We start from the raw sequence: 144,179 nt of genomic DNA, 5'->3' as shown, positions 1-144,179 counted from the left end.
ATCTAATGTGCTTAATTGTCTAACATCTTATAAAAAAATATTTGTTAAATTACATAAATTTAATAACATTAAAGTTTTTGAGTGCTTATGTTATGCAAATCATCAATCTGATTTTCATTTTTCTATTGCAAAATTCTTAAACGCGGGATTAATAAAATCGGATGAGCTTGCAATTAATTAATGAATAAAAATTAAATCAAATGAATAAATGAATAAATGAATAATTCTGTGTTGAAGCCTAACATTTCGTACATCTTTAAAAGGCGTTTAAACTGTGTTTATCTTTTACTCTAAATAGTGTGAAGTGTTGAATGTATTTATTACTATGCATCGGGTGAAGAAAACTTCCATCAATTTTCTAAGTTAATGCTTTGAATGATCGGTTAAATCACCCACGAAACAGTCTCTTCATTTCTTTTCGAAAAAAGTTGTAAGAAGTAAGAATACTAATACTTATAAAAATTCATTTGATGTATTATTATATAAATTATGGTTTACAGTTAATTTAAAACATACGATGAAGATTATAATTATTCTGAAAAATTCATTGATGTATAATAATATCGGTTAATAATCTAACTGCAATAATATAAAAACCAAAGAAGATAAATGGTGATAGGAAAAGTAAATAGAAAAAATGTAAAATGAAAAGTAGGGTAATGATAAGACTAGGAGAGGCAGCTACGCTAGCAGAGTGTTTATGAGTGTTAAGAGGGAAATCCTCTTACCTTATCATTGTGTTTCAAATGCATTAAAAAGAAAAACTCTTCCTCTGCTCAGCTTTCGGAACAACCAATCCTTTACACCTTTTTCTGTATGCTCTAGTTTCCTTCCTCTTATTTTCCGTTAGAGTCCCACACCGTATACTTTCACTAGAGGTTTAGTGTTTATATAGATACAGACTGCATCCAAGCTTGTCCCTTCGGGGACATCCGATAAAATTGGAACGATACAGAGAAGATTAGCATGGCCCCTGCGCAAGGATGACACGCACAAATCGAGAAATGGTCCAAATTTTTTTTCCATCTCTTCCGTGTTCGTTTTTATGGAGGTTCAGGTTAGTTTCTTTCAAGTTTTTTATAGATGAAGTATTTTTAGTTTGAAGTTTATCATTGTTGGTAATGCATAGTAATCACAAGTTCTCAACTGGTAAATGTTGAGATTACATCCCCAACTGGTGGTTTAAATGCTTTTACAGGGAGTTCATGATGATTCTAGTATTCAGAGACACTGTTTCACACTGACCCCAACAACCACTACCAGCTCAGAGACAACACCTTGTTTGGCACTATGCAAAATCTTTCTTGACCAAACCTTCCAAAGCCCCCGACTTCCCCCCACCCCCCCCCCCCCCCCGAAGCTACACGTTCACAATGACAACAGCAAATATAGTCCCACATCGAAAGACTTTTGGAAAGAAAGTACGTTTATAAAGCAAAACCAAACAACTTTGGCCACGACCTTACTTGAACAGGATCTGTTCTATAGGCTCGTACATCTGTATCCTTAAGTTCTAAGGAGACAGGAACTGCAGTCTGGTGGATGAAACTTGGCCCTGTGATCAGAGCGTGATTAACGGTAGGATGGTGGGCTTTGTTTGTGGACAAGACTTCATCTTCCACCGTAGAGGATCGTTCCCAGTCTTTACGACTTGGGATGGTTGCAGGGTTATCTGACAGACTCCATTTTAACATTTGTTTTTAATTAATTGCTTATATTTTTCTATTTTGTTCTCAATTACTTGTCTAATGATATAAGTCAGTGAATTCTCCTTTCTGCATATGTAAAATGATGCAAAATAATATTATGAATTTTTTTTATGACAAAGAACTTCCCTTGGTATGGAATGTGTTTGTTTTCACTTTTACACTTTCATATTTGTATTTAGTATTTTAAAATTTTAATTAAATTGAAAATAAAGTATAATAATTTATTTACTAAATCTATATTTAATTGTTAACTGAAATAAAGTATTTAAATTTTGTTAAATTTATCACATGTTATAATTTGTATCTCATAAAATTAACACATAGCGTTAAAACGGAAAACCACTACATGTAATAATAGTGTGGTATAAGCCAAAGTATGTTTGTGAAGAGTTATGCTATATAAGTCATTAAATCTATGCTAAATTGAAGGGTTGTGCTATAAAACTTTACACTTTTGTTTAATTCTTGTACCCAACTTCTTTCATTTCACAATGGCATTTTTTCTTCACCTTTTTAGTACTTTTTTATTTTTTCCAATTAATATTATGTGAAAGGGCAAAATGTTGAAATGAAACTTTGACACCTCATGAACACATGAATGAAATTGGTGTTGCCTTCCTTTTAGTTTGTTTTCCTGTTAAATGAACAACAGTTTTAATTGAAGGGACATACAACTTGATTATCATATATTTTATAAGATTCAGGAAATTAATTTTTGAGGCATTTTGACCCTTTTTCACATTTATGCATAAGACAATAATTGTACATAATTATTTGCGCCTGAAAGTATAAAACTAATTAAAGAAACATAAGTAGGAAATGGTATAGGAAAATAATTTACTTAACTATTTGTTGAAGAAATGATAAATCTAACTAAAGAAAGTGTATGATGTTCTAAAAAATATAAGAGTCGTTCAAAGTAAATGGTTTGACTTCTAAAAGTAATAGAGAAATTGTTAAATAAATTATTATTTTTTTATGAAAATGTTTTACCTTTTATTATATTATTGTTAATTTTTAGTAGATAACAAAATGGATCATGACGGGTTAATCTGTCCAAATGGATCGAGACAGAGGTTTAATGAAATAATATTTAGTTAAATAATATATAAGCTATTTAACAAAATGTTAGTCCAATGATTTAAGTCTATCCAACATAACTCTTATCGTAAGTTGAACAGAGTCACTTTACCTTACTCATTTTAGTGAGTTGCTGCTCTATTGAGACTTCTACATTTTATGAGTTAACTCCTTTGTAAATATACTAATAGATAAATAAATTTTCCACCCAATTTTCTGTGATATTATTATGGGTATCTTTATGTAATATGATTATGGGTAACAAATTAAAAATAAGAATTTAGAAAAACTATATGAAATTTTTTTATAATAAATTTATGCAAAAAAAAACTTTAATTTATATGAAAAATTAAGTGTTAAGTATGCTTTTAGTCATTGTGCTAACATGTGAAATTGGAATTTGTTTCTTCCTCAAAATTTATATAAAATTTGTCCTCAAACGAAGTTAACTTTTAGGTGACATCTTTAATGATCATGTTGTTGACTGGACTGACATGTCAGAATGCGAGACAACCACGTAATTGACACGTGTAATTTGAAAAAAAAAATTGTTTTATATTTCTCTTTTTTTTTTTATATTTTTCTTTTAGATTTAGAGGATGTATTTCATGTATTACTAAAATATAAGGATAAATTTTATATGAACTTTAAGGGAGAAAGACGAATTACAATTTTATATATAAAAATATATCAAGTAAAAATATACTTAACATAAACTAATTTATTGATTACTATGTTATATAAATGGTAAATGATAAGACTTATATAAATTAATATTGAGACAAAAATAATTTATTTTACAATTAAGAAAAAAATTCAATTATGTTTGAAATTTTAAAATTTTTCTAAAATTAATATAAATTGGTTGAATAAAGTATTTATTAAAATATTAAGTATTTTCTAAATTTAAGAAAACTAAAACTTATTATAAATTAATATATTATTCAATAAATGTAGATTAAATTATTTTAAAAATTATTTGTACATTATATATTCACTAAGTGAATTTTAGTGAGTTCATCACAATTTTTGTAATATATTAATTAGGCTTAATTACATTTTGAATTCTAATAAATTTGAAAATTATTAATTGAGTCTTTATAGATAAGTGAAAATAAATTTAAAAATTATTAATTGAGTCTTTATAGATAAGTGACAGTTAATTTTGTAATGTGACAATTATCGTCACATCATATTTTGTTACAAAAGATCTGATGATGAAATCCTTTTCAAATATTAAATTAAACAAAAATTATTTTTAAACTTAATTAAAATTAAAAGTTAAAATTTTCAAATTACAAAATATAAAACATGTAACACTTACAAAATTAATAAATTAAAAATTTAAAAAATCAACAAATTACTAAAAAGTTAAAAATTATAAAAATAAATAATTTCATAATAGCAAAATTATAAAATATACGAATATAAAATTACATAACTATAAAAATTCTTACCAAATTATAAAATTAAGAGATTTTGAAATTGTAAAATTGTGAAACTATGAAAATAAAAATTTATTAAATTATTAAAATATTAAATAAATTTTATAGTATATTTAAAACATAATAAAATTTAATTAAAAAAATTAAATTTACATATTTAATTGATTCAAAATTTTTAAAATGAACTAATTTCAATTTTTATTAAAAGTTGAAAAACTAAAACTATATTTAATCTTCAAATAAAAGAAAAAGTTAGGGGACGCATGTTTCAGGTTTTTGACAAAGATGTAACATATTTTCATAACCAAATCTTCTTTACAGAAAGTTGGGATGTGATATATTGCGTAGGTAAAATACACCTGAATCATCATAGGGTAAAATATGATAAAAGAAATTCTTAACTATCTATTTAAAGTATTCAACTACCGACATTTTCTTCATATTATACTTCCTATGTATAAACAACAGGCTAAACTACACTATCAATTTTCCTATTGCACCGTTTAATATATTTTAATTAAATAAATTTATCTCAAAAACTCCCATCGAATTGAAATTATTTACAGTACAAATAATCTTTACAAAATCCTATTTAATACTTCAATAACATAAATTAAAATTATTTTTCAAAATATATAAAAATCACAAGACATTAATACTTCACACAAATAATTAAGCTTACAAATACAATTATAATGTAAAGGTTTGATGAAAATCATCCGATACCATTCATGGTAAAATAGTTAACCAGTCTAATTGATCTATGCTCGACAATTCACAAGGATGAAGATTCCAACTGTGTAAAAGATACAGCAATCATGCATGAATAGTCCCGACTTCACCAAACTAACAGAAAAAGATCTAGAAACAAGGTAAACAAGATATTGTTTTGTCACTTCATCTCATTTTGTTAACTGCTACCATTCATTGATGTTAGAAGATACATCACTAACGTTACAATACAAATCTGCTACTCTCAACCAGTCAACCCCCTTAAAAAATGAAAAGAAAAACAATGCTTCATGCAGTGAAATCCCTGCACAGGCTGGTCTTCTACCAAGGACCAATTAACTTGTCCCAACCGAATCCCTGCATGCAATGATTTATGGTTCTCATTATTTTTGAATTTAATAGGACTTGGAAGAAACAAGACAAGACCACAAAATACTGCTAATTGCTCACTTTAATAATTTCTTCATAAAACACAACACAACCACCACCAAGTAAAGCAAGACCAGTTATTCATGAAAATGTTCACAACAAACTTCCTTACAACGATCAATGTTATTACTTATTGCTACCTACCACTACATCCTTGTAATCATATTATCGAAGAAAAAAGAAGTATTATAAGACATTACAATGGTGGCAGTATCTTAGAATCCTTTCTTTACAATGTCTTGCATTCCTCTACCCCTTTGCCAGCCCGCATAATAGGTTAGTATTATCCCTGCAGTAATCTGGCATTTAGGCCTAACTGACAAACGATGGTAGCTTACCTTGTCAAGGTTCTTGCCCTGGACTCCTGTCATTGTTGTTGACACCATCAGAAAGATGAACCCACAAGCTTTGACTCCTGTCAACTCCATTCTCCCAGGTTTGTTGTCTTACACTCCTGTCATTGGTGTCACCACCATCAGAAAACTGGGCCCAGACACTTCGACATTTTCCTTCTCCACTAAATTCCTCCTCGCATCCCGCCACAGTCTTTAGCAGTTCCGATTGCAGTAATGGACAATTTTCCTTAAGATATTCAAAACCATCAGATTGCATCACAGCTGCAAGACAGAAATTAATAAGCGATATAGTTATACATCTGACGCCTTGCTTTATGATCATTTCATGATGTTTAGGCTGTTATTGAAAATGAAAGTACTAGAAGACAATCAGAACGGTGTACAGGATGAAATATTTTATTAGAAAAATGTACTGAGCACAACTTGATATGCATATATTACAAACTTGAGAAGTACTAGTAACTACAGACTACAGAGCGAATACAACTGTAGTGTCTAAGTCAACCAACTTTCTTGAACACATTTTATGAATGATGCATCTTTATTAGATTGACAGTTGTTCAGAATAAAATGTGTGTATTTGAGAACAACGAAGAAATCTATAAATAGCCTATTCAACAGAAACTTCCCAAGGAGAGCGTTGAAAAGTAGGAAGTCCAACACATACATGATAGAAACTAAACATTGGTGCCTCTGCAATGGTTTCTTGCTACCAAATGATCAAAGCATGTCTGCTGATTCGGCTAAAAAATATGGGAATAATACAATCACGGAACAATGTAAAGAACTTACTGCTCAAGAAAAGGATACTTCTCACAAGAACGAGACAGAAAAATTTCAATCACTTTTTTTGGAACTAAGGAGAACACAAGCCCGAAGAAACAACAAACAAACGCTACAGGTTATCAACAACCCCATAACATCCTTCAAAAGGAACATAAAACTTGCCTCAGGAGGTCTATATTCAATCATTGTTCGCCATCAAATTTAAATACCAGCAATTAGGCCATAAAGTTTGCCAGTAACATAAATAGCATAAGATGTAGGACAAGTGGAAAAGGTGAGGCTGTGTCGCTTTGTATTCTTTCCATCTTTACACTATAAATTAAAAGTATTTACATTTCTAGGAAGATAGATAATCATTATTTTCTTGTAGACAATGGAGCCAATTCTTACTTATGAATGAGACTTAATCAAGATTCAAGAAAAGTGTGCTGCTTAACACATTCATAATACCGAGAATTAAAGTTTACTTCCATACAACCAATTATGCCAGTGGGAAAAACTTTCATCAACACAAGAACAAATGAGTTGGTTTATGTTTAAGTTGTATGATCCAGAGGTTTTGTCAAGTAACAAATAGTGCAAACACCAAAACAAGAGCACCTATTACAAGCTAATAAGTGGCTGACTATGAATTCAGGTTTAGACATGAGTGGGACAGATATGTCAAGCAGTAAAACTTACCAACAAGGTTTTCAGCAGAAAACTGTAGACAGACAGACTTCAACTCTGTAGCACGATAGCGATCAGCAAGAGCCAGAATATAGGCTACAGAATCTATAGAAATGTCTTTACAAAGAACAGATTCGCACATCAGCTTAAGTCTGGGCAAGCCATATTTTTCCGCAGCAGCTAACAACTTTGCTGCAAATGATTCAGATACTGAAGGCAAGAATGATGAACGTGACACAAAAAGCTCCTCATCATCTATAAGAGTGTCTCTATAAATAAAATGAAGTAAAGCCTGCTCAACAATAGGACACAAGACACATTAAACAACCAGGTGAATGATATGGCACGGTAAGACTGAATTGATTACCATGCATGTTTCATGGAACAAAAAAATTATGGCGAAAGGATAGATAAAAATGGGCATTGTAACAAATGTCTTACCTTGAAAACCTTAGGTTCCATGTCAGTAACAACTACTTCCTGCTCATCCTCCTCCATCCCATTGAAAAATTCAGTTTCAAACGCAGTTGATCGGGCAGCCAAAACAAGTTTATGAGCATGAAACCTTTCTCCACCTACAGAGAAAGTCACATCTGACCCCTCCTCATTCTCTAACAGCATTCCAAAATGTGACCCAATGTCAGACTCAGGAACGTGTATTGTGTTTAATTTAGAACAATCAATGGATGACACCACCACACCAACAGTGCAGTTTATCTTCAAGCAGTCGTCCTTCAGGAATGTTGAAGCTTCGAGTTGAGCCCGTTTAAAAAATCTCTTATAACCCCTAATAAACACAATCAGTGCACCATTGATCACTCCATATCGCACATCACAAAAATGGATAAAACAGCCAGTAACGCAGCATGGCATCCCAAGCATATTACAAAAACCACAAGGATCTTATTACCATGTTAGAATATCCTAACCATAAACTAATAGCATGACGATCATTATTTTAGAGTAAAATATGGCTTTGGTCCACGAAAATATCCCAAAGCTTGGCCCTGGTCCTTATAAAATTGATAAGTTTTAAAACTCTCTGTTCTAGTTCCTGCAGAGGGACTAAAACTATATCACTCACTCAAGGCAAAATATATAGAGTTAAATTTGTGCAGGAACTAAAACCAAGTTTTGAAAGAATAAACAGTAACACATTTTAACATTTACTTTCTAAAGGGAGAAGTCATCAAGGAAGAACATATATCTAGATTCATCCAACTCTGGAAAGCCCTATATGTTCATGGCAGCATGTTGGAATCTCCCAATGGCATGCTGGCCTTGGTCGTATTGTCCGTGGTAGTATGGGGTCAGAGGGTTTATAACTTTGCTGGCTACATTGGACATTATGATATTACATTCGCATAGCTCACGGGAAGAAACAAAGGTCTTCAAGCTGTTTGGGAGTTGGGGTACAGAAGTTTGCTGCCTTTTCAAACTCCGCTTATGCCACACCATCCATAAAACATCCAAGCCATTAGCACCAATACGCAGGCATAACTAAAACTATCTAAGACCTTTCAAATTGGGATTTGATCCCCTAAAACGAGGAGAATGATGCAATGATAACCATTAATCATAAAATCAACTATTGAAATTATAACTAATTCCAGATTGTGTTACTATATATTTGATTTAATCACTATTTTTAACCATTGATACTCTAATCACCGATTGCAAGAGTGTTTCACTTCAGAAGAGCCAAATCAATCGATTTGAGACAGGGGTGGCAACTTACTCACACTCATTGGGAAGGGAATTATCGCACTAATCTCTGGTGTTTCTTTTGATTTATTACCTCACGCACCAAAACTGAACCCAGCTCTCATTCAGAGACAAGCAAGGCTATAATTAAAAACAAAGCAACCACAGAGAGTAACAATTCATACAATTACACACAAGAATGTATCACCTAACTCCCAATTTCACGATCCCTACCAAACATTACAGTTCAGTTTAACCTAAAGCTCAAATCCACAACCAAACAGAGCGAGAGAACGGCGACACTAACCACATGCTGCCTCGATATTTGAGAGTGTAGGGCCCACTCTCGAGCGAGCGATCGAAGTGGCTGTGCACCTTGTGCTTGCCGTTGCCGCTCTGGTCGAGCAAGGTGAGTTCGAAGAGAGCACGAACGTCGGTGCCTTCGGAAGCGAGCGCAATGAAGACGGAGACATAGGCGGAGTTGTCTTCAGGATTCTTACCGTCGGGATAGAAGTAAATCGCCCACTGGTACCCTCCGACGGTGAAAGTCTCGCTCGCGATGTGTTTTCCGACGCCGATTCCCTTGGCAAGAGAGTAACCCTTGATCACGAACTTGTGCGAACCGTTCACCGTCTCCGTCACCGAACGGGAACTCGTCCGCGACGCCAGGACGCTCCTACTCGCCGCCGCCGGGTTGTACATCTCACGCGCAATTGCAATGATCGATCAATTCAATCCGCGTGACACGACCATGCACGGTTTTCTCGGGAAATGGGGGTTTTCCCGGAAAGTGAAGGAAAACGGATCTGTGTTGATGTTGTTGTTGGTGGTTCGAATCTATCCAGTTCTCGCTTTTGTTTAGCTTCTTTAGTTAAGGAAAAAAAAGAAAATAATGAACAATGATTTGAAGATTTTTCTTTTTTTTTTCTTTTCTTTTCCTTTTATTACTTTGATCTGATCTTGATTCCTGAAGGTTCCGTGCGCATGAGACAATTGGGTTTTCGTCCTCCAAATTATCACCCACTTCCACGTCATAGTGCTGCTAGAGCACAACAGAAACAAATAAAACATTTTTTTTTCTCTTCTGATAGATTTTACTTTTACTTTTCTAGTCATTTTCTTCTTCTTCTTCTGAGGGTTAATTATTATGTTAAATACTATTTTTTATATTGTTATTTAATAATTTTATAATAAATAATATATAATGGGTATTTTATTTGAATGTATTCCATATTTTTATACATCTTAAAATTAAAATAAATAAATAAAATAATAAATGTAATTACTACTAAAAATAACTTCATACTTTAACTAGGTTATAATATAACTGTGTTTTTTTTTATTCGTGCAAATTTGCGAACTTATAATAATACATATAAGGAAGTTTTTTCTATAAATTTTTCTTATAGACATTTCAAATTTCTATTCTATCTTTAATTATATTTTAAAATTGTAAAAAAATAAAAATATTGAATATAATTATCTATTTACTAAAATTAATTGCATAAATACTTCACCTGCTCTACAATTAAATTATTTCAATTTTTTCATGTACATTCGTAATTTACAACAATATATGAAATTCCTATCATGGACACATTCCATGTTATTATTATTATTTTATCTTTAATTATATTTAAAATAATAAAAGAATACAAAATATAAAAAATAAATATTAATCACTTATTTATTAGAAAAGAACGTGGTTTTATGATATGTTCTTTGCGGGACAATGGTTATATATTCTATGTCTTCTTTGTGTGATAATAATGTTGATTTTTTTTTTAAAGAGGACTAATTCTATAGTTGAGGGATCAAAAATATATTTAACCATTTTATTATTACTAGCGAAAATACATGCCTTGTCATGCCTATGTGTTTTCATTTTTAAATTTTCATAGAAATTTGAGTTAAGATAAATAAAAAATATATAATTAACTTTTAAAATAGTTGTTAAATGTAAAATTAGAAAAATAAAATATGTACGCAAAAGAAGTTTTTAAAATCACTATTAAAAGAAAAAAAGTTTCTAAAATAACGATTAAAGGAAGTTTTACGGGATTTGCAATTTTCTTCTTTTGATTTGGTTATTCGGTTTATGAAATCTCCTTATAGTCATTTGCTTAAAGTGATCAAAGTGACTGTAATTACTACAATTATTTGGATAATTTGGAGAGATTTCAAGATCTAACTCTGTTTTTTTTTTCTAATTTTTCATATTAAAGAGCTAGTGCATATGACTGAGATTAAATTTAAGAAGCATACGAGTGGTTTCATCGTTTAAACTATGGAAGATAGGGTGGTTTCATTTATGAACATAGTATGACAAATTCTATATGCCAATTAGCTTATGGTCAGTGACGGATCTTGGTCAAAAAATTTGAAAGAGCCAAAATAATATACTCAAATTTTATATATTTAATTATTATTACTAATATAACAAAAAGCATATATAATTTAGTATTGAAATTCTTGTATGTTTTTCCTTTGTATGTTTTTTCTTAAAAAAAATGATAGTTTTGAAGTTGTATTTGATATGAAACTCATCTTAAATAAGTTTTTCTAATTTCATCTCTTTCCCTAGATATTCTCATATTTGAGAACGTTTTCTTATGATAAGTTTCAAAAAATTAATATGAAAAAACATATATTACATAACTTTTCTTTTTATATTCATAAAAAAAATATACAAAAAACTCATAAGATAAAAAAAAAACTAAATACCAAACTAATATTTTCCTATGAAGAGAAGAGAAATCAGAGTTACATTTTTTTATCTTAAAAGAGAACGAATGAGAACTAAGAGCGAGAAGAATGAATATTATGTCTAACTTTCTATTTTTTTAAAAACAAAAAACAAAAGAGGAGATGCAATAGTATAAATGAATACAGTGAGAAACTTAGAATGAGAGAGAACACAAAAATATCTCAATATATTTTATTATTCTTTATTATGTTTAATTTTTTATTTTATTATTTATATTTTATAAAAAAATAAAAAACAATCTAAAAATTAAAAAAATTAAAATACTTTTAAATTTTTTTTTTAAATCTTTGGAGGACCATGGCCCCCCTACGGACATTCTAAGGTCCGCCACTGCTTGTGGTAAATATGGATAGTCACATACTTCTATTCATGTTGAGTTTATGAGGTCATGGAGCATACTTGGAGGGAGATTTTTCATAGTCTTTAATTAGAGAGGAATTCTTTTTTAGCCTATCGTGATTTTTTGGATCAAATAGTAGTTTCTTAGCATTTTACATGGAGATCATAGAGTAACTATTTCACAATCAAGTAATACACATGTTAAAAACAAATTAAGGAAATAACATTTTAAAAAGTAAATAATAAATGTGCTATTTAATATATAAAAATAAATCTATTCAATATATTGATTTTATAACTTAAACAATACATAATAATTAATATTATTTTAAAAAGTAAAACAATAAATGTGCTATTTAATATATGAAAATAAATCTATTCAATATATTGGTTTTATAACTTAAACAATACATAATAATTAATATTATTGAATATGTTGTTCACACATTTAATACTTATTATTAATAAAGTATATATGACTTAATTAGTAATTAAATTATATTTAGGTTTTCTTCTAGTTTATAATATATATATATATATATATATATATATATTATACTTACCTTAATCTTTTATTTTTTTTAAAAGATTTAATGTGATTTATTTTGTTAAATTCGCGTTAACGTCGTTTGATAGTGTGACATGTTAAAATATGGGTTATCTTCTTTCTTAAAACCTCAATGATTTTAACAAATAATACTTGCAAGTAGAAAATTTGATAAATAACAAACTAAGATTTTAACACGTGGAACTTTCAAACAACAAATAGGATCATGTTGATTTTTTTTTTTAAAATAGGAACTCATTTGAATAAAAAAAATATAAAAACCAACAAATTACCGATTAAACCTTAATTATTTGTTTCATTAATCTTATTCCACTCTTATACATTTAAACCGTAAAATGAATCTTATATATTTGAACCCTATAGTGAATTGATTTGAATTCACAAAATATTTGCAACACAACATCTCTTTGGTTTGAGTAGACCCACTTATAATCATGTCACTCAATTAATAAAAGAACTTAAATTGTAAAAGCTTAATTAAAAAATATAAAAATTAAAAAAATTTAGGAAATTTAAAATACTCAAATTTATAAGAAACATTAAATTTAATTAAGTTCACAAATATGATTTAATTAAATTTCATAAATTTGTATATTTTCAATTAAATTTTTATTAAATATTTTTTATTTATTGAGTACTCAAATTTTTAATACTTTTTAATACTTTTTCATTAAATCTCTATATTTTTTTTGTTGATGTAACTATTATTTTGTCCTTATCTTGCTTCCTTATATTTAATTGAGTTAATTTTTTAAAAATTGAGATTTGATTGAAACAAAAATTCAAGTGAAAACCAACTTGAAACTTTTCAACCAAACTTGATGAACAAAGTAGTTAAGCCTTTATTTGTATATTTCATGGTTCATGAAAGGTTTTACTTTAAATCGTTTATTTGATGTGGATCTTAATATTATGTTTACTTATTTTTATTTCAATTTTATTGTCAATGGTGTAGACTCATAGGTAAGGGTGATAAAAGAGGTTGTAGCCAGCGGGTCAACCCACTACCTTGTCAAAGCGGGACAGGCTGGATTGTTATTTTGAACATGCCAATCCGTTTTGGTCCAATTTGATTGGCGAGCCAAATGAGGACCACTCACTGACCCATCTTTTTATTAAATTTAAAAACAATAAAAATAATTTAAAAGATTAAATGTTGTATACTATATTATTTTTAAGATATAAATATGTAATATTATTCTCATTTAAATCATTAATACTTACAAATTAAATTCTAATTATTACTATAATATAATAATTTAACATGTAAATTTAATATGTATTTTAACTTATTCAATTAAAAACATTAATTAATTAATTAAAAGCTTAGAAAATATTTATGCAATTAAATATGCTTTTAATATTTATATATATAAACAAATTATAAAAAATTAAAAAAGAAGTGGCAGGCCAACATGCTAGCCCATCAGCCTGCCCTATAGCGAGCGGGTTACAATTACTGACCCATTGTTTGGCGGGCCAGCTCGATCGACCTATTTTTGGTGGCCTAAGGATAAAGCTGTTAAAACGGGTTACTCGGCCCAACCTAACCCGACCCACTACGGGTTGACCACTAAGTGAGCCAACCCAACTTAACTCACTTATTAGCGAGCCAAATTAGATTTTTTACATATAGTTTTTTAATTTAAAAAAATTATTTCCTTTACTTAATCATGCAATTCACACCTTTCAATTTTTAGTCTTCCTAATTTATTGAATTCACATAAATGGATATTCTAATTACTATTTCAATTCAAGACTATTCAACTATTTCATTATATGCAGCGTAAAATACAAAATATCAACATTTTATAATGTTGGGTTGTACAAATTTGAGAAAAGTATAATTAGGGTTCATGCCAATTGCATAAAAAATTCCTAAAATCATAGTTAGGGTTCAAACTAATTTGGGAGAAATATTGTAATGGAAGAATCATAAATCTAACATACATAAATCATACTAGAATACTGACTCATGATATCTTGTGAATATGCATTCTTCATTCTCTTTATTCTCCAATTTTTTTTCTCCTAATCTGTCTTTCTTTTATTTCATGCTTTCTTGATGACTTACTTTGAAAAAACCTTATAACCATATATAGAACCTTAATCCCTTTAATCCAGTTATTAACCAAAGTCCATCAAATTAATTTTTATTTTACTTTTTAAAGAATAATATATATATATACATACATATATATATATATATATATATATATATATATATATATATATAATAAAATTAAAAACTTAGGGGAGCCATGGCTCCCCTTTGTCCCAAGCAAGGTCCGCCAATGGGTTGATTCATTGGCTTACTTAATTAAAAAAAATATAATTTTTTTTTGTCTTCCATCCCAAAAAACAAAAGTTTAATTATGATTAAAATCTAAATAAACTTCAATACAATCTAAAATAATGTTTAGTCCTAAATAAAAACCAAAATCACAAAAATATTATGTTTGCATTTGTCAATCCCATATGTTCGCTAAAAAAAACACTCAACCCAACCCAAATACAAAAAAATGGTGTGACCCTTTATCTATAGGTGGGTTGGTGAGCCAACCCGGCTCACCACGGGTTCAACCCAGGTGAGCTGGGTTCTTGGTGGGCTGGGTCAAAAATTAATCCGTACTAAAATTTGTAAAAAAATTTCAATCCAACCTTGCTTGAATTTTGGTGGGTCAGGTTTGTCCACCAGTTCTAACCCACTTTGACAGCTTACCTAAGAGTGGGCTGGACTGGACCAAAACGGGTCAGGCTAGCCTGTGCTTATGGGGTGCAACAAAGATGTGAAATATTGAAACAAGATTATTGTTACCACAATTGTATTATATATTTTTTGTAAGAATTTCACTAAAAAAAATTCTAAATAATGATCAATTTTAGTGACAAAAAATAATTAGTGACTATAATGATCAATTTAGATATCAATTTATAAACCAAAAATTATCGGTAACTAAAATAGTTTCTTAATTAATCACTATAGTGAATTGATATCTAAATAGGTCATTAATATTAGCTATCAAGGTTTTCACTACAAAGAAATTAGTTTCCAAATTGGTCTTTAATGATTAATTTAGTGACTAATTCTTTTGGTAGCCAAAACTTTGATAGCTAATGATAGTGACCAATCTAGAAATTATTTTAGTTACTAATAATTTTTAATTTATAAATTAGTATCTCAATTGGTTACTAAAGTGACTAATTATTTTCTGTCACTAAAATTAGTCATTATTTAAAGATTTTCTTGTAATGTTTATTCATGGGACTTGCCCACAAACGGATCAACAAAATTAACTTACAATACTCATCTGGGACTACTCAATCCAACCCACATTTTACCGGTCAAATGTGGAGTGGACAAATCGAGATGTACTATCCAATATTCTCACCTATTAAAGCAATAAAAACAACTTACCATTTTATATTAACTACAATATTATTTTATTAATCATAAAACTTTACATATCTTAACATAAAAAACATGAAATAAAACAAGGGTCACATAATTGAAATAGGGAAAAATTTAAAGAACAAACACTCAATTAAAAAGTATAAAATATTTTGAGTACGGGTGCAGAAGAATTAATACAAACTCAATTGAAATCAATTATGAAGAACTTAAATAAGCCAACAAATTGAGGAAATAATACTTTTGAAAACGTAAAATAATTAAATGTATTATTTAATACATGAAAATAAATTCATTAAATATATTACTTTTATAATTTAAACAATAAATAATAATTAATAGTATTGAATATATAATTTAATACTTATCTATACCATTATATAAATAGATTAATTTTTTTCGGACGTTTATTTTTTAATTATTTTTAAATTCAAATAATATTTTACTAATTTTATTATAGTTATTTTAATTTTTTTTTAAACTGAAATAATTATTTATAATAAAGAATTACTTACAAAGTAAATAAAAATTATTTATAACAAAAAACTAAAAAAATTATTTATATTTATTTTATAATTATTAGTGAAAACACATGCGTTTCACATGTGTATTCGTATTTTTTAATTTTCATAATAATTTAAGTTAAAATCAATAATATTTACTTTCAAAATATATAATTTATTTTAAAATAATTGCTAAATATAATATTAAAAAAATAAAATATGTATAAAAAAAGATGTTTAAAATAACATAGAAAAATAAAAGAATTTTTAAAATAACGATTACAAGTAAATTATTTATAAAATAATTAATTTTAAGATAATAATTAAAGATAAAATTTAAAAAATGAAATGTGAATAAAAAAAATTGAAATAAAATATATACACTAAAGAGATTTTCAAAATAATGGACGAAGACAAAAAGGTTTTTAGAATAAGAATTAAAAGTAAATTATTTATAAAATAATTAACTTTTAAAATAATAATTAAAAGTAAAATTGAAAAAAATGAAATACGAAAAAAAAATTCTGTATAATTATTAATATAAATATATAGTTATAGATAATTTTATCTTTTTAATATCATAAAAAGTTAAATATATATGCACATCGTATTGTTTTTCGTAATTATCATATGTTTTTACAGTTATTAATAGAAGAGATATATGATATAAAATTTGTAACTAAACCACCTCTTCTCTCCAACAAAACTAGCTGAAAATCCATATTGAAAAAAGGAAAAGGATTCAAGAACCCTAACTAATTAATGTTAAATTAAGTTTTTTTCTGCAACTCGGTAAATCTGATCTTGAAGTCTTTAATTCTTTGCTTAGCAGTTCCTCCTCCGGCTGCTATATATTTGAGTATAATGAACCTCACTCAAACCCTAAACTGAACTCAATTCGAATCGAAAGACAAACATTTGCAACACCATCTCTCTCTCTCTCTACTTTGTGCACACCCATTTTTTCTTCTTCTTTCGAAGAAAATGACGTTGTACTACAACCCAATGACAGAGAGCGGCAAGAATCTGCCATCTCTGACGGATTCATTGTCTGTAACGGAGACAGTGAACGGAACACACAATTTTGAGTTGAAGGGTTACTCTCTAGCGAAGGGAATGGGCATTGGAAAATTCATTGCAAGCGAGACATTCACAGTGGGGGGGCACCAGTGGGCCATATACTTCTACCCGGATGGCAAGGTTCCCAGTGATAATGGTGTTTACGTTTCCATCTTTGTGGCTCTCGTTTCCGAGAGCATCGATGTTCGTGCACTGTTCGAACTCAAGTTGCACGACCAAAGCGGTAAAGGGAATGATTTGGTTTATAGCCACTTCGGTCGGAGCCTCGAGAATGGCCCTTATACTATAAAAAACCGTGGCTGCATTTGGTTAGATATATATAGTCTCAACATTTTCTTTCTTTCATGTGTTCATCTCTTTTTTCTTCTCTCAGAACTTGTGATTTTTGGGATATATAATCAATGTTATTAACCATTGGTGTTGTCTATGAAGTGATGATGAATGTGTTGCTGTTTGTGTTAGGGGATATAAGCGGTTTTTCAAACGAAAAGACCTTGAGACATCAACTTTCGTCAAGGATGACAGCTTGAAGATCAGTTGCACTGTCGGTGTTCTGGTGATGTCGGATTCTTCTTTGTTAAACTCAATTCATGTTCCTGAATCCGACATAGGAACAGATTTGGGGATGCTGTTAGATTATGAAGAGTTATGTGATGTCACTTTCTCCATTAACGGGGCAAAGTTTCGGGCACACAAGCTTATTTTGGGTGCTCGATCAACAGTGCTTGAAACCTGGTTTTCCAATGGGGTAGGGAAGGATAATAGTGAGATAGTTCTCGATGATATGGAACCTAAAGTTTTCAAGGTATTATGTCAGTTTTAATGTGTAATCTCATACCATTTTTCTTGATTATCTAATGATTTTCTTGCTTCTACTAGGCTTTGCTTCACTTTATATACAAAGACACTCTGGTGGAAGATCAAGAGCTGTATTCGTGGCAATCATCATCGTATTCTTCGATACCAGAATCATTTCCTGCGAGGTTATTAGCTGCAGCGGACAAGTTTGCCTTGCCAAGGTTGAAGCTGATGTGTGAATCAATATTTTGTAGAGGCATATCTATATATTCTGTTCCATATATTCTGGTTCTTGCTGATCGTTATCGTGCTACTGAGTTGAAGCCCATCTGTCAAAAGTTTTGTGCTGAAAACTATGAGGGTGAGATTTGCTAATTAACTCTTTTACATAGCATAAGTCTCAAACTGAGTTCACGTTTTACCCTGTAACACATTTTAATCAGTGTGGTTTCTGCTTGATTTGTTAATGTTTGAAAGTTGATTCTCATGTTGTTTTATTACTGTACGTTGCAGCTCTCATGAAATCTGGTGGTTTGGAGTATATCATGCAAAAATGTGTGTTTTTGCGAGCAGAACTGCTAACTATTGCTGCTGGTATGGACAAATTTCTTGTGCCCTATGCTAGGAAACAATCAACCTCAGAAAGAGGTGAAGAAGGTTCAACGATTCACATTTCTGATGCTGTTAGCGAGAACAATAATCCATTAGGTGATGCTGTTAACGAGAGCAATAATCCATTAGGTGATGCTGTTAACGAGAACAATAATCCATTAGGGATTAGTTTTAAGATTTGCAATGCTCAAGGAAATTAGTTGATTTCAAGACAATGATGTACTCTTGATAAAAACAGAAAGACTTGTGTGACATAACAGTAAGACTTTTTAAATAAAAGTTTCACAATGTTTCCTTTCCTTGAATCTATAATAGAATTAATTTAAGAACTCAACATTTAAATTGTTTTCTAGGAGTATATGTTTAAACTAATCTATCTATTTATTATCGAAATTTATGAATATTATTACCCCTTTTGCATTTCATAAATAATTTCTCAAAGTTAAACGACCATTTTATATTATTGGTTTCACTCAGATTCTTTACTTCAAACAGATAATAAAGAAGCAATTGAATAACATGACCCAGTTACATTTTATTAAGTATATAGTGTGTAATCTTCAATTTAATTATCATTAATAATTCAAATAAATAAGATATTTCTGTCCGAATAACACGATTGTGCAAGAAGCTAAAGATCTGGGTAGAAATAATGAACAGAAACTAAAACGGTATATATATATATGGTAAAAGAGGCTTTATAATCGGTCCAATCCTTCTCAAACGGAGACAACCGATCTTTGAAAATTGTTCCTGCAAGGACAATAATGTGATATAAATCTTATCTTATCCTGAGCTGAGAATATCTTGGAGATTACATGCAAAAGAGACTCCAACGATTAAGTCACCAAGAATTCTTAAAATTAAATATTAATTTTTAGTATTAATGGATTGTGTACCTTTAATTGTTGGGGTCTATCTATATTTATAGAATATTAATCACAGATTACCCGGCTCATGAGCTGGGCCTTTATTGGCTCGCTGCAGGGTCTCCTTTGGACTTGTGTGGGCCTGATCAAGGTCCAAGTACTATGCCTATGAATTGATTCTGCGTATTTAGGTGTTATTTCCTAAGTTTAAAGTAGGCGGTCCCTACCGATTTGTAGCCTTAGCCACCATGTATGTATTGTCTTTCTATATAGTTGATTAGTGATCTATACCAAACATGACTATAAGTTGACGGCTAGGGTTGGGTATTTGGTCTTGTTGGTCCTATCTGTGTAGTATAGTACAAAATTCCACAAGAAAAATTAGAAAAATGATATAACTTTAGATCGTTTAGATATACTGAATTATTCTAATAAATTATGTTTTGATGATAATCGTAGAACTCTTTAAAAATGTGAATATGCCTTTATTTTAAAAGAAATGAAGCAACCCGTTTTAATTCAAAAAGCACATAAACGTTTTTTTTTAAATGCATCCTCTCCTTGATCTTTAGCTCCATCTTCTTCTTTTGTTGCTCACTCCCAATTAATCCTTTTGAAAATTCAAGATCGGTGGATAGTTCCTTGCGGAGAGCTCATCAAGATCAAACAATCAATTTCTTGTTTGAGGTAAGTTAGTTTATCTTCCTTTTTCTCGTCTGTTTCATTCTCCTGTGAATGTGAGTTTTTCTTGTTGGCATGTGTCTTTTTGGTCTTCATATTGAGTCTTTGCTAATGAGTGGCTTTGTTGCATGATCAGATCACTTTTTGTCTCTCGGTCGAGGTAGAGGTTTGCAAGTTTGAAAAGGGTGAACCAGGTTAGAATTTCCAACCCGCCAACCTTGTGGCCCGGCCCGCCTAGCCCGCTCAACTGGCAGGCCAACCCATTTAGACCCACCAATCCATTTTTTCTTTTATTTTTTATGTTTAAATATATATATATATATATATATATATATATATATATATATATATATATAATTTATAAACAAAATTTAAAAAAAAAGTTAAAAGAAAAATTAAAAAAATTAAAAAAATTAAAAAAGGGGGTGGCCCAGCCCGCCCTAAGGTGAGGTGGGTTGAATTGTCCAACTCGTTTCTTAGTGGCGAGCCAACCCAACCTGACCCATTTTTGATAGGCCAAAGGCGTGGCTAGCTGGCCTGTTTTGCCACCCCTACACACAATTGGCAAAATCAATATGGTCTTTTGGGCTTGTAACGTGGTTGGGCTATGAAAGAACTTTGTCTTACAAGACAAACAAGACTCACTACTAAAAAGGATAACAACAATGTATAAGTGCAATGAGTCTAGTTATTCTAGTCTTCTTTTCTTTTTGTTTTTTCTCAACCCAATTTCTTTTTCTTTTCCTTTCCTTTGAGTAAACCTTTGATTGACTTGCTTTGCTACATTATTTTTTGTTTTGAGGTGCCTCAATTTCAAAATGCATTTTGTATTTTTGCATTTTTGGGTATGCTCAAAGCATACCCCAACTTTATTCCTTTTTATCCACTTCAAAGTCACCATTTCCTTTCATGGCACACACACACACATACACACACACACACCTTTGTTGCATCCTTCTCATCAGTAAGAAAGGTTGGGTTACATACATTCTAGACTCAGGGTGCATGTTTCAGGCCAAGGTTCAAAAGGAGTATTTTTCAAAAATTTATGCAAGGTGGTTGTTTGGTCTAGATTATGCAGAAATTTTCACGAGAAAACTTGCCTTTGATCCTTTTTATGCCAATCATGTTTAACAATTATAAAAAATTAGACACAAAACCTATGGCTCAATCACTTATGTGTTTCTCTCATTCTCCCATGATGTGTTTGGCTCACTCAACTCACAAGATCAGATTCACTTTCATGTGTCAACCTTTAACTAAAAGCTGACCTACATTGTGTCAATTTTGCTTTTAAGTACTCATGGTTATTTCTTCTTTCCTTCCTTGCATTCTCAGATTTCAAAACAGTTTTTTAGAGTGTATTTTTCCTTTTCTACTTAGTTCCTAATCCAACCATGTCCAAAAGGTATTTACATCCTATGATACCTAAGACATGCATACTTAATAATAAAAAAAACTACTTCTAACACACAATTTAAAAACTAAAACTAAAATTAAAATGCAAAAAACTTAAAAATAACTTTGTTTTATTGGTTGACGATGATGGTGGTTTCTTCACTAATCTACTGGATTGGATGATTTAGAGGCTCTCTTAAATTCAAAGAACTCATCAGATCCTTGCCCCTCTTCTTTGTCTGTGTTATTGCTGCCTCCTCATTGCTAGAAGGTTGTTGCCTTCTTCTTGTACATTTTTAAATCCTTCAGTAAGGGGTTATTTTTTAGTTTCCTCAAATGCACCAATTTCAATATTGGCGTCTTTTTCTTTTGAAGCATCAACATGTGCATCAGTGCCTTACACATTTTTTGAGCCACCAGCCTCAATGTTGGTGTTGTTGCTTGAGTTGTGTGGTTATGGCTCAAGCGTTGGTTGTGCTTGATTTTCTATTGTTGCACCTTGTGCTTCTAGTGTTGCACCACCAACCCCTTCTTCTTGAAATGGATTGTCCTTAGGCCAAGTTGTGATGCCATAAATTCTTCAAGTGTCATAAACTAAAGAGGTTGGTTAAGTTGTTGTTGAGTAAAATTTTAAAGGATGAATTAGAGGGCCTTTGACCCCTGTAGGTTGCTACTAGCTGATGCTGCACGTGTGAAAGAAGTGACTCAATGGACTTTAGGGAATCTACTAGCTTCTTGGATTGTTGGTGCTAATATTATGCTCTAGCGTTGGGATGAAGTTTTTGCGCTAGGCCTTGCACATTGTCCAATTCATTAATGTAGTTGGTCTGGATATATGTTTTGTTGATTGGCAACCTCAACTTCTTTCTTGGATGAGGTGTGATATCTACCCCCATATTGTCTAGTTCATTAGTGCAGTTGGTTTGGATATGTGTTTTTTTGATTGACAACCTCAACTTCTTTCTTGGATGAAATGAGATATCAACCCCTTGCATTTTGCACAATTCAGTAATGAGGCTTGGGAATGCTAGTGGCTTGGCACTTCCTCTAGATGTGGGTTCTGACATAGTTATCTTGAACATGTCTTATGTGATGATGCTTGCCACATCCAGTGGTAGCCTTGCATGGTGCAAAATATTAAAATATAATGCAAATTCTAGAACAATCTGGAAAAATCTAAGATAGAGTTATTGAAATATAATGAAACTTTTAGAGTATTGGAGAAAAGCTTAGGATAGGAAGAAAAGTCAAGAAAATTCTACTATGTAGAAAAATCTAGAACTATTTGCACAAGTTCTAGCTATAAGTTTATAGAATAATATATGGGTCTATAAATATCTATGTATCCTACCATTTGTAAAAATCAAGAACAACTAACACAACATCCAATATAACTATTCTCAACTACAAAATACACTTCTCCAACTACTACTTTCACACTCTACTATCTACACATTTTCTCTATCCCTTCAATTATCCCTTTAACAACCTTAAAATACTAACAGTGGTACCAGAACTACGTTCGATCATTTATTGGGCGTAGAAAAATTATTCTATTACTTCCAAAACCTTCCTTCTATGCTTCCAAAAGAAGAGAGTTTTTTCCATGGCTTCTAACAATGTTCACTTTTCTTCAGTCCCCTACCAGTTTTTACCGGTGAAAATTTTGACATTTGGAAACTCAAACTAAAGACATATTTTATCTCACAAAAATTGTGGGATATTGTTCAATCTGGTTATACAAAACCAGATAATATTGAGACTCTATCTGAGGAGGAACAAAAAAAGCTAGAAGATTTTGAACAAAAGGATGCCCAAGCATTGTTTGTTCTTCAACAAGCTGTGGGAGAAACTATCGTTAGGGGATCATGGATGCAGAAACTGCAAAAAGGGCATGGGATATTTTGGAAGAAGAATTTGAAGGCAATGAACAAGTATGCTCCGTTAAACTACACTATCTAAGAAGATAATTTGAGACCATCAGAATGAAGGAATTTGAGACCATTAAAGAATACTATGGAAGAATAAAAGAAATAGTGAATAAAATGAAGTTATATGGAAAAGAAATTAAGGAAAAAAGAGTGGTAGAAAAAAATTCTTATCACTCTTACGGAGAAATATGATTCCATAGTAGCTTCTATAGAAACTTCCTCAGATCCATCTTCTCTATCGATAAGTAAATTAGTTGGTCTCCTTGGAGTGCACGAAGCAAGATTACATAATCGTGCTGATACAAATTCAGTCGAAAATACCTTTCAATCAAAGCTCAAATTACAACCCAAAAGGAGAGAAGAAGAAGAAAAGAAAAATATTGAAGAATATTCTAAAAGTAAAGATTCTAGAAATTTCTCTGGAAGCAAGAAAGATAAATATCCTCCGTGTGGCATTTGCAATAAGTCAAGTCATGTAGAAAAAGACTGTTGGCATCGTGGGAAGCCAATATGTCATTATTGCAAGAAGCCTGGTCACATGGAGAAGTATTGTCGTAATAAAAATAAGCATCAAGGAAACTTTGTTGAAGAACATAACCAGGAGCAACGTTTATTCTATGCTAATCAAGAATCTCCAAGTGGGAAAGGAAATTGGTACTTGGACAGTGGATGCAGCAATCACATGGTCAAAGATTAAAGCATCTTCAAAGACATTGATAAATCTATCAATGTCAAAGTTCGACTTGGAAACGGTGCCACAGTGGAATCTCAAGGTAGAGGAACTGTCATGGTGGAGACAAAGAAAGGTACGAAATTCATCAAGGACGTTTTACTAGTTTCCTATCTTAAAGAAAATCTTTTAAGTATTGGCCAAATGATGGAGAATGGGTATTATCTTCACTTTGAGAAAGATACATGCAAAATTTATGACAGTAGAAGGATAGAAATTTGTGAAGTAAAAACGGAGAAGAGAAATAGAAGCTTTCCCATAAGCTTCAAACCTGGAACTAATATTGTCATGAAGGTGGAAGTTGATGACTCATGGCTTTGGCATAGGCAATTTGGCCACTTCAACACACATGCCTTAAAGCTTCTATATCAGAAAAAACATGATGAGGGATCTTCCTTACTTAAAGGAGAATAATGAATCATGCGAAGGATGTCTCCTCGGTAAACAACATTGATTAATATTCTCAACAGACAAAGCATGGACAACAAAAGACTTACCAGAATTGATCCACACTGATGTTTGTGGACCGATGAGGACGCCTTCACATCACAACAATAGGTACTTCATCCTCTTCATTGATGACTTCTCTAGAATGACATGGGTCTATTTCTTAAAGGCAAAGTCAGAAGTCTTCAGAATATTCAAGAAGTTCAAGGCTCTTGTCAAGAAACAAAGTGGAAAACAGATAAAAGTACTTAGAAGTGATCGTGAAAAGGAGTACTCATCTCCTGAGTTTGACAAATTCTACGAAGATGAGAGCATAGAACGACAACTTATAGTCGCATATACTCCACAACAAAATGGTGTGTCGGAGAGAAAGAATCGCACAGTCATGGAGATGGCGAGATCAATGCTGAAGGAGAAAGGACTACCAAATACATTCTGGGCAGAAGCAGTCTACACTGTTGTCTACCTACTCAATAGATGTCCTACTAAATCAGTTCAAGACAAAACTCCAATCGAAGCCTGGAGCGGTAAGAAATCATCAGCTAAACATCTAAGAGTATTTGGATCTGTTTGCTATATTCATGTTCCAGACCAAAAGAGACACAAACTAGAAGACAAGACCGTACGAGGCATCTTCTTGGGATATAGTACACAATCCAAAGGCTACAGAGTCTATAATCTTCAGACAAAGAAGCTAACTATCAATAAAGACATTGAAGTAGATGAAAGCGCTACTTGGAACTGGGAAGAGGAACAAATTGAGAGGAAGACAATATACATGCCCAACAATCAACCAATTACAAGCCAAGAAGATAATGATCAATATACCATTATAACTCCAGAATCTCCTACAACTCCAACATCAATTCAAGATCAAGAAGAATCATCGCATGAATCCACTCCGAGACGAATCAGATCTCTAACAGACATCTACGAATCTTGCAACTTGGCCATACTAGAGCCTGGGTCAAGGCAATGAAAGAAGAGATAAAGACAATAGAGAAAAACAAAACTTGGGAGCTAGCAGATTGTCCAAAAGATAAATATATCATTGGAGTTAAGTGGGTCTTCAAGACAAAGTTAAACCCCGATGGTACCATACACAAACACAAGGCAAGGTTGGTAGCTATGGGTTATTCACAACAACCTGGAGTATACTACAATGAGACATTTGCTTCAGTTGCTTGACTAGACACAATAAGAACTCTAATAGCCCTTGCATCACAAAAAGGATGGAGCATCTACCAATTAGACGTCAAGTCTGCATTCCTCAATGGTGTTCTTGAAGAAGAGATCTATATAGAGCAACCACTAGGATTTGTGGCTAAAGGCCAAGAAGCCAAAGTGTTGAGATTGAAGAAAGCTTTATATGACCTGAAACAAGCTCCTCATGCATGGTACAATAAAATCGATCAATATTTCATCAATCAGGGATTCAGGATGAGCAAGAGTGAGCCTACACTATACATCAAGACCCAAGGTCAACATACTCTTTTACTCTCTATATGTAGATGTCTTATTTATACTAGAACCAATACAAAGATGTTGATGGAGTTTAAAGAAAATATGATGAAGACCTTTGAGATGACTAATCTTAGCTTGATGAGTTATTTCCTCGGCATAGAGGTAAGTCAAAGAAATGATGGAATATTCATCTCACAAAAGAAATATACAAAAGATTTGCTGAAGAAATTTAAGATGTACGGGTGCAAACCTGTAAGCACACCACTAATGATGAATGAGAAACTAAAAAAGGTGGATGGAGCACCAGAAGCCGATGCATCTCGATACAGGAGTCTAGTTGGAAGTCTACTTTATCTGACGGCTACACGACCAAATATCATGTTCGCTACAAGTCTTTTATCAAGATTCATGCAAAACCCAACCAAATACATCTTGGCGTAGGCAAAAGAATTTTAAGATATCTACAAGGAACTAAAGAGTATGATATATGATAAAAATCCATAGGCAATCCAACATTGCTTGGTTATACTGATAGTGATTGGGCAGGGTTAGTGGACGACATGAAGAGCACCTCAGGCTATGCCTTCTCACTTGGATCAGGAATATTCTCTTGGGCGTCAAAGAAGCAAGCCACAGTTGCACAATCAACCGCTGAAGCAGAATATGTGGCAGCCGCTGAAGCAACAAGTCGGGCTATATGGCTCCGAAGAATACTCAAAGATATGGGAGAAAAATAAAGTGGCCCTACTACAATTAATTGCGACAATAAATCAATTATTGCAATGATAAAGAACCCAGTGCATCACAGTCGAACAAAACATATAGCAATTAAATACCACTTCATCATAGAAGTAGAGGCAAATATGAAGATTCAACTTGAGTATTGCCCGACAGAAGATCAAATTGTAGATATTTTCACAAAGGTCTTACCAAGACCAAGATTTGAACTATTACGCGCTATGCTTGGAGTTACCAAATTTGCATCAAGGAGGAGTATTAAAGTATAATGCAAATTCTAGAGCAATCTAGAAAAATCTAAGATAGAGTTATTGAAATATAATGAAACTTCTACAGTATTGGAGAAAAGCTTAGGATAGGAAGAAAAGTCAAGAACATTCTACTATGTAAAAAAATGTAGAATTATTTGCACAAGTTCTAGCTAGAAGTTTCTAGAATAATCTATGGGTCTATAAATACCCATGTATCCTACCATTTGTGAAAATCAAGAACAACTAACACAACATCCAATACAACTACTCTCAACTACAAAATACACTTCTCCAACTACTACTTTCACACTCTACTATCTACACATTTTCTCTATCCCTTCAATTATCCCTTTAACAACCTTAAAATACTAACACAAAAAATCAGTTAGGCTAGTGAAATTGTGAGGCTTTATACATGAGAGTTGGAGGTCACATTTTTAAAGAGGATTGTCATCTAGATTGGTGTGAGTGTTCTCATGCTTTCTCATGGTATCCTTTGAGGTTGTCCTATTCTTCCCAACTCAAAGGTCCTCCCTAGTACATCCAGCATCTCAAAGATGTCACAAAAATAAACAAAACATTAAGATGACTTCACAAAATTTCACAGTCAGCTTTGTTGTTACCGTTGCTAAAAAATAAGAAAAGAAGATTACTGTGGCATAAATTGCAAAAAAGACAATGTTAAAAATTAAATAATTTTACCTCAAATTCTAGAACATTATATGTAAATATTCATAATTATGTTATAATTTTGTTGGCTAATGTAAATGTTCATATGCATATTTTACATCACATAGGAGTATGGTATAAAAATAGTGACGTAACTGACTCCTTCTTACTTCTAACTGATGTACAATTTTATACAAGGATGTTTGTACGAAGCAAAGTGATACAAATTTATACAAGTAATTTTATGATTAATATGATTCTTCAGTAGTTTGACGTTTGTTTCATGTTTCATGTTCTTTAATCATTCTTGAGTATAGTTTCAGAACTTTATGCAAATCATTTCACATATTTTACATAAAAAAAAGTAGTTTTTTATAATTATTTTGTATAAATACATATTTTGTATAAAACAGGTCGATTGTTGTTGACAAATTTTTTTATTATGAGTGAGTATTTATTATTTAGAGACAAAAATATTTTAGATGCAAATATCTAAAAGAATTTTATAAGAGAAAAAAAATTATTCTTAATAAATTGTCTTTATAAATTATAGTTTATCAATATTTTAATCAAATTATGTAATTTTTTTGTTATTTTTTTATATTCTTGTGTTGGTGTAATTTCACATCAAGTGTAATTAGTTTGGTAACTTTTCAACTTTGAATAAAATTTTAGTACAGATCTCCTGACCGCCAAATGACCAAGTCCCTTTTTATTTATTTTTTTTGCCAATGTAAAAAATGATAAAAAAATTGTTGAAACACATTATATTTTGGCATGATGAGGAGTCTCTAAACAAGGTGTTCACACCATTTATATTAAATTGGAATTTATTTGCATGCACAACATATAAAAAGTTAAAAGTTTTGCTACAAATTTTGTCATATACTTTTTTATTTTAGTTTGAAAAATTATTCAGAAAGAATAGTCTGATGATAAGTTTTTGCAATGTAAATGTTTAAAATTTTCTTAATATTTAATTAAAATAACTTTTCATATAAAAATAATTTAATTATTTTATAAATCTTAAAACTGCCATATATTTTTATATTATTTTATCACTGAAGTTATTCACCATTTATTTATCCAACGTAAACAGCCTCATCTTTTTTTTTTTTTTAATTAAACATGGAAAGACTTATAAGAGACCTAATCAGATAAACGCGTAAAACGTTTTTTTTTTTTTAATTAGTTCTTTCCTGTGCATTGAAATTACAAATAAACAAATAATTAATATACTAGCGTTATAGTCAATTAGACGTTATAATTAACATTATATATATATATATATATATATATATATATATATATATATATATATATATATATATATATATATTTTAATCTCTACAAATTATTCAATTTAGTATTATAATAATAATTATTATTATAACTTTGGAAAAAAACTCAATATACTGTACTATTTGTATCTCAATTAGTACGTGAGTTTTTTTACACGTAGATACAAAAATTATTAAAATTTTAATACAGTAAATAAATAAAGAATAAATAAAATTTTTATCACATTGTAGAATTTCATCTTGAATGTGATAAAATAAAATTTTATTATGATTGTGGAGTTTTCACTCTTGAATTAAAAAAGAACAAATTAAGGTAAAAAATATAATGAGTTCAAAAACAAATTTGTTGTTCTAAATTTAATGCAATTTTTTTACTATTAAATATAAAACAAGTTAATAAACTTATTTATTATTATTAAACATTAACCGTTTTCACATAATTGTCTTAATCTTTTTATTTGCAATGTAAAATAATGCTAACCTAAAACAAACAAATTGAAAAAAATCAATAAATTTATTTTTTTGTTCATTATTTTTTCTTTCTTTGATTTGAACCTTGTTGAACTTGACATACTCAATATAGAGAGCAGCTGCAAATTTTCTGTTGAATGATATTTTTGAAATGACGTTATAATTAGAGAACAAATAGTAAAATGTTAAATATAAATAAGTTGTAAAATATTAATTAATGCATATAAAGTGGGGCAACGTGAATAGATATAATAATGTGACAAAAAAAAACTATCATATAAATTAAAAAAGAAAAAGAAAAAAACATGTTCAATTCATTAACTTTTTACATGAAAATATTAATTTCTTTAATTTATTAATTATTTTTCTGAAAACGTTACTGGTTTATCCATAGACTATCCGTTTCTTATAGGTTATTGTGGAGAATTCAAGAAATGTAATAATAAATTATTATTTTTTATTTTAGTAAAATATTTATTAAGTTTTCTATATTACGTGTTTGGTTTCTCCATCACAATAAATATATATACATTAATTAATTAAATATTAAATGAATGATAAAGCAGAAATGGCACTAATTAATGTTTTCTTGAATTTGCAAGATGATAATTAAATAAAAAATAATAATGGAACTGAAGGAGTATTTATGTGAAGCAGGTGAGTGAAAATGCAGAACTAATCCCCATTAGCAGAAACATCTATATCTATCTGTTGCTCACAGATTCAGCGACCTTGAAGGTAGAAAATGGCTCATATGAATATAAACTGCACAAGTTCAGAATCAGTGACAGGAATAGTAAAGGGTTCACATGAGTTCAAGCTAAAGGGTTATTCTCTGGTTAAGGGAATTGGAGTGGGAAGATTTATTGCAAGTGAGACGTTCAATGTTGGAGGGTATGAGTGGGCTATACACTTCTACCCTGACGGTATAGACACCCACGAACACGCCACAGTTTATGTCTCGGTTTACGTTGCGCTACTTTCCGAGGCTGATGATGTTCGAGCCAAGTTTGAATTGTCCATGCTAGACCAAAGAGGGGAAGGGGTGGACTTTGTCCTTGGTCACTTCAATGGCACCCTCGGGACTAAGCCTCACATTTTATCAACCGGGGATATGTGGTTTGTTTCATCTATTGTTGTTTTAACATTTTCATTTATCTGTTTTTTCTGCATTATTATGTTCTATTATGATGTTGTGTTTGTTTTTTTAGGGGGATTAATCGTTATTACAAACGCTTTCACTTTGAACACTCAACGTACCTCAAAGATGATTGTCTTCAACTAAATTGCACTGTTGGGGTTTTGCCTACCAAAGTAGAGAATTCCATGACTATAGAAGTTCCTGAATCTAACATTGCAAAAAGTTTTGAGATGCTGTTTGAAGATGAACAATCATCTGATGTTACTTTTTCTGTTGGAGGAAACAAGTTTTATGCACATAAGATTGTATTGGCGGCTCGGTCAAGTGTGTTTAAATCTCAGTTTTTCGGTGGAACCGACAAGGTTGATAGAGAGATTCTTGTTAATGACATGGAGCCCAAGGTTTTTAAGGTACCAATGTTAACGACAAGGTCATGTGTGTTTAAATCTCAGTTATTCATTTTTAAGGTTTTATTCGGTGTTGCATATCATATCATATCATTGGTTTGGTTTAGTTATCTAATTTTACTTCTTGTGTCAAGGCTTTACTTCAGTTTATATATAAAGATACTCTTATAGAAGATGAAGAACTCCATTTGTCAGTGTCTTCATCCATGGCTTCTCTCTCAGAATTGTATGTAACAAAGGTTCTGGCTGCTGCACACAAGTACGACTTACCAAGGCTAAAGTTGATGTGTGAATCTGTTCTTTGCAAACATATATCTATAAATTCTGTTGCTCATATTCTGGTTATTTGTGATTGTTATGAGGCCACCGGATTGAAGTCCACATGTCTGCAATTTTCAGCAGAAAACCTTAATGGTGAGTGTTCTTGCTTAGTTCGTTGTTGTTTGACAAAATCATTTGATTGTGATGTGATTTCTCTCATTGCAGCTGTGCTGAAATCTGATGGTTTCAAGCATATTAAAGAAAATTGTCCAGATCTTATATTTGAACTGCTAAAGACTGTGGCAGCAGGAATTGGGCGTGTGAAATCTTCTTATGGTGATGATGACAGTGATGCATCAACACCTGAGCCTAATGAAATAGAAGCTGAGAGCACAAGTTATAATCCTTCCAGTGATGAGGAAAACCATGTGGGTTGGTAGTACAAACTAAACTAAAAGAAACAGTAATGTTTGTCATTGTGCAATGTTGTAATGTTCAATTTGTTTAGTGTTACTTTTGCAAGTTTAATGACATTGTTGTCTTATTTTATATATCTTTTATCTTCTTTTATTTAAATTTTACAGTAGTTTATTGCACAAATTCTTTGTATATAACTGGCCAAAATAAAACATATATATACTGATTAATTTATTTACTTAACTATTTTTTTAAATAAATTATTATAAATAAAACTAAATAGGTATAAAGTTCTTAATTTAGACTAGCACTATTTGTAAAATCTATTTAAAGCAACAAAAATAATAAAATGATATATACTATATGTCTTCTAGGACTTTATTATACAGTCGGTTGTTTGGATCACAGAGGCATTCAGTTGGAAATGAAAGGTTAAGCATATATATATATATATATGTATACATTATTATTGGGATTATGCAATACAATTTGATAAATAAGTAAAAGATTTAAGACTTCAGACTGTTATATTATTTTTTTTCATTTTATGAATGGATTTAATAATTTAAACTTGTATTTTTTTTTTCATTCAATTCACTGATTCAGTCTTAGAAATAGGAGCTTTTGAGTGTAATCAAATTATATATCTATCATTAGTTATCCAAACGAGTTTAGTCTTAGTTATTTAAGAGAAACTTCTTTTCTTTTTTTTTTCAAATTCTTGTATTTTAAATTGTTCATATTTAGCAATATAAGTTCTTACAAAATTGAAGGTTATATATATTTGATTCTCAGTTGTTCATAAAAGATATTTGTACATATGAAATAGTGGAACTTCAGAATAGTTGTAAGTATATGTACCCAACATTTCCATTCTAAAGATTCCATAAAATATCATTCATTAAGAGTGATACCTTCTCTAGTATTTGAGTCAATCAATCTTTCTTCTTTATTTTATTAGAAGAAAAACATACTAATTAATTTGCATTTTAGAAGAAAAGCAACTTATTTTTAAAAAAAATTAATTAATTTATAACGTGAAGAATTAGCTTAGTAAAATCTTGATAAAAATGTTTTTAGCTTGCCTTACTAGTATTAGACCATGTCCAATGTTAATATGCAGTAGATGGTTTCAATAAATCGTGTGGTCTCTTAACGTTTACTAAACCATGGACCGTCTAATGAGACCGTTTGGTTAGACACTATAATAATTGTTTTGTTCTGCAATCAGAAGAATTGTTCATGTTTCTTCCTCCTTAGTTTGGCGAGTGTTTCATGTGTCAGTCATAATTGTATTTATCCTATAAATAAGTCTTTCTAACTCTTTCTAACTTCATTAGAAGCTAACTAAAAAGTTGAGTTGTATTCTAACTGAAGGTTTTCTAAGAGAACAACTGGGTTAAGTGAAGTTGTATTATTTGGGTTAAAGTGATTCTCCCGTTTGAATTTTGTTAACACTTCAATTCAACCAAACCGTGTTACTTTTGTGTATGATTATTTTTATTCATTTGTTTACCTTCTACCATCTAACAAATTTGAATTTCTCTATTATCAAATTTTTGTGTTACACTGGTGCAAAAATTAAATTTTATGATGACTTATTATGATGGATAATTCAGTCGTCATAATAAGTGAAAGAGTGATAAAATTATAATATGATGAGAATTTCTAAACTAAATATATCGAGAACTGGCAAAGAAAGTGGAAGCAGTGACATTTTTGTAATAAAGTGCAAGATTTTTTATGTCAATATACCTAAAACTGGCATAGAAAGTGAGACATTATATTATTTTAAGGGTTAAATATGTTTTTGGTCCCTCAAGTTTCAGTGAATTTTGGAATTAGTCCATCATCAAAACTTTATACCAATTTAGTCATTCATCTTTCAAAATGCGTAAATTTAGTCCTTTTAACCAAATTTTGCTAAGTTTATCTCACGTTTCAAGCACATTTCATGATAGTATTTAAGTTAACATTGAAGCAAAAATGTGTCAAACAGTGTAAATAATTTAAATACTATCATGAAATGCGCTTGAAACGTGAGATAAACTTAACAAAATTTGGTTAAAATGACTAAATTCATGCATTTTGAAAGATGAATGACTAAATTGGTCAAAAGTTTTGATGATGGACTAATTCCAAATTTCGCTGAAACTTAAGGGACCAAAAACATATTTAACCCTTATTTTAAATTTAAAATAAAGATATTATGTCAGTTTTTCACTAAAGCCAACATAATATGTCTAATTTCCTTTTCCTCCTCAATATTCTCCAACTACATTTACACTTTCTTCCTCTCTACACCATTGTCTACTCCTCACTCTAGTGGCCATCTCTCCTCCTCACTTCGATGGTTGTTGCTCTTGTGGCGCTCATGTTTTCTCTCACAACTCTCTCATTTGGTAAAATGTGTTTATTGTGTTTGTTATGCCGACACTAGAGTCCTAGACCTTCTTGGTGAAGAAGTACGCAACGAGAGTGGTATTGAAGGCGGAGAAAGGGGTACTGAGAACGCAGACCTCGTGGATGTGAATGAAGAGTTTGAGGTTTAAAGATTTGAGATCTTGCGCCATTGTTGAGGGTTTGAAGGTGAAGAACAATGGTGGAATTAGGGCCTCATGGAAAATTTGGAAATGAAATGAGAATGGATCTAAATCTGATGAAGATGGAACGAAGAAGAGACATGGAAAGTTTCAATGCCAGCTGTTCCAAAACCGACATAAAAAGTGAAAATTCTCTATGTCGACTCTATCTATGCCAATTCTAGAATCGAAATAAGAAGTTTTTTTTAATCAGTATAAAAAGTCTTTGTTGCACAGTATGATCAACGTTTTGCAATGAATTTATGAACTAATTCCTACCATATAAGTTACAAGTTATTTACTTTAATTTCTAATTATAAATTATTTAATTCTTTTTATCATTATCTCTTATATTTTAGTACATTTTCTCACCATCTTTATTTCTTTTTTTTGCTTATTTTTACATATTTCAATTTTATATAAACAATTACTTATTAGAAATTAAAGTAGCTAACTAACCATTATTAGTTGTTGACTTACTTTTCAATTTTTTTAGTTCAAATTAAAAAGTATTTAATATTGCAAACTAAAAACCATATTGAAGATAATATGCAATGAAAATTGTAAGAAAAAAATCAATGTTACAGTAATTTAAATTGAGAAATGAAACATTTTAAGTTTATGAAAATAAAAAATAATAATTAATATTCACTATATATAAACTTAAAACTTAAATGACTTATTTAATTAAAAAATATATGCAACTTTAAGAAAAATAAGCAGAATTACCAAGCAATTTAATTACTTGAAAAAATTAAAAGTATATAATAATAGTTTTTTGTCTACAAAATACAACGTAATCATATTTTGTATGTCATTTTATATTTATCAACGAATTTATAAAATAATTTTATCAAATACTTCCAGTTAAATAAGCTAATACATTATATTGAAACTTATAAACTAAAAGTTTATTAACTACTTTATTAGTTACTGCCTTTCAAATAAAAAAGTTTTAATGATATATAGACGACCAATTGAAGATTCAAATATACGCCAATAATACACGAAGAAAATTAAGAAAAATGTAGTTTATTATATTACGGATATAGGTTGTTATTATATATATATGGTAAGATGATTATGTGGCATGTATACCTGGTACCATGTTATTTGAACTTATATAGATATTGGTACACTATAGAGAAATAGTTTTTGCCACTATTTAAAGGATTGTGAAGCTAAAGGTTGAATTACAATTTATTCAAAATCTTTGTAGTGTACTTTCATGTACCCTTTATGGTTATTCTCATTCTACCTTTAATTTATGACTCATCTAATGTTACCCCATCTAGATTAGGTAAATATAGATCCATGCATTTGTGTCTATCCATGAGTCAACATTCCCAGATTCATTTCATCTATAAGTTGGTTCATTTTAAAGTGATTACATTCTACATTAGGTCCCATTATTTTCTTTTACCATGCGTTAGATACTTACATTTTACTTGTTTTTAGTTTCTCTTTACTTTTTTTCTTATTGTTTAGATTGTGGTTTTTCTACTATTGCTAGACGACATTATCTATCATAAAATAGTGTGGAACAAAGAGAGATATCATTAAAATATTCGTGTCTATGGGAGGTATTCCTAGATAAAAACTAAGGTGAATAGATAGTAATCGCAGATAATAGATATGTGTAGATAGAGAGTATTTTAATATACATTTATAAATAGGTTAGGTGCGAATATTATAGTATTTGTACCTATTACCTAGAAAAAAATTACTTTTTTATCCACTAACACAAAAAAAAAGACATTTTATGTCTGCGATTCATGAGTGATGATCTCTGACGAGTACCTAATTGTTTGGTTTTGCTCCATTCATAAGAAACCCAACCATGACATGAAGAAGTATCTACAAGGGTAATGTTATAAGTTCCATAACATCCAATTAGTATATAACAATTATGACTGACAATTTTTCAATTTAACCAGAGTTATGGTAGCATCAAACCAGTTACTAAACAGAAGATAAACAAAATGTTCAATTTATAACTCCAAAGGTTGGGAGTCACGTCTATAAGTTAATTAATATTTATATAAGTTATATGTTAGAATAATTTCTCTCTTTGCTATTTTAGTGTAGCAGGCAAAATAGTTCTTTTGAATGCGGACATTATGTGATGTATTGGATTAAAACTATAATTAGGGCAGGAATTGATGATGATTGGATAAAGGTATATTTGTAAACACTTATTACTTGTCAATTGTATGCTTTGTAGAACTTCACACATACTTTAATCTAATAAAATATAAATTTAAAATTTAATTTTCGTAAATTTAATTTAATAAAACAATTTTTTTTTACGGGTAACGGAAACCCACAAGTATAAATAGTATGATACCTGTACCCGACCCATTTATAAGAAGCGGGTATTAAAATACATGTTATCCGCTACCTGCGGATAACAAATACCTATGGGTACCAACTATCCATCACGAATGTTATCCGCAGATTTCCACAAACACAAGTAATTTTGTCATCCCTACTATAAACCATTAGAATACTAACAACATCAATACATCAATAGAAAGGTTAGAAACACCCAAACCATTACAATAGTATCGATGTTTTTCAAGCCATTATAATATTGACTATGCTTTTGCATTTTGTTTTGTGAATGGTATGAATATATAAATGTATAAACGTGGAGACACATATGATAGAAAAGAGATAAAAATGATGGAGGCAAACAAAAATATTAAAAAGATCGTGTGAGTGTTATTAGGAGACAATAGCTACTTTTAGTATATATGGGTAGATGTTTTTCGGAGTAAATAAAGAGAAGGAACTATCTTATAATCTTCTTTTAACTTTGTGAGTGCAAAGTAACTAATGTTCTACCAATAAAATAATTATTGATTTGTAGCGAAAGTAGAAATTAATTAAATTTTAACTTTTTAAATAAAAAAAGTAGAAGAAACCAAGATAATCGAAATGAAATCATCAGACAAAATAAATGTTTCGTGTGTATCCAAGATTAATGGCTAAAAAATAAAATTATATTAAATTTTAGTTAGGTGGTCTTGTGATAGTGTAACTTTGTATTAATTTTTAATTGCAAAATGAATTTTAACAACTAATTTATTAATCTATAATTTGATGAGATGTGATCACTACACAGTAAAAATAAAATTTTTTAACTTAGATTGGTTTAGGTTTAATTTAAACTAAATACATTGCAAAAAGAAAGAAAGTAAAGAATACATAAATTTATCCTATTTTACAATTTTGTACCACGATTTTATGATATTACTATGTTACAATTATACATAGAATATAATTTGTAAATATGATGTAAAAGCATAAATCTTATTATTCTACGATTTAAATATTAATTTTTGATCCCTTGCTTGTAACTGATATGGAATAATATAACTCCTAATAATTCTTACTGTGCCCCCATATAATGAACGTTTGCCTAAATTTCAAAATCTTGTGTAACATTAAATGAATTTAATTACGGTTTATTATTTAAATCTTAAATAGCATTTATTATTAAGAATTAAATCATACATAACGTATCTAATGCATTTAATTATTTATTGATTGTATTAATTGTAACGGATGAGTTATAGAATTTCATTGAACGTTACACTTTAGGTTTATTTGATAATAAAACTATTATTTTATAGTAGTCATTCCAATTATTCTTCAAAAATAAAAATTTGTTTATTTATATAATTAAGTAGGAAAGTTAATTATTATACCTTTTTTCTTTCAGTTTTATAATTTTAATGCAGTTTTATAATTTTAATGTAGGTTTAATTATGTTTTAGATAAATTTGAAAATTTATAATTGAGTTTCTATTATATTTTTGTGATTTATTGAGTTTTCGATATATTAAAATTTTTACAATTGAGTTACCGCGGTCAAGTTTACTGTTAATTGGATGACATGATAACATAAGTGTTCCACATAATACTCTCTTACAAGAGACATTATAATGACCATGAATCATTATGATCTCTTTTGGGTTTTATGTAGTTAAAGAAAATTATTCTCAAAGCAAATTAAAATTATAGAATTAAAAGATAAAAGATATAAAATTAGACAATAATAAAATTATTAACTTATTAAATAAAAAATAAAATTTTATAATTTTAATTTCATATATTTTTATAATTTTTTAATCATCTAATTTTACCGTTAATATTTTATATTCTATAATAAAGTCATTATAAATTTATAAAAAATATAAAAATATATTATTATATTATTATAAAATTGTAAAATTGTAAAATTACAAAAATAATATAATTATGAAATTATAAGATTAAAAAATTAAAAATTTTAAATTATGACATTATAAAATTATAGAATATAAAATATGAATTGTAAAATTAGATAATTAAAAATTTATGAAACTAAAATTATAAAATTATATTTTATAAATTTTATTATTATATAATTTTATATTTAATATATTATTTTGTCTTTTAATTTTATATTTTTAAATTTTTTATTTTAGTTTGCTTAAATATATTTTTATTAAATACAGTTAATTATGTGATAACATTTAAAGTGTAAGGTGACTACCACCACATAGTTAACACACAAATTTGAGTGGCATGAACGTAATTTAAAAGTTTTAATATTTTGAGGACTTTATATATCATAATAATTTTTTAACAACTCAATTGCAAGTTTTCAAATTGATCGAAGACTCAATTCATAATTAAGTCTTTTATGTATATTTATTTGTTATTGTATTTATCTAAGTTAAATATGTTTTACATTTGGTTTGATTGATGATTTAATCCTCCAATTTCATAATTTTATTATTATCTAATTTTATATATTATTTTATCTTTTAATTTTATATTTTTAAGTTTTTAATTTTAGTTTGTTTAAAAATATTTGTTGTTACATACAGTTAATTCTCGAGGGAAATCTCATCATTAAATTCTTTTAGTATTATGTGGTAACATTTAAAGTGTAAGATGACTACCACCACATAGTTAACCCTCAAATTTGAGTGGCATAAACTCAATTTAAAAGCTTTAATATTTTGAGGACTCAATAGATCATAACAATTTATCAAAAACACAATTGAAAGTTCATGAATTTATGGAGGACTCAAATCATAATTAAGTCTTTTAATGTATATGTATGTGTTATTGTATTTATCTACGTTAAATATGTTTTACATCTGGCTTAATTAGTAATTTAGTGCTATAATTCGGTACTTTAGTTCATTTTCATCCTCTTGTTATTATTTGGTTCAATTTAGTCTTCCAATTTTTTTTAAATGTTTAATTTGGTCCCCTTATTAATTTTTATTCAATTCAGTCCTTTTTGTTTTAAACAATCCAATTTTGTTCTCTCCGATTTGAGACCAAATTAATAGTTAAGCTTAATTATAACTTATATATATATATATATATATATATATATATATATATATATGTTAAAATAATTTTTTATAATTTATACATCAAGTCACCCTACCTAAATACTTAAATGATTTAATTTTTTACACCACACCTAAATACTAAAATTTTTTACATTTAGGTGCAATGATTTGATGTATAAATTCTAAAAAATTATTTTAACATGTACATATGTTGTAATTAAGCTTATTTTGTCCTTTTCAATTTGAGACCAAATTATTAATTAAGTTTAATTACAACTTATATTACATTTTAAAATAATTTTTTATAATTTATACATCAAGTCACTCCACCTAAATACTAAAATTATTTAATTTTTTACATCCCACCAAAATACTCAAATTTTTTACATTTAGGTGGAATGATCTGATGTATAAATTTTAAAAAATTATTTTAACATGTACATATAAGTTGTAATTAAGCTTAATTGCTATTTTGGTCTCAAATTGAAAATGACAAAATTGGATCTTTTTTTTAAAAAAAAAAAAAGGATTAAATTGAATCAAAAATAGTAAGGAACTAATTGAACATTTTTAAAAGGTTGGAGGACTAAATTGAATTCAAAAGTAGCAAGGGGACCAAAATGAACCCAAGCAAAAAATTGGAGGACTAAATCAATAATTAAATCTTTTACATTTTTATTTATGATGTTTGGACTAAAACAAAAATTTTAGTTCCTCATCAAAATATATACAAAAAAAAATTCTTGAAACCCATAAATTGAAAAGTATCGAAAAACAAAATTGAACTTAAAAAAACACATTTATAATTCTATAATACAAATTCAACAAATAGAATAAAAACAACAACACAAATAAAAAGATAAATATACTAATCATAAATAAATGAGAATAAAAATATTAGTACTATTTTTATGTATGATATTGGACTATTTATATCATTTAACAGTTTCTACCATTGAAATGCTTCTAGAATGTTATATAACACGTAAATTTTTTGTTTTATATATATATATATATATATATATATATATATATATATATATATATATATATATATATTTTGATTTTAAAAGTTTAGAGACGGACTAAGTTTAAGATAAATATAAATTCTAATTTTGCATTAAGTATAGACAAACATATTTAACTTTTTTTCTCTCTATTATATCACACTTATCACTTTTCCTTCTCCCTATATTAATTAAATGTCAGAGTATAATTAAAATATATATATATTATCTTTTTAAAATTTTTAAAATGACAAAAATAATATTCTCTAAAAAACTGGCAATTATTTACTTAATCATAAATTGTACCAATTTCTTAGGTAATTTCAACATAAATATTTTTATTAACTACGAAATTTGTTTTGAAAATAAAATGAGAATAGTCTCAAACCAAAAAATAAAAATAACCTAATTATTGAAGAAGGAAAATTATGACAAATATTAATTAAGAATGACAAAATAAATTAATATACCCTCATTATAACAAATTCCACCGATATTCATTGATTGATTCAAAAAATTGGGATACCTAAAACAAATTTAAGAATAATGTCTTTTATTTTATTGTTTTTGGAAGCTTTTTTTTATGCAAATTATCTATTAATTTGTCGTAATTAACTTTATTTAACTTTTACACTATTATCCAATTTCAATTCGTATTCATTCACTTATTTCATTAGAAATTTCATCTTCATTATTTACCAAAAGGATCTAACCTAATTAATAGTTATACAATTCAATTCAAACAAAAATTTTAGTTCCTCATCAAAATATATACAAAAAAATTCTTGAAACCCATAAATTGAAAAGTACCAAAAAATAAAATTGGACTAAAGAAACACATTTATAATCCTATAATACAAATTCAACAAATAGAGTAAAAACAACAACACAAATAAAAAGATAAACATACTAACCATAAATAAATGAGAATAAAAAGATTGGTACACAAAGGTAAAATGAGACTCAAGGAATGAAATTTGTCAAAACCCTAAAAAAAGAACTTTACAATAGAAAAAAGCAAAGAGAGACAATGAGTGAGATTAGTAAATGATAAGTCACATAGAGATCAAAGAAGTAAGAAGAAATCAAAATGACTATAACTAATGATTATCTTTTTCCTATACAAAATTATAATTTATTGAAAAAAGGTTTTAACACATTAAATATAAAAAAAAGAAAATTGAAGCCTTATTTTTTTATATATAATTTTATAAATAATTTAATTGAGGAATATTAGTACTAAAATAAATTCAGACCTTTACTTTTTGGATGTTTAAAACAAGTGTTTTACTTTAACTTTATATCGATTCTGCAATTAGGATGAACTTATCTTCATGTATAGAAAAAGCAAAAATCCAAACACACCATGTGAAGAATAGGACTAGGTTGGAGTTGACACATTAATTTCTTTTAACATATATTAGTGAAAACACATGCACTACGTCTATGTTGTTGAAAGGGGAGCTTGCTCAATCCAACAAAGTTGATTTTGATGATGTCCAAACTCCTTGTGTCACTGTTCTACTGTTTTAGGCTTAGTCCTGAACTTATCTTTTGTATAAGTGATGCATATCTAGGATTACATGTAAGTCAAGCTTGAACTGTATAAATTAGCTGTCAATCTATTGAAGATGTCAAATGCAGAACTCGTTAATGGATTAGATATTTAACTAATGGATTATCAGAGGGCATTGCGCTGATGCAGTGAAAATTCACCTACGATAATCGATTAGGTAAATTTCCTAATTCACTAATCTCAACAGTAGAACTCTGATTTAAAAACAGATTTGAAATCAGTTTGAAAATTACGCATCACTGAATCAAGAAGAGATTTTTTTGAGATTGAGATTCGTAGAGTTCTTGCTTTATTGGGAGATCATTCAATTGGACATTCAAGAATATTGATGATGGATTCAATCTTGGAGGGTCAAACCTGTCATTAGGATTGAGTGTCACATCTGCACATCTATTAGGTGTATTCGTTCCTTGTTCTCTTTTGAATTGTATTTCTATTCACTATTGATTCACTGTGTGAGTGAAGGTCTAGGTGCAATTGTGTGGAGGCATTGCCTCTAGGGGAAGTTCTTGATTTTTAGATCAAGCTCCTTAGTCTTTAGGGTCTTGAATTATATAGATGTTCTTGTAATTCTTGTAACTCTATTGATTTAGTGGAATTCTCCTAAATTCAGGTTGCTTAGGAGAACATTGGACGTAGATTCATCTTGAATCGAACCAGTATAAAAATTGTTGTGTTCTTTTGCTTCTTTCATCTTCTATGTCTTTCCTAATTGATTAAATCAGTCCATTGACTACAGATTTGGAAAACTGGTTATTGGAGTTTTAAAGATTAAAGATACTTTCAAGATTCCTTTTATAACAGTGAAAAACCAAAATAACCAATTCACCCCCCTCCCTTAGTTGGGTTATATTAAACACATATGTTTTAACATATGTTCATTTTTTTAATTTTAAAAATATAAATAATTTATAAATTTTATTATAAATATTTTTATTTATTTTGTAGATATTTTCTTATCAAAGATACTTAATTGATTAATTTAAAAGAAAATTTATATGGATGAAACAATTAAATATAACAAACACTACAAGAAAATGCTTAATTAGTAACCATTTTTAGTGATCAAAAGTTGTTAGTCACTACAGTGACAAATTTAGATACTAATTTAAAAAATAAAAAATTATTCGTTACTAAATTAGTCACTATTATAAATAAAAATTTATAATTGGTCACTAAATTGATCATTAATTAAGTAGAAACCAATATAGAAACTAAGTCATTTTGGTAGCCAAAATCTAAGTAGTTAATATTTAGTGACCAATTTTCTTTGGTAGTCAAAACCATGGTAGCTAATTTTAAAGACCAATTTAGTGACCAATTATAATTTTTTTATTCATAATAGTGACTAGTTAATAACTGATAAGTTTTTACTTTGTAAATCGGTATCAAAATTGGTCACTATGGTGACTAACAACTTTTGATCACTGAAATTGGTTACTAATGAAACATTTTCTTGTAGTGAAAGCGATTATTGGTAAAATGGTAAAACAATTATTTTAATTTTAAAAAAATAGTTATTTATTAAAGGGTAAAATTAAGAACAAATAAATTGAGATAATTGTTGTTTTACCTATTAAAATAATAACAAATTAAATATTTATATTTAAAATATATCAATTAAATAATACAATAACATAATTTATTTTATTTTAATAAATTAATAGAATATCGGATTGCTTATCTTTTTTTTTTTTCTGTTAAACTGCAGATTGATAAATTATATACTAATTATATACAAGAGGTCTTAGGAATGTGTTAACCTATATTCAAAAAAACTATCAAAACTTATATAGTTATAACCTAAATAGTCAACCCCTTTACGGACATATTTTCTTTTTGGCACATATAGTAAAGGTTAAAATATCCTTTTCATCTCAATTTTCGTTAAGTTTTGTTAAGTTTTATCAAATCAATTATAATTTTGTTTTTATGTTCAAATATGTCTCAATTTTGTGAATTTTGTTCAATTTGGTCCTTTTTTGCTAACATCATTTAAATTATTAACGGTAACGAAGAGTGACTGTCACGTGTCACTTCATAATTTCTTTGATTTATTTTTTAATCTTTTTTAAATTTTGTAATTTTTTTCTTAATTTTTTAAATGTCTACGTGGCAACCAGAAGTGTACCATGTCATGTGTCACTTTGTGATTTTTTTGATATTTTATTTTAATTCTTTTAAATGTCCACATGTCAACACAACAATATGTCACATGTCTGAATTAATGTTTTATATTCAATTTAGTCCCTATATTTTTTTTTTTTCAATTTAGTCTTAATTTTGTTTTTACCTTGAAGCAACTTTGTCTCTCTCCAGATTGAGACCAAATTTAATTTTTATATTAAAATTCACACTTTTATTAAACATTTTTGTTTAAGGTTACAATTAATTTAAAATTATAACAAAAATTTGAAGGATAAAAGACTAATTTTAAAATTTTAGATCAATGATGTTAATATTCATCATTGCAATTTTTGTTGTAATTTTAAACAAAAAATATTTAATAAAAATGTGAATTTTTGCAAAAACATCATTATAACTTTTATATAAATATTAAATTTGGACACAACTTCAAGGAAGACAAAATTATTCAATTTTAAACAAAATTGAGACTTAATTGAACAAAAAATAACAAATATAGGGACTAAACTGAATATAAAACATTGATTCTAACACTTGACACGTTGTTGAGTTGAAACATGGACAATTAAAAAAATTAAAAAATTAAAAAATTAAAAAATATCAAAAAATAGATATGAAAAAAAGTCAAAAACACTCTGAAGTGATATGTAGCGGACATTGTTCATTGTCTTTAATGATTTAAATGATATTAACAAAAAATCAAATTCAATAAAAATAACAAAAATTAAGACTTATTTAAATATAAAAACAAAATTATAACTGATTCGATAAAATTCGTCGAAAATCGAAAAAAAAAATGATTCTAACCTATAATAAACTATTCATCACTTGGCACATATAATAACCTAAATGGTCAAGCCCTTTACTGGACACCCGTTACCTTGTAAAAGTAAAAAGTAGGAAAGAAATATAAATTTGAACCGGCGAGATTAATCATGCAAATAAGGATAAGATGAAAAAAAGTATTAAATCAATTAATAAATAAGGTATTTAATACGCATTAAACATCTCTTTCAAAATGAATAGAAACCGTGTCTCATGCACACAAAACATTAAATTTTCCTTTTAAATCATTAAATCTGTTCTTCAAACAATTATTTTCTCTTGAAATCATTAATTATCTCCTCCGTTTTAACATTTTCCGTGGATTACTTATTTGAAGCGAACAAAATGAGAAGCCATTGACATATCCCGCAGAGTGAGTGTTGGTTGGAAAAATTGGAAGATGGCGATGGAGGAGGTGACAGAAGAGCGTAGCAGCAGTTCCGAATCCGTGACAGAGACAGTGTTGGGGTCTCACACGTTCGAAATAAAGGGCTACTCTTTGACAAAGGGAATGGGCATTGGAAAATGCGTTGCGAGCAACAAGTTCAGCATTGGAGGGTACGAGTGGGGGATGCAGTTCTACCCAGATGGCAAATACTCCAAAGATAACTCCACTTATGTTTCTCTCTTCATCACACTCTTCTCCAACGCCACTGATGTTTCCACCTTTTATGAAATCAACTTGCTCGATCAGAGACCAAAACGGAAGCGCCATGCTGCTACCCACTACGATCACTCCTTCCAATGCGGTCCCTGCGTTTTCAAAAGCCGTGGCAGCATGTGGTTCGTTTCTCCCTTCTTTCTCTTTCATTTTTTTTCATTCTAACCAAACATCCCATAGCAAGTAGAACAACAATTAGTCAACAATTGGTTCAGCGTGAATCGATTCTCGGATGTAGACCACCACCGATTAGTTGCTTCTTATTCAACGTGAATCTTTTATTCTTTAATTGATTTTGAAAATCAAACACACACTAATTCTCTAGTTTTGTGTTAAAATAATCAATTCTAACTACATAATCTTGATTTTTCAGTGTAGACCTAACAATCAGTTACGTGAATCTTTTATTCTTTACTTAGATTTTGAAAATGAAATACACACCGATTCTATGATTCTGTGTTAAAAAATCAATTTTAACTACATCATATTGACGGATAACCAAACATACACTAAATCCAACAAACAATAAATTTTACTATAATAAATTTTAACTTATAATTTTGATATCATGTTAAAAAATTGACTTAAAATCTAATTCAACCCTACATATATTTTGTAATTGATTTTATCTCTAATTGATGTATATTTTGTGAAATTGATTTTATCTCTAATTGATGTGAGACTTATTTTCGTTAACCGTTTTACAAATTCAGAAGATAAAAAAGCGTTATACATTTTATTGTCAGCCAAAAGCATGTTATTTGTATCAACTAACCATATATCAAAAGTTAAAATCTGAGACAAAAAAATTAGCATGTTAATCAGACCTTGTGATTTTCTGAATGTGATATGGAGTTAACTGTTTTATCTGTTTTCGATGGAGTGCATTTTGGATTGTGAATAATGATGCAGTGGTTTTGTTTTGTGTGTTAGGGGTTATAACCGGTTTTGCAATCGGAAAGATCTTGAAGCTGCAACTTTTCTGAAGAATGACTGCTTGAAGATAAGGTGCACTATTGGTGTTGTGGTGACAGCGTGCAGTGATTCTTCAAAGTTAAAAACAATACAAGTTCCTGAGTCTGATATGGGAGAACAGTTCGGAGTGCTGTTAGATTCTGGGGCCTTTTCTGATATTACTTTCTCAGTTCGAGGACAAAAGTTTCATGCTCATAAGCTTGTATTGGCTACTCGCTCAAAACTGTTTCTAACTGAGATTGTTAATGGAACGGAGAAGAATGAAGATGGTGAAATAGTTGTTAATGACATTGAACCTAAGGTTTTCAAGGTAACAACAACACATTGGTTAAAAATGCTCACTTTTTCTTTATGTTTTTGAAACATTTTGTTTTCTTATTAGCTAGGTTACTTTCAATGTGTCATGCAGCCAGGACCTCCATTTGTTTGGATAAAAAAAAATCATTATTTAAGGTTTCAAAAACAATGTTTTAGCAATTCTATTGATAAAAATTGTTGGAAGAAAATATTCATTTTCAATCTAGAGTTAATATATTCACTTTTAGATTTTTTTTTTCTCTTTTATTAAATTATTCACTTTTACTAATAAATAAAACTAGTACACCTTTAAAAATATATTAAACTACATACAAAGATTATATTTTTTTTTCCAAATACATACATCATTTATAGTTGGAATAGGTTTTTTCAAACTAAAATTATTTAAATCATATCTAAAATTAACTATGTATATACTACAAGATATATGGGATATGAGTTAACCAATATTGTCTATCTAGAGTAAAATATTAATTAGAATTTTTGAATTATATATAAAACTCTAATAAATAATTCTCCAGCTTAAAACATTTAAAAATGAAAAAAAAATATATTAATATACATTAACAATTTTTATATTAATTTTCATTGAAGTCTCCAAAATTTCTAGATATACCTGATATACAGAATCATTTGCTTGGTTATCTAACGTTTCTTTGTTACATATTGTCGAACAGGCTTTGCTTCATTTTATTTACAGAGACTCTCTAATACCAGATAAAGAGCTTTATAAGTCACGTCCATCACTGTATTCTTCGTTATCTGAAACATTTCCTGTAAAGTTGTTAGCAGCTGCAATAAAGTTTGATTTATCAAGACTTAAGCTGATGTGTGAATATGTACTTTGCAATAATATATCCATAAATTCTGTTGTCTATATTTTACTTCTCGCTGATCGTAATCATGCAGCTGAATTAAAGTTCGCGTGTCTAAAATTTGCTGCTCAAAACCTTACTGGTGAGTTTTCCTACTAAACTCTGCATTATACAGTTCATAAACAGCTACTTTTTTGGTTGTGCTATAATTTAATTATTTTTTGTCTGGACATTGATATTTTGATTACTAAATTTTGACAACTTTTTCTTATAACATAATATGTCATTTTTTAAGTGATTTTGAAATATTAAGAATTAGAAAATGAAGAAATGAAAAACTATTTAAAAGATGCCACTTAAGATTGTAAAAGAAAGTTGTCAAAATTTAGTAGTCAAAAAATCATTTTCTTTTTTGTCTGTATTATTAGTGACTTTACAACACTTTTGTATAATATAGTTGAATCCAGATTCTCTATTGTGTGTTTTTGATGTTATATTCTATTGAACATTAAAAATATATTATGTTGGTATAGTAAAAAATAGTAAAAGAAACTAACAGAAAATAGAAATTCATGACGGTTGATACTCATGGTTTGTTTCATTATTATGACTGTTGCAGCTGTCATGCAATCTGACGGCTTCAAATATCTTACTCAAAATTATCCATTGATGCAAGCCGAACTGCTGAAAACTGTGGTAGAATGCATGGAACCATATATTGGAGAACAAAAACATGAATCTGTGAAGAGCCAATCCTCAGATAATGGTCATTGAGGGGACATGAATGTAAGACAACCAACTTAGGAAAATTAGTCCAAGGATGATATTGGATGTGAAAGTTTGATATATTATCAAATTTGTTTTATATTCTTATGTTCTTTTTTAGGTTCGGTCTTGGTTGTTTATCAAAGCAACTTTAATTATGATATCCCTAACTTAGTTAAGATCCAAGCATTATCGACTTATATATTTTTATTTTTCCAACATATGTGAGCAATGATTTTGTTTTTGTGTTGACATCAATTATGGTTATTTGATGAGACCATGGGAGATGTAATCCATGGAAAATATGACGTCCAAAACTAAAGAAAAAATAGATTTGATTGAAAACTAAAAATAAAATTTAAAATACATCTATAAATTCATAAATATTAAAAAATTATTTTCATGCGAAATTATACCATTCAATTGTAATTCTCTTTTTGAACTTAACGACTTTTGTCAATTTTATTTGACTTTATTTATCTAATATTATTCATTTATTCAAGTCTAATAATCTATTTTATTCAAATTTATTTATCTAGTATTATTCACTTACTCAAGTCTAATTAATAATACTTCAAACATTCTTTAAAATCTCTTTGAATAGGTCGAATGATTTTTATTTGCTTAAAGGTACATGAAAAAAGTTTAGAGTTTGAATATTTGATGCAATTGATGATAACTTTTGATGTTATATTTGTATATGTAAATTATAATATATATATATATATATATATATATATATATATATATATATTAAAAATGTTGTAAGTTGTTTCTTTATGTTTATCTAACAGAGATAAAGAAAACAATTTATTTGGAAAAAAATAGTTTGTTTGAAATCTTTACTTCTATTTTAATAAATTAAAATATACTTAATTTTTTATAATGTTCTTTTAAGTTTTTTGAATTTGAAATGAAAAATATTTTAAAAATTTGAATTTATTATTTTACTTGAAGCTTTAAACATTGAAATTTCATATTATTTTAAAGGATTAAGTCGCTTAAATTTAACACTTTAATTATTTTAATAAACTAAAATATATTTTAATGGATTAAAATATTTAGACAAGACATTCCATTAAACTTAGAGTTATATATGCAACTTATTTAGAGCAATCTTTATATTATAAATTTGAAAAAGCTTTATAACTTTTCCAAAACTTTGAGATAAGTTTTGTTAGCGAAGAAACACTTGTTGGAATTATTATATTGATTTAATGGCATCATAATATTGAGCAAATAAAATTGAGATCACATTTTTTTTAATATTTTAAGTTTAAACTAAAATAACATATAGGTTCAAAAAGAGATCAATAGAGCATGAGACTTTTTAGTCAAAGTATTATAATGTTTAACAATAAATCATCTAAAGAGCAAGAACAACATAATGTTTTTATATTGATTTATCCTAACATTTTGGACTATGTACAATTCTTCTTTAAGGAACTCTCAAAGGGTTCTACGATCAACCATTCAACAAAATGCACAAGATACTCTTCACAACACAAGTACATAGGTCACTACTATATCCTTTTTTTATATTCCCATGAGATTAAGAACTTCAAATATTTTTTCCATCACTTCTTACTACAACCAAAACGAAGGTTGAATACAAAGGAATAACTTTTGTAGAGAGAATTCACAACATGGACTTCTTACAAGGGTGTTACTTCACTGGAAGAAAGATACTATAAATTACACTTACTCTTGATGTTTCTTCTACTATGGTGCTTTTAACCTTTATTTCTTTTTTCTTTTGCTCACAGGACCTAAGGTTAAAACAAATTAGTGATATGTAACAACTTAGTAATGTTAGATATGAAATGGTGATTTAAACCAAGAAGGGGGGTTAAATTGGTTGTTTAAAACTTTTTCAAAAGCTTAAAACCCCTTTTGATTGAATCGAATAGACCACAAAATATGAATGCAAAAGTTGCAGACTAGTACACTTTCAATCGGTCAAAAAATAAAACAATATACTAATTTGTTCTTTAGCCTATGAATCAATTGATTAAAATTTCAAATCAATTGACTAAAATTCTAAGAATTTATGCATAATGCAGAATTCACAGATTTAACTCAAACAAAAAACTTTTACACACAAGACTTGTTCCAATCAATATTTCTAACAAGTATGCAACATCATATTACACAGAAACGTATTAAAGCTCAACAAAGAATGAATTACTTGGTTTTCTCGAGTTTTTAAAGTGAGTGAGATGAAAAGAAGAAAATGACACAGTTGTTTTTATACTGGTTCACTCAATCATAGAGCTACATCTATTTTACTAGGACAACCTGAGTCTGGTTTCCACTATATTCAAAATTTTTACAAATCACACACCAAGATTACACTTTTGAACAAAGAAATACATAATATTTTTTACTCACGCAAAAATCTAACCTAACACCCTGCAAGAATCACACCAGGTAAACAACCAAAAGCACAAGAACTACAAAATCTGATGGTAGCTCTCCCTAGCCAACCATACACTAGTTCTTCAAGCTAATCCCAAGCCAAAATGTCTCCAAGATCTTCAATCAACACCTTGAAGCTATGAGAGAAAGAGAGAGAGTTTTCCAGTGATGAATGACAACTTTTTGCGCTCAAAAACTCAAGAATCGTGTCTTTGCTTTCGAAAACATAACTTATATAGTTTGGTTTAAGTGAAATCAATCAGTTGAATTTTTTGTACAATCAGTTGATTTCAGTTGACTTAAGTGAAATCAGTCGATTGAAAAATAATTCAACTGATTGAATACATTCATACCAGAAATTATATATAGCAAGTCTTTTAACATGTTAAAACTCATTTTAACTGATTAAAAAGGACACACTAAGACTAACAAGACATATAACCTATGTCATGTAGTCCACCAACATGATATAACATGTAATCATTACATTTAACACATCAATTACATTTTAATACAATTGAAACATAATCTTCAAGCAAATATTCATCAATCTTCATCAACCACATATGATCTTCATGCACTTGACTTTATCAAATCTTTGCTTCAAGCTTGTTTTTGCCAACAACTACAACATCGACAACATAATTCCAACTATACATTTCTATTTATGGTGTCATTATATCGTTAGTTGAGCAAATGATGTCATCGATATAGTAGAAGAAAATAAAAAAGGATTTATCTCATTCTCTTATCATTATAATTTTTCTTTGTATGTTAGGTCAATCATGTAAACCTTAGATTCATGTGATTACGTAACAAGAGTATATACAAATATAAAAGAGAACAAGAAAATGATAAAACTAAAACTAAATTAAGTTACAAATGTTGCATAATACATGTATTTGTCGAATAAAAAGAAAAATATTTTGCGAAAAAGAAAAAATATTGCAAATAAATATCAATGTATAATAAGAAAAATTGGATTTTAAAAAATAATAAAAATTAGTATTCAAAAATTGGTTAAGAAATATAAGCAAAATGAAATTTGTTCGTTTATTAGTTTAATTGAGTTATATAAAATGATATCAAAACAAAACAAAAACTAAAATTAAACACAAAAGAAATTATATGATATTGAACAAATAATCACATTTGCTAAGAAGTGAATTTTAAGTCTAATTCAATCTTACAAAACTGGTTTATCAAGTAAGGTATGCAACCACTTATATACTGTAAATTAATATACATCAAGCAAAGAAAACATTTTCTTGTAAGTCCTTGTGCTTCATTACAGGCCTTCATACTTATTTTGTCTTTAGACGACAAACTCAAATGTGCCTTTGTTAGTGGTCTTCTGGTTAAGATTATTTCCAAAATTCATTCCTCCATGTCCATACTGTTGAATAACTAGCACAGACGAGCGTCAACCAAAATTGCTTGACATCAAAATGTTCCCTATAGCTATAAGTTCTAAGCACTCACACCACTTTAACAAATTTGAGAAGACCTTAGAGTTCCTACAATTCCCTTGACCAACTATGTAAATATCACAACCAATTTTTTCTATCTCATTGAAGACTACAAGAATATCTCCACCATTATGAACATCAATCTCTAAGCAGGACATTGAATCATTATTGTTAACTGCGGTAAGTCTGAATGTGTTTATATATACTCTTCATCTAACTCTTCATCTAACCCTTGTGCTTCATTGTGAACTAATGTATCTACTTCTGCCATTTCACCCAATAGAAGAATTTGAACCACTAATAGTTGTGTTCCTAAACTTCTTGCCATCCTCCATGCAATGGCTAAGGCCTCACGATGATCAGGGGGCCTAACAAAGACCACACGAATATGATGGTTCATTTTGGGAACTAACCCAAAATCACGATTAACAAATATTCCCACATAGTAGGAAGCACCTTACATTACATTTTGATTTATATCTTTGTACACAATATTGGTGACTTCTAGACTACCTTCTAAACTTAATTGTTTGTGAAATGGAAGAAGAATTAAGCTTGCGTGTTTCTCTTCTGCTGAGTGGTATATGTCCTCATGAATAATTGTATATGCTGACACCACATTTAAGGTCTCAACTCTAACAACATTAAATGCCTCTCTAAGTGTATCAAATGTGTTGTGAATGCTTTCTAACTTTTCCTGTGACCTGCTCAAGTTTTGTTCTCTGACTTGGCTCTTATGCTTCCTTATATGTGCAATAACTAGAGTAGCAACACATCTAGTAAATTCAATAAGGTACAAGGCAAAAATATGCACAGGGGAAACTCTCATGGCATTAAAACATTCAATTATGCTAATCATGCTTGCAGCTTGACGAGTATTGTGAACACATGCTATAAATCAGACCTCTACATCAACTCTTAGTTTTTGTATAATCTTTAGCTTGTTTCGTTCAAATCTATGCTTGGTTTGTAGATGACATTGATGACGGGAGACACAACTATGGTCACCAGAAGAACAACAGAAGTTATAACGGCATAGGTAGGTACAAAAAATATCTGCAATAACACATCACAAGAACTTATAGATTAGACTACGATTATATATCTAAGAAACTAAAACAATTAAATACAACGTTTTAAATAGATCAATATCGTTCTACTCCAAATAATATTCAACATTATTAATATCATGGCGCCTTTATTATTCAAAATCAAGCTTAAGGTCAGCACAGAGTAACTGTTGCACAATTTCACCTCGAATAAACTTGTACTTATTATTTACGGGTCCTCATTATTTGTTTATATTTTATCTTTATTTATTATCTTTATATTATTTAACTTATTGTACAGGGGTCATACGTTGATAAGCCTTTCGTACTTTCAATTTGTAGGACTTATGTATAAGGATAAGAATTTGATCAAAGTAGTTTGTTTATTGATTCATGATCGTCTACTTTTGACATAGATGTCTAGTGTTTCTTGGAGATTGGTCTCCACTTTTATATTTATAATCAGTTGATATTTAAAAGAAATAGGAATGTAAAGAGTATAATATTTTGATTACAGAATAGGCATGTTAGAAGTATAATATGTTCGCTATGAAATAAGGATTCTGCATGTTTAGGGAAATGTTTCATGATACATATATTGTTCTGATCACATATCCTTATACATTTTTTAATGTAGCTCATTCAAAATAGTTAATATTTAAGTTACAAAAGCTACTCCGGAAGAATATCACTAGACGGTAAAATGTTATGTAATATGATGTACGGATACAATAAATGTATTAGATACGATAAATGTATTAGATACGATATGTATATAATACATCGATATGTTTATTTTAAAAATCATATAATATGATATATGATAAATACGTGATATAAGAATATTGAAAAATATACAATAATTCTTAAAAATATATTAAATATATGATTGTTATTCTGTAAGTTCAAATTAAAATCATATATAATAAAATTGTCAACATAAAAAATAGGGTTAAATATGTTTTTGATCCTTCAAGTTTCAGTGAAATTTGAAATTAGTCTCTCTGCGAAACTTTAGACAAATTTAGTCATTCATCTTTAAAAATGCGTGGATTTAATTCTTTTAACCAAATTTTGTTAAGTTTATCTGACGTTTCAAGCGCATTTCATGTTTCTCTTGAATATTAGCTCAAATATTATCATAAATCATGTTTGAAACGTCACATAAAGTTAACAAAATTTAGTTAAAAAGACTAAATTCACGTATTTTCAAAGATGAAGAACTAATGGTCTAAAGTTTCAAAGAGGACTAATTACAAATTTTATTGAAACTTAAGGGATCAAAAACATATTTAACCCTAAAAAATAAATTGTCATCATAAAAATATCATTACAAGAAAACTCTTAAATAATGACCAATTTTAGTAACCAAAAATATGTTATTAGAGACCAATTTAAATTAGAGATCAATTATTTTGTAGTCAAAACCTTAATAGCTAATATTAGTGACTAATTTAAAAACCAATTATTTTGGTAACCATGGTAGATAATGTTATTGACCTATTTAAAAATTAATTCATAATAAAAATTATTTTAATTATCAATTTAGAGACCACTTATAATCTTTTGGAACTATTTTAGTTGTCAATAATTTTTAGTTTTTAAACTGGTATATAAATTGGTCACTAAAAGTAACTAATTATTTGTTATTACTAAAATTGATCACTATTCAAAGATTTTATTGCAATGTAATACAACTTTATAAATTTAGATACTTTATTAATAAGTATCAATAGAATATCCTAAAATACCGACTACGAATATGTGTCAAACATAAATACTTGACCTAAATTGAAATTTACATAATTTATGCATAACCTTGTGATGGGTTTAAAAATATTGAAAATAGTAAAAGCAAAACAAAAAAACAATTTGAATTAATCTAATTTAAAATTGTTTATTTTTTAAAATAATTTCATTTAAATAAAATAATTCCAATTTATTAAAGTTAAATTTCTTTTATTTAAATAAAATATTTCAATTATCATCAAATATTAAAAATTATTTAAATATCAAATAATTATTAATAATTTAAAAATATCAACATTAATAATATCTTAAATTTATTTTAATTTGTATTATTTGTTATCAAAGTTCAACAAGATTTTTTCAATCGATATTAACAAAAAAAAGTTATCAACATCAGCTAAAATTACTTCAGTTAATATCAACAATTATTTATATACATTGATCAGAACTATGTTTACAATCAAATAATGACTAAATTAATGTTAGGACAAGTTTGTTTCTGCTCACATTCTTTGTTACGACACTAGAATAAATAACTTTATCCTGAAAACATATGAAGTATTACATTAGGCTCATAGAGAATTGTTTCGACTTACTAGACATCTATAGATTTTTGCACCAACTAGAGTTACCATAGAAAACTACTTTCACAGGTAGGAATCTTTGAGTGCGAGTTTACACTGATTTTGTAAACAAGACACTTTGCAGCAACCGATTTTCAAATCATTTGGAACTATTGATCTAAAAGCTCAATTTTTAGATCATGGACGAAAAATGTAAACTAGTACTGTGACAAACATTATACAAATTTATAAATTACCTGTCAGATACCTTAACAGTCAAATTGGAGTTCTACACAGGCGGTGTGAAGTATTATTATCAAGGACATGAGGACATCAGTGGTAGTAACCCTCTCTGCTTGCTCTCAATAACTCAAAAAAGACTAATTGATATTGCATACATAAACTCATCGCTTGCTATTCTCATCCCCTAGGTATTCATTTTTGCCAAAAGAAACGGCAGAAACAAAGATTTGAAATATGGGAGAAACTGTAAGAAAAGGAACCTGACAAAAGGCTAACGTTGGAATTCTACATCCGTGTCCCCCACTGCTGCCAAGAATCAACTAATAAAAACATAATGAATCATACATGCTAGCTATAAAATGCTTCAGTGCAGCAGCGTTAGCCCCAAAGATACAAAAGGCAGTTACTTAGATTTCTTTTGTATTTCAGAAACTCTTTGGCCCATAATTTTACAAACAGCTTCATCTTTTGGCTGAAGAAGTTTTAAAGCAGGGTGAACTTTGAGATCTCCCATTACTATTTTCTGGCCCACATCCAACTCACTTAAATCCACGTCAATATATGGGGGAATAATGTCAGCAGGGCACAAGTACTTAACGGTCCTTTTCACGGTATTCAAAGAAGCACCTGCCAAATTTGTAAAGTGATTAAAATATTCAACAAAGTAAAACATCATACACGCAACACAACAACGAACTAAACAAAATGTTTTGACAAGTAGGTGTCAAGCAATAAGGAAAAAATGTCGAATAATGAATCACGAACCATTCGCTTTGCATAAACAAATCTTACATTTGAATCATTTGAGCGAACTGATGTTCTACCATTCTAATAATAACTATCAACATCAGGCACTTTGATAAGACAATAGACTAAGTCAACTCTCATTTTTCAAATCTACAAGTTAAACAAGTATCCTGCGAGTCTCCAAATCATATTCTGAGCCGGTCTTTCCAGTATTTCTTCAAAAAAATTTAATAAATACTCATAAATTACAATTTCCCGGAGGATCCAAATTGTTCTTGATCTGAGTGAGTAAACATTTATCCAAGTATACAACAGTTGACTACAACTTACAAGGCAGAAACAGCATATTATTAAGAAAACAACTCAATTGAATTATAATAAAGGAGAACAAGAACAGAAAAAAATAAAAAAATAAAAACAGACGCATAATTAGACGATCTAGTAGTATACTCATAAACTTGCTCAAGATGAATTCAAGATCACTCGGACTACAAACAATACATGATAAAATATCAAATGCCCATATATAAGCAACTATCAGTCAGATTAAAATAGCACACACTACAAATAATAAAATTATGTAAAAAAGCATCCAGTTTACCCTACGCAGACATTATAAAGGATAAGCTTCAAAAACAGGCTTGTTATAGGAGGTTATTCTTCATAAAGAGCACTAAATCAATAAAAGTAGGGTTACATGATACCTAATCAACTAGTAGGCATTGCTTTAATGGTTACAATAACAAAAACAGCCTCTCCATTCAGACCTTACAATCGTAGGAGCCTCTTACACTTACTTGACCATAATAAAACTAAGCCTTAAGACATATTTATTTACCAATACCAACTACCATAAGCAAAAAGATTATCCATGTTCCACAGCACTTAGCCACACTTTTGGTATACATGCCACATGAAGAGACATCAGAACTCAAAATTATAACGAAAAAAGTCTATCACATTCACCACTTAGCATGAAGCCTACTACAATTAAATTCAAAATATCCAATGCTACAGATTTTCCAGCCAAATAGATAGAGTTTGGCCATGATAATTAGGTTTACAAATAAACTATGAAACTTTACCATCAACTCAAGCTTCTCTCCTGGCCTAAAAAATTTATGATACAGTATAGACAATTCAAGCAGAATAATTTACAATACAATAAAAAAGTTGATAAAATTATTAAGAGGCGATTCAAACTGTATGTGAAAATCATAAAGTTCCCCATATTTTGGTAAAGTTTTCTGTAAGCAGTTATGAAAAGCAAAAGTAAGATAAAATAAATTCAAGTTTTTCTCTAAGATAAAATCAACTTATGCAGGTCACGAGAAGTGAGATGGAAAAAACTTCAACTAATAGGAGAATCTAAATTAATTTTACGTTTTTAATTAATACCACAAAAAATTATCCACATAGAGCTAACCTTTCTTGAGTCCAGGCGATACATCATCTCCTCTGAAGACGAGAGGAACATCAACTTTCAACAAGGCGTGCGACGGAGCCCTTATAAAGGTCACATTCAACGGCGCGTCTGTGCCAGCTTTCAAATGAATCTGCGAAATTCTCAAATGTTCAATACAAACCATAATCAAATTTAACGCCACTCATTGTATGAGGAAATTCACAATCATAAATTCAGAAGTAGAGGATCAGTTATCAAATAAAAACGATGAATATAATACAATTAGAGAGAGAGAGAGAGAGAACATTGCGAGGCAAGACGCGAACGCTCTCAACGACGTCATCAGAGTCGAACTGCGTGCGGACTTCTAGGTGAAAGAGGCGGGAGAGGAAGAAGGACCGGCCGAGGTGGTTGACGAGTTTTCTGATCTGGTCGGTGCGGACGGAGATGAGGCGTTTGTTTCCGCCGTGCTGGCCATCTTCCTGCTCGAAGATAATGCTCGGCACGCGCCCGACGCGTCGCTCCTTCGCCGAAATGTTCTTCCCGGAGTCCGCGCGGGGAACGGCGAAGATCGTCTCATCGTGCTTGGGATCCGGGCGAGGAAAGCCGTCGAGGTACGTGAGCGGCTCCGGCAGGTGGAGGACGGCAGCGGCCGCGGATTGGGAGAAGTGGCGGCGGTGCGGGGAAAGTTTGGTGAAGATGTGGCGGGGTAGATACATAGTTTGGAGTGAAGGAATAAAGGGTTTAGAAGGGTTTTGTTTTGGGTTGTGACGCGAAGTGGCTGCGGTGCCTCTCTTGGTGATTCACTCACTAGCTAGCACCTGAACCAAATGTGGTGCTCCTCGCGTGACATACACGTGATCTCAAATCTAATACTAACCATTTTTTTTTCTTAAATATACTTGTAAAACAAAATATAGTCCAACTTAATTAATGACCGTTAATTTACTCAGAAAAAAATAAAAATAAATGATAGATTAGATTTGGTTACTTGCAGGACTAGCATAAGATTATTTTGTTTTCAAAATGAATCTCAAAATATGAAAACTGGCACCCTAATATTTGAATCATGTAAGATTTAATTTCTAACATGATAGCATGAGTTTATAATCTTACATGTCATTTAAAATTATGTTAACTTTTAAAAAATAATGATTAATGCTATAAATTAGTTTCTATTAAATGTCTGTTCGTGAAAACAAGTTTAAAAAGTACATTTCGCTTTGCATTTATACAACTTTTCACCATGCATAAAATATGAATGCACAACTTCAAATTCAAAAGTTAAACTTATAATTAACTTTTCTGTGGATAAACAATACATGATATATATTTTTTTTTCCATCTTTAGTTTTAAACATAAATTTCTGTAAATCAATTATGTACATTTTCATTGTAATTGTTTTCATCTTTTTAGTCTTAAAACATACGTTCCACATTCCTTAAAAGTTATATATTTTTCTTATGTTATTTAAATTTACATAAATTTAATGTGTGATTACAGAATATTTACTGGGATTAGAAAATTAAATACACTGTACTACTTCGTAACTCGTCAATTATAAATATTCCAAGCATAAAGTTAGTAATGTGAAAAAAAATTGTGAACATTATACCATATCAATACCAGTCTATTAAAAGTCTAAAACTATCCAAGAATTCATTTACCAGTACATTTTACTTAAGTATATTGAATTTCTTTATAAAATAAGAACTTGCTTATGACTTTTTGATTGTGACGTTTACTATAAATAGGAAAGGGGAAATATAAAATTTGTTCAAGTACTTAACACATTACACATTGCAAACTACTACAAACTCAGAATAAAAAGCACATTACAATGAACTAAGAATTAAAAAAACATTACAACAAAAATAACATAAGAAAAACAATAAAATAATGGCAAAAAAAATAATAAGCAATGACAGTAAATTTAGTAAGATTGCCCAGGCTTTGCAGTTTGAAAAATCCAGGCAAACTGATAAAACTATCTACGGTGTTGCGCTGGTCAGCAAAGAACCCTAAATTCCTACCTAGATCAACTATTGTCATTGCTCCCTAACTCCCTATTTCTGCTGGTTAGTACATTATAATCCATTCTCCAGTCACTGCCAGTTAAAAAGTCGAAATCCACTACCACTTCCTACATCCGTTGAATCCGATTCACTTCCCATTGTCTCGTCTGAGCTCTCACTTGGAAGGACTTTGATCCTGTCTGCATGTTCAACAATCCAATCAGTGAATTCGGGAGAGGCAGCCCATTCTGCTAGAGCCTGCTTAGTGGATTCTCTTGTGAACTCATCCCACTCTTGCTTTGTGAACTTCTTTCTGTTCCGGGTCTTGTGAAAGGTTGAATAATAATCCCGCCCCGTATGAATCCCAGGAGATTGTGATGAAATCCCAGAAGATGGTGTTACAACGCCTGCAGTAGACAATGAATCAAATAACATATTCACACCATTTTTGTTCTAACCAAAATATATATCCAGACACTCAGGTCTTTGAATAATAGTACCCACCAAAATTCATAATAAAAATTTGCCAAAAAAAAGTACACAAAAATTATAAGCAAGCAAAGTATGTTCGTTCTTTTGGAATTTAGACTGAGGGCCAATTTGAAAACACAACTCAATGCTGAAAATGGAAATAAATAATCCAGCACTGACTTATTTTGTGGTATTTGTTTAAATCATTCCAAAAAAGAAATAACTGAATGTGAAAAAGAAAAAGGAAATTTCCAACATATAACTTAAAGATCATCTTCACAAACAACTAAGTGCAAGAAATTTCCAAAATATTCGGAAGTAGATAAAAAAAATTCAAAAGATTGGACAATATGTAGCAATCACACATACAAGAAGACTGCAACAAGAAACAATACCTCTCACGGGAGAGTCAGTCCATGCCAAACTTCTAGGGCTATCCCACATTTTTCTTTTAGGGCTACTCCAAAGTTTTCCTTTAGGGGTTGACTTGCTAAGGAATTCTGCACGACCTCGTCTTCCTTTCACCCGTTGCAGGGAATAGTCATCATATCCTGAAGTTTCATACCTACATGAAATCGTAAAAGCATACATAGAAGTGAAAAGCTTGAAAGCTTTCAACTTGTTATCAATGACAGGAAAAAAAGATGCAAGTAAAATAAGTCCAGTATATGTTGATAGATCCCACTTTCTCCTTGTTCCTTTTGTTGGTTCAATAGACACTAATGAATCTTGAATCTAAGACCTCTACAATGTTCAACCTTTTAATCAGTGATCATTTCCAACAAGATGATTAAATTCTATTAAATTCTTCAAAAGCAAAATATAAAAAAATGCATGAAAACATCCAAAATGCCTTATTAACAAATGGTCAGAATTGTGACAATCCTCTAATCTAATGTTCCTCGGACAAAACTACCATGACCAATCAAAAGCAGAACATACAAAAACTCCCTTGCTTTTTGAAAGTGAAAGGCGAATCATGCAAATATGGCCAACATGTCCAGCAGACAATATTCTACATCAATAAAAAAAAATAAAGCAGAAAGAGAAGTCATACTTACCATCCATGAAGCCATTTTGTGGCAGAAAAAAGTTTGCAAACAATTCCGCAAGAGATCAAAGCTCCAATAGATAGAAGAGGATCAAGAGTGCTCTGAAAGAGAAATGAAAATTAGAATAAACAGGGAAATGAACATTATCCGTCAGAGTATGTGGCCAACCAAAATGGTGAAATATCACACTACAAGAGGGTTTTAATTAAAAATAAGTTAAATTTTAACACAGATAAATATAACCATCTCATCGCAATCTGAAGTAGTCATGCATTCAACAGAATTTAGTGTGCAAATCAGGTGAAAGCAGTGGCATTGTTTCCAAAATATGCCACAAACACAAAAGTTAACAATCTATATATAGTCTACACTATTTTTATTTTAAAACTTATCATTGCAGAAATTTTAAAATTAATGATAAATATTCTCTCTCTCTGTATGTGTGTGTGTGTGTGTGTATATATATATATATATATGAGAGTGTGTATGTGTGTGTGTGCATTATGTGTAACTTATTTTCACTGTTCGGTTGTCAAAATACTCATTAACTACTATATTTCCTTTACTTTTAAATCCAAAAGAAGCAGACCATTTTGCAGTTTATATTATATATTCAATTTTCTTATATTTTATCTGTTTTTACTTAAAATATTTTGAAACTTTAACTGTATTCTACCTGAATGAACATATAAAATTATTCCAAAAGTCAAATATTGTATCTTTTATTGATTTGTTAAGCTTAATTTATGTTGTAAATTTAGAGTATACCAAACTATGACTCCTTTAAAAGCTATTTTCAAAGATAAAAAGCAAAAATTAGAATACTTGATGCAAACCTGTATTCTACCTGAATGAACATATAAAACTATTCCAGAAGCCAAATATTGTATATCTTATTCATTTGCCAAGCTTAATATATGCTGTAAATTTAAAGTATACCAAACTATGACTCCTTTAAAATATATTTTAAAATATTAAAAGCAAAAATGATAATACTTGATGCAGACCTGTAAAATGAAAGTGGTTCCAATAATGCGCATTGCCCATTTCACAAACTGAGCAACCCCAGCATCCACACTACCATCTTCTTTTGAAATTACAAACCTCCTAACAATCCAGTAGCCTAAAGCAGCTCCAGCTAATATGATGCCCAGTATTACAAAAATAGCAACCTGAAAAGCATCAAGGGAAATTAGTTAACGAGAAAATTGAAGATGTTTGATAAACAGGCAATCACTAAAATTATGACCAACATTTGATAATACATGTCCAACAGACAAGCAAACCCGGCTAGCATTCCATAAATCATTAAAAACTATGCCGCCAAAAAGGGGAAGAGAGTGTGTGAAAAGGGATAGGTAAAGAGGAAGTGAGTAACTACAGATCAGGGACTAACCATTAATGTTTGAAGATGTTTGATAAACATGCAATCACTAAAAATATGGCCAACAGTTGATAATATATGTCCAACAGACAAGCAAAGCTGGCTAGCATTCCATAAATCATTAAATATTATGCCGCCAAATGGGGGAGAGAGTGTGTGAAAAGGGAGAGGTAAAGGGGAAGTGAGTAACTACAGATCAGGGACTAACCATTAGTGTTTGGTGATTGATGGTTCGCACACCAGGGCAACAAGGATATATAAAAATGATTATATAGTCTCAGAAAACCAAATTACTATACTGGAAAAGACAAAGCCATTGCCACCTCTTTAGTAGCTATTTTCTGTTGACCAAAAGCTTTTTTAGCTAAGCGAAAGAGAAATAAAAATGTACCAAAAGTTATTCTAAATGGACAAAAAAGATAGCACAACATATTGTAAAGATCAGAAACAAAGTCTGGAAATATTTAAAAGAATTATTCAATGAAAGTGAAAACATAATGTTTCAAATGAGTTCCAAAATGTTAGCTTATCATTCATTAGAAATATACGTGTAGGTATGAGAAAAAAAATGTAACAAAAAGGATCAGAAATAAAGACTACAAAGTAGTGGTTAGTTTTCAAGATGTATTGTCTAATGCACCGATTTATATAAAGTAGAAATGGACTAGTATACTTACTGGATTGTACATCTCTTCACTCATCCCAAGACTCTGAAAAATAGAATTTAAGATCAAAGAGAATTGGTGCAAAAGGAATGATCCAGCTCCAACCTGAACAACACAGGTAATAATGTCAAGACCAATAATTTTGCCATGAAACATGAAAATCTGCAAGTGAACAATGGTCAGAAATAAAATCAAACTCACCACTGATCCGTAGATGGTAAGGTAAAAGATATTTTTCCTTCCAGTCGGCATTAATTTCATGCCCTACATTATAATAAGAAATTAGTTAAAAACATGTCAAACAATCGAGGAAAATTTGGAAGCATAAAATGGAATTCAAATATGATACGAGAGTAATTTATATAATTAGATACCTGAAAAAGAAGGATAATAATGACAAGAAAGATCCCTATAGCCATCGAAGTGCTATAATAAAACGGAACCCAACTGCTAACAATTGGAGCCAACAACAGCAGTATCAATCCCACTGCAAGACAAACCAGGCGCCATTGCTGAAAATCTGCAACATATTTTAAAAACATACAAAAATTAGCACCAAAAGTATAACAAAAAAATCACAAAGAGAAGACACAACAAAAGAACAATCCCCCTATCCCCACCTGCCCAAGTTTTTAAGGTGGAACAAACTAACCTTCTTCAAGAGCAACCGTAACCGAATCCAATATTTCTCCATTGATCTTCACATCAACATATCTAGTTTCAAATGGTGACATAACAGCATTCCAGACCCCTTTCTGTACACTCCTCCACTCATCTTTCTCACATTGACACCACCCAAGCGTATTATTCCTGAACATAGTAAATTAGAAATGGGAACCTCCATAGATTAGCTGAAACAATAATACCGACAGTGTACGTGCCAAACGTGCACTTGAGCGAAGTAGATACAGCGACAACAAAAAAAAAAAAAAAAAAAAAAAAAAAAAAACAAGGTATAATTGCATTTTCCTCCCCTATTCACGATCTCATGAATTTCGCCTCCCCATTTTTTTGTGTATTTAATCCTCCAAGTATTCTAATAATTCAATTGTGATTGACCTATAACACGACATCCAATAATTAAAGAAATATTGATACATGACACGACACTAGTTTGCACTGTCACGACAAAGATATTGTGTACCAAATTAGAGTACCAGGATAAATGATGGGACGAAATTCGCAAAATTGACGAAGTATAGGATAGAAAATACAATCAAGCAGCCAATAAATAAATAAACAATCCTCAACTCCATTTTTTGTTCTTACCTGTGAAAACAAACCTGAATTTTGCCATGCAACTTTTCCGGAATCGAAGCGGAGGGAGCCAAAGTAACATGAAACGAATTAGCAAAGCTCCCAAGTTTCACTCTCGAGAGGCCGGAAACTCGAACACGCTCGCATCGCAAAGCGTCTTTAGCACCTCGAGAACCCGAAAGCACGGAAGGTGAAAACTCCAAAACCGGCTTTTCAACATCCACACCTGCAGTAATGACAACCAGTAAGAACCGGCATTTGGAAAAGGAAGCTAAGAATTCAAAAAACGAAGGTTTTGCAGTGGAATTTGAAAGGGACCGAAGAAACCCTAGGAAGTATCACTGTGTTTATGAAAATGGTGTTTGAGAGAGGGTGGTTCTGACCTTTGAGTGTGAGAGGGTTATTGTGGGGATCCGAGAGTGAAGAAGAGAAGAAGAAAAAGAAAAAGAAAAGAAGAAAACAGAGGGAAGAGTGGAAAGATCCCATAGATATGTGATTGGAGCCTCTGAAGCAAGACGCTCCGCACCGCGCTCTTTGCTATTCGATTTCTGCTTCCTCTGCTGTTAAGTCACAAGACATGGTTTCATAGATTTGGGTCTCGTTCATTCTGCTTATATATCAAATACATTAAGATATACTAGGGTAAACACAGGCGCTATCGCGCCTGTGTGTATTTTTTAAATATGAATGATATTATATTAGTAGATAATAATAGTATAATGTTATTAAGTTAATATATAAAATAAATGTATATTTATTAAAAATAAAATGAAATAAATAGAGAGAATAATTGTTGATGAATAAAAAAAAGATAAACAATTTTATAAAAAATAGATAAAAATAATTATTAATTTTAAAAAATTAATAAATAATAATATTGTAAAGGGTATATTTGGTATTATGAAATGTGGACACAAAAGAGAGAATCCTCTTTATATATTGTTATAGATATTAATTAGTATCTTATGAGACAATGATGGTTATGTGTGATTTATAATTTTTATTAAATATTACGAATATAAATTATTAAATTTGTTAAACTATAAATTTTATTTTTAAATACTGAAATCAGTCGAATTAATTACTTTTATTAACACCTAAGAATAAATTATATATATATATATATATATATATATATATATATATTAATTAGAGAAAAGAATTGATTTTTTACAGCGTTGCGTTGTTTTGAGGCAACAATGGTTTTTGCTTACGCGGGGACTGATTTTGGAAATGCGTAGAGGATACGTAACGTTGAGGTACTATACAGCTACAAACATTCAAAATTATACTCATTGCACAGAAAATTACTATCTCCTTTCTTTGTAAGCTATTTTTATGAAAATTAAGAAATATAATAAATTTATTTAATTGTAGTAAAATATTTATAATTTTTTATATCATATAATATGTACCTATGAATTGAAGATCGGATAATAGCATGAATCATATAAAAAATTAAAATTGATTTAAACAATTAAAACAAGAAGAAAATTCTTTGAAAATGTGACCTTTTGGTAGAAAGAGTCAATAATAAAATTACTGGAGAGCTGTGCTACTTTGGAGTGATGAAGGGACGTCATATTAATAAGGTGTAATTATTTAAAGTTTAAGTATATTTTTAATTCATGTAAATATGACAGTCTATTTTTAATTATTATAAAAATTATTTAAATTTAAATATATTTTTAATTCATGTAGATATGACGATCAATCTTTAAATATTATAAAAATTATTTAAAGTTTAAATCTAGTTTTAGTTCATTAAAATAGTATTCATATTATTTATAGTTAGTTTAACATTAACAATGAAATATATTATTTAATGTAATTAAAGTAAATAAAACAGTAATATTGATTCAGACAAGTGGTATATTTATACTTTTTTAGTGTGCAGTTTGAATATTGGTGATTTTACTTTGCTTATGGGATAAAACATTTTGGAGGGAAATAGAGACATTGCGTGGCCGGGAGATTTTTTACGGTATAAAATTATTAAAACTAAAATGTCTCCATCAAAAAGAAGCTTCCAAAAAACATTTTTAACTTATAAGACTTTTTTTCTTTAAATATTTGAAATAATTTTAAAAAATAAAATATATATATATATATATATATATATAATAATTCTATATTAATTTACTTCAACCATCAATGGTTCATCTAATTCTTCTAAACTTACAAATTCTACCAAAAATATTTTTTAGGTATAATTACTGATTTGGTATCTCAACTTTTTGATTAAGTTCAATTTGATATTCAATAGTACCCTAATTATCTAAAGAGATTCAATTTGGTCATCTCCGTTAAGTTGGAGTTAACATCGTGTCCGTATAGGACACGTGTCAAGTTATGAAATTTTTATTTTTTTTATTTTATTTTTTTTATTATTTAAAAAAAATAAAAAATTTTAAAAACTGCCACGTGTCAGTTTATCATCGTGCCACGTGACAGCTTACAATCATGATACGTGGCAGTGGTAATAGTTGTTTTCAATTTAGTACCCCAATTTAAATTTTTAGTTCAATTTAATACTCAAATTTTTTAAAATGTTCCAATTTCGTCCGTTCCAATTTAAAACAAATTAGTAACTAAGTTTAATTATAACTTATATATACATGTTAAAATAATTGTTTTGAATTTACATATCAAATCACTAAACTTAAATATTCAAATTATTTTATTTTTTACAAGTGTAAAAAATTTCATGTGTAAAAAATTACAAAGGTTAAAATGTAAAAAATGAAATAATTTAAGTATTTAGGTGGTAATAGTTGTTTTCAATTTAGTATCCCAATTTAAATTTTTTGTTCAATTTAGTACTCCAATTTTTTAAAATGTTCCAATTTCGTCCGTTCAAATTTAAAACAAATTAGTAACTAAGTTTAATTATAACTTATATATACATGTTAAAAAAGTTGTTTTGAATTTATATATCAAATCACTACACTTAAATATCCAAATTATTTTATTTTTTACAAGTATAAAAAAGAATTGTGTAAAAAATTTCATGTGTAAAAAATTACAAAGGTTGAAATGTAAAAAATAAAATAATTTAAGTATTTAGGTGAAATGATTTGATGTATATATTAGAAAAAGTTATTGTAACATGTTTATATAAGTTGTAATTAAGCTTATTTACTAATTTGGTCTCAAATTGGAGATGACGAAATTTGATCATTTTAAAAAATTTGGTTATTAAATTGAACTAAAAATTTAAATTGGGGTACTAAATTGGAAACAACTATTACAATTGTCACATGTCATGATTGTAAGCTGCCACGTGACACGATGATAAACTGACACATGGCAGTTTTTAATTTTTTTGAAAAAAAAAATTTAAAAAAAAAATTAAAAAGTAATTTTTTAAAAAAAAATTAAAAAAAATTAAAAAATTAATGGCTTGACACGTGTTATGTACGATCACGATGTTTGCTTCAACTTAACAGAGAGGACCAAATTAAATCTCTTTAGATTATTGGGGTACTAAATTGAACAAACTAAAAGTATGGGTACCAAATTGAACTTAACCAAAAAGTTGGGGTACCAAATCAATAATTATACCTATTTTTTACTTAATTATCTTTTTGAAGTCATTTTAGTAAAATCTCAAGTATTTTCTTAATTGTTTTTTTCAAGTAACTATCTTATGTATTTATTTGAGAAGGTTATTTAGACGTTGTATTTATTCTAAGATTTTACAAACTACAATATCTTAGATAGATTTTAAAAAATGCGGAGAGGTTTTACTCGGTGGATGTAACATCTCATTTAAAAGTCCAAACCATCCAACAAAATATTTCATATCTGATAGTTTACATCATAAAACTTAAACATATAAATACCATATTACAGTCATTCCACAAAGTCAAATAAACTGAAATACAATTTTATATACAAAATTGCCTAAGAGTTTTCAAAAGAAGTCATAATTCTTATATAAATTATCTAGATACAACTACTCTACAACATCTCTTCTACCTTCTTGCATTGAACCAACAGTAGAATCTTCAACTACTCACATCAATCAAGTGAACATAGCAAAAGAGAAAGAGACACCAAAACAACAAATACAAAAGAATGGTAAGCTAATGAATTTTTAAAGAATTAACTCAATTCATAATGTAACAACATAAATCATACCCAAACAATTAGTTATTTACATGCAACTATATAAAACTAAGACTCAATTTATCCATATACATGCACTGAGGTTGGATTCAGATAGTTGTGCACTTGTAGTGGCATCTCATACTCTGCAGAGCAACAAATAAAGAGTAAAACTCTACCACACACAAGGTTAGTTTGTTAACACCTTTGGTCAAGAAAAAAACCCTAGACTAGGACCTTCTACTCTTCTCACCACATACCTCATTCCTCTCTATTTGAGAATTTGAATGGTTATTAGAGCATTGGGATAATTGTCAAGACAATCCTCACTTCAATACATACAGTACGACAGTTCGTAACTAATTCTTCTTGAATTAGTATTAATACATCTAATTCTCATATAAAATACTAAACAATCACACAGAATTGCAAAACTTCTCAATTTAAAATCAACCAAAATTCAAAATAGGTATCCATACACTCGCTCAACAAACATATCATCTTGTTGGGCGAAGAGTACATTTTTGCTTAGCGACAGGTTGCTCGCCCAACGAGTATGTCACTAGAGATCCAGAGGAAAATTATTCAATTTAATCGCCTAGCAAGTAAATGCTTGCCCAACGACCTCCAAACTAGAGAATCCCTAACGTGAAATTCGCCCAGCGAGCAAATGGTCACCCAGTGAATTTTGAATCAGTGACTTCCTTATGTGAAGCTCGTCCAACGAGTAAAGACTCGCCTAGTGGGTCTGCATAATTCTACAAAATTTGAATTTTGCAAAATTTTACATTCCTAAAGCATTTCTAAACTTTCCTCATAAACTTCACAGATACCCAACATACATCACACTCAAATTTATACCAGACATCCATACCATATAACTCCAATTGCAATACAAGATTTCAACATTTTCAAACAACTTCATTCTAACATCCACAACTTTCACACATCACAAACAATACCACATCTCATATACCTCAATCAATCACAAAATAATCACACAATCTGCAGTTCTAACAGGTTCATGAATTAAGACATAGAAATTAGCTTCTCTTACCTGTGATACTACATAGACAAATCAAATAGAGTATCAAATCCCTTCACAACCTAACAGAGTCCTCAACTCAACCTAGAAACAACAAGAACATTATCAAAGCACATCATTAAAACCATTTATCAATGGAAAAACATGAAGGAAGCTCAAAGAACACATGCAGTTTGAAATTCTCTACATACATAAAAATCTAAACTAAATCAGAGAAAAGAGCCAAAAATCAATTTACTCTGCTTGAGAAATTGATCGGGCAGAAACAGAGAGCTCGCCTCAGGGATCCCTAGTTGTCTATGATCGTCAAATAGAGGAACACAAACGTGAGATTTTTAGAGGAAAGACAGAGAGTATTGAAGGAACGATTTCTAGAAATATTAAGTGTTTATAACTAATGAAACCCGTTTTTAGATTTTCTATTTATACTTAAGAAATTTAATAACAAATTAATCGAATTTCATTATTTTTAAACACTTATCCATTTTAAACTACCATTTCGTAGGTTCTAATAGTGTGTGAGTTGATGTAATTTTTAAAATACTTTTCTAATTAATATATCTTATCTTTGTGTTTCGATATATAATTTTACCATTTGTAAGATATTCAAATATATTAAGTTTGAATTGATCTTATTTCTAATTATTTTTTTCATATTTCAAATGCATTATTTGAATAAGGCAATTCAAATATAATGAATATTAATTTTGTTATTGGATAAAGTATTTTAAATATACCAAATTTTAAATAATTATTTAAATGTCAAATCATTGTTAAAATTAATATATATCAATATTGATTATCTTTTATGGTTGATCTTGATTCATGTTATTTTTTTTGTCAAAGTTCTTCGAGATTTTTTTAATTTTATAATTACAAAAGAATTTTCAATTTACGCTAAATGAGGTTTGAGCCAAATCAACATAAACTAATTCATCTCAATATTTGTCCAAGGTTGACTCGAATTTACTTTCGGCTTAGACTAACTCGTTTGGACCTTTAACCTGATTCATCTTGACCTTCAAGTTAGACCGGCCAACTCAACTCGACCATCTCAGGTCGACTCAACTCGACCTTTGGCCAAAGCCAAATCGACTTGACATTTAGTTGGTGTCAACTCGTCTCAACCTTTTACCAAGAATTCTTGACCCTGGTGTCGGGACAACTCGTCTTGACCCTCAGCTCAGGTCAGCTTGTCTATGACTCTACCTTGGGTCTGAATCAAATCAACTTGACCTTTGGTCCAAGATGAATTGGCTCGACGTTCAGTCGAGATCGAATCAACTCAATTAGGTCGAATTAATACTTAATTTTGTAAAAATATTTACATTTAATCAGTTTTAATCTTATAGAAAATGAATTAAAAATTATTTTAAATATTAAAACAAATTTTGACAAAATTGAATCACACATAAGTATGAACTAAATTGAATCAATAAGACATATATGTGGACTAAATTGAAATCAAAATAATGACATTTGACAATGACACATAACATAGCCCTACCACATGGCAGTGACAATGTCAAATGTCACATACAAGGACGTGACACATGGTAATAATTTTTTTTGCAAAAAAAAAAAAAAAAAAAAAACACAATTTGACATGTGGCATGTCATTAACGATGTTATTCATTTTTGTTTGAAAGAGACCTAATTGAGATACTTTTTCAAACGTTTTGATGCAATTGACACTTTTTAAAGCAGGGAACAAATTGACACACCCTTACCAAAGTGGGTACCATTCGAGTAATTAAACCTTAAATTATTAGTAAGAGTCAAGGGTCATTTTCCAATAACAAAGGTTTTGTTACAATTAGTAGGGGAAATTAATTCTTCTAAGAAGGATTCATGAATGAAACTTGTCTACAATCAAAAGTCATATGATCAGTAATACCTAAATTAATTATCCATGCACTATTATCAATGATCTTTGCCTTGGTTGCTGCTGCCGTGAAATTTTTTCTTCATTGATCTCGACTATGATCCCACTGTTATGGGTATCCGTTAAGTTCAATACAACAACTTTTAATGTGTCCTTGTTGATTGCAGTAAGTGAATTTAAACTTAGACTTATTTGTATTTGAGTTGGCTTTAGGGTGATTTCCTTTTATTTGACCTTGCCAATTTCGATTTCGAACTATCATTGTTGTGTTATCAAGGCTTTCAAATTCACCTTTCAAATTTACTCGACTTATTGTCTCTCGATGAATTAATGCATAAGAATTCTTCGAACCTGGGATAGGTTCTGATAGACTCCTCCTCAAGCTAGATTGGGCCAAAGCTTGAAATGGTGACTATGGTGGATGTGGATTCGCGGAAGCTTGGTGTTGAGATAAAATGGATCTCGATTTTGGTGATTTAATGGTGGGATGAAGATTGTTTGTGAAGCTCTAAGAGAGGTTAGGCCAACTCTAGAGAAATGGATGTTAGAGGGACCTCTTGGGATGCTCTAGCAAGTGACTAAGAAGTATGGCTCAAAAATAATTTTGGCAGCATAACATTATCATTCTCAAAGTGCCAAATACATGGGGGGACACCTCTATTTATAGAGTAAGGTGTTTCCAAAATGGTTCAAACCCTAAAATGCTAACATGCACCAAAACCCTAAAAATGCTATCTTGGTGGAGGAGAGTTTGACATGTGACAATCCTCACTCTCACAAAACAAACCACTCATGTGTTGTCATGTGGAAAGCTACTTTATGAAAAGCTTCTTCAATAGGACAATGACACATGGCCACTACCTTTATAAGAGAACTCTCCATTAAATAGCTTGCCATGTGGTACATGTGGGATGCTTTTCCTAAGCTAGCTTGATTAACATAAGTAAACATCAAAGAGTTGCTTAAGCTAGGTGCATATGATGTTCCCTACTTAAGCAAGATTGTTTTTAAAACCCTACACTACAGGGCCCTTAATACAAGGCCTTTAAAGGAAAACCTACACTACATAACCCTTAATACAAGGTCTAAAAATGCTCAATGATGGCCCAAGTGAAAATGAGTTTAGCTTCACCTTGACTAGATGTTGCTAACTCTTCTTGAATTTGCTTAGCCATGCTTCTTATGATTAGATCCTTAGCTAAGGGTGTGCCATCAGGTTCTTTGCATAAAATCTATCCACAGATTTGTTCAAACTCACCATCTAGTCCAATAAGAAATATATGCACCCTTAGTCGTCCAACAAATTTTATATAAGTTGTAACATCTTCAAGATCTTTCATGACTACCTTATCACAATGATCTAATTCTTAGAAAATTTATATCAATTCTCCATAGTGACCTACCACTTTGTTTGGCGGTGAAGGCCTTTTGATTTAAAGTAAAGATTTATAACTCATCATTTCTATCGTAAAATGCCTTAGATAATGCACTCTGGATTTCATGCGTAGTGGCTAAGCGTAAATAACGCTTCATAATTGTTTGCCTCATGGATAACAACAACCACCTATTCACCTTTTAATTCTCCACATACCATTTATCATAACCATGATCTTTTTCTATAGGTTACTTATCTTTTCCACAAATATATGAGAGTTTTTCCCTCTTTGCAATATGCGTTTCCATTTTTTGTGACCATATGTCATAATTTATTTCACCAAGAATGAATCCATAATTGAAAGCACTCTTAGATTGAATGATGATATGAATTGATGTAGACCTAGACGATTTGGATGCATATAGTTCATCAAACATCTTATAGGTTCACACTTCACAAAATGGTTTTAAAAATAGTAAGAACGTGGTGGGTCAAACTTAAAGAAAGGGGCTCTAATGGAAAATGGTTTTAAGCTTGTATATATGATTACAAAGACTACATACATACATACACACACACACACACATATATATATATATATATATATATATATATATATATATAAATAAATAACAAATAGCAAAGATATATCTTTGAAAACAATGATTCAATATCTATAATTAAGATAATCTCTATAATTCATCCGGAAAACTATATAATGCAACAAATCAATCTATATTTTATAATTTACAATATAGTGAATTAATAAAAAATATCAACAACTAGTGTTTAAGGTTGGTTACATTTGAGGCGACAAAAACATTTTTCGTGTTTTAGAATGGGGATTGGGGTTTTGGGTTCTTATTGACACATTGGAAATTGGAGTTTTTATCAAATTGATTGGATTGTGCTTGTCATTAAGGGAAGATGCTTACTAAGTTTAAGACCAAAAGTAATAGAGTGAAGGACTCTGTTTCCACAGCAAGAGACCCTGGATCCTTACGAGTCTTCATAGTTACGTGATCCAACTATGGGATTACCGAATGAGGACTCTTATATAAAAATTTGATGAGCATGATTGTCCAATCATGCAGGGAGAAACTTCAATGACCATGGAGGGAGAAAGGAGCCCCACGTAAAAGGAAGAAGATAAGGGATTCAAATAGGAAAGGAAGCCTCTGACAATGATATGTAAACAATGCAAAAGTCACATTGGAGTGTCTTAACACTATTGAGTGAGAGAGACTATATCCAATTATTTACAATGTTAGGAGACCATACAAAGACAAAGTTTTGAACAAGAACCAATTCCAAGTTTCTATTATAATCGAAGGATAAAAACATTTGATTTTTTTTTACAATGAATTTTGCAATTTCTACATGTGACGTGAAAGCAAACAATTTTCATGCGTCTATGACACATGTAAGTGTGTGTTTGATTTTTAGTTTGGGAGCTCAAACCCAAGTTTACTTTACATTAAAAGTTATAAATGATGTTTGACAAATTTTTGTTATATTCATTGAGCTCCAAATGTGGGTTGTTTTCAAAGCAAAATCATAAAAATTATTACGTTGAATGAATTTTTCAGTTTTATTTCGACGAAGTTAACTTTTCTAACCGAATCTAAAGACACCCTAAAATATTGAAAACATGGGCTTAATGTTGAAGGGCTCAACGACGTTTAGTGGCCTGACTTTAGATTTCAAAACTTGATTAGCCAACATGACATTGTAGTATAATATCTTTGTACTTAGAAGCAATTGGTAATGGAAAACAAGATTTGGTTTATGGATGGGTGTGTTCAAAGAAGAAAGAGAAAGGAAGATATTTTCATTAAGAAAAAAAAGAAAAAAAAAGTGAAAATATATTTGCTTATTTTTTTTTAAGATATTTATATTAATAATATTATTTTTATTCAAAGGCTGCAGCAACCCGCAACCACATCCAAATCAAAATCTTTGAACAACACTACAGTGTTCATCGGAAGCCTCGCTCACTCATGCGTGTCGCACTTTCCATGCTATTCTGAAACGCTTCTTCCTTCAAACGCCGTCGTTTCGTTATTCCTTTCCGAAATGGGGACTCTAACGAGTTGCAGTTTCATGCCTCTGAACTCGGAGTTCCGCTCCAACCCGGTTCGCCGTGCCTTCAGGGAGAGGATTCAGTGCCACAAACTCACGCGCCTGAGGGGCACCTCTTGCTTCTTCTCACGCGCGCGAGTACCCAAATGGGGCAAGTTGAAGCATGCCAATTTGGGCATTCGTATGTGTTTTGGTACTAATGACAGCGATAGTGACAAGGACAACGTTGGTGCTGCGGAGGAAAGTGGTGGCGATGAATCCAAATCCAACGTTACAACGACGATGCCTGAAGAAGAAAGAGGATTCAGTTCGGAGAAATCAACGCCTCCTTCTACTTCTCATAGGGTGCGCCTTCATTTGCAAATAATTTGATTTATGAATTCGTTGCTAAGATTAGTTGAAGTTAGCTGTTAAGATGTTGTGTTTAGGTAGCTTCAATTTAAGTTATTTAGTTTAATGTCGAATCGTGTTGTGTAAAACCTTAAGTTTGTTTAAAGATTGATATTTGCTAATGTATATGTAGATAAAACCCGGAGAGAAATTTTGTAGTAAGAAGTAGGCACTTTAGTTCTCAAATTAGACTTAACAGTAGTCCTTCCTTGAAGATCTGAGGGGAGTTATTGGAGGACAAAACTCAGAGATGTAGTTCCTTAGGTGTTTGTGGTGTTCTTCTCCAATCAAAATTGGAGTTTTACTTTTGTAATCCATGCAATAAAGGTTTGGGTTAAAGGTTAACATAGAGTTTTACTTTTGTAATCCATGTAATAAAGGCTTGTGTTAAAGGTTAACATAGATTATTAAGGTAAAACTCCAATAAATTCTGATTGGAGAACATATATCCTGTTGATGGGGAAGTTTTAGTGCTAAATTATTTATTCAGTAACATATATTCTGTTGCATTATGTGCATGTGAATTATCTTTGTGACTGCTAATTCTCGTGTTTGCATCATTTACTTGTTTAGTCATCTTTGTCGTCACTTGGACCAACTTACAACACTTTTCAAGTTGATTCTTTCAAACTTATTGAGCTCCTTGGGCCTGAGAAGGTTGATCCTGCTGATGTAAAGCTGATTAAGGATAAGCTTTTTGGTTATTCAACTTTTTGGGTGACAAAAGAGGAACCTTTCGGAGACTTGGGAGAAGGCATTCTTTTCCTTGGGAATTTAAGGGGCAATAGAGAAGATGTTTTTGCGAAACTCCAGAATCTGCTAGTTGAGGTCACAGGGGATAAATACAACCTTTTTATGGTGGAGGAACCCAATTCAGAGAGTCCTGATCCGCGTGGTGGGCCGCGTGTTAGCTTTGGCTTGTTGAGGAAGGAAGTTTCTGATCCAGGACCGACGACTCTTTGGCAATATGTCATTGCATTGTTGTTGTTTCTCCTAACTATTGGTTCCTCAGTGGAGCTAGGTATTGCATCTCAGGTAGGCTAGTTATTGATAATATTTGAACATCAGGTTATGATTGATAAATCTTTGTGAACATGTTTCAATAGCCTTTCTCTCAAGATGTCATTAGTTTCATTGATGTCTTGCCATCTCTGTCATTTCTCGATATTTTGTTGATGCCATGCTTTTTGGTTAAGCAGATCAATAGACTTCCCCCAGAAATTGTGAAATATTTTACAGATCCTGATGTTGTTGAAGCTCCAGATATGGAGCTGCTATTTCCATTTGTTGACTCAGCTTTACCTTTAGCATATGGTGTCTTGGGGGTTCTTCTGTTTCATGTAAGCATTTCATATTTTTGTTTTGGCCTTTTTTAATATAATTTCAAGAAAATTGAAATTTCTTCATTTATCTTTCTGTATTACAACAAATTGGTATGTGTTTTATTCAGATTATGGTCTGGGATTGGTTTGTTTGCTTTTATTAGACTTAGTTTCTATTATAGAAATGAGGGATCTGAATGATCTAAATAAACTTAGTACTTTTTAGACTATTGTTTTCAACAAGTAAACTTTATTTTGATGCAAGTGACCAAAGTGCTGTGATGAAGGTGGTGCTTATAATAATGAATTATAAAGAAATCATATCCTATAGTTCTTAGGCTCTCCTTCTCTCCTCCTATACCTAACTCTATAATTTCCACAATACTGTTTTGCAATCTGTCATATGAATCTATCAACTAATCTAGTATTGCTGCCAATATGTTGTTTTGCTCACTATTGGCAATGTATGACAGCAGTCAGAAGTTTGAGTTAGTTTGCGGACTCAGATAATCCACTTTATTACATATAATTTTTATTGCCAAATATTGTATAAATAGGAATACCTTCCATGTGCGCTATGAAGGTCACTTTCTATCGTATTTATTTCTTATGTCTAATGGCCCAACCCTTACTTCCTATCTTATTTGTTTAATTTTGTTTCTACATATTGTTACTAAATTGCTTAAATTACCGTTATTGCTTTTTGGTTCTCTGTATTCCTGATAGATATGGCTATGTGCAGGAGGTTGGACACTTTCTAGCAGCATTTCCTAAACAAGTAAAATTAAGCATTCCCTTCTTCATTCCAAATATCACACTTGGCAGCTTTGGTGCTATTACTCAGGTGAGACCATCTAATTTTTCTTACACGTCACTTTTGCATTGAATTTGCGACCACTGGCTGAACTTTTACAATATCAAGCATCTATTGACCATCCAAATAGTCATCTGTAGCATCTTTTAACTGTCTATTCTGTTGCAACTTTATGACATGCTATATAACATTTTAGTTAGACTGAAGTTCATTTCTTAAGTTTTAATATGCACTTAAATGCTGATCCATGGTTGTTTACACTCCATTGTAGTTTAAATCCATCCTTCCTGATAGAAGTACAAAAGTAGATGTATCACTTGCGGGTCCCTTTGCTGGTGCTGTATTATCGTTTTCAATGTTTGCTGTTGGCCTTCTTCTCTCATCCAATCCGGATACAACAGGAGATTTAGTGCAAGTTCCTAGCTTGTTGTTTCAAGGTTCTTTGCTTCTTGGATTGATCAGTAGAGCAACGCTTGGTTATGCGTATGTCCCCTTCCATGTTTTTTAATGGATTAAGAATATAATTATCTAAACACAGGTCCAATGCTTTGTGATTTTTTGTCATCAATTTAGTTAATATACACTATTGGGATGGATAAAATGGATAATTACACGTCGGGCATTTTCCAAAATAAGTTGTTTCTAAGTGTATGGCTTGATTGCAACCCATGGTTTTAAGTTGTGTTTGGCCTGCTTTTTTAGAGCTTAAAAGCTGTTTAAGGTTAAAGTTGAATAAGTACTTTAAATTTAAAGATAAAATTGTTTGGTAATTTAATGAGTTACTTTAAACTTTAATAGTGTGTTTGTGGAGAATTTTTAGAGAGTGTTTAATTTAGAGAATTTGAAAGCTTTCTGATAAAATATGCTGTTTGGATTGAAATTCTAGAAATTTATGACTAATTTGATTACATAAAATTGGAGAATTTAAATTTAACCTAAAAAGTAAGAATTTAAAATTCTTCATATTCACTCACATCTATGTCTCTTCTCTTCATGCTCTCTCTTTGACTTGGCCTCAACCTTGTAGACACAACCTCGGTCGTAGCATTGCAAGCTCGACCTTGGTCGAGACATAGTTAACTTGGTCTTGATTGGGGCATTGTTAGTTTTTGTGTCAGTCAAGACAACATTCATTCTGCCTTAATCAAGATGTTGTCAAATCCGTCTTGATAGGGTGCTGTTGACTAAACACTGTTTTATTGATGTGGGACGAGGTTTCTTCTAAATTGAAGTTGATCGAGGATTCCTTTTGGCCGATGTAAGTTAGGGTTAAACACTAAATTTCCAGTAATGTTTTATCTAAACAAAGCATTTAAAAATGGAATAATTTAAATTGAAAGCAATTTAAATTTAATGTATTTTAATTTCCTATCAAAAAACAAGGTAAAGCTCAAATTTGTTCGGTATGTCTTCTTGGATCTTGAGTTTTAACCAAATAGGCCCAATGAAGGAAAAGGAGAAGTAAAAGTCAAAATCTTCTAAAACTAGCTTTTTAAAGAGCTTTTTTATTGTTTTTCAACCTTTTCTATATTTAAAGAAGCTACTTTTTCTTAGAAAAATTGGCCCAGCTTTTCCTTTTAAAGAGAGAATCCAACATAACTTGGGCCAAGCATTATCTTATATCTAGATTGCAATTGATGCTTATATAGGTAATTTTTCATTCTGGCCTCAGTTAACGTCATACATTGCTATTTGTTAATGTGAACGTGCAGAGCGATGCATGCTGCAACAGTTCCGATTCATCCTCTTGTGATTGCTGGCTGGTATTCAACTTTTCCTCCTGTAATCTAATTTACTTTCATTGATCAATGAAATTTATTTGAGAAATTTGTGCTTCCAGACATACTCTTAAGTATTAATTTTCCGTAACACACTTGCTTATTTATTTATTATGATTTTTCAGGTGTGGCTTAACCATACAAGCTTTTAACATGCTTCCAGTGGGTTGCCTTGATGGTGGAAGAGCAATACAGGTATCTTGTTCACCTTTCAAGCTTTAGCTGGTGAAAAATACATTGCTTACTCTGTAAATTCTTAAAGTAATTTGGGGCAATATTTGAGTCAGGGAATATATTGTCTGATTATTTTCAGTTTTGAACTAAAATGAAAAATATTCTCCACATCATCAAATCCAATTAGGATAATAGGTAAAGCAACATAAATGCAATGGTCGTGTAGGGCCTTACCTTGTGTTTGGATGGAGCATTTCAACAATGCTTAGAAATTGAAATGCTTTGTATTTGAATTGCTTGTAATTAAATTCCATTCATTTTTTAAATAACTTGTTTGGATAAGGAAACTAAAATACCTTACATTTCAATTTCTTGTTTGGAAAAAAAATTTGAATTTATTGTGAGATAAAATTTAATTTTAACAATATTTATTTTACGCTTAATTATGTTTTGAGTTCATAATAAATTTGGAAACATCACGATTGTGTCGTCAAGTTCATCAATATGGCCCGGTCCAACCTGTCCAGGTCATTGGCCTAATGCTCCAGACGGGTTCGACGACCTGGACGGGCCTGACGACCTGGACGAGCCCGATAATCCGGACGGGTCGAATACCTGGACGATTCCGAATACCTGGACGGGTTCAACGACCCGGACAGGCCCGTACAACCAGACCAGCTCGAAGACCCAGACTAGTACAACGACTCAGATGGGCCCGAGGACCCGGACAACCCGACGACTCAGATGGGCCCGACGACTTGGACACATCCGACGACCCGGACAGGCCCGATGACCTAGGCGGGCCCGAGACACGAACGAGCCCGACAACTCGTATAGCCCCGTTCAAACTGTCGGCCTCGTCTGGATAACCTGGCCCGTACGAGTTGTCGGGCTCATCTGGATCGTCGGGACCGTCCATGTCATCGGGCTCGTCCGGGTCATCGTTCTTGTCAGAGTCATCGGGCCCGTCTGGGTCGTCGGGCCCGTTCCGGTCGTCGGGCTCGTCTTTTTTTCAGGCATGTCCGCATCGTCCTACACTTCTGGGTCATCGGGCATGTCCGAGTCGTCGGGCCCAATGATTTGGAAGAGCTCGTCCGGGTCGTCGGGCTCGTTGGGGTCGTCGAGCTCGTCCAGGTCGTCGGGCTCGTTGGGGTCGTCAGGCCCGTCCAGGTTGTCGGGCTCGTCTGGGTTGTCTGGCCCGTCCAGGTCGTCAGGCCCGTCTGGGTCATCAGGCTCGTCTGGATTGTCGGGCCCGTTTGGGTCGTCAGACCTGTCTGGGTCATTGGGCCCGTTTAGGTCGTCAGACCTGTCTGGGTCATCGGGTCCGTTTGGGTCGTCGGGCCCGTCCGATTCGTCGGGAACGTTTGGGTTGTCAGACCCGTCCGGGTCGTCGGGCACGTTCGGGTCGTCGGACACGTTCGGGTCGTCGGGCCTGTCCGGGTCGTCGGGCCCGTTCGGATCATCTAGAATGTGAGGTTGAGTGAGAAGAATTTCAAATTCCACCTATTTTGAGGGTATTTGAATTTCTACTAATTTAGCTCATTGAAATCCTTCAAAAAATGCTTGCATTTGAAATGCTTTTTAATTTCTCTATCCAAACAAAGCATTTCATTACAAAGAAATCTAAATTCTTCAAAAAAATGAATTGCTTCATTAAAATTATCTATCCAAACACACTCTTAAGCTTCAATTGAGGGTAATGCTTTGAGAGCATTCTGAAATTTTGTAGTAGATGCCAGCTTAAAGCTCATTTCATCGTCCTTTCTTGTTAGCAATTAATAGAAATATGACCAAACACACTATCACACAATTAGTTAGCTAACAACCTTTTTTGCTAGATTACTTGGGACATTTTGCCGTGTGTTTTATTTTTTTTTATATCATTACAGATCCTAATTCTAATATCAATTATCAATTTGTTACTTTCTGACTGTCATCAATGCAGTCAATGGGTTAAAAGACTCAAAACTTAGTTTGCTAAGTTGGGTGGATGGAATTAAGGAGAAGAAGCTCGTTGAATGACTTGAATGGGAAGTGAAATGAGGAGTCAGAAAATAAGGGGACGGACCATTTTTTCTGCCACTGGCAGGAAAAACCAAAGTTAGGCTTCAACATATTCTCGGTGCCTCTTGATGTCATGACCTTTTAGGAACAGGTTGGAATGCAGTGAATATTTTAGTTATATACATCATGACGATAACCACAACTTGTGTTGGCCATTTTGGTACTAAGGGTTGGGGTGAGCTAATTTTTTGTAAGTAACCATTTCTGGGCTAACAGTGGGGAATTTGTCGGAAAGAAGGGATCTTTCTAGGGAAAAATGCTGAGAATTAAAAGGGATGACACTGTTATGACATGACTTTCCCCATTTTTTATTGTAATTAGTAAAGTGGGGACATACCTGTAACAGGAATGATTTGAAGTGAGGAACTAGAATGACATAATAATTAGTCAAATACTTTTTGCAAGGATCAGAGGGACCCTTTTATAACATTATTATCATAGTTTGGTGCAAGGTAAATTTTGGAGAATTGAACTCTATGTAAGATTCATGGCTCCTTGGTTATTAATGATGATTGATGACGGTTTACCTTCTCTGTTCTCAGGGGTCGTGTAAATTCAAAATTCATATTTATACGTATTTTTAATGGCGTATGATAATGCTCTGATCTGATGCTAAAATGTTGATAATGTATTAACCTTTGGGTATAAACTTTAAAACCTGACATGGACATGTATAAATTTTATTGATTATATGAATTTGTACTTTTTCGTTTGCCTCCTATGTATCCTCCCAGGGGTCACGTAACTTCAAAATTCAAACCAGCTTTAATTCATATTTCAAATATATTGATTACTTATGATAGTGATCTGATGTTGAAAGTTGATATATTATATTGAGGATAGGGATAAAATTTACAACCTAGGACATGGAAATATACATAATTCTTTTATTGGAAGATGTGAATGAGTATCCTAATTCATGAGTAGGTATCGTATTATTTCTTGGACGTGAAAAATATATTTTTTCTAGTTTTTCTGAACTATCTAATTGATGGGGTGAGCATTATAATTTAGGTTCTTAGTGTCGTAAAAAGCATATGCTAATTCTGCTACATGTTTTTGCAGGGTGCTTTTGGAAAAAATGCGCTAGTTGGCTTTGGTTTAACCACTTATACATTGCTTGGACTAGGAGTTGTAAGTCTGATCTTTCTTTTAGATTAAACAAATCAAACGTATGGTTGTTCAGTAAAATTGTTAAAAGTTCAACCATTACATGATTTGGTTGCACACATAGTTACCAGCCTTTTGTGCATTTTCTAGTTTACTAACTACCCCAAAAGGAAATAGGACATATGTGCTGTAAAAACAGTTGGTGTCCTTAGTTCCTCATTTTTCTTGATTTATTATAGTAATTTTTTTCCATATTTATTGAAAGTTAAATTGCACCTTTTGTTTTCTTTTACTCCTTTCAACAGCTTGGTGGACCTCTTTCACTTCCTTGGGGGCTTTATGTTTTGTTATGTCAGGTATGCAATCCAAATACTTGTCTTGAATATGAAAGGAAATGATGAAACTGTAGCTAATTGTTTTTTGCAATTATATTTGAGTTTTTACTTATTATTTGTAATTTTTTTCAGAGGACACCGGAGAAACCGTGCTTGAATGATGTGACAGAAGCTGGAACATGGAGAAAGGCACTTGTAGCAGTTGCTATTTTTCTTGTTGTCTTGACTCTTGTTCCTGTTGGAGATGAGCTTGCAGAGGAACTTGGTATAGGTCTTGTAACTGCATTTTGATGGTTATGCTACACTAAGGCCATTTTTAATTAAAAGAGTAGTGAAAATATATAGGTAATATATTTACCAAAGCCAAGTTTGTTGGGCAAAAATTATCGACTAAAAAAAGAAAAGAAATCTTGATAGTAAAATGTGAAAATCCAATTTTATTATCCTTTTCTTCTAAAAGAAGATAGAAAATTATCATGAACTTGGTGGGGAAATTGTATTTTGCACAAGGTCGTTTTATTTTGCAACAGGGGCAAAGGAAATGTTAATATTTTCTTGAAAACTAAGATAATGGGGAGCCAAAAGGGGAATGAAAAAAAGTTAATTATCTCTCTTTCTCTTCTATTCTTGGAGGCTTGTTCTGTCCTCGAATCCAGAACTTTGCACACACATCTCCCAATGTAAGACTAGTTTCCATTTCCAATGCTTAACATAGTAAACCATCTACTTCTAGTAGCCTTCCTCAAAATCTTATCATACTTTAATATTTTACATGACCATATGTTGGCTTAGTATGGTCGGTTGACATGTATAAAATAATTAATTGTTTATGATAAAATGTCTTTAATTAAAGTTTTGTTCACTTGTATTAAAAAAATAAAAAATAAAATAGTGTACGTCATTTTAATTATATATCATAATAAGAGTAAGAGAGGGTGTACAAAAGACGATATTTTCTTCTATCGAGCATCTTTGTGATATCACTAGCCGAGTTTTTTTTAGTCCATTTTCTTTACACAATAAAAAACTAACATATAAATAAAAAAATTTCTTTTAAATTTTAATAAATTTTATATATATTGACCTCCTCAAATTTATTAATTTTTATAAAAAAAATTTTGAGATCCCTACAAGATGTGATATTTTCATCACATTTCATATAATCAATTTATGTGGATATTTGGCAAGTAATATTTATTAAGTAATAAATTTTTGTTGAAAGAATATTAATTAAGCTAAAATTAATTTGTAGAAAGAATATTTGGTTAAATAAAAAATAATTTGTATAATTTTTAATTTATAATAATTTACAATATATAATTTATTTTACAACTTGTAATTTTTAATTTATAATTTATGATTTTATGATTTTATAATTTTATATTTTTATAATTTTAATATTTTAATTCAAAATTATATAATTATAAAGTTATGATTTTATGAAATACAAAAATATATTTCAATTATTCATATCATAAAATCATAATTTTTTAATTATGCAATTTTAAATTAAAAAAATAAAATTATAAATTTATAAAGTTTGAAAATTATAATATCATAAATTATAAAATTATAAAATATAAAATATTAAAATTGTAAAATTATAAAATGACATAGGATAACAATTCAATATATGATAAGACAAGATTCCAATATTTTTTTAGTAACCTTAAATATATTAAGCCTACTTTAAATAGTATTTTAATTTTTGTTCAAATTATAGCAGCCGTAACGTCTCAATTAAATAGATAAATCAAATTTAATTAAATACCTCATACATAAATATTCAGAGAGTACGAAGATTTGAGATATGAAGTACACATTATCCCAAACATATTCATAGCAAAAGAAAGAGGTTCCACGTGGCCTAAAACAAGATACGAAATCTCATTAAGGAGAAACTTAAACTACTAAACTCCAAAAGTTGTGGGCCCCAAAGTGAGCCCGGTACCCGTCCAAGATTCATGATACGATCCTATCCAGGAAAGAGTATGATCGTTTCTGAATTTGAATCCTCAAGAGGCATGACACGAATAAATCAGAGAAGAACACGGAATAAGACAGAGATGGAGGACGCCACAATCTAGCAGATTGATAAGTCAAGTGAAGATTCGCCACAAAGATGTTAATCTTTGATAAGAACCATAGGCCTAAGCCAAGAACAAAGAGAACCCTCTCTTTAATGAAAATCAAATTCAATATATGACTAAAAGTGTCTACATCAGTTTTTAGTACCTTTATTTATAGGCACATAAGTTTAAGCAAACCTGCAAACCCTATAAGAAGGCCCAAGCCCAAAACATAAAAGCATAAACTAATTATAAAAGAAAGCTCAAAACCCAAAAACATAAAACATAACTAATTTCTAAAAGAAAACCCAAAAGTTCATCTTCAAGTTCTTCTTGTATGGAATCTTGGGATAGTCCTCTATCATTCCCTCCTTCTTGAAGAGAATTTGTCCTCAAATTCGTACCACTTGAAGTTTAGGAAATAGACTTCTATCGTACTCTCTTTCTTAAAGAGAATTTGTCCTCAAATTCGTCTCACTTGAAGATTGTTTATCATTCTCCCCTGTTTGGAAAGAATTCGACCCGAATTTTGAAAGGTCCTCCCGGGTCAAATACGCAACTTATAATGATATATTTGATGGCCCTGCAGGTATTGCACATCGACCCCAATCTATCTTTCATAGGTACCGGAATGACTAGAATAGCACAGGGACTCAAACTTTCCTGAATCGATCCTTTGTCCATAAGTTGCGCCTCATGCTTCTGTATCTCTTTAGTTTCTTCTGTGTTACTCCTATAGGTTAGCCTATTAGGAAGGGATGCACCCTGAATGAGATCCATATTATACTCAGTACTCCTTTTAGGAGGTAAACCATGAGGGATGTCTTTAGGAAAGACATCATCATACTTTTTGAGAAGTTGTGTCATACTAAAAGACAAATAAGCTTGCACAAAAGAGAGACAAATATTGTTAGGCATAAGCAAATATAAGGGTTGTTTCTTAACCAACACTCTGTTTATTTCTTTTTCTCTCAATAAAAGGCTTTTATCACTCCTTATTTTTTTACCTTCCTTTTTCTTGTCTTTTTCTGGAATTTTCTCTCTTCCTCCTTTTCTCTCTTGCTCTCTTCTCACTCTCATCTTAATTTGATCCTCACAAACTTCTCTAGGAGATAAAGGTGTTCGGGACACCTTCTGCCCCTTAAACAGAAAAGAATACTTATTGGTTAGACCATCATGGGTTACCTTTCTATCATATTGCCAAGGCCTCCCCAACAATAAGTGACTCGCCTCCATAGGTACCACATCACATACTACCTCATCGACATATTTACCGATAGAGAAAGCAATGTTCACCTGCTTCTCTACCACCAATTCTCCATCCTCACTCAACCATTGCAAAGTATAAGGACTAGGGTGCATAGATGTCACCAAACCAAACTTTTCCACTAGCCGTTTACTAGATACATTTGTACAACTTCCTCCATCAATGATGAGTGAACACACCTTTCCTTTAACCATACATTTAGAATGGAAAATATTTCTTCTTTGGGTCTCATCTTCTTCTTTATTCATACTACCCAACAACCGCCTAACCATCAAGAGATCTCCCTCCGCAGGGGGGACTTCACACCTTTTCCTCCTCATCACTACTAGATGATTCACCCGCAGAATGCTCACTAATGTACTCACCATTCGCCAACAACATCATAGTTCTTCTGTTGGGACATTCAGCTGCGATATGTCCTCTACCCAAACATTTAAAACATTTTATTGCACTAGAACGTGAAGAATCATTATTACTAGCTTGAGAAGTTACTTTACCATTTGAGGACTCCTTCTCCTTAGATTTAGGAATGGTAGAAGTAACTTCCTCTTTCTTATATTTCTCCGTATCTCTCCATGAGGTAGATGACTTCCTATAGGCGCTTCGTCTCTTGAGCTGTTGTTCCACTCTGGTGGCTTGGTGAATAAGATCCTCCAAGGTCTCATAATGGTGCATTTCCACCACATCTTGAATCTCCCTATTTAATCCATTCAAGAATCTAGCCATTGTAGCCATATGTGTTTCTTCCACTTCAGCTTTCATCAAGGTGACCTCCATCTCTTGAACATACTCTTCAACACTCTTATTTCCCTGTGTAAGTCGTTAAAATTTGTTGAAGATTTGTTTTTATAATAAGGAGGCACAAATCTTTCCTTCATAGCTACCTTTAATTGCTCCCATGTAGAAATTGGCAACCGCCTTCTTCTAGCTATGTCCACGGTGATTTGATTCCACCAATTCATAGCATAGCCTTCAAACTCCAAGGAAGCCATAAGTACCTTATCATCATCCTCATAATCGTAAGAGTTGAAGATTTGGTCAAGCTTCATTTCCCATGCCAGGTAAGCTTCTGGGTCATTAGCTCCATTAAATTTAGGAATTATAATCTTCTTCCACATCTTATCTCTTCGAGGTGTGTGGTTCCCGAACTCCTCTCGTCTTTGACCTTGTCTTGGCCTAAAATCATGCTCCTCCTCATCATTATCCCTCCTAAGCATGTGGTTCCCAAATGCCTCACGTCTTTGGCCTCGCCGTGGCCTAAAAACATGTGTCGCTTCATCATTATGAGAAGAATGGTCTAAATCATCATGTCTCCTTCTTCTTCTCTCCACTCCTTCTAATCTCACGCTCACATCTTCATTAAAATTTTGGAGCCTTTCGAACTGTTGTTGATTGTGTTGTTGCATTTGATTCATTTGTAATGTGAGCTTATCAAGTGCAACCATAAGTGTCGCAGTCTTAGGTGATAGAGGCTCACTATTCTGGGAAGAAGTCATGCCCTACAAGCAAATGTTAGCAACAATATTTTTTTTTGGACCTCACCACTCTGCTAAGTGTTTCACTCAATTTTTCACTCATGTATCACACTTATAGGCTTTTCTATAATGTACTCTCTTGCCTTTTACCACTCAAATTCCCTTTAGGGCTTGACAAAGAACTCTAGTAATTTAAGCAAAGAGTGAACAAACAATGTTAAAAATGTTGCGAGATATAAATTTTGACTTGAGAGGACAAAGAAAATTCAAAACTCTACACAAAACTTCAAGGAATTTTAAAGACACAAAATAAGAAAATTAAAATTAGAAAATAATAGGACTACCAAAGAGATTTAAATGAGACAACACGGAGACTCTAAGAGAAAGGCCAAAATAAGAAAATTAAAATTAGAAAATAATAGGACTACCAAAGAGATTTAAATGAGACAACACGGAGACTCTAAGAGAAACACTAATTGCAAGTAGATATTAATAAACCACAAATAAATTGCAATAAAAGTTGTGTTGAACTCCTTTTTTTTTGGATCCTTCTTTTTCTACTTTTTTTGTTCAATATATATTTGTTTCCTTTGGACTTGATCCACAATATTTTTTTTGTGTTTTTTTTTGCAGTTCAACAAAAAAAAATTAAACAATTGATCCTTCAAAACCTCATACTCATGTAAATCAAAAGTAAGTGTACTTGCACATCTCAAACACAAAAATAAATAATTTTCATGAATCAAATGTAGAAATATAGAATTAAATAAAGAACAGAAAAGAAAAAAAATAGGCCAAATAAAAAAAAATTCAACCAAATTGGAAACAACCTTAAGAATTTTACTCCTTACAAACGAAACAAACAAAATTTAAAACAAAACACAGAACAAGCAGACATTGACAAATTGTAGTTTTTTTTTTCATATGACAGAAAAATAACATAGAAGATGAAATTCAAACTAGAACCTTGCTCTAGATACCAGATGATACGATCCTATCCAGGAAAGAGTTTGATCGTTTCTGAATTTGAACCCTCAAGAGGCACGACACGAATAAATCAGAGAAGAACACAGAATAAGACAGAGATGGAGGATGCCACAATCTAGCAGATTGATAAGTCAAATGAAGATTCACCACAAAGATGTTAATCTTTGATAAGAACTAGAGGCCTAAGCCAAGAACAAAGAGAACCCTCTCTTTAATGAAAATCAAATTCAATATATGACTAAAAGTGTCTACATCAGTTTTTAGTACCTTTATTTATAGGCACATAAGTTTAAGCAAACCTGCAAACCCTACAAGAAGGCCCAAGCCCAAAACATAAAAGCATAAACTAATTATAAAAGAAAGTTCAAAACCCAAAAACATAAAACATAACTAATTTCTAAAAGAAAACCCAAAAGTTCATCTTCAAGTTCTTCTTGTATTGAATCTTGGGATAGTCCTCTATCAATTCATCAAGCTGCAACGTCTCTACCATCGTTACCACTGCCAGAGATTCTCACATCTGCTCACACCAATAAATTGGTGATCATCGCAAAAGAGAAAACCACACACAACATACAAGCAAGTAAAAGGATAAGCTAGTGTAAAGAATTCTTACATCATACAATCAACATACAGTTTCATAGTCAGACACAAATAACCGACATTCACTCATAGATTTCCAAATTATTTGCGACTCCAAGACTTGACTATCTGGATACGTAAACATAGGCACCACCACCAAGCAGTGGAATTACGTCCTAGTAATGAGGCGTCGCCGCGAGGCCTTCGGGAATTACACCCTTACAAGAGGCACCACCACGATACTCGCGTGGGATTACGTCCTTATGTTGAGGCACCACCATGAACTCTCACCACGAGGTCCATGGAATTAAGTCCAATAGATGAGGCACCACCAGGGACTCCAATTAGGAAGGTCCATGGGATTACGTCCAACAGATGAGGCTCTACCATGAGCTCTCGCTACAAGAGTCATGGAATTACGACCTGCTCACACTTTGTACATGATTCACCAACCAATCAGAAAGTTCCCATAATACTAATATCATGCATAACAACCCATCATATAACTCATGCTTTCCAATTCAAACACAATGAAGCAACATATCATTTACATCTCAACCTCATATATAATCAAGGCATCATCCTCACTTTTCTAGTAAAGCATTCAAGTCAAGCAAACAAGCAACCACATCATTGGCAAATCATGTTATAGCACAAAACCTACCCCAGTCTCGCTTAGGCTGGAAGACCTCGCTCAAGCGAGAGGCCCTTTCGCTCAGGCGAGCCCCTTCTCGCCTAGGCGAGAGCTCGCGCAGTGGAACAGTGGCTCCTGCGGATTCTCGCTCAGGCGAGCTCCTTCTCGCCTGAACGAGATTACACCTCGCTCAAAATGAAGGCGAGTCGCCTGAGCGACAGTTCGCGCAGAAAGCTTGGGCGAGCCTCTGCTAGTCTCGCTTGGGCGGAGCACGCTCGCTTGGGCGAGAAAAACAGTGCTCACCACTGTTTCACGCAGGCAAACACCAACATTCAACCAGAATAATACACAGTACATATTCATGTTATTTTAAACAGTATACGATCACCAAGAGCACTAAACAGAACTGGAATCAAACCATACACATTACAAACCCGAAACCTTAGCTTCCCTTACCTAAATATAGCTAGAAAAAGGGATTCCGACACCCAACAACTGAGCACAACAGCTCCACGAGCAGATTCAAAAGCTGATAACAAGGGAAACAGAAAGAACATACTGTTATCACGACGAATCTTTGTTGGCTCAAAAAACCAACTTGGAAAAGGCGAAGATGAGCTAAGAGAACTTACGTGGAATAGAGGAATAGAAAAGATCGATTAGCTAACTTGGAAGGAGGAGGGAAGGCAAAACCCTATCAGAGCTCTGTAACGAAGAGGAGAGTTGAGAGTGAGCTATTTTCCAAGTGCAAGCAGAAAATGGAAACTGAAAAGGCAGCTTAGGGTCCTGAAACCTCTAAATGGACTGATCTTAGGCCCATTAAAAAGTCAAGCCTTAAACCTTAAGGCAGTAAGAAAAAGAGACTTTACAACCGCTAATATGTTCCATTCAGAAATATTAAAAGAAGAAAAGAAATAATTGTTATCCGTTAAATGTAAATAAAGAAAAAATAAATGAAAATATAGAGGGATAAGATAAAGATGATGGTCGATTTATACCAAAGAAAATAACTGTGAACGGAAACAAAAATTTCAGCTGGAATTTTTTTTACCCCTCTATTGATGTAGATAATTGGTTGAATTAAGCGTTGAAAAGACGGAAATTGATAATTAATTTTATAATAAGTTATCAAACCCTTTTGAACAGTTTTGATTTACTAAACCCAATTTAAAAACTTAAATATGATTATAAAAGATAACATAAAAATATCAACGGAAAATAAATTTTTTTCTGCAATATATCAAAACAAATAAATGTAATGTTTTTATTTCATTTATGTTATTTAAAATAAAAATATAATTCAAAATGTTTAATTTAGAAATCATGTTTTTAAGTGATTTAATATAGTTTTTTTACTAATTTAAAATCAACGTATTAGTAATTTTAATATATTATCAGTTTCAAACCATCACAAAAATACATATAAGACAAATTTTTAATTATCACTATAACTTTTAAAAAATATTTACAAAAAATATCTAACTCGTCATCTGCAGTTTGATGTGCCTAATCTATCAAACTATGTTTAAAAATAAAAAATAATTTAAAAAATAAAATTTTAAATTATAGAAACAAATATATATATATATATATATATATATATATATATATATTATGAACAAAAATTCTAAAAAAATTAAAAGAAAAAAAAAGTGGTAAAACAACCTACCAGTCCATCGTGAAATAGGACGAGTTATTCGCTGGACTAACATGCTTGGACTAACATGTTTTGATACCTCTGATTCCCACGAGGTGTTTCAACCAGCATTCATAATACACCATTCCAACCTTCTCAATTACCTTTCCAGTCATAAACAGTTTGAATTGAACTTTGATCTGCTATGCTTGCATCGAATGCATTCTCTAAAAATTTCTTATGGAATCTCAATCGGTGGAAGTCCAGTGACAAGATTTTTGTGACTTAGCTTGTGCAAGTGCTGGAAATTTAGGTTACCAAACCTGTTGTACCACAACCATTCACCTCTATCATCTGTAGTGGCAAAACATTCATGCTTTCGTGTGTTCATGCCAACCTGAAAGTTCTGCTTTCAGAAATTTTTTCATGAATAACCAGTTTACGATTGTTGTCATATATAGTCAAACCTTTCTCCTTCATTTCCATGACAAAACCTTGGAGATTTTGTTAAAAACTTTCGGTCCAACACATTGGTAGATCAAGAATCTTGCCTCGCTCTTTAGTTTTTGAATATTCTTGTAGTGTTTCTTGGTTTCCTCCATAACCTTATTTCCAAGATCTTTAATCTCAGTCATGACCACATCCGCTACATCCCGGAATTCAAAAAATAACTAACATTTTTATCTTCTAATTGTCAAACTCATTTCCATAAATATTTAATTAAATTTCAATATTTTTATAAATTTATATATTTTAATTGTTTTTTAGTGATATTCAAAATTTTATACTTTTCAATTAAAATTTTGCATTTAAATTTTTGTTAAAAAGAGCGAAATAATTATTATTTTGTCTGTTATCTTCTTTTTCTTTAATATTTTTATGTTCATCGTAAAATCTCACAAAAGATTGAACTTAAAAAAATATACATTATGATTATATAATAAGTAAAAACATTTAATAAAGCCTCCATTAAAAATATACTAATTTATAACGGAGTTAAAATTTAGGCTAAATTGTTGTTTTAGTCCTTGAATTTGTTGTGAAGTTTCAAAATGGTCCTATAAATTTTTGGAGTCTCAATTTAGTCCTTTAATTTTTAAAAGTGACTCAATTTGGTCCTTTCCGTTTAAATTGAACAAACGTTGTTCACACAGTACTCACGTGGCATAATTGAACTGATACGTGTCAAAGTTTTTTAAAGGGAGTGCAATTGACGTGTCATGAGTTGTAATGAAACCCTAAATGTTGGATAGGTTCCAAATTGAGAAGGTTTTCTTCCCCCTTCCCTTTTTTTTTCGTTGCTGGTGTGAAATCCTACAGGTATATTGCGGCGAGTTTGTTGTGGTTTGAAGCATGTCACAAGTTAACTCTTTTTGTTCTTGCATGTGTTCGGGTAATGGAAATGGTGGTTTCTCTTCTGCTGGTGGTGGGTGGAAAGGGTTGGGTGTAACTCCAATTTGCCAGTGTGGAGATGTTGTTGTCATTAGAACTGCCAGAACAACTAGGAATGCTGGGAAGAAATTTTGGGGATGCCCAAATTTCAAGGTTAGTTGCGTGAGTGTTACTACAGATTTTTTTTTTAAATTATTGATTGTAATTATTGTTGATTGGTTTTTGTCTTCGTTTCATGAACAAAGAGGAAATCAATAATTTGTTGGGTGTAATTATTTCAAGTGGTGTGGAGAAGATGATATCGACCAAAGAGATGGTGTTATCTTCATCCAGAATAGGAAGATTTGTAGTTTAGAAAAGAGTATTAAATTGTATGAGAAATGGGTGAAATGTTTAATAGGAGTTGTTGGTGTTGTTGTTGTCCTTAATATAATCTTAGTTTTAGTGTTGTTGAAAAGTCCTTAAATATGTTGTGAAGGTTGTATTTGGTATGTTGTGCAATTATGTAGCTTGTTTTGGTGTGATATATAAAGTTTCAAACCAATATGTTTTGTATTGGTGAAGTGAATTTGTTATCTGTGAAGTGAATGTGTTAATATTAAAGGCTTATAAAATTGAAAGAAAGGGGCCACATGAAGTGCAAAATATGTGTTAATATGCGTGCAACACTAAAACATTGAAAAGGACCACATGAAGTGCAAAATATATTCTGAAAGGGGCCACAAGAAGTGTAAAATATATTCCTTTGTCTAAATAAATTGAACTGGTTTTGAATAAAGTCTGCAATCTTAACCCACATATGGGTTCACTTGAAGTGGTACATCCAAAACTAATTCCAAAATAACATCAAGTGCTACATCCAAAACTAAATCCAAAGTGCATATAGACCAAAAATACATTAAATACAGCAAATACTACATCCAAAATACATCAAGTACTTCACGGTTTCCAAACATGCTCCCTCCTATGTGGAAGTTTTTGCCTGATGTTGGGTCTGCCACGTGATGGGGGACGTTGTGGTGCATTTGCTGTTGCAGGGGGATATGTTAGAAGTGGTGGAATGGCTGTTGCAGGTGCTGGAATGGTTGTTGCAGGTGTTGGAATTGGTTGATTTGAAGTTGAAGCTTGAGTCAAATTGACGCTTGGTGGCAGATTATCACCTACATTAGAACTTGACGGTTGGGTTGTATTAGGTGATGGTTCTGGAGATGGTGGAGCATGTGGGCATGTGCTTTTATTGTGTCCTACTTGTTTACAAATGGCACATTTCTTCCTTTCCCCTCCTCTTCTAACCTGGGTTTCATCTTTATTCAGCTTAGAACCTAGAAGTCTCCTTTCCTTTTTTGGTCTTCCAAGTAAACTACGCTTTACAGGAGGCAACACATCAGGGAAGGGAGTAATCTCCCAAACATTTTGGTCATTCACAGGATATTATATTATTGAGTTATAAATTTCTTCATATGATGACTTGGTAAACCAGTGTGCTATATATTGTTCTGCATTCAGATTCAAGAAGTTCATTGCAGTTAGCGAGTGGCAACACGGAATGCCAGTAATACTCCATTTTCTGCAACTGCATTCCATGTTGTCCACATTAACTACAAACTTGTCACCAATAGTAGATACATGTCTGACCTCAAAAATCTTGTCCGCTGACCAACTACATGCATAACAAAAGTCACCTACATCATGAAGCAGTCCAATCACAAAATTCATAATAAAATAGACAGTAATCAATACCTTGGAACCCAATATTTTGTTAACTGCATCTCCTTGTCCAGTCTATCATGAATTTTAGGGCATATTGAACTTTGAAATGAACTTACTTTCAATCTATTACTTGCCCATCTATTCATCATGTACAACCTTATTTCTTCAAGCATGGTAACTATTGCCTTACTCCTAGCAGCCACTAGCACGTTGTTGAAGGCCTCTGACATGTTGTTCACAAGTGTGTCACACTTCACAGTGGTATTGAACCTTGATCTTGACCAATACCTTTATCAGTTTGCACCAACTATTAGAATATTGAAATCATAAATGAAAATATGCAAACTCTCATAAACAAATCATATAAAGAAAAGTCATATTGAAATAAGAAATAGATACTATAGCTACTAGTGGTACTGGAAAGTTGGAACTGCTACAGGTTTGGTGTTGCTGCAACTAGTTCTGCTTAACAACTAGTGTTGCAACTAGTTGTTGCTTAGATCTAAAGCTTATCATGGGCCATCATGATTCATGTTTCCACCTTAAATTTTTACTGCAGTCATGCATTATTTCCAAATTTGCCATGCTAGGTACTTTTCCTACTTACCTTTAACCTCATATCAGAAAATCATTTGACAGGGTTGTGTGAGGGTGGCTGTGCTGCAATTATAGACTCAGGGACATCTCTAATTGCTGGTCTAACTGTATGATCTTGAACATTATTATGGGGATTTTTCTTACTATTTTCTATTTGCAGTTGCAGAGTGTTGTGATTCAAATTAATCATGCCATTGTGGGGATTTTTCTTACTCAAATTAATCAATTTGCACCAACTATCAGAATATGAAATACCAAATGAAAATATACTCCAAGTTAACAAACATCCAAATACTTGCCTTGGAGGAATAACTATTAAATGTTTGAATGCATCCTCGTTAACTTCTTTGATCTCCAACATAACTTTTTCCCATGCTTGTGGATGTGTGCAGTAAGTAGCCATCCACATTAAATGTTTCAGAATCTTCCCTAGAAATTTCTTCCTGAAATTCTCGTACAAGTGGCGCATACAGAACCTTTGGTCAACTCCAAGAATGAGTTCATTTAAAGCTGGCAGCAGACCCTAACAAAATAACAACATTTAAATCATAGCAGAACTGCAATGAAATAATTAAAACCAATTAAATAACTGAAAAATAAATTATTACCTTTTACTGGTCTGATACAAAGGTGCATGAGGCACAACATTCAACCCCACCAAGATCATTAATTAAAAGGTCTAAGAACCAAGACCATGTGTCCTTATTTTCAACCTCCACAAATGCGTATGCCATAGGCAACATTTGATCATTGAAATCTCTTGCCACAACTGTCAACAACTCACCACCATACTTACCCTTTAAAAAACATCCATCCAATCCTATTATAGACCTACATGATACAAAGATGTCCTTGCGTGCTTTTAAACAAACGTATAATCTCTGAAATATTTTTGAACCATCATGATCTTCAACCTTTATTTTAATTGTTGAACCAGGATTTGATCTACGCAGCTCGTGAGCATAATCATATATACGTTTGTATTGCTCTATAAAGCAACCATCAATCTTGTTTGCAGCCATTGATCTTGCTCGAAAAGACATAGCACGAGATATAGATACGTTCCACTTCCTTAACCCCTTTTCTCGAATATGCATGGCCTTCAGAGTAGGATTCTCTCTAACTGTCTTTTCTATTCTCCCACTTAACCACTTTGCATTGATTAGACGATTGTTAAACTCCCTACAACAAGTATGTTTGTCAACAATCTTTCTCAACTGTCAGGTTTTAAGTATTGGTACATAAGCACAATAAGCAATCAATACACACTTTCCTCTTGCACCCAAACATACCACCCTTACTCCTTTTTTGTCATTCTTCTCAAATTTCAAATTTCTCCCGCTTTGCAACCCATAAGTTTTTATGACTTCTATAAATTCTTCCTTGTTAACGAAATATGTCCCAACTTGCCATTCATATTCAGCCATACTTTTGGGCATACAAAAAGTGGAAAAACTTCCACATGTATCTTCATCACCACTGTTAGAATCACCGCCTTCATTACTTACCAATTCATCTGATTCCCATTCATTATCAGACAAACCTCTAGCATGTTTCTTCATTTCATTACTTTTTTGATTGTGATTAATTTTTTTCCTCGACCAGTGGAAGTCCAACGTGATCCACCAACACCTGGGTCACAATCTATATCCACATCAATTAAACCATCACTATCTTCATCTATGTTATTTCTAGAGCAACCATCCTCCACCTCAACTTCTTCTGCATTTTGCTCTTGGACCCCCTCATTATGTGTCTCATTTTGGACCTCATTATCAACCTCATGACTCTCATTCTGGACATGTACTTCAGCCTCACCCTGAACATGGACCTCTCCCTCAACCTCACCACTTTCAGGCTGGACTTGTTATGCACCATCACACTGCACCTCAACCTCAACCTCACCAAATTCAGCTTCGACTTGGTCTGCTACAATTTCAGGCACAGTGGCATTCTCCCAAACTGGAAAATATTCTAGCATATGTACTACCTCTGCTTCAAAAATTGAATGAATTACAAACATATGAACTTCACCATGTCGCTTCGCGATGCTGACCATATGGAGTGCACCAACGTCATCAATGAAATGTTGTAACCTTTCCTCTAACACTGCACACCCTCCAATAGAATAGCACAAATCTTTGACATTAATATAACCCATCTCTCGCAGTATTGATAACACCTCAAAGTAGGACCATCTATCTTCATCACACGACAAAACACTAAGTTGGCCATTAACATATTTAACTCCACCCTTATTCACGAAGTCCCATCCATGGTGGATAACCACTTCAAACTTCTCGTCATCCATCAAAGCTGTGAAATGTCCACATACCCAAAACCACATACTTTTATTACGAAACATACCACCGACAAATCGACAGAAAACACTAAACCCCATTTCAAAGGGGGACCACAAACTACAAAAAACTAAACCCCGTTTCGAAGGGGACCACAAATTATAGAAAAAGATTTGGAAATGGTGGGACAATACAAGCATCGAAATCACAAAACCATTCAACTCAGTAAACAAATAACAATCACAAAACGATATACAAGAAGCGAAATCAAAAACAAACCCAAAACCCCAAAATCTATTTCAACGCAAAAAGCTTAAAACCCTAAAATTGATTTCGAAAAAATTGGAAGCTCACCTAGATTGTTGAATGCCTTCGATCACAATGTCGAAAATTAATCTGATGCAGTGCCAATCACAATCACAATCGAACCCAATCGAACCCTAGCTTAGTGTTCTCCACGATCACCTTCGAACACTTCTCAGCTCATAACCTTGCACATAACCATTGATACGGGCCACGTCACTGAAACTCATACACAGTCATAAAGCCATGTCACTGTTCCGTTACGATTTTTAACGGTGTTAATTTTGGGGACCAAATTGAATCACTTTTGACAATTAGAGGACTAAATTGAGACTCCAAATATTTAGAGGACTTTTTGAAACATCAAAACAAATTCGAGGACTAAAATAGTAATTAAGCCTACAATTTAATATAAAAGAAAGTAAGAATTCTTTAGAATATTATTATTAATTTGCTTATTATTATTTAGGATTATTTTTGTTTAAAACAATTTCAATTTAAAATACTTCAACATAGGACAGGATTCAGTTGCCGCCACACAGTGTTTCTTCGCTCTCACCAATGACCAACTTTGCGTCGTAACCTCGTCCTTGTCGAATCTTTCTTTCGCTGTTCCTTTCTTCGTCACTCGTTCAATAACGCGTTCACAAGCGTCACTCCTCTGCAGACCCAAAAGGTATTTTGATTGCCCACAGTTGTTGCTGTTGATTTTTCTTGGTGCATTTGATATTTGGAACTGTGCTTGTGATTTTAGATTCTGTTTATATTTTTTGGGTTTGTCCTTCTCATATTGCTTTTCTACAAATGTTGCTATGGATTTTGGGATTAAGCTTCTGATTTTGATTTCCCACAATTGAAAAATCGTGCTTTTGTTATCTGGGTTTTCTCGTCTTGGTCATCTTTTTTATATTCCGAAGAACTTGTTTGTGTAAGCAACCCCATTGGAGTTGTTCTAAAAGGTCTTCTTGTTTTAGGTCTGGTTTACTTGTGTGCTTTTACACGATAACTTTTGTTTTTTCTTGGCTTTCTTATTGCTAATAGTTACTAATTGATGTGAGTTTCTTTGTGATGCAATGGAAGTTTAGAGCGCTGTCTTGAAGATCGTAATTGTGTTTTCATTTGGCCCCTTCAATCAACTTTACCTATCCCTTACCTTAACTTTTCAACCTCGCCAACAGCATCAAATACTATAATAGACCTCTGTTTACATTAATTTTTCCATGGAAGCTCAACAGATTATTTCCAGATTTTGCCCAAAATCATCACTAGCGCCATCAATTCCAATGGTGAAGCAACCGTTCTCTTTAAATTTCCCTCCTCTACACTCTTTATCGTCATACCCTTTTCTCCAGTCTCAGAATCTTGGCTTCCCTACTGGAGCTTTACATGCTATCAGCTTTGTGCACAAAGAAGTTTGTTCTAGTTCTTGGAGAATATGGTGTAGCAAGAGTAGTAGTAGTACTGCAGAACCAGAGGAGGACCATGAGGTGAGGGCTCAGGTCACAGTGAGAAGGAAAAAGCTAGCAGTTTTCGTGTCTGGGGGAGGATCCAACTTTAGATCAATTCACGAGGCCTCTAAAAAGGGATCGCTTCATGGAGATGTTACTGTATTGGTCACAAATAAAAGTGGTAATTCTCTATCTTAATATCCCTTTACTTTCATATTTTCCCTTTTGTGTCATCATTTAGCTTAGCTAAATTCTTGGTTTTCATAGAAGTGTATCTATCTCCTTCAATCTTAGCTTATAATAGTCACTAGATAACTGGATTAGGATTCCATGTCTGCTAAACTTCCTTGTGTTGCGTGGGATGTTTGTTTGGACTATTTTTTTATTTCCCTTTTATTTTGAGCCTTGGTCTGCTAAAATTTGTTTTTGTTTCTTGTAATACCAGAGTGTGGAGGTGCACAGTATGCAAGAAATAATGGTATCCCAGTTATATTGTTCCCTAAAGCAAAGGATGAACCCAAAGGATTATCTCCTTGTGACCTTGTTGATACACTAAGGTGTGATGCTTCTTTAATTGATTTCCTGCAATTGTTTTTAACTTTAGACTTCGGGGTCTTTATTCTTTTCATGAATCTGAGGTGTAGATTCTTTGCAAAGCTGAAACGCAAATAAAAAAACCAGTATAACTCAAATATGGGAAAATCCATGAAAAGGGACAAAGGATGATTTTCACTCTGCTTCATTGAGTAGTTCCATTATTAACATATAATACATTTTTAATCAGGAAATTCGAGGTGGATTTTGTTCTTTTAGCTGGATACCTCAAACTGATACCCGTAGAATTGATCCGAGCTTTTGAAAGATCTATATTCAACATTCATCCATCACTTCTTCCAGCTTTTGGAGGCAAGGGCTACTATGGCATGAAGGTTCATAAAGCAGTAATTGCTTCTGGAGCAAGGTATAATTCTCATGAAATATCTCAAGCACTTCAGTGAAACATTATTGTACTTGGTTCTTTATACCATGTCTGCGCTTCATTTTTCTGTGTTGGTCAGGTTTTCAGGTCCAACCATTCATTTTGTTGATGAACACTATGACACCGGGCGTATCCTTGCACAACGTGTGGTCCCTGTGCTTGCTAATGATACTGCAGAGGAGTTGGCTGCAAGGGTTCTCAATGAGGTAATGACAGACTATATATTTTAAACTATTGAACATTTTTAATCCTGAATGGAGTTCAGCAAATATATTTGTGATAAGCATTTTAGGAATGAATTTAGGGAACATCTAAAATGGAAAAAACTCTATAGGATTATCATAGAAAGAAAAATAGGGGAAAGGGTCAAATTGTAAATGATAGTTGGGTCAAGTTGTTAGTTATTTCCGTTAAGTCTGTTGGAAGTCTTTTATACATAGGACTTTTTCCTTGTCGGGGGGAATTTTTTTCTAAGTGTTTTTGTCTTACTAGTTTTCCATTGTAAAATGAAAGATGTTTCTTTTGGGCGTCTACTTTGTATACCTTGGTTCTTCAAAGAGTCTTGTAGATAGTCAATGCAAAAGTTATACACTTCTTTTTCTCTCTTGTTGTGTCTTTGTATTGTTCTTTGTTAGGAATTCTGTTATGTTCTTTTCTTTTTGCTTCAAGAGATTAACACATTCATGAGATGATGCACTTGTTGGGTCATCATTTAGTTGTTGGTCTCTCTTTGGTTATACAACTGCCTTCCTCTCATCTATGAAAGGAATGAGAAATATCGATGTTTATCTGTATCTTTATTAAATGCTAGATTTTTAGAGTAGTTTAGTTATTTGCTTCCTATCAGTCAAGTTGGACTCAATTGATTACTGTTTGCTAATTTTTGTTTTAAATTTAGGAGCACCAATTATATGTTGAGGTGGTGGAGGCTTTATGTGAAGAGCGTATCGTTTGGAGGAAAGATGGTGTTCCTCTCATCCAAAGCAGAGAAAACCCCAATGAGTTTCTCTGATTATCATTAATATGGTATGATACTCTTTTACTTTGAGTACTGTAAAAAGTTTTTGTATACATCTTTTTACAATGATGAAGTCTTGCATCTGATGGGACTTTTGTTTCTGTTATAGGGGATTTTGGTTGTGAAAACTTCACATTTACCCCAAAGCTGTTGTAGTTAATGAATTGTAACTATTAGGTAGGTAATTTCTGGTGCACTGATATCATATCTCTAAGGCAACATATAATAAGCAAGAAATCACAAACTTATCTTCTGATCTGATCTGCATAAACTGTTGTATGCTCTTGGTAGATTTTAATATCAGGTCATGGAGCATATTTTTGGAGTCCTTTTTTTCCCTGCACAGGTTTCCATGAACATGTCATGATTTTGCTTCTTAATAAAGAAATTATCTACTATACTATTTGGATGAGAAATTTGATGTGCCATAAGACATTTTTGTAATTTATAAATAGTTAGTCTGTGATTGAACTGTTTCTAAATTGCAAAGCTTTTACTGCTATGCATCACTTCTTTGCTTACCCATTTATTTACAAGTATTCTCCTGCTACCTCAATTGTTGAGCATATTTGATTTGAAGACTGTTGAAGGTGGTAACCCAAATTAAAATTTGATTAATATTACTGTGGAAGGTTGTCATGAAATATTATTTAAAAAATAAAAAGGTATAATTACTGATTTGGTTCCTAATTTTTTGGTTTAACTCAATTTGGTTTCCTTATTATTAGTTGGTTCAATTTAATATCCAATTATTAAATGTTAAATTGAACCAATCAATAATAAAGGGATCAAATTAAACTAAACCAAAAAATTAAGAAACCAATGAATAATTATACCAAATAAAAATGCTAAATATAAGTAGTTCTATTGAAACGAGTTCGCAATAGCGAAGGTAAACATTAACCGATCTAAATTGTAACTGAGGATTAGGAAATGTTAAAAGAATACCGGTAGAGGCTTTGGAACTTAGAAAAGTTGGTTTGTCAAGGGGGATTTAGATATAAAGGAACCTTTTTGTTTTTCTTTTGTAGGTGGATGTTGAATATTGATATTGCCAAAAAAAAAGGATTTATATAATTGATTGTAGGAAAATCACATTTGCTGCTTGAAGAAAATCCATGGTCTATTGAGAAAACTAAATTACTGAACATTTCTGGGTTGAAAATGCAACAAATAAGTTCTAATTTTTTCTGTATTATTCTATCAAAAAAATAGTAATTTATTATTACATTTACATTTACTACAAAAGTGTTACGATCTGTGGAGGTTAAAAATGCAATTTTTGAGTGCTAAACCTCTACAAATGTCAATTCTGAGGTTAGAAACCTGGGAAATAAGTTCTAGCGCTTTTCATACAGTCACTGGTATTTTTCTGACGATCATAAGCTCTAATTTTAGTTGTGTTTTCATATTATGTTTGAAATGTTATTAACAATTTAAAACTTTGGAAATGATACAAATTTTAGAGTTATGACGGTAAGAATTCAATATAGAAAAAAGAAAATGCCATAGAGTGCCACTTGACAGCGGAAGCAACTTCTTCATGCTCGTTCAACAGGGATGCAGTACAAAGGTAAACCACCACTAGTGTAGTTAATACCAAACTTAGACACAAGAGTAAAACAAAATTCAACATCACATTCCAATGATAATAGAAACACAAAAGAAATAACAAAACTCAAAGCATATAGCATCAAAGGGTTGAAATAAGATCCATGACTGAACAAAAATAAACCACCAAATATATACTAATAACATTAAATTTAAACATAAACTAAAACCCTCATAAAAATTCAAGAAACAGTTACAGAAATCCAAATTTGCAACTTAAACAAACAAAGAGCTGAAAATAAAAACCACTACATTTAGAAAATTTGTTAGCTATCCTCTAATAGAGAAACATACTCAAAGATCGAAGAAACTCATTGTGAAAATTTTCAATATATTTCAAACATTGATCCAAAAATACAAACCATGGTTAGAAAAAGTTTGTTAGAGCCACTCAATAGCAAAAGGGGTACATAATTGTAATTGTTTTATTTGGTTTCAAGGTGTTGGAGGTGTTCAAGGATTATTGGAAGCTTGTGTCAAAGTTTGTCAAAATGGTTCTTTTTGAAAAGAAAGAGCATGTCACTTTGTTCACACTAGCCTCGGTTAGTTATGCATTGTGACAAGGCCACAATCTTGTGATTGTGGTAACTCGGTGGTGCTTAAGAGAGTTTCTACTTCTAATTGAGAAATCCAAACACAATCCCATAGGAGTTCTTGTCTTTCCCACCATTCCAATCACAACAATTCAAACCTCCAAAACAAAACCCTAACAAAAGCTCGATCACTCTCTCAAGACAACATCATCTCCTAAATCAACCTAACACCAACAATTACACATACAAAAACAAATTAAACTTAGACCTAATAGCCTTATAACAATGGTACATGGATACTATCACTACAAAATTTATCACAATTATGTATTTATCGATGCTTGTCACAAATACTACAATTACATAACAAAAGCTGTCATGATTTGTGAAGAACCGATTCTTGTTCAAAATTGTCATTACAAAAGGAAAGTTTTTTTTAGTATTATTATAAAGTGATGTAGCCACAAAAACATTCTCATGACATGTATATTAAATGTAGGTCCTATTAGATATTACATATAAAAGTTTGATATGAAACAATGGAAAAATTTATTTTCCAAGAAAATGAAGGAAAAGTAAAACTCATGGAAAGAGATGCGGCATGTTGATGTTGAAATGGGGAAGCCCACAAAATTGAAGAGGGTCTGTGTTGTTTGTTGAAGGTGTTGTCTGCATTGCAAGGTGATCAAAAGCTGGGTTGAAGAAGCTCATGTTCATCAAATTATTTGCAGAAGGAGGCATATTGTTGCACTGTGTAGGTTGCACAACTACATTGATGTTTGGTTGTTGTTGATGATATGTCCTCTGAAGGAGACTTTCATATAAATTTTGTGTATTAATCAATTGATTTTGAACCATAGCAAGCTCTCCTTGCAATGATGTCACCTGAATAACTTAAAATGAGTATCTTATTATTTACAAATAATATTATTAACAAGATCTTTTCAAAAAACTGAACATTTAAACAAAAATATTGATTAATTTTACTAGTATTAATAGTCATATAGAATTTTCTTTATTAAAAAAAAACTCTTTTAACTAGATAAAATATATGATCACCCAAAAATTAAGTAATAGTTCACAATACAATGGTAGAAATTATTAGGAAACACACATATTTAGATTGAGATTATACAAAGTAAGTTATAATTAAAATCTCATTTAAATTGGAAAATAAGCTATATTTTTAGTGGAAAAAAAATAAAATTTAAGCATAACAATATGCCATAGTTAGAATATTACTTAACATTGAATTTAGTGTTGCTTAATATTTTCTATGCAATTATGAAATCAATCGTAATTATTAGATGAAGATAATGTGATTCAAATGTTTATTGCATGCTTTAAATACTATTTATTGAGCTAAAATATGAGTTATGTGATCATCCAAAAAGAATTCAGATTGAGGGTTACTCAATGTAACACAACTTCATTTCAAAAATAATTTTGTGTTTAAAATCATGGATCCTCATTCGAAATAGGGGTGGGCAAAATATCTATTTTTCTTGATCCAATTCATTTAAAATCTATTTTATTAAGAATCCAATCCATTTAAAATTCTTTGGATTTCAATCTAATTTACATTTTATATATTTTATGGATTGGATATCCATTCTATAAATCAAGATTTTCAAATATGGATCATCCAAAAAAATACAATCCAAATTTTAAGTTTAAATTTTTAGTTGGATTAAGCTAAAGGTTAAGATGGATTAGGCTAAATTTAGACTCGGACGTGCCTTGCTCGACGATCTTGGACCGGACAGGTCCGACGACCCTGAAGGGTCGGGTGAGCCTGACGACCATAAGAGGTTGGGTAGGCCTAAATATATGAACGGGCTAGGTGGACCCGACAAACCGGACGAGTCAATCGGGCGTAACAACCCGAAAAATTCGGGTGAGCCCATGACTTGAACGGGCCAGACGAGCCCGATGAACTGAATGGAGAGGCGGACCCAAAGACTCGAACGGGTCAGGCGGCCCGAAGACCTAAACGGGCCAAACAAGCCCGAAGACCCGAACAAGCTAGGCAGGCCCGAGGACCTGAACGGGTCAGGCGGGCCCGAAGAACCAAACGAGTCAGGTGGTTCCGAAGACCCGAACAGGTCTGGCGGGACGGAAGACCCGAACGGGTTAGGCGGGCCCGAAGACCCGAATGGGCCAGGCGGGCTCGATGACGAAAAAAGGTCAAACAGGCTCGAAGACTCGAACGGGTCAGGCAGGTTGGCCCGAAGACCCAAACGAGCCAAACGAGCCCAAAGAACTAAATGGGTCAGGCGGGCCTAAAGAACGGAACGGGCTAGGCAGACCCGATGGCCAAAACAAGCCCGGTGGACCCGAAGACTCAGATGGACTAGGATGGGTTTGCGACTCAGACGAGTCGTGCCCGACGACCTGTACGGACTGAGTCATATTGGCCTTAAGGACACAAATTTTAGAAAATTCAATTTAAATTTCCTTTATAAAAAATGGATTCTGGATTTTGTACTTGATCCAAATATTTGGACTGGATTTAAATCTTGATCCAAATATTTGGATCTGGATTTAAAAAAATTTCAAACTAGTTTTGCTAAAAAAATGGATTTGGGTTGAAAATCTACTCCAATAATTTGGATCTAAAATGGATGTGGATTGGATCATTAAAAATAAATAGAGTAACAAATATTTTAAACATTTAGATCCTTATTAAAAATAAATAGATAAATAGAGTAACGTGTAAAATAATTTTAAATGACAACCAATGAATGTTTACATATAGGAATATTTTAAATATTTGTTGAAGTTATAAATATTTATAGTCGTATTTATCAAAAGAGGACATGAAAGGGATGGCGACAAAAATAACAATAAAGAAAAGCATCAAAACCACTTATGAGTTTCAAAGTATCAACATAACTGAGATGTTAAAGTTCATAGTGATGTCTAACATAATCTTAATTGAGATGTCAAAATTTATAGTGATGTCTATTCGATTTTCTTTCGAGTTTTTTCCATAATAGAAGTATAAACAAACAAGAACAATACCAATAATTTAAACATAGTTGTAATAAGGCAAACCTGTTGTTGCAAAGCAGAAATGGTGGAGACACAACCATGAACAGGATTGGCTAGCCTTGCTTGAGCTTCGTAGCATAAGGAATTTATGGCCTCATTACGATGAATCTCTTCAACTTCTAGCAATAGTTTTGACAAATTGTTTGCACCAAACACCTTGTGCACCGCTGCAAACCGCGTTGAGCCCTGGCTAGAACCAAAATAAGGTGCAAAGATGCAGTCACTGGTGCATTTCTTTCTCATTTTCTTGCATGCTGCGCATGGAGGAGATGATGCTCGTGGCCTGACACACTTTGAGACCTTACTTTTCTGCTTATTTACTCTGCTGGAAGTGCCTTCAACATTGTCTTGTGGCTGATTAGCCATGTTGAGTTTCTGAAGGCAAGAGTGAAATGTTATTGTGAATATTTATTTATAAAGACTTGGAAAGGGAATATACCAAGTTCTTTTGTTTTTTGTTTTTTGTTTTTTCTTCTAGAGAGTGAGAGACGTTACAACAATTTATATCAGTTTTTGTAAGCTTTTTATTATATATTAGAATTTATTAAATTAAAGTTGTATTTATTTTGGGGTGTCTTTAATGCTACATGTTCAAATAATCAAAAATATTGATTGTGTAAAACTATGATGATAAACATTGTGCAATTAGCTAGAAATTAAGGATTAATTCCAAAAGGTAATAAATCTATTAACGGGTTAACCTCTCATGGTAAATATTTTCCATGTGGATAGACTAAGGAGCTGGTCACATGCTTAAGAAATAAGGTTATTTATCAATCATACTATATTGCTCTTTGTAGGATGATAGAACTATATATGTGTTGATTGGTTTTATGGCTAATTACTCATCAAATTTTTCCTTTCTATTTTATTGTTGCAACGAGAGTTTCATAAATTGATCAAGTTTAGGAAATTCCAAGTTAAAAACTAATTCTCATTTTAGTGTAATATTATTTTGATGGATAATACAATATTTAAAATACACCTACATATTCTTTTCTAGATATCATGTCAAATAATATTGAACTATGTGAATTTTGATATACATTATTATAGTCTTTTTTTTTTACAAGCGTATTAAATCGTTAATAGTGGTAAATAGAAAAAAAAAATTATCTCCAATTATAATGCAAAATTTGAACCGGTTCAAAACTTTTGATTTTGTTTGGTCTCCTAACTTTATAAATGATTGAATATAGTTCCTCCCACTCAATGACATTGAATTTTCTGTTATGTGTGACATCTACATTGTGTACATGTGGCACATCCTTCCCCCGTTCAAATCCCTCATCCTTTTCCTCTTACTCAGGTTACCCCTAATGTACAATATCCCAACAAGGTCAAAGAATCGAGCCAAGATGAACCGAGTCAAAGGTTAAGCCAAGTCAACCCGAAAAGTACAGTCAAATTGATCTAGACCGAAGGTCAACAAGTTAGCCCAGGTTGAAGGGTTAGTTTGAAGGTCGAGTAGAGTCGGTCAAGCCAAAGGTCAAGTAGAGTTAGCCCGATTGAAGGTCGAGACGAGTCAGTTGGGGGACAAATTGTGACCTAAGTTGACTAAGTTGAAGAACCGAGTTGAGTTAGTCTAACTTAAGGGTTAATTTGAATTGATTAGGGTTAAAGGTCGAGACAAGTTGGCCCAAATCAAAAGTCAACTTAAGTTAGCTCGGGTAAAGATCAACTCAAGTCGATTCGAGCTAAATGTCAATTTGAGTTGATCGGGCCGAAAAATCAATTTGAGTTGACCCGGAACGAAAATCAAATTAAGTTGGCCAATGTTAGAACAGGTTGACTAGTCTTGACCTTTAGTGCAAGTTGACTTGATTTGACCTTTAGCACATGTTGACTTAGTTCGACCTTCAACCCGACCTGAATGTCTTGTATTTAGTATTTAATTGAAGTCTTATAGTGGAGCCAAACCCTCTTTGGCCCTTACACTGTCCCACTTGAAGATGGAACTTTAAGGATTAGTGCCTTCTCTGGCCACTCATTTGGTGAGACAATGAAATGGGGGCTTATTTAGAAATGAGTTCAGATTGGCAAATGAACCATGAGTCAAATTGACACTTCTAATTAAAAGGGAGTGACTAGTTATAGAATTTCAATTTCCTATCTATTTTGAGTGAATTTCAAATTTTATTGTTTTAGTTATTTGAAATACTTTCTTAAAATTCCTAAATTTCAAATTCCTTTCAATTTCTTATCCAAACAACTCATTTTATTTCAAAGAATTTTGAATTCACCAATTTAATAAATTACTCTCTTAAATTGTCTCATTCAAATACACTAGAAAGGCTTTGTAAGAACATTATTTGAGTTCATTATCAAACTAGGAGAGATGGCTTCAACCTTTTACACATCTTTAGATGTTACCCTCTTCAATGAGCAACCTTTGTGATCTTTTATATCACATTATAGAAAAACCTTGTCTTAGTTAAGAGTGATTATTTGTTAAAAGAATACTCGTTTGATTAGCCATGAGTAGCAACATTCCAAAACAACACTTGAGTTTAAGACAAAAGTGACTAAGTGTTAAAGAATATTTAATAATACTCATACGACTTACCCATGAGTGGTACAGGTCAAAAGAATACTCGTTTGAATCTTATAGAGTTAGTTTGTACTGTGAGACAAACCAATATAAAAACATATGAGTAAATCGTTCTTTCCTTATCTTATTAAAATTGCATGCTATTACATCTTCACTAACTTAAAGGAAAAAGTTTCAAACTCAATATATGAAAAATTTGTCAATTTGTCTTAACATATTGTCTAAATGCACACTTTCAAACAATACTTTTGAAAATATGTCAAAAGTATTTAAAGTACAATTTAACCTTCCCTTCTTATCACAGAAAAAAAGTTTTTAAATTCAATTATGTTGGTGCAAGGTGGTTCTAAAATGGGGATGAAAAACACACACATATTTTATAGTGGTTCACCCTCAACACAAGAGCTACATTCAATCTCTTAATCAACCAGATTAAGATATTTCACTAACCAACACTTTTGATTAGCACGAGTATCATTTTCTCGAGGTTACAACGAGTTTCTATCTCTCCAGGTATCAACTTCTTAACTTTCACCTGAGATTAAGAACTCTTTATTGATATAACAAGAGCAATTCTCAAAATAAGAGAGTACAGTCAAAGTGGTACAACTTCATTTTTTGAAAAATATTACAGGGTTTATCACACAATCCAGTTCTACCACAGTATTCTCTTTTCTAAGATTGACTCGCGTAGGTTCGATACTTGCGTATTCTTTTTCAATCATTCATTTTTTTTTTTCATTTAGCTATGGTGTTGCTCTGCCTCAATTTCTTTTCTAACATGATGGCTTAGAGAGTGAGTTGTACAAATCTTAAAATCTACTTTGAAAATTGTGAGACATTTTGGATAGACGTTATTCCATGAATATGAAGATATTGTATTAAGAGTGTATCCACTAATTGCATGATCATCTAGTCTTGACACAGGTATCTAACGCTTCTTGTATCTTGAACTTATCTATGGCTCTTCTAATCTTCAATAACACTCCTACAGTGATTTAAGCATGTGTCTATTCGTATTTTGAACTTCTATAAGCCTAGCCATTTTATCAAACTACGCATGCTTGTTAATTGAGAATGTTTAAGAAACTGTGTGATTCATATTCATACTCGAGTCCAGTCTTCAATAAATCATCTTTACCTTAACAAGGTTTTTGCGTGATTTTGAAACTATTACCTGATCTTAAAGCATTTTGTATAATTATCCTTACTCCATTTAAATTTTATCATTCCATTCTCTCTTTTTTGTCTATCAAAAATATCCCCCCAATCATCATTTGCATTATTAAGTTGAAGCTTATTACTTGTAAAATACAAGTTTAAAGAAAAAGGAAAAACTGAAGAATTTTAAAATGCAAGACACAATCCGCTATGAAAACATGAAATGGAGAATGCTAGCAAGTGTGGTCAAGAACACTCGTTAAAGAATACAAAATAAAAAAATAATAATGAAAATTTGTTATTAATATACTCTACTTCCAATAATTTTATATCAACTAACTAACATAATTCACACGTCGAGACAATTTTCTAATAATGTCGTGTAATTCGTACATACACAGTTTCTCTTTTAATGCAATAAGACTTCATTGTTTATGATTACTTTGTTGGTAGGACCTACATGGAACAAAAATAAAAAGACATCACCATAAATTGTGTAAGTGTGAACTTAAAAAGCAAAACTTACAAATTATAATAGTGCAAGCTTTTGATATCTCAGTTTTTCATTAGAAGCTACTAAGATTTTGGGGCAAAGGAGTTACAACATAAGAACTCATAATACTATTAAGATGTTGCAGTATCTGCAACATGAACCTTTTAGGCTTATACTGAAATATACAAAACAAAAAAAGAGAGAAATGAAAACCTGTGGATTGAAACTACTGAAAGGGAAGTCCTCGAGATTCTGAATTTGGTGACCCTTCACTACTTTGTGAATCCCCTCTCCATGCATCCTGCACTTGAGATGCAAACTGCAAGTTCCACAAAACATCCTCTATAGAGGGCCTATCTTCTGCCTCTTTAACCATACACCTCACACATATCTCCATCATTGTCTTCAATGATTGATCCAAGCATGCCTTGCGAATTGCTGCATCAACCACACTCCTCCTTCCCTCTTCATCTGCTCCTAAACTTGCTTGCAACTGTAGATGGTTTTTATTCAATGTGGATCATGAAAAAGAAAGCAGATGAAAGAAAATGGCACATTGGAAATGAATCAGAGTTTCTGTATTTACCAGATCTCTAAAAGCATCTGCATCATTTGCTGTCTTTATTTGCCTTCCTAGAATGAGTTCGAGTAGTATCACTCCAAGGTCGTATATATCAGATTTATCTTCATGTTTTACACTACAAAACAGCACAAATCATTAAAAACCAATTTTTATTACTTACATATACATACAAGTTTGTGTAATCAGCATAACTGAGATGTCAAAATTTATAGTAATACCTAACCTGATCTTATTTGGAAACAACAGGATCAAAAGTATTTTTTCTACACCGAGACATGTCAAATCATATCATACGGTATACAAAATTATTGTGTGATGAGTTCTGTTTTTCTAACATGTTACACAACCTGATTAACTTTCTATCATCACCTTTTATTGTTGCTAGAGTGTTTCAGTCCACTTGAAGAACTTCCATGTCGAACCTGGAAGGATAAGTTAAGGTGAATAAGTACCTACTGAGGTTTTTTTTCATCAAGATGAAACTTACTAATGATTTTTTTCCTCATTAAAAGACTGTAAAATGTCAAAATTGTTTTCTTCTTACCTTCCCCATGTTAGATAACAAAGGTAGGTGATAACTGCTGATTTTCGCAACAAGATTCTGATCCATTAAAACATCTTCTATCTTGAGATCGTTGGAATATACACCAGGGACAATCCCTGTATGTAAAAACTGAATTCCCTTTGCCACTCCAATTGCAGCTCCAATGCGTTGGGTCCAACTCAAGCATTTTTTAGCATTTTCATCTGCCAAAATTATGAGGCATCAATATCACAATTCTGAAGAGGATGGAGAATAACAAAAAAGACATTACTGTCACAATGTTACATCACACCATGATACTAAAATTACTATTTAAAGAGAACATCATTGATGAGTAAATATTCTGTCATGATCGTGTAAAATGTTTGAGTGTCAATTACCACTGATCCAATTCCTGAGCGTGCCATTTGGTACGTATTCAAAGACAAGAAATACTTTGTTGACACTCGAATCATCCAGAGAACATTCAAAGCAGTGTCCAATAGCACTGACTAAATGACGATGCCTGAGTTTTGATATCAGTTCTATGTGGTTCACGAAGTTTTGAGTGCTGTATTTCTTTTTCATTTCTACACATCGAATGGCAACAACCGAACCATTCTTCAACTGGCCTCTGTACATCTAAGATATAAAAACACATCATTTCAAAATGAAACACTCATCACATAAATGCTAAAAAAAGTTGCAATTTAATTATAGCTGACAACTTCATGCTACATAGTTAAGTGAATTATGACTGCATGGTGAAATTATGTTTGTGATGCTGGCTAGTATACCACAGTCAATGAAAGGAAATTAAACCACTGATTTTGTATGAATATAGCTCAAAGGAAATGTTCCTATGTATTCAAGAATGATTTGAGACATTGTAGCATACCCTCCCATAAGAATCTTCACCCATTAAAGAAGCTGTGTCAAAGTAGTTTGTAGCTGCCTCAATCTCTTCCAATGAGAAACTTCGATAGGTTGGTAGGCCAACTGCTCCCAACTTCTTTGTTTGAGATATATACCCTTTTCAGTACAGAAAAAAGACATGTTCTTCAATCTATATCCTTAATATGGAATACAGAAAACTGTATATTCTTTCATGTCACACTCTCAAGAAATATTTTCCAATTATTAAGTGGACATCACTGATAAAGAACTGTTGTTACTACTTGTTTATCTGCAAATAAGCATATGTTTCTTTTATTGAATTTAAACATGTATGAAGTCCTTGTTTCTATTATTTAAAAGTGGGAAAAAGTTATCATCCTTATTTACCAACATGTGTTAATACTAGATTTTAACATATAAAACCATTTTTTGTCAATCAAGGTACAGGGCTGCTTTAGCAAGAAATCTGTTTTTTCACCCCATTCAGTTAAAAATGTTGTTCTTTTTTTTCTCTTTCCCATTCCTATTCTTGATTCCTAACAACTGGTCCCTCCTTTGTAGCACTATTTTTGTTCAACTGGATGGTGGAATACAAAAAGCAGCTGATGTTAGAGCAGAACAGGGAATACCTGAAGATAACTCAAGATAGAATGCAAACATATAATTCCAAGAAGGAAGAACATATACGGGTCCACTCCGATAATTTAACTTCTTGTTTTAGGAACCTTAATATTTCTTGGATAAGCTTGTTTGAGTGATCATCTAACTTCAGTATCTAATTTTTCTCAGAAACAAAAGAATCTTATTCTAATGGCTACACATTAGACTAGCAAATATCTAAGAATTCTGTAATTTTTCTGCATATGGATGAAAAATGTATAAAATGGAACAAGGTGGTTTGATCATGCACACAACACTCTGTGTGTGTGTGTTTGTGAGAGAGAGAGAGAGAGAGAGAGAGATAGACTTACTTGCATCAGAAAGCAACTTTGAAGTGTAACCAGAAGCAGCATTTTCTGATATTAATCTTGTTGGAGGGTTCTTCATTTTGGTTCTAGCATTTCCTCTTCTAACAATAAAGAAAATTAGCAAAACAAGTGCTACTCCTCCAAGAGTCCCACCTACAATGCCTAGGGAAAGAACTACCTTAGATACTTGTCTGTGCTTCTTTCTCTCAGGCAATATTCCCACAGCTAGAGCCTCAGTGTGGCAAAAAGGCTGCGCCTGCTGATTTTGATTCGCACTGTCTAGACAATTTCTAGCATAAAGAAAAGTGCTATCACTGGAATTTGACACTAAACACTTAGGTAAGTTCCCAGTCAAAAGATTTGAGGATAAATCCACTACATCAAGCTCTGAATTGCAAGACAGATTCTCAAAAAGCATCCCAGTTAATTTGTTACCAGAAATATTCAGATAAGTAATAGAAGGAAGTGACAACAATGCTGGTTGAAATGGCCCCACAAATGAATTTGATGATATATCCAAATGTTCTAGCTGATAGTATGAGATCAATTCAGCAGGAATACCATCCCTGAATCTATTGTTTCTTAGCACTAGTGTAACCAACTTGTTACCAAGTTGAGGAAACTCAGGTCCAAAGGCATTATCATCCAATTCAAGCACTTGAAGATTCTTCAAACGACTGAAATCAGGGAGCACCCCATACAAGTGATTATGAGAAAGTGAAAGAGCTCTCAGATTCTCCACATTGCCAAGGGAATTCGGTAGAGATCCATTGAGCATGTTATTCTTCAAACTTAGCACAGTTAAGGCTGGAAGTGAATCAAGCCAAGGAGGAAATGTTTCAGCCAGCATGTTGTTGTCAAAAATGAGTGTTTGGAGATTTTTCAGTGAAGAAAGTTCCTGAGGAATGGAGCCATAGAGAAAATTGGAACTCATGTTAACTATTTCCAGGGATGACAAACGAGCTATCTTACTAGGCAAAGGACCCCAAATACCCAGAGAAACCAATGTGAGGACTTTCAAACTGGGAAGCCTTACTAGTGTTGTGACAAAGGAGTTTATTGAGAAATTTCTTGGGAGAGGTGAATCTCTTCTTTCACCTATTATGTGAAGCTGTGTTATGGTGTCTTCATAGCACACTACAGAGAGGGAAGAGTTTGAATCTGTGCTGCAAAAATCTGTGTCGTTGTTCCAGTTGCTCAAAGCAGCAGGAAAGTTCAATTGCTGCTGAATTCTGAGAAGAGTCTGAGAGTGAGAAGATTGTAATTGCTCTGAGTAACAGATAGAAAGAACAAAAGTAAGTAACACCAAAAACACTGAGGGATGGTGTATATTTGCCATTAGACACAAGTCATGTAGTGATATGAGAAGTTTTGGTTATATTCTCAAATAGATTGAAATTCTCTCAAAATTGAAGCTTTGGGGGTACATGCATAAACCCTGCAAATTCAACAATGCGTGTTAATATAAATAATATAGACAAAAACAAAAGCAAGAATCTACTGAATTAAAATAATCAATTTTTTCCATCTATTGAATGCATGAACCCTGAAGGCAAATTCTCAAAGAAAAACACTGTTTCACGCAAACTCAAAAGGTATAACCACTTCAGAAAAGCTTAGACATAATTCAACATGCAGAAAAAGCTTCACCTGCTGGAGAACACAGTACACATCAATGAGTCCTAACCAAAAGCAAAATACTCAGAGGGATGAAAAATTGGGAAGAGAGGAGAAAACAAAAACTTGTATGCCTTCAGAAGTTGCAGAGGCCACCCAATTGAACAAAATCCAAAACTTTTTCAACCATGCAATCCAGAAGTAAATCTCCAAATACAAGTAAATCCTGGAAACAGGAAACCATTTCTCAAAGGGTCAGCTTTTCACTTCTCAGACCAGGACAATGCAGTAGTGACAAGAACTGGTATATGAAAACAAATGAAAAAGACCAAAACTCACTCACAAGGTTATCAGTCATAATAAATGAACTGACAAATTTATTTCCTCTGCTTGTGTTTTTGGTCGAAAGAAAATGGTTTTTTCTTCTTTCTTTCTTTGTGTGGCAGAAGCAAAAGAAAGATTCTTGTATATGAGGGAAGCCTTTATTCTTAACTATGATATGATTCTTTAACCTTTTAAGGCTTTAACCTCAGCATGTGGTCTCCAGCAGATTTGCTTGAAGGAGCTAGTTTTTGTACTTTTCCCATTATTATGTGTGGGAAATTGGCTGAAGAAGGTGGCTTTGGTTTTGGCTCAGAGTTCAGTAACGTAAGGTGTTACTTTCAGGGTGGGGTGAGCCTTTGCTTTCTCTCTCCAACTTTATGACATGGTCCCCCCTTATTTATATCTCTTCTTGTGCTTTTGCCTTTTGCTTCTTCTTCTTTTCTTTCTCTCTCTCTCTCACACCAACCTACCTTCATTTATGTGTCAATGGTTGGAACTTGGATCCATAAATCTTCAAAGCAAGAGTCTCATCTGAAAAGTTGGCAAATCCATGTCACCAAAGGATGCAAGATCTTGAAGGAAAAGGAAGGAACCACACACTATTTTTACATGAATGATCAAAACCAATGTCACCTAAAGCGTGTGTGATGCATGGTTAAATCATGTGATTGTTATTTCTTAACAAACCACTTTAGTGTTGAGAATATCTTGTAAAAAGATACGCTAACTCTTTTTTTCTACTTAAAAAAGATGGCTTGGGTACATATAGGGTTTTCTTTGCTTTGCATGACAAAAAATAACACAGATCTAATCAAAAGAATAATTTTTTTTCCTTAAAAGATGTTTGCATTATACCCTCTTATCTTTCTTTATTAATATATATTACTTAAATGACGTAATATTTGAAATAATAAAATAATTAGTATAATTTAGGTATGTATGTCTCATGATTCAATTAACAAAAGGTGATGACTATTTAAGAAAAAAATGAATTATAAGCTAACGAATGAAACATTATTTAAATATCATCTCTATAAACAAATTTGAAGAAACAACAATATTTATATAAAAGAAAAAAAGAAACAAAGTTAGATATTTTAGGTATTTAATAGTTCCGGGCCTACATGTTTCTTCATGAATGGTTCCTTGCTTAATGGGTTCCTTGCCTTAATTAGTTTTGATTCTATTTTAAAATAATAAGTGACATAACATAAGAAAATAAATACATTATGTCATATTTAGGATTTTAGAAAAAATGAAATTTAATTTAATTTTACATCTAAATTCATAATTAATTTGATGGTTTTTAGTACAGTGCGCTTTTAATTTCTCAAAAGTGAATAAATATAATTTGCTATAATTATTATATTTGTTTATTATTTTTTACAAGAAAAAGGTATTTATTACCATTTTAATCTTTGTAAAAAGAACGTAAACGTATTTTAGTTTAAACATGAGGGAATAATTAATTCTCAAATGAACTTTTAAGCAAACACATTATCAACTCTTTTAACTATTTTCAGAATAAACCTTATTAAAAACAATTAACCTAAGACCCACTCCCAATTTTTTTACAACACTAAACAATTTTTATATGATCAGAAACCGTGCCTCTCTTATCAATTACCAATTGAAATGTTGAAATAGTTTTTTTTTTTTTTTTCGTGTTGGAAATCGGTTACCGTGAGTATATTCTGGCCAGAGTTTTACTATATTTTATATTTAATAACATTAATATAAAATTTTAAAAATGTTAAATATTATTTTTAATATTATAAAATATTTTGAATTTATAAGTACTATTAAAAGATGGTATATAAAAAAAATAATACTTTGTAATTACTTTAAAAGCATGTTAATATAAAATGAATATGGTTAAATATGTTTTTGTTTCATTAACTCTTAGTGTAAATTGGGAGTAGAGATGGCAAATAAACCCGTGCCCGTGGGTATCACCCGAACCCGTCCCCGTTTTGACGGAGAATCCCCGCTTTGACTGGGTATGGGTATGGGTAATACCCGAAATTTTCAACTAGGGATGGGGATGGGGATGAGGATATATATATAACCGCCCAAATACCCGTCCCCGCTTAAATTACTAAACTATTTATAATTTATTAAATAATCTAAAAAATATATATAAATAAATAATATATTTACACATAAAATAAAATAAAATATAATATAATATAATATAATATAGTATATATACATATAAATAAAATATACTTTTATATATATATATATATATATATATATATATATATATATATATATTTACACATATACATGTAATATAATATAATATAATATAATATAATATAATATAATATACATATAATATATATACATAATAATATAATATAATATATATAATATATACGTATAAAACAAATTAATCATTTAACTAGTGAGATTTTTTATAAACAAATTTATAACATTACAAATTTATAAAAATTTAAAAGAAATATATATATATATATATATATAAAAGCATAAAATATCTACGCATATACATATAATATATATACATAATAATATAATATATATTATTATATTTATATTATTATATAATATAATATAATATATACTTAAAATAAATATATATCTATAAATATATATATATATATATATATATATATATATATATATATATATATATATATATATATAAACATAAGATATCCACACATATAATATATATACATAGTAATAATAATATAATATATAATATAATATAATATATATAAATAATTATATATATATATAAACATAAGATATCCACACATATAATATATATATACATAGTAATATAATATAATATATAATATAATATAATATAATATATATATATATATATATATATAACATATTTCTCATTCTCTTTGTTTTTTGTTATACACTTTGTTTACTCTCTCAATTGTCTGGTTTGTTTTTCAAGATTTAATTTTGAAGGTAATTTTTCTTCTTCTTATTACATAATTTTTACTCTCTGTACATGGTTATGTTCAAATAGGTGTTCCTCAATTTACTCTTATTTTGTAGCTCTTCTTTTTGTTACTTTGGTTATACACTTTTTTACTCTCTTTTAATTGTTTGGCTTGTTCTTTAAGGTTTAAGCAGATCTTCAAGGTACTTTTCCTTTTATCATAATCTTAATTATACATTTTTTTTCCGTTATGTTATGTTCAAATGGATATTCTCAAATTTGGGTCACACATTTAATTATCTTTACTCCTTTATGATAATTTTATTTATTATTTATTTTTTGTTTCATGATAATGTTTAATTCTCAATTTTAAGTGCTCAATTGCATAAATCCTTAATTTAATTCAAGATCAAAAGATGAAGAATCTATGTTTAAATTTGAATTATTATTAATTTAATTTTGTTATTTGTGCTATTTCGTTTAAGTGGTATAATATAAATTTTTAATAGTATAAAAAATATTTGAAATATTTTTAAACTTGATTATTGGTTTTCCTTTTATATTTTGTTAAAAAAGAAATTAACCTTTTTACTTTGTTTGATTTTTTTTTGTTACGTATGTTAGTTTCTAGAGAAAATGAGCACAGGAGATCAAGATTTGCAGGTACCAAGTCCACCACAGTGTTCACAACAACCAACTCCCTTTCAAAGTTCCAATAATGACAGTCAATTATAATATCTAATTAAAATATAAAATTTTAATTAAAATTTCTAGTAATATTCTAGTAATTAAAATTTTCAATTTCAATTATTATATCATATCTAATTTTTCATTTTTTTTCTATGTGTAGGTGGATCGAATGCAAATGAAACCACTGATCATTTGTAAAATTAATAAATATTTTGGTTATTATAAAATTTTAGTAATGTGTAATTTTTTAGCTTTTATATAATTATTTGAATTTTATTTAGTTGTTATTTGATACTTTAATTTGAGATTTATACTATTATAATATTTTTCTTAATATTTGACATCATGAAAATCAAAAAGAGTATGTTATTTTAATATTGAATATTTTGATAGTATCATGATTCCGTTGGTGTGATTTTTAAATTTTTTTTATAAAAAATATTTAATTGATATATGGAACAATAAAAAAATGGGTATGGGTATGGGTATAAGAAAATACCCGTTACCCGGTGGGGATGGGGATGGGTCAAAAGTTGTATACCTGTTGGGTTTGGGGATGGGGATGGGGATGAATTTTTATTATGGGGATGGGGATGGGATCATGATACCCGTACCCGCCCCGCCCCATTGCCATCCCTAATTGGGAGTAGTTTATCTTTTAAATTTTGGTTTAATTCTCAAACTCTTTACATATTTGGATTTAGTTATTTTAATCAAATTTTGTTAAGTTTATTAAATGTTTCAAATGCGTTTCAAGAGAGTTTCTTAGTTATTATTGAAATAAATATGTCAAACAGTGAAAACAACTCAGATGACATAAAATGTGTTTAATATGTAAAAAAACATTTCTAATATTGAGAAACTAAATCAAACCAAAATCTTGAAGAACGACTAATTTCAAATCTAACCGAAAGTTAAGAGACGGAAGAAATATATATTTAACCCAAATGAATGTAGGTATTTGTGATTGTAAAGGTTATAGTTAATGATCATTAAATAAATAGCATTATTAAAAAATTAAATTATAATTAAGAGTAATAATAATAATAATTAATTATTTTAACCGATGTGAGTATAAAATTAATTTTTAAATAAAATATTAATACTAAATTTAAACTTAATAATTTGAGCTATTAATAAAAAACAATAAATCATTTTCTTAGTATTGTACGCTGAAAATAATATTTTTATTTTTATTAATTGAAAAAAAAATATTATAATTGATTGTTGTTATTAATTTTAATTTATTATTTGTTAATAAAATAAAAAATTTCGTATTAATTAGATAACCATTATTTAAAACTGTTGCAAATATATTACAATTATAATAAAATTATAAATACTATGACATTTTAAATAAATTCACTGTTGTTATTAAGTTTAATTTATTAACATTAATAAATATAAGAGATATTATAAATAAATTTTATTAAATTTAAATGTCATTCTCAATTGAAAATTGTATTATTAATATATTAATTAATTGTATTTTTAATTCAGTATAGGATTCTTCCTTCTTATTAATGGGATTATTGTCTGGCCTAGAATTTTGTTAAATATCTTATTAAAGATAAAGTTCGCTTTGCCTTATATGTTTTGAGAATGAACATTTTGTTTTAATATAAAAGGGATGTACTTTTAGGTGTTTTTTTTCAATTTTAACTTAATAAATGATTTTAGTTAAAATAGTTAACTTATTAATTTCATCGTGATCTTTTCTTTGATTGTCTTTTTTTAAATTAAATTATTTTTTAAAATTTTGTAATTATTTATAATAAAAAAGTATTCACAAAATAAATAAAAATTATCCTTTTTAATCATATTTATTTTTGTAATTACAATTTTATTATTTTGTATTATTTTAAAAAGTTAATACATATGCGTCTAACACGTGTTTTTACTGAATTTTGAATCCTCTTTTAGATTTTTACGTTTATAATATACCAAAATCAATGTAATTTTAATGTTTAGCAAATTACAACACCAAAAAAATTCATCAGAGAATCTGCAGTCATTTTTACTAGTATGTGTAATTTATTTTTACATTGTATTTGAATGTGCGAATTTACTGTTACTAAAAGTAAGAGTTAACGACAATGGATAAGCGATTGAATTTTTCGTTCACATGTAAGAATTTGTAGGAGGAAGAAAGAGCTAATTTGCGGGATGAGTTCAACATTCCATCTCTGATGGGAAGAGATACATGAAAGAAAGAGCTTTTTACAAAATTAGTCCCATTGAACCTCATTTATGAATAATGCGTGAAAGCAAACCATGAGACCAAAGGGAATCGATCCTAATAACTATAGAATCGATCCATACACATATATTTTGATATATCAATTCCAGAAAACAAGGAATCAGTGACATGCTAGAATGTAAAGTAAATATTATTTGATATTTAATTTTTATAAAATAAAATTTCTCTAATTATTATTTCTTTTAATAGCAAAATAATAATAATTTATATTATATTATTAATAATAAATAATAATGATGAAATTAATAATAATAATTATTATATTAATAATAATAATAATAATAATAATCACAATAAATACTAATACTAATAATAATATATTAATTTTAACTATAAGGGCAAAATTGTAATCTTACATTTTAATCTATCAAAAACTTGATTTCTTATATATCACATCATTCAAATCACTCACACACTTTTTTGAGAAACTTCACCTCTAAATTCACTCTCAAATCCCTTGAAAAAAAAACAACACACTCTTCTCCCTCTAATTCATTCAAATCCATTATCTCACTCTCTCTTAAATCAATCTTCACAAGTAAACGCACTTTAATGTAGCAATAGTTTTCGGTATGCTAAAATGTTGTAACGATTACGAGTTTGAGCTAGTTGGAATTGAAACAAAAAAAATTAACGTGAATTAAATTTAATCCGTTTTATTTATAATTAGTTTAAATGGGTTTCAACAAAATTGGAATTTGGTTAATGTATAATTCATTAAAAATAATTCTTTATTATTTTTTCATCACTCTTATTATTATCATTGAGTACTGGTTCTAATTATGTAATTTGACAATTTGGTATTTTTAATAAGTATAATATTTTTTAATAATATTTAAATGATTTGGATGTTTAATTTATTTGTATTTCTAATAGGTTGATATTTTGATTTTTAATATATATATATATATAATTACTGATTTGGTATCCAATTTTTTGGTTAAGTTCAATTTGGTTCCATACTTTTGATTTGTTTAATTTAGTACTCCAATTATATCTAAAAAGATTCAATTTGGTCATCTCCATTAAGTTGGAGTTAACACTGTGTCCGTACAGGACACGTGTCAAGCCGTGAAATTTTAAATTTTTTTAAAGTTTTTTTTAATTTTTTAATTTTTTATTCAAAACATTTAAAAACTGCTACGTGTTAATTTACCATCGTGCCACGTGGCAGCTTACAATCATGTCACGTGACAGCTTACAATCATGACACGTGGTAGTGGTAATAGTTGTTTTCAATTTAGTTCTCTATTTAAAATTTTGGTTCAATTTAGTACCCAATTTTTAAAAATGATCAAATTTCAAATTAATAAATAAGTTTAATTACAACTTATATATACATGTTACAATAATTTTTTCTAATATATACATCAAATCATTTCACCTAAATACTTAAATTATTTTATTTTTTACATTTTTTACCTTTATAATTTTTTACACTTGTAAAAAATAAAATAATTTGAATATTTAAGTGTAGTGATTTGATGTATAAATTTAAAAATTTATTTTAACATGTATATATAAGTTATAATTAAACTTAGTTACTAATTTGGTCTCAAATTGGAAAGGATGAAATTAGATCATTTTAAAAAATTGGGTACTAAATTGAACCAAAAATTTAAATAGAGGACTAAATTGAAAACAATTATTACCACTGCCACGTGTCATGATTGTACGTTGCCACATGACACGATGGTAAACTGACATGTGACAGTTTTTAAATTTTTTGAAAAAAAAATTAAAATTAAAAAAAATTAAAAAAATTAAAAAAAATTAAAAAAATTAAAAATTTCATGGCTGACACGTGTCCTGTACGGACACGATGTTAACTCCAACTTAACGGAGATGACCAAATTGAATCTTTTTAGATAATTGGGATACTAAATTGAATAAACCAAAAGTATATGGACCAAATTGAACTTAACCAAAAAATTGGGGTACCAAATTAGTAATTATACCATATATTTAAAACAATGTTTGGTAAAATATGTGAACGCTGAGATTGTACTACTATAAATACATGAATCAAGTGAATCAACTTTGATTGTAGTATAATAAATATATGTAAATAAGTTAGTTAGGAGATCAAAACAATTTTAACAAAGTCAACCAATATACCTATCAACTTGTGGTGGATTGAGTCGAGTTATAAAAATTTTAATTTACTGAAGAGTGTGTTGGGTTGAGTGACTCATTTTGGATTAAATATGTTTTTTATCCTTTAATTTTTAGCGAAAATTTGAATTAGTCTATCTTCAAAACTGTGGCCAAATTTAGTTCCAAACTTTATAAATGCGTGAATTTAGTCTTTTTGACCAAATTTTGTTAAGTTCATTAAACTCTTCAAACGTGTTTCATAGTAATATTTAAGTTGTTTACACCGTTTGACACATTTTTACTTTAATGTTAGCTGAGAAATGCATTTCAAACGTTAAATAAACTTCACAAACTTTAGTTAAAATGACTAAATTGATCTAAAATTTCAAAATTAAACTAATTTTAATGTTTGCTAAAATTTAAGAGACCAACGGTATATTTAATCAACTCATTTTGAACACAATTCTTACGAATCATGTTACCTCACTTAGATATAATTATCCTACGAAGTATCTAATAGTTTTATTTGTTCCATATATATACAAAATTATAACAATTTCATACAAAAATATATGCCGCGATTGTGGGACAAGTCAAAACATTTATAATATTTATCAAATTCATATGTTCTTTTTACATTATTAAATTATTTTTTCAATGAGCAAATGTTGGTGTATAATTTAGGAATTTTACAAGTATAAGGTCTTTTCAAAATCCATATTACTCACGCATAATTAAAAATGAAAAAAAGAAGAAAAAAGTGAGTTAATGTCATGGCCGGTGTAATTCGGTTCTAAAATAAATTGAACTTAAAGAGTGTTTTGATCGAATATTAGAGTAATTAACAATTACTTCCCAATTAATATTGTGTGTATCAGAAAAAGAAATCATTGAAGTAACCATAGTTCAATGTCTTGATTTGTTAGTTGAATTGAGGTTAAATAGATACAAATACAATGATTCAGGTAACAGCTAACATGTCAGATTTGCAACCTAATTCTCTATTTAATATAATAAGATTTACTCTCTCATATATGCATAGAAAAATTTTCTTACACAATTTAAATTTAAAATCTCGCTTATTCTATCAAACCAACCACTCTACATTGGACCAAAGATTCTTAACAATTAATGGGTCTGTTTTGACTTAATATTTCTAAAAAATAAAACATTTTTTTTAGTCAGGGTTTAGATACTTCGTTGTTCATTCATGTTCTAAAGTTATTCACCCAAGATAAAGTTATTACCTCCTTTTTAATATTTTTCTTGTTTTCTTTTTATTTATTAGGATTAAATATTACGTAATTCATTTCATCAATATTTTCAATTTTTTTCTTACAGTTGTGAAACCAATATACTTTGACATACAATTTGTTTGAAGAACAAAATATGCTCTTATAAAGAAAAAAAAAAGATTAAATGTTAGGTGTCGAAAAGTTAATACTTTTTTTTTTAATTATCTCCAAGAGTCAGATTCAGCAACAATTCTTCAAGTCCCAGCAAAAATAATGATAATTCTATAACCAAATTTAGTCACTATGAAGAACTGCAATTGCAAGAACCCCTCAACCTCTACAATAATTGAGACATATTTTTTTGAGGATAAAGATAACTTGATAGAGAGTACATGTGACATTTCACACACCTTGTGCAGGGTTTGTTTGGAAATGAACTCTACCAAATCCATAATTGAATAAGAGTTGAAAGAATAACATGGCTAGTTTCTTCAATTTGGTAATTATTACTGAATAAACATCAAAAAGTCCACCATCCACCCACAACATAATCTCATAAATTTTATACATAAGCTGGATAAATTTCTTTTACAAGTCTATTTTATAAGAATAAGTTAGATTGAATTCATTCTCTAGTAACTTATTCTAAATGTATTAAAAAATTACTTATTGTGTTATTAATTTATGAACTTCAAAGATATGAGTAATATTATTAGTGACTTAATAGTATTTTTACTCAATGTGATTCTTATATATATATATATATATATATATATATATATATATATATATATATATATAAAGAATGATATTAACATTATCCTTTTCAATTTGTCGCTAGGACTGAAAATAAATGTGTAAAATGTGTGGCTGATTGTATTAATAGATGTTTGTTCATCATCCATCCTTTAATTAACATTAACGTTTATCTAACATAAGAATTACATTGTGTTTTTTAAAAAGGTATATAAATTATATTAAATAAAAAGTATATAGAAAAAAATATTGAATCATTATTAATATAAAAAACAATGTTATTAGATTCATATTAAAATAATTAATCTCAAATCTTTTAAAAATGATGTGAAATTGACTTAAATTACTTTATAATAATTAATGGAAGTGGTACTTTGAGAGAGGGTTAATGTTGTGGCGTTTACACTACGATGTTGGAGCATAAACTATGAAATTTGATGTGGGAGGGAGAAACAAAATCTGACATAATTTAACGACATAGCAAAAATGCAAAGGTTGTACTTTGCATTATCATATCACATTCACATGTACAATAAATAACACCTAACTTAAAGATTCTTGGTTTAAAAAACAAACAGATACTTCTGACATTTCCATGGTGTTGCCATTCGCACTCTACTTTTAAGTATATTGGAGACATTAGTGGTTACAGCCTCATCTATAATTATACATAATAATAAAAATGAAAGAAGAAAGAATAAAAATTTTCTAAAAAATATTAGCAGATGAATTAAACAATGTATTATATATATTATTATTATTTTCTTGTCTGCCCCAGTTGCAGATTTATTTATTTATTCAAGTTGTGTTTAACTTCATAATTTTTTTTTCTTTCTATGTTGGAATTGTGAGTTAGATTTTTGTCGAAATATGATTGTCTAATGAAAATACAGCTTGTTAGCACTCAACACAAGTCCTTTGTTGTCAATATATAATTTGTGAAAACTTTATTTTCCTTTTTTTCTTACTCTATCTTTTAAATATGTTAAAACGCATTAAGTCTTAACAAAATAATGAGGAAAATTTTGTAATCCACGTAAGTTTTTGTAGAGGAAATAACTCCACTAATATGTTAATTCATAATGTCTTGATACCTATATAAACCATTGTTGATAGAGTATAATTATTTGTTGTGGAATTAAAATTGACCAAACTAAGTTGTTGTTGCTAGCAACCAAAACGAATGAGAAAGAAAGAGAAAGATGTGAAGTGATTAAATGAATAATGTTAGAATTATTTTGTCGGTGTTTGTTTGAAAACAAAAATAGGAAGAATGAGAATAGAAGTTGAAGAGAAAAAGCATTATTTTAGATGAAAGAATTGTAGGAGGTGTGACCCACCATAAGAAGCGACAGAATGAAGGAAGAAAGAAGTTCATAAGAGGGTGGGAATATCATTTTCTCATTCTCTTCCTTTATCATCCTTTGTTTACCTTTTGCTTTCAGAAAAGATAGAGAATCATTTTCCCATGAATTTAAGAGGATCACTGTTCAATTCAAACCTTTCATAATTGTGGAGTCGGTGCAGAGTGATTTTGAAGGAAATTACAATTGAAAAAAAGGAATAAGATAGATAGGGTCATAGGGATGGAGACGAGTTTCACTATTTCATATTTATCTTTATCGAAAAAATTCATTTCATTTTTATATCTAAACGTAATTGGTATCAAACTTTTGTTTCATCCCTATTCTTACCGGGTGATGGGTATATACTTGTACTCATATTCATACCCACTCGATTTGACTTTCAGCCCTAGACAACTTTGTTGAGTCTTCAATCCGAACTAACTCGATTGAGTTTTTAGCCTGGGTCGACTCGATTGAGCTTTCAGCCTAAGTCCACTCGGTTTTATCTTCATGAGTAGAGTGAAAAGAAGTGAAATTTCAAATTTCTTATATTTTTAGGGTATCTCCTTTATTTTATTCATTTGAAATACCTTCCAAAATTTTTTAAATTTCAATTTTTTTCTAGTTACTTTATACAAACTAGTCATTTTGTATGAAGAATTTGAAATTCTTCAAATAAATGAATCACCCTTCTAAACTACCTCATCCAAACACAACATAAAGTTATTCTCTTTCCAACATGAGATCAATGTAACAACATGATTTTTTCTTGGATTCATAATTTGGTGAAACATCAGATCGCTTTTGACATATGGTAAAATTTGAAAGAACATTACTTTCAAGGTGATATTTTTAGAATTTTATATATTCAATAATATTTATTTTTTCGAATTAACTATGTTTGTTGTCTCTTAACGTTTATGTGAAATCAAATTTCGTTCATGTCCTAAACATTGAATCATTTTTATTCTCAAACTTTATTAATGAATTAATGTAGTCCTTGTGACCAAACAACGTTAAAGATTTATTGATGTGACAAATGATGTTGCCATGTATGTATCCACGTTTTGACAAGTGTGTGTCCACATCAGTACCCTACCCCTTCTTAGTTTCCTTCCTTCCTCTACCACAACCTCCCCTCCCTCTCATCCATTTTCACCCACAACCATCATATCAACCACCACATCACCACTCTCTCTTCCTTTCCACACCAGCCACACAATGGTGGTTTCAAAGTCCAACTCGAGTTGAAGTTGCTCAATATGTTACTCCAGTGATACACACTATAGAACACAACAAGGAAAACATAAAACAAGGTGATGCAATCAACTACAAGCGCACACACTTATAAATATGTTAAAAGGATCTTTGTCCAAATCTTAGAAACAATCACACAAAACTTGGAAGCATCAAATTTATTTTTGGAATAAGTACAAAACTATAGTATGGACAATCCCAGCTTTGAATAATAACAATAATGTAACATACAAAGGAAAACACACGGTCGAAGAAACCACGATCTATTTCTCGTGTTATATGTAAGTTATGGTCTAAATGTGGTGAATGTAGTGACTCTTAGGGAGAGAGTACTACATTGATGTGATGATAAGAAGTGTATTGAGAGGGATTCTGAAATACTATCATGACTTTGCTACAATCTGGGGCTTTGATATGAAAAAGGGTTAGACCCTACCAATATAAGGAATTTACCCTAATCATACTCTAGAGGGATTGGTGTTCTAATGTAAAATCTATAGCTATAGCTTCTAAGAGGCAGGAGTGAGTGTGAGAGGTGCAAAGCCTTGGAGTTTTCTCAATACGCTTGACTTTCGCAAGTAGAGTTAAATGTCTAAGTGTTGTGGGTTATTAGGGTTGTGGTTATCTTTGTGTCGATATTGTCATACTTTTTGTAGACATTTGATTGTTGTTGAGAGTATTTGATGGTTGAATTGAATGGGATTAAAATTCATTCTAATGTGATATATTATAAATGATATGTTTGGTTATAACTACACTAGTTTATCCTGTTGTCTATTGTGTTGTGGTTTGTCCATGAGAGTCGAGCCTTGAGGGTTGTGTTGTGATGATTGAGGCTTGGAGTTGTCTTATGAGAGATAATGAATTTCTTACAATTAATTATTGACTTCAAATTAGATGATGAATCTTATTTGTAATGCCATTTTGATTGATTAAACTACATTTATGATAAAGATGAGAGGAGTGTGATAAATGACGGGACATGTAACTTGTTTAAAGAATGATTATATATATTCAATAAAAACTATAGATTTTGATTTGATGATAATTGAAATATATAATATTTGTTAATTTTCACTAGCTTACCTTTTTCATTGTGGTTGTAATTTTCACAAACTATAATTGTATGTTATACGTGAGCAACATTACGCAGATGGTTGAAGAAATAGAAACAAAACCACAAAGATCTTAGAATGTTGGAGTAAAATGTTTATATATATATATTCATGTTGTTTTCAATTAGATAGACTTAAATTATTTTAGAGAATGTATACTCAACAAGTGTGATATGAATGGTTTGTTGACTTTGTTTACGTTTTTTAAGGCACACTAAACTCTGCTATATCTGTACACTAAGCACATCTTTAAAGAGATGTCATTGTTCATTCATTCAATAATGATGTTAAATTACCAAATATTTTTTGCCCTAAAGTCTACATTTAAAAAGACTCGTAGTAGGGTTATAGAATAAATCTTAAAATCGCATATCAATAAAGTGAACATACTCCGAATCATAGAGACGGTATAATCCACCTACACTTTTATTAGCATGCCACCTTAGACAAATCTGAAACTAGTTGTGAAATAAACAAGTATCTTTTCAATTGGCTCAAACAAGTATTTGAAACTAGTTGTGAAACAAACAAGTACCCGTATACTACTGAAATCAAATAGGTCCCAGTTCTGGCTTTTTCATGATTTGGAAGATTTGTACCATTTCTTTCTCTTTAAACTTCCAACCATTCTTTTTATAAGAATATCCTCTCAGAAAACTAGTTTATTGAAGGTATTTTCAATATACTTTTACAGGTCTAAAAATGCTTTTAAATATATTTAATATATTTTCAAAATAATTTTTAAAATATAGAGGGAGTATAGAGAGGAAAAATATATGGTTTACAAAGAAAGAAACATCATTTTTAACAAAAGGTGAAGTGTATAGAAGTGAGGGGGAAAGAGGTAGAGAAATAACTTTACCCGCTGTGAGATTAACAAACAAAAATGCGATAGTAATTGCTAACAGCTGGTGTTCATGCAACTACCAAGATTACACTGTACATAACAAAAGTTTGATAAAACTATACTCCCTCCATATAACCTTCCACACAGCTAAAAATGCATATTACAATGTAACTAATTCTTTAAATTAAAAGAGTGGCTCGAAAATTTAATATTGGGAATGAACATAATTCCCCAACGCTTTATACACCAAGTCATCGACAAAACCTAAATGAGTGAAACCCCATTCCATCTATTCACCAAGCTATTTCAATGAAACTGTCTTTGTTTTGGCTTTAGAAAAAGCGAATCAATTTTGTATTTAAAAAATAAAACATTGTATATCAGCAAGTAAAGTGCACAGTAACTGAACCACCCCAAGAACCAGTCATTTCAGAGTATTTTCAGAAAGTATAGATATACTCAGTATTTCCGAGCCAATAATTCGCAGGTTACTACATCGTCCATGGATGAGGCAGACTTTCCAGCACCTATGACAGGAACTATGCTGAAGATTGGCTCCTCACCATTTTTAAATTTCTTATGACTCATTTCCGAAAGTTCAAAAAGTGCATTGCTGAACATAGGTTGTAATAGCTGCACTGACATTTGAAGGCTTTCCGGGATGTAGAACCTCAAACTCTGCATAAGATGAAACGAGAATTTGAAAAGTGCAAGAGAATGATCAAGCTCATAAAAGAACACAAAGAGGGTGTGGAATAAAGTGGATCGCTGGTCTTCTTAACTTTTTTTCTTCAAATAATTATAGTTTCTGGCAACCTTTTGTTATATCGCCTACACTAGGCTCCACTGTGACACTGTTCCTTACTTCCAAATAGGAGACAAACTCCAAAAAAATGCATGGATATTTTTTAACACAAACGAACATGATGAACAAGGAGATGCATAAAATATCTGGATCTAGAAAGAGTGTTAGTTAAAGGTACTTAAAATTTTGTCCTTCATCTCCATCCCCCAAAGGTTTAACAAGACCAGACAATCCAAGGTGGAAGTTATTGCTTAAAATTGTAAAGAAAACAAGAAATGGGTTTCTTACAGACTGCAGAACTAAATTAAAATTCAGACAAAGGAAGAATAAAATTGATCAGGTGTAATATTTTAAGAAATATACTAACCATTATGCCTTCCCAGGTAAAGTCATTATCAGTCATAACTTTGTCAAGAAGATAGATGCAGAACTTCGATATCTTATCCATATATGCCTTAGGAAGAGAATATCTACCATTATTCACATTATCAGCAGGCTGAGAGTCAAAACATATCTTCGTGGACAGCTCACTTGTAATATGCAGTATAATGGCACATATCTTTCCAGAAACCAGACATTTCTGAACGCAAGAATCATGCCAATTTTCTGGCTTGAAACCCCAATAATGTGATGGTGTCTCTGATCTAGATCTTTCTGTTAAGGCCTCAGGAACTGTATCTGTTCCATCCTCAACATAAAGAATAGGCTTTATTTCTACGCATGCTCTGGAAAGTACAAATTGTAGATGCCCATGGACATAAATAGTGAGGATTTGTAATAAATAATAATAATAATAATAATAATAATAATAATAATAATTAAATAGAAACAATGATTCAATAAAATCCCTTCTAAATCCTAATATTCTAACCACAAAATATGAAAGACGGAAGATAATCCAAATGAAAGATAAGACTTTATTTCTACTAATCTGGGCAACTTTATTTGTGTTGTGGTTATGTAGAAAACAATGTTATAAAGGAGGGCATCATTTCTTAGAAAGGAGACTTAACTCATAAAACCAACTTATACTAATTTATAAAGTGGGACCTAACATACACACACATGTCAAGGACTGAGCATCTTGAACATGGAATTAGATATTAGTAAATGATACGACAGCGACCCAATCCAATAGTAGATGATACGATAAATCCAACAAACTTCGCTAAGATCTTTGGTACTATCTTAGAAAGGCAACTTTAAGCCTACTTTAACTTTACAAAACCGGTTTAAATTGCGAAGTTTGCACCTACTTACATACTATAATATAGTCATATCTCTAATTGATATGAAATTTCTAACAATCTTAAAACAATGAAACCTAATTTAAATAGAGAGTATGAGAGAACTTTAAAAAAAGGAAAAAGAATAGCAAATTATAGGTTCTAAATATGTAAATGGTTGTCTTTCTCTAGTTGAAAATCCATGAAAGCACAAAGGTTTATTGCTTAAACAAGCACAGTTAAGAAAAAGATGACTTATGGTGTACCCTACAGTACCTTTTAGGTAGATCAGGAACAAGAACATAAAGGAACAAGGGATCCAACCCTTTGTAGGTGTCTGTTTCCTGCAGATGGGAGATCTTCATCTGCCTAAGAATTGTTTCTTGTTTCTCCTGAATATTGAATCTCTCTGATGATGAAGTACGTTTAGAACAATAGATAACAAAAGCAATTGCAGATGTCGATATTGAACAATTATAGCATTTTGCCACTGCTTCACTGTTTTTCAGTGCTTGTTCAAGTTCAACATCAGGGCCTCCCTGGCAAAGATTCATTGTAGGAGGATCAAGCCCTAATTGACCAGCCATGTGAAGTAGACCCTCATGCAAGGTTGCCTGAAAGCAAAAACCATTAGGAAGAACAGAAGAGCCACTAGGTAACATATGAAATGTGATAATGGTATAATGTGCATAATAAAATGTAAAAATGGTAAACATATGGACACTATATGAGGTAAGCAAACAAGCAGAACTAGCATTATTCAATTAGAGGATTACCACCCCTTTTTAGTAAGGGCACCTAGAAATGAATCCCAACTCTCAAGTCAAGACACGTTGAATAAAGTAGAAATAAAGATCAAGCAACTAAAGTATTAGTTTGATTTTGGATTAGTTAATTTTGTGCTCAAAACAGCTTATAGTTATTAATCAGAGACTACAACTAAAAAACAAAAGTATTGGTCCAAATATTTAGGTAACAAATAAAATTAGTTAAAAAAAAATCAAGATAAAGCTATTTTTAACCTAGGTAACTTTAAGAACAAGCTTATAGAAATTAGGCAGAAGTTCTGCAAATTGTTATTTATATATAAATGCATTTCGCACTTATTAAAACAATACCAAGGAATAATCTTTCGAATTAAAAATTAACTCCATTAATCAGACCAAATAACTTGGAATGAAAACAGCATGATACTCTTGGGTCAATAGCAGAAAGTTTGACATAAATTTTAACAAAACTAATTGTCTAATTCTCTAAAGAGAGAATAGCACTAAAATTCCAAAGAATAATAAGTTCCGGTTTGAATTTTGTCATATTAAACATACACTAAAATCACTTTAATCTTAAATAAGCAGCATTCAGTCTCAAATTCAACTGCTTTCAGTTGTGTCCCATCCCAAGCCAACTTCCATAAACAGGATACAGATAACATGTGCAAACTACTTGTTCTGATGTAAATAATTGGCTACTGCTGAGATCAATGTGGTATACCTGGCTGTATGGCCCAATGCAACTAGGTGCCCAACAGGAAATACTCTGCACATGCAAAACCTTTTTATTTTTATTGTTTGATACCAGAACTTCTATGTATGCGCTGCTGAAACCTGATTCTATAAGAGGCATTTGAACAGTACTACGAGACGGGACGCCAAATGGACATTTCTCCTGTCTTATAAACTTTACATACGTCTCATTTGCCTCAGAGAACTTATTCATGTCATCAATGTAAAGGTGAATATAGAGCACATTCTCCCATCCAAAACCAAGGTCCAATAACTGTGATTCAATTTTCCCCAAGACAATCCTCAAGTCTTTTTGCAAACCTGCACTAAAGAAATAAGAAAAAGTTGTGTCAAAGAACAAAATGTTGTGAAAGTATGAGGTAAAACAAAACGATTTAAAAAAAATAGAAAAAGTAGAGAACAACTATGACCATTGCATGAATCTTGCAACCAGAAACTTAAAGAGAATGTGCCCTTGTTATTTGTTCTTGAGATGTTAAATTTATGTTCTATGCCATCCATTGCATCGGCTCTACAATCTAGAGGCTTGTACGTGGCCTCACATCCTTCTAGACTGTCATGCACTTCATACACAGATCCCGGTTTCTGTGTACAAATCTCATGTATGTTGTCTTTTGATTTTAAATACTGAACATCAACTTTATTTTCCAAATGAAATGACAAGGGATGAAGGATTCCAACAGGAGCTATGGCATCTGAAGAGTGCATCACAACTTGATGTTCATCGAGCACAATGCGAGCATTCTGAAAAATGTAGTAAAGATAGATATAGATAACAGAAGAAAAATATCGATAATAAATTGAGACCAGTATTTGGTAGAACCATAAAACTGACATCAAATGAATGAAGGAAAATCGAATACACAAGATTCTCCAGAACAAGATTTGGTAGAACCACAAAACAGAAACCAAAATGTATGAGTTTAAATTGAGACCAGTTTTATGGGTGACAACTAAAGATCAAATGGACAATGGTCAATACGCAAGTTGGTGCGCAAATTAAAGTGTGTTGGTGCACAAATTAAAGTGTGAAACCAATAAACTTCAAAAGGTGGTTGTATAAACTTACAGAGAAGAGAGGACAATCAAGAGTTAATGTTTCATATTCCCCTCCTTCACCACAAACATTGATTCCATATAATCTGCAAAAAGGAGTTACAATAAAGGATAGGGTGAAATAAATATATGAAAAGACCGTAGAGTCATTTACTCTAAAAACTTTAAAGAATTTACACAGATAATACACAAAGAAAAAGGAGGGAGAATAACTTCCGACATACTCTTTCAATTTATGTAAATAAGCAGTTAAGAAGGCTAATTCTTTACCCAAGTGCTTTGCAGGATCCAAACCCATGGCAGCTACCTTCAAGCATAGATGAAACATTAAATTCAGAACTATCAATTATTCAAGAACATTGCAAAAACAAGTTTAACACATTTCTTGGCTGGAAGAAAATGTATTCAGATGTAAAACTTTTTATTTTTGGCAACATATAACTCACCATAATATATTCAAACAAACCTCATTATTTTTAAAATTACGTGAATTACATTAGCATCAGTGTCATCAATTGATATTACAATGGCATGATGGTCAATAAAGCACAATTTGATCACTCTGCACAAATTGTAAGTAAGAAACACACAGGAGTAAGAACAAAGGAATCCCCTCCCATTTTACAAATGAAAAAGAAAGACCACAAAAGGCAAAAGCAAGCAAGAGAAACGAAATTAAAGAAGTTATACCTTCACGGTTACAGCTACAATTCCATTTGTAATCTGGTCAGGACCAAATTGGAGTTAGAATTATATGAACAATGGAGAAAATTAAAATCCTACTACACAATCACATATATGTATGCTATCAATTATGGTGACAATAATCCAAAACACTGTTTACCATTTCCTGGAGAAGCAATGACTGATCTTGTTTCCATAAGTATGCCAAAGAAACAAGGCCTAACCTTGAACAAACACTTTCCACCCGCAATCTCTGATAGTCAGATGCAATGGCTCCAGATGACACTGCAGTAACTGAGGGTATCTTCTTTTTCACCTCACGTAATAAAATGAACAGGTCTTCGACTTCATCACCTTGAGTTTCTTTGTAACCAAGCTCTTGATGCCTGTTAAGAAATTATCACACGAATGTTTAAACCAAACATTATAAGTTAAGATGGTTTAACAACGTTATAGTTCATAGCTTAAAAGGTTAACCACCAAACCGTCATTAGAAAACATAGCTGTTGAGGAGATTAATTGAGACAGAAAAGGGCGGGAGAGTGGGGAACTATTCTAGAAGACTATCAAGAACCTACTGGGTAGAAAAGCTAGTTTGAATGCTCATAACATACAATGGTATAATTATTCTAAAAATATAAAGGATAGGATACATTTAAGATACATATATAGATATGTATATAAAATCGTAAAATTTATATATTTGAAATTCTGCAAATCCAAACTAAAAAAATTAGACACTTATAAACAAAAAGGTTTATAATCCACTGTGATCATGAATTACTTCTTATTGTCTATGAATAGGAATAATACCATCAATCTCACTCCTTTCTTGAAATCATGAAAAGTTCCACTTTCAGTTCACCAAGGAAGGAACATTGATTTTATGTTGCTGTCTCATTAAATTTCATAAATTTTTTACAGTCCTGGAATACTTCACCTACACATATCAGGGAAGTATTCAAATATCTAAGACTATTGGTATCAGATATAAATACCTAAAGCAAATTAAACTGTCAGTGCCTCATTGTTGTCAACAATGCATTGTGGCGGCAGAGTAGCCTCGGGACATTATTCCAAACTTGTAGCAGAGCATTTGTGGCAGCTAACCAGGAAACCACAGTCATTTTAGCGAGTATAGTGGATAGAGGGAAATCCCCTCTAAACCCCTATGCTTGCGTGATGCTAAACCGTTTCTTGAGGGGATTTCTTTAGATTCCATTCTTGAAGCATAGATTCATCAGAGCTCTCTCAGAGGCTTAAAGTTTTTTTATTCCATGACTACTGTTATTATTTACTTATGCTTAGCTTCAAATTATGACTTTCAGTGATTAATTATGATTATGTTTTTTATGATTATGTTTCCCCTTTTTGATACCATTGAGTTTTGAGCATTTATGTATTTATAGCTCAAATTATTTAGTATTCATCTTGAAATTTCCGAATAGCACCATCTACCCAGTACTTGTATCACGATGTTGCAGATTTGGAGTCAGTCACTCCACACAGCTATTTGGTATTGATAACTATAGAATGTCAATAGGAGTTTAATTACCTTTAATTAACTAAGCTAACCTAACCTACTGATTTCCCTTAAATAAAATAATTGGCTGTATCAAAAGATTTATAATTAGAAGGCTTGCCTTGAGGAGCCTTGTATTCGCCTCCTGAACAATGGTAATCCCATGCATTCAGCATACCTGACGATAATTTGATGTCCAACCTGTGGAAAACATTGAGCAGTCCATTTTCATTTCATACATAGATGGAAAAAACACTTTCCAGTAAATGATTAAATATAAGCAGAGGTCTATGATTATGACTCTCTAACAATTAAGTTCATCACTTCAACTTTTTGTGAAACATCATATATTACAAAAGTGAGAAGAAATAACAAAAACTTATGAGGAAAGTAATTCCTTTCCAAAACAAAAACAGCTTGAATTCCAAAGGACCAAATGAAATTTTAAATTGCAATGTTACAATGAAAAATACAAAAATTCCTAATCTCATTCAACTTGCTTAGTTTAAGAAAACCCTGATATAACAGCAATGCTAATACTTTCTGTTATCTCATTGCTTCTTCAGTTGCAAAACGCGTATAAAAAAGGAGTCCATTTTCTTTTCAAATTTACCCTAAATAAAAGTTACTAGAAAGTTAGAAAACTGAGCAATGGAAATAACAAAAAGGGAAAATGGAAAAGAAACATACAGTTTGGTACATGTAACTATCGAGCTCGTCCACAGAATCATCAAGCGGCATCAAATTGGCCAATGCTACAATCTATTGTAACACCAATTAGAACAAATAAATACATTAAATAGATAAAAATGGAAAATGATTTCGGGAAAATAGGAAAAAAAAAAAAAAAAAAAACCTCGTGGCCATAGTGAATAGCTTTCATCATGGCATAGCAACTATCTTTGCCGCCGCTAACTAGCGCCACCACCTTCATCGTCGTCGCCGCTTGCACCACTGAAAGTGTGTCGTTTTAGGGCTCCACTGAACGAACAGAGCAGCAGTAAAACGCTGCGTTTGGTTTTTTCTGCTTCCTTATATTGTGGAGTTTATTTAAACTTAAAAATAAATTACTTTAAAAAAAAGTGAATATTAATAAAAAATTCTTATCAAAATGAAATTACTTAAATTTAATTATTATTACAACAAGTATTTTTTTAATTAACAGTGTCTTTTCTTCTTTTTTGAAAACAGCTTTCTTATCGATTTATTTTTCCAAATAGTCTATCAAAAATAAGCATTTTATAGTTATTTTTGGTTTCTGCTTTTTAAAATTAAATACGTATTAAATAGTTTTTCTGTTAAAGAGTTCTTTCTTAAAAGAAAAACTTAAAATAACCCCGCGGTATTGTAATCACTGGATTTGTGTCTTTCAGTTTTTCTTTAAATATTATATTAGACTATTTTCCAGATATTCTTTTTTAAAGAGAAAATACATAAAAAAAATTACACCTCTGAAAGTAGTAGTTTATTTGTTTTATTAAAATAATTGTTGTATAGAGAATTGAGAATATATATTACTGAGAGTCGTTAACTCCAGAAGATGTCATAAAAAATTAGGTTGCAATAAATTAAAGTTCTCTCAAAAGCCTAAATTTACTAAACATAGAAAGTGCAGCGGTAACAAATTTTTAATGTGACTTTCCTTTTTTTATATTAAAAAAAATATTGATAGTAACATGAACAAAGTCCAAGAAAACAAAACAAATTTTACAGAAAAAAAAAAGAAGCTTCCATGATATTAATAATTCAGGTACCTCAAAAAATTTAAAGAAATTTAAAATGGTTCGACATCTTAAGATCTACATACATAAATATTTAAAAAAAATATTATCACTCAAAGTATAATTTTTGATAGACCAAAATTGCAAACCCTTCATAATACAATTTTTCTAGTAAAAACTGCAAACCTTTTAATGACACACAACTACCCAATCCCCCATACATCCAAAAGATTTATTGAGTTATGGTGTTAACTCTCTAATCTCAACTCATCACTTTTATAATAATTTCGTACTTTTTCTTTCTTCATTTTAGTTAATGTGGGACTTTGATGAATACCCACCTCAGAACAACATATTCCTCCTTCACCAAAAGTCTCACATATTAAAAGATCATCTTCATAATTAACTACATTTGCAGAATGCGTGCTTTTATATTTCTCCATCATTTCCTTCATGTGTTACAAGTCCTCTTTGAATGCTCGACATTTAACCTGTACATGACCAAACTCTCCACAATAATGGCATTGAACATTAGTAATATCTTTCGATTGAAATATCCTGTTGGTAACCATATTTCTTTCTTGGCTCACCTTTAGTTACTAATATTTGACTATTTTCTTAACTTTTATCATCACCCATCATTTGTTGACTCTCCTTCAATGATCTCACTACATCATCTAGTCCTAGCGCACTCTTCCCAGCTAGAATTGACTGCACTAGTGGCTTATAAGACTTGGGCAATGATGCCAACAAAAGTAATTATTGTTCCTCATCTTTAATACTTCATCTCTTGCATTCATAAGTCTGGATACTAATTCATTGAACTTATTAATATGATCAAACACATTACCTCCATCTTCCATCTTCAATGAGTAGAAATTCACTTTCAACATCAATCGATTGGTGTGAGTTGTTGATGCAAACTTACTTTCCAACAAATTTCACAAATTCCTTGGAGAGGTCTCTCTCAACACAGTCACTTTAATTTGAGGAGCTAATGCCAATCTAATTGTGCTTACTGTTCTTTTTTTCTAAATCGTGTTCCACTCTACATCTTTCATCTCAACAGGCTTTTCCCTCTCTAAACCTCTCTAAAGCACAATCTAGACCTTGTTGTACCAAATAATCTTGAATTGTGCATTGCCATAAGGGAAATCCATCCTCCCATTAAATAAAGGAACATCTAGCTTCAACGAAGTCATTGCACAAATTTAAGAAAAATTATCAATACTAACCTTTTTCCAAGGAACCCACGTAAAGTTGCCTTTGTTCAGCACTTCAAATTGTTCATCTGCCTCCTTTGATCAGAACCTCAACTCGGATACTACTGTTGGGAAATCACGCACTAAGAAAATAATCTCTTCAAGTGGAAGCACACTCATAAATAAGAGCAGAAAAATATAAATAAAAACACAATAAATTTAATGTTGTTTGACACCTCAAGGCCTACATCCAGAAATACTCAACAAAAAGCATTATCACTCAAAGTGCAATTTTTTGTGGACCAAAATTACAAACCCTTCATAGTGCAATTTTTCTGGCAAAAACTACAAACTTTCTAATGACACACAACTATCCAAGCCTCCATACACTCAAAAGACTTATTGAGTTGTAGTGTTAACTCTCAAATCAACTCATCACTTTTATAATAATTTCCTACTTTTTCTTTCTTTATTTTAGTCAATGTGAGACTTTGATAAATACCCACCTTATAATACTAACTAATCATGAATTAGTTTCATTATAGATGTGCAAATATGAGTTGATAAGAGTGGAATGAGTGTGTATAGTTTCCTACACATGCTTTTGAAGGAAAAGTTTATGTTGGCTTTTGTTTTTATTTTTGAAGTTAAAAGTCTATATTTATCTCTCCTCTTGGAATTAAATTGATATAAATTTTGTATTTTTATTTTGTTAAATAATATGTTGTCTTAAATATTCTTTTAAAAGTATAATTAAAAAAACATAATATTATTAAAAAATTTAATGTTAAAAAAATATATTTGTATTTTCAATATTAAATATTAAAAAAGAAACTATAATTAGATAAATTTAAAAATAAAATGCTAAATAAATGAATGAATTTGTAGTAACTTAATATGAGGAAGATCACGGTATATATATATATATATATATATATATATATATATATATATATATATATTTACTCATTATTACTATATCTTTTGTATCCAAATTAAAAAATTAAGTATTTTTTATATGTATACCTCGTTAATTCATACATTTTCATTTGTTTAGTGTGTTCATCCAATCAGAATGTTTTTGATAAATATAAATTCACCAATTTCATATGAAGTAATGTGGTATTACCCATATCTTTACGTAAAAGTATATTTTAGTCAACCAAATATTCTAGTTCTTCAATTGTGACCCAAATATGAATGTGTGAACCAAAGACATTCTATACTTGAATTATTTAGCTTGTTTTATATTATTAGTGGAAGTTATTAATCTGTATGAAGAAACTTTCATGTTGTGTATTGCATATGTTTGCGTTATTGTCCTTTATGTGTTATTAATTTGAGAAATTCTTAGCTTGTGGATCAAATGTACCAGTTGAATCTTATATTTCATCCATGTCATAATTCTAATCAGACTGCTTCTGGTTTTGTTATTTTGTATGATATTTATGTTATACTATGCTTTACTTGAACCCATAAACTACCTAAATGATCTACTGCAGGATAATGCTGAAAATTGTATTTATAGTGAAAAAGGATCATCATTGGAGCGTGTGCTTATTGTTGTTACAGATCCAGTATATAGCTTCTCATCACAGATCCTTTCAATTCCTTTTTTGTGGCATGTTTTTCCAAACTTAAAACAGGTATTCATTGTACTAACATATTTAATTGGCATCCTTTTCTCTGTTCCAGATTGATGAAGTAGTGTTCAAAGTATCTAATCATTTAACATAGAAAGCATGTATGATGGTGATGAAATTCTTAGAAATCACTGAAAGAAATTTTCCTCACTAACTTTAAACTTCTTTAAAATTCATTTTGTTTCTCCCTGCTGAAATACATAGAATTAATACATTCCAAATTTTCTTTGTGCTGATGGATCTTTATTGTGAAATTTACCAATATAGAATATAATCTTGTTAACCAAAACTGAAGGAAAAGGTCAACATGCCATTCATAATTCAAGTAAAAGGACCACGTCGAAAAAAAAGAAGAGAATCTTTATATTATGTGTTTTGGGCCTCTGTATGCTACTTAAATAATCTCGGGGATTTGGGGACCTCCTAAACTAATTAAAAATGAAATTATCCTTATCTTTTTTTGCTTATGTCTTTGTCTTTTCAAATCTCCAACACTCATGCTAAATTTTCCTTGGCACGTTGGATAACGTTCTACATATATTTTTTTCTACTTGCTTTCACCTTGAAAAGTCTTGTGAGAAGTTGGATTATTTTTTTTCTACTTAGGTATTTGCAAAACAGGGCCTGGCCAACATTCTGGTGGTTGGGCTTTCCTGCAGTCGTTTACTCCTCTTAATTGTGATTGCATGTTTCTTTCTTTTCATTGGGATAGTTATATGGATTCTGGAACACAAGATCAATGATGAGTTTAGAGGTCCACCCAGACAACAAATTATAACCTTGTTATGGTAAGTGATTTGCTTGATACAAATCATCATCATGATTCAACTGGGTGATCTCGTTTTTGTCTGATCCATATTTTAACAATGCATGCAGGTTTAGCCTTTCAGCTCTGTTTTTTTCCCACAGTATAGAAACAAAGAAGAAGAGGAACAAATGGATTTTACATTGCCAGAAACCGTCGAAACTCTCACACCAACTACTTCTGGGATTGATCCTTTACCTCCTTGTATGGCTACATCGTCAACTGAACATAGTAAAGGTCGGTCAGATGTGTGGGGGCATTTTACCAAACAAAATCCTTATTCTGAGAAGAAGGCTAAGTGCAATTACTGTGGTTATTTGATTAAATATTTGGCTGGAACAAGTGGGATGAGGAATCATTTGATAAGATGCAAGGAAAATCCTAATAGAGAAGCATTCAAAAGGAAAAAATTATCATCATCAACTACAGAAGGGGCTAGTGTTGGCCCTTCACCAACTATTTCTAAGTTTGATCAAAATGCATCTCGAATGAAGTTGGTGAAGATGTTTGTGAAGTCCGAGCTTCCTTTTCGATTTGTGGAAGATGAAGACTTTCGTGACTTTGTACGATCCTTGCAGCCAC

At 31.0% G+C, this 144,179-nt stretch overlaps 13 protein-coding genes, 1 long non-coding RNA gene and 2 other non-coding genes across 22 annotated transcripts; 9 read left to right on the top strand and 7 right to left on the bottom strand.

Moving 5' to 3' along the window:
* The first annotated feature begins 714 nt into the window (after nucleotides 1-714).
* LOC114163219 lies at nucleotides 715-1,691 on the top strand. The gene is made up of 2 exons (XR_003599389.1): nucleotides 715-1,057; nucleotides 1,199-1,691. It is a non-coding gene; the product is annotated as an uncharacterized LOC114163219 (long non-coding RNA).
* Nucleotides 917-1,019, top strand: LOC114165523. The gene has a single exon (XR_003599726.1). It is a non-coding gene; the product is annotated as a U6 spliceosomal RNA (small nuclear RNA).
* LOC114165451 lies at nucleotides 1,457-1,682 on the top strand. Its single transcript, XR_003599711.1, has one exon. It is a non-coding gene; the product is annotated as a small nucleolar RNA U3 (small nucleolar RNA).
* A 3,212-nt stretch (nucleotides 1,692-4,903) lies between the features above and the next one.
* LOC114183789 (BTB/POZ and MATH domain-containing protein 4) lies at nucleotides 4,904-9,836 on the bottom strand. The gene is made up of 5 exons (XM_028070926.1): nucleotides 9,218-9,836; nucleotides 7,648-7,993; nucleotides 7,219-7,498; nucleotides 5,734-6,012; nucleotides 4,904-5,323 (listed from the first exon to the last, which is right to left on the bottom strand). Exons 1-4 carry the CDS (start codon nucleotides 9,610-9,612, stop codon nucleotides 5,738-5,740), a joined length of 1,296 nt encoding a protein of 431 aa, XP_027926727.1. The 5' UTR covers nucleotides 9,613-9,836; the 3' UTR covers nucleotides 4,904-5,323; nucleotides 5,734-5,737.
* A 7,480-nt stretch (nucleotides 9,837-17,316) lies between these two features.
* On the top strand, nucleotides 17,317-19,247 carry LOC114163368 (BTB/POZ and MATH domain-containing protein 4-like). The gene is made up of 4 exons (XM_028047644.1): nucleotides 17,317-17,887; nucleotides 18,042-18,384; nucleotides 18,459-18,738; nucleotides 18,891-19,247. The coding sequence occupies exons 1-4, from the start codon at nucleotides 17,484-17,486 to the stop codon at nucleotides 19,187-19,189; spliced, it is 1,326 nt and encodes a 441-aa protein (XP_027903445.1). The 5' UTR covers nucleotides 17,317-17,483; the 3' UTR covers nucleotides 19,190-19,247.
* A 7,496-nt stretch (nucleotides 19,248-26,743) lies between these two features.
* Nucleotides 26,744-27,246, top strand: LOC114190228 (uncharacterized mitochondrial protein AtMg00810-like). Its single transcript, XM_028079028.1, has 2 exons — nucleotides 26,744-26,900; nucleotides 27,014-27,246. Exons 1-2 carry the CDS (start codon nucleotides 26,744-26,746, stop codon nucleotides 27,244-27,246), a joined length of 390 nt encoding a protein of 129 aa, XP_027934829.1.
* Nucleotides 27,247-30,693: 3,447 nt separating this feature from the next.
* LOC114190217 (BTB/POZ and MATH domain-containing protein 4-like) lies at nucleotides 30,694-32,188 on the top strand. Its single transcript, XM_028079018.1, has 4 exons — nucleotides 30,694-31,058; nucleotides 31,151-31,490; nucleotides 31,622-31,901; nucleotides 31,974-32,188. Exons 1-4 carry the CDS (start codon nucleotides 30,694-30,696, stop codon nucleotides 32,186-32,188), a joined length of 1,200 nt encoding a protein of 399 aa, XP_027934819.1.
* A 13,824-nt stretch (nucleotides 32,189-46,012) lies between these two features.
* Nucleotides 46,013-49,385, top strand: LOC114165184 (BTB/POZ and MATH domain-containing protein 4-like). Its single transcript, XM_028049850.1, has 4 exons — nucleotides 46,013-46,443; nucleotides 47,255-47,606; nucleotides 48,292-48,571; nucleotides 49,049-49,385. The coding sequence occupies exons 1-4, from the start codon at nucleotides 46,061-46,063 to the stop codon at nucleotides 49,201-49,203; spliced, it is 1,170 nt and encodes a 389-aa protein (XP_027905651.1). The 5' UTR covers nucleotides 46,013-46,060; the 3' UTR covers nucleotides 49,204-49,385.
* A 7,289-nt stretch (nucleotides 49,386-56,674) lies between these two features.
* Nucleotides 56,675-59,647, bottom strand: LOC114192327 (50S ribosomal protein L25). The gene is made up of 3 exons (XM_028082055.1): nucleotides 59,143-59,647; nucleotides 58,859-58,988; nucleotides 56,675-57,312 (listed from the first exon to the last, which is right to left on the bottom strand). The coding sequence occupies exons 1-3, from the start codon at nucleotides 59,554-59,556 to the stop codon at nucleotides 57,089-57,091; spliced, it is 768 nt and encodes a 255-aa protein (XP_027937856.1). The 5' UTR covers nucleotides 59,557-59,647; the 3' UTR covers nucleotides 56,675-57,088.
* Nucleotides 59,648-60,585: 938 nt separating this feature from the next.
* Nucleotides 60,586-66,272, bottom strand: LOC114162821. Its single transcript, XM_028046803.1, has 10 exons — nucleotides 66,066-66,272; nucleotides 65,695-65,908; nucleotides 65,078-65,235; nucleotides 64,800-64,945; nucleotides 64,627-64,689; nucleotides 64,438-64,530; nucleotides 63,384-63,548; nucleotides 62,386-62,477; nucleotides 61,720-61,889; nucleotides 60,586-61,260 (listed from the first exon to the last, which is right to left on the bottom strand). The coding sequence occupies exons 1-10, from the start codon at nucleotides 66,166-66,168 to the stop codon at nucleotides 60,944-60,946; spliced, it is 1,521 nt and encodes a 506-aa protein (XP_027902604.1). The 5' UTR covers nucleotides 66,169-66,272; the 3' UTR covers nucleotides 60,586-60,943.
* Nucleotides 66,273-76,012: 9,740 nt separating this feature from the next.
* LOC114194619 (probable zinc metalloprotease EGY1, chloroplastic) lies at nucleotides 76,013-84,611 on the top strand. Its single transcript, XM_028084965.1, has 10 exons — nucleotides 76,013-76,524; nucleotides 77,143-77,604; nucleotides 77,769-77,909; nucleotides 78,634-78,735; nucleotides 78,977-79,188; nucleotides 80,418-80,468; nucleotides 80,609-80,678; nucleotides 83,787-83,855; nucleotides 84,137-84,187; nucleotides 84,299-84,611. The coding sequence occupies exons 1-10, from the start codon at nucleotides 76,174-76,176 to the stop codon at nucleotides 84,455-84,457; spliced, it is 1,668 nt and encodes a 555-aa protein (XP_027940766.1). The 5' UTR covers nucleotides 76,013-76,173; the 3' UTR covers nucleotides 84,458-84,611.
* Nucleotides 84,612-86,727: 2,116 nt separating this feature from the next.
* LOC114190209 lies at nucleotides 86,728-87,696 on the bottom strand. Its single transcript, XM_028079009.1, has 3 exons — nucleotides 87,493-87,696; nucleotides 87,243-87,375; nucleotides 86,728-87,119 (listed from the first exon to the last, which is right to left on the bottom strand). The coding sequence occupies exons 1-3, from the start codon at nucleotides 87,694-87,696 to the stop codon at nucleotides 86,728-86,730; spliced, it is 729 nt and encodes a 242-aa protein (XP_027934810.1).
* An 11,948-nt stretch (nucleotides 87,697-99,644) lies between these two features.
* On the top strand, nucleotides 99,645-105,470 carry LOC114188452 (phosphoribosylglycinamide formyltransferase, chloroplastic). Of its 5 annotated transcripts, XR_003605406.1 has the most exons (8): nucleotides 99,645-99,794; nucleotides 100,204-100,747; nucleotides 101,012-101,123; nucleotides 101,351-101,527; nucleotides 101,625-101,751; nucleotides 102,444-102,571; nucleotides 102,673-102,740; nucleotides 105,370-105,427. XR_003605406.1 is itself a non-coding variant. In XM_028077266.1 (7 exons), the coding sequence occupies exons 2-6, from the start codon at nucleotides 100,339-100,341 to the stop codon at nucleotides 102,555-102,557; spliced, it is 939 nt and encodes a 312-aa protein (XP_027933067.1). In that variant the 5' UTR covers nucleotides 99,645-99,794; nucleotides 100,204-100,338; the 3' UTR covers nucleotides 102,558-102,571; nucleotides 105,370-105,470. The 5 variants fall into 5 exon arrangements, 4 of the variants coding, with proteins under 4 accessions (XP_027933067.1, XP_027932847.1, XP_027932905.1 ...); XM_028077266.1 differs by lacking the exon at nucleotides 102,673-102,740 and having other exon boundaries at nucleotides 105,370-105,470; XM_028077046.1 differs by lacking the exon at nucleotides 105,370-105,427 and having other exon boundaries at nucleotides 102,673-102,979.
* On the bottom strand, nucleotides 105,290-108,235 carry LOC114190198 (LOB domain-containing protein 20-like). The gene is made up of 2 exons (XM_028078998.1): nucleotides 107,765-108,235; nucleotides 105,290-105,592 (listed from the first exon to the last, which is right to left on the bottom strand). Exons 1-2 carry the CDS (start codon nucleotides 108,125-108,127, stop codon nucleotides 105,290-105,292), a joined length of 666 nt encoding a protein of 221 aa, XP_027934799.1. The 5' UTR covers nucleotides 108,128-108,235.
* A 3,608-nt stretch (nucleotides 108,236-111,843) lies between these two features.
* LOC114191585 (probable inactive leucine-rich repeat receptor-like protein kinase At3g03770) lies at nucleotides 111,844-117,232 on the bottom strand. Of its 3 annotated transcripts, XM_028080863.1 has the most exons (10): nucleotides 116,898-117,232; nucleotides 116,588-116,780; nucleotides 114,941-116,375; nucleotides 113,971-114,104; nucleotides 113,474-113,714; nucleotides 113,094-113,296; nucleotides 112,919-112,971; nucleotides 112,553-112,664; nucleotides 112,180-112,459; nucleotides 111,844-111,929 (listed from the first exon to the last, which is right to left on the bottom strand). In XM_028080863.1, the coding sequence occupies exons 3-9, from the start codon at nucleotides 116,274-116,276 to the stop codon at nucleotides 112,193-112,195; spliced, it is 2,346 nt and encodes a 781-aa protein (XP_027936664.1). In that variant the 5' UTR covers nucleotides 116,277-116,375; nucleotides 116,588-116,780; nucleotides 116,898-117,232; the 3' UTR covers nucleotides 111,844-111,929; nucleotides 112,180-112,192. The 3 variants fall into 3 exon arrangements, with proteins under 3 accessions (XP_027936664.1, XP_027936655.1, XP_027936648.1); XM_028080854.1 differs by lacking the exon at nucleotides 111,844-111,929 and having other exon boundaries at nucleotides 111,982-112,459; nucleotides 116,894-117,232; XM_028080847.1 differs by lacking the exon at nucleotides 111,844-111,929 and having other exon boundaries at nucleotides 111,982-112,459.
* A 14,284-nt stretch (nucleotides 117,233-131,516) lies between these two features.
* On the bottom strand, nucleotides 131,517-139,235 carry LOC114194713 (diphthine--ammonia ligase). The gene is made up of 12 exons (XM_028085090.1): nucleotides 139,083-139,235; nucleotides 138,917-138,988; nucleotides 138,348-138,427; nucleotides 136,865-137,090; nucleotides 136,711-136,743; nucleotides 136,245-136,327; nucleotides 136,034-136,106; nucleotides 135,375-135,708; nucleotides 134,933-135,264; nucleotides 133,718-134,055; nucleotides 132,583-132,940; nucleotides 131,517-132,088 (listed from the first exon to the last, which is right to left on the bottom strand). The coding sequence occupies exons 1-12, from the start codon at nucleotides 139,158-139,160 to the stop codon at nucleotides 131,870-131,872; spliced, it is 2,226 nt and encodes a 741-aa protein (XP_027940891.1). The 5' UTR covers nucleotides 139,161-139,235; the 3' UTR covers nucleotides 131,517-131,869.
* Nucleotides 139,236-144,179: the final 4,944 nt, after the last annotated feature.

This window comes from Vigna unguiculata, chromosome 1 (assembly GCF_004118075.2).
Source record: "Vigna unguiculata cultivar IT97K-499-35 chromosome 1, ASM411807v1, whole genome shotgun sequence".
In the NCBI taxonomy this organism is placed as follows: Eukaryota; Viridiplantae; Streptophyta; class Magnoliopsida; order Fabales; family Fabaceae; genus Vigna; species Vigna unguiculata.
The sequence above is the reverse complement of the archived record's forward strand: the minus strand, read 5'-3'. Positions and strand labels throughout refer to the sequence as shown.

Excerpts from the sequence above, each read along its gene's own strand:
- LOC114183789 (XM_028070926.1), bottom strand. The coding sequence starts at position 9,612 with ATGTACAACCCGGCGGCGGCGAGTAGGAGCGTCCTGGCGTCGCGGACG. Across the intron at positions 7,499-7,647 it reads TGGAACCTAAGGTTTTCAAG|GCTTTACTTCATTTTATTTA; the intron begins GTAAGACATTTG and ends ATTGTTGAGCAG. Across the intron at positions 6,013-7,218 it reads TTCTGCTGAAAACCTTGTTG|CTGTGATGCAATCTGATGGT; the intron begins GTAAGTTTTACT and ends TCTGTCTTGCAG.
- LOC114163368 (XM_028047644.1), top strand. The coding sequence starts at position 17,484 with ATGACGTTGTACTACAACCCAATGACAGAGAGCGGCAAGAATCTGCCA. Across the intron at positions 18,385-18,458 it reads TGGAACCTAAAGTTTTCAAG|GCTTTGCTTCACTTTATATA; the intron begins GTATTATGTCAG and ends TGCTTCTACTAG. Across the intron at positions 18,739-18,890 it reads TTGTGCTGAAAACTATGAGG|CTCTCATGAAATCTGGTGGT; the intron begins GTGAGATTTGCT and ends TGTACGTTGCAG.
- LOC114190228 (XM_028079028.1), top strand. The coding sequence starts at position 26,744 with ATGTACGGGTGCAAACCTGTAAGCACACCACTAATGATGAATGAGAAA. Across the intron at positions 26,901-27,013 it reads AAATATCATGTTCGCTACAA|GCAATCCAACATTGCTTGGT; the intron begins GTCTTTTATCAA and ends AAAAATCCATAG.
- LOC114190217 (XM_028079018.1), top strand. The coding sequence starts at position 30,694 with ATGAATATAAACTGCACAAGTTCAGAATCAGTGACAGGAATAGTAAAG. Across the intron at positions 31,059-31,150 it reads TTATCAACCGGGGATATGTG|GGGGATTAATCGTTATTACA; the intron begins GTTTGTTTCATC and ends TTGTTTTTTTAG. Across the intron at positions 31,491-31,621 it reads TGGAGCCCAAGGTTTTTAAG|GCTTTACTTCAGTTTATATA; the intron begins GTACCAATGTTA and ends TCTTGTGTCAAG.
- LOC114165184 (XM_028049850.1), top strand. The coding sequence starts at position 46,061 with ATGGCGATGGAGGAGGTGACAGAAGAGCGTAGCAGCAGTTCCGAATCC. Across the intron at positions 46,444-47,254 it reads AAAAGCCGTGGCAGCATGTG|GGGTTATAACCGGTTTTGCA; the intron begins GTTCGTTTCTCC and ends TTTGTGTGTTAG. Across the intron at positions 47,607-48,291 it reads TTGAACCTAAGGTTTTCAAG|GCTTTGCTTCATTTTATTTA; the intron begins GTAACAACAACA and ends ATTGTCGAACAG.
- LOC114192327 (XM_028082055.1), bottom strand. The coding sequence starts at position 59,556 with ATGTATCTACCCCGCCACATCTTCACCAAACTTTCCCCGCACCGCCGC. Across the intron at positions 58,989-59,142 it reads TTCGCGTCTTGCCTCGCAAT|ATTCATTTGAAAGCTGGCAC; the intron begins GTTCTCTCTCTC and ends AGAATTTCGCAG. Across the intron at positions 57,313-58,858 it reads ATCGCCTGGACTCAAGAAAG|GTGCTTCTTTGAATACCGTG; the intron begins GTTAGCTCTATG and ends CAAATTTGGCAG.
- LOC114162821 (XM_028046803.1), bottom strand. The coding sequence starts at position 66,168 with ATGGGATCTTTCCACTCTTCCCTCTGTTTTCTTCTTTTCTTTTTCTTT. Across the intron at positions 65,909-66,065 it reads TAACCCTCTCACACTCAAAG|GTGTGGATGTTGAAAAGCCG; the intron begins GTCAGAACCACC and ends TCATTACTGCAG. Across the intron at positions 64,946-65,077 it reads TACGGTTGCTCTTGAAGAAG|ATTTTCAGCAATGGCGCCTG; the intron begins GTTAGTTTGTTC and ends AATATGTTGCAG.
- LOC114194619 (XM_028084965.1), top strand. The coding sequence starts at position 76,174 with ATGGGGACTCTAACGAGTTGCAGTTTCATGCCTCTGAACTCGGAGTTC. Across the intron at positions 77,910-78,633 it reads TGGGGGTTCTTCTGTTTCAT|GAGGTTGGACACTTTCTAGC; the intron begins GTAAGCATTTCA and ends GGCTATGTGCAG. Across the intron at positions 80,679-83,786 it reads ATGGTGGAAGAGCAATACAG|GGTGCTTTTGGAAAAAATGC; the intron begins GTATCTTGTTCA and ends ATGTTTTTGCAG.
- LOC114190209 (XM_028079009.1), bottom strand. The coding sequence starts at position 87,696 with ATGGTTAAAGGAAAGGTGTGTTCACTCATCATTGATGGAGGAAGTTGT. Across the intron at positions 87,376-87,492 it reads TCGGTAAATATGTCGATGAG|GGGCAGAAGGTGTCCCGAAC; the intron begins GTAGTATGTGAT and ends TTTCTGTTTAAG. Across the intron at positions 87,120-87,242 it reads AAAAGACAAGAAAAAGGAAG|CTTATTTGTCTTTTAGTATG; the intron begins GTAAAAAAATAA and ends CTTTTGTGCAAG.
- LOC114188452 (XM_028077266.1), top strand. The coding sequence starts at position 100,339 with ATGGAAGCTCAACAGATTATTTCCAGATTTTGCCCAAAATCATCACTA. Across the intron at positions 101,124-101,350 it reads GACCTTGTTGATACACTAAG|GAAATTCGAGGTGGATTTTG; the intron begins GTGTGATGCTTC and ends ATTTTTAATCAG. Across the intron at positions 101,528-101,624 it reads GTAATTGCTTCTGGAGCAAG|GTTTTCAGGTCCAACCATTC; the intron begins GTATAATTCTCA and ends TGTGTTGGTCAG.
- LOC114190198 (XM_028078998.1), bottom strand. The coding sequence starts at position 108,127 with ATGGCTAATCAGCCACAAGACAATGTTGAAGGCACTTCCAGCAGAGTA. Across the intron at positions 105,593-107,764 it reads TTTCTGCTTTGCAACAACAG|GTGACATCATTGCAAGGAGA; the intron begins GTTTGCCTTATT and ends TAAGTTATTCAG.
- LOC114191585 (XM_028080863.1), bottom strand. The coding sequence starts at position 116,276 with ATGGCAAATATACACCATCCCTCAGTGTTTTTGGTGTTACTTACTTTT. Across the intron at positions 112,972-113,093 it reads TGTTATCTAACATGGGGAAG|GTTCGACATGGAAGTTCTTC; the intron begins GTAAGAAGAAAA and ends TTATCCTTCCAG. Across the intron at positions 112,665-112,918 it reads CACTCTAGCAACAATAAAAG|TGTAAAACATGAAGATAAAT; the intron begins GTGATGATAGAA and ends GCTGTTTTGTAG.
- LOC114194713 (XM_028085090.1), bottom strand. The coding sequence starts at position 139,160 with ATGAAGGTGGTGGCGCTAGTTAGCGGCGGCAAAGATAGTTGCTATGCC. Across the intron at positions 136,107-136,244 it reads TATTTACATAAATTGAAAGA|ATTATATGGAATCAATGTTT; the intron begins GTATGTCGGAAG and ends TCCTTTTTGCAG. Across the intron at positions 132,089-132,582 it reads TTACCTGGGAAGGCATAATG|AGTTTGAGGTTCTACATCCC; the intron begins GTTAGTATATTT and ends CATCTTATGCAG.